Below are 144,179 nucleotides of genomic sequence, written 5' to 3' on the forward strand. Positions count from 1 at the left end.
TGGGATTAGTTTCCGCACCGACCAATTCCCTAGTGAGGGTTTAGGGTCAGGGCGAGTCAGGGTTTTAAGGTTCCTGTGCGTCGCCCGGTTCGGAACCGGCATAGGGAACGTTAGGAGTGCAGGGACTCTGGCTCAGGGGAGTGCAGGAGGTCTCCACGTCCCTATTCCCTATCGCAGGGCCCACCATTGTTAATGTTACCCAGGTTCCCCTTTATTATTTAAATTTGCCTTACTAGAGGCGGGGTTTCCAGACTATTGTATAAATACGTGTAATACCTAAATTCGCCAGTTGGAGGCGGTGTATCCAGCTGCATGTCTTATTATTTAAATTCGCCCAACTGGAGGCGGTGTATCCAGGGTCACGTGTGTCATATAGGTTCGCCTTGCGGTACTCGCTGCATCCAGACACACGTGACCGTGACAAGAAGTTAACGATAGGCTGAAGTTGGCTTAGGGCCGGGATAAGCGTGGTGGTGAGTTTGGGGAGGAGGTTGAATGGGATCAAGTGCACAAGTGCTGAGGTGCGATTTGGAGAGAAGTTGAGAAAGCTCTCCTTCAGTGATGGTGGGGAGAAAGGTTATGGGGAAGGGCAGTGGTCTGTTATACTGCAAATAGGATTTGTCAAGGATGAGCAGTAAACACTTGCATGGTTTGGTCGATCTTATTTTTGAAATGTGCAGCAAAGTCTGCAGAGATAAGGGCGGTTTAAGCGGGCAGCGGTGGGCAGAGGATGGAATTAAAAGTGTAGGATAACTGGGGTTGTGGCAAAAAGAAGATACAAGGGTTGTGACGTAGTCCTCTTTAGCAGAGGTGAGGGCCGACTTGAATGTGAAAGTTGATTGCTTGAATGCGGTAAAGTCACAATCCTGGACACTTGTCGAAGCTTTATACATTATACGTGGCCAACCCATGATCAATGCAGTCAATCAGTGGCTTCAGTGGTCATATGCAATATTACTGGCATAATGCCAATAAAACGTCGCTATAACGGGGGCACTGTTCGTAGTCTCCTGGCAACTTTAAAAATGGCTACTACAAATAGAGTTTCCCTGGCCTTCAACCTTTTACCACTTCACCCCCAGGCCATGTTCCGTTTTTGTGTTTCTGTTTTTTGCCCCCTTCTTCTTTTTACCATATTCACCAAATGCTAAAACTGACCTTCCACTATGATTCTCCAGGTCATTATGAGTGTGAAGATACCAAACATGTATAGGTTCTTTTTTATTTAAGTCGTGAAAAAAAAAATCCAAAGCTTGTTTAAGAAAAAAAAATTGCATCATTTTACGAGACAGTATAGTCTCCCTTTTTTGGGGTCTAAGGCTGGGTGAGGACTTATTTTTTTTGTGCACCAAGCACATTTTGGTGTAGATCCGATGTTTTGTTCACCCATTATAGCATTTTAATGCAATGTTGCGGCAAACAAAAAAAGGTAATTCTGTCGTTTTTACTTTTTTTCCTGATTAAACTGTTTACCGATTGGATTAATTCTTTTTATATAATGATAGATCAGGCAATTCTGAACGCAGCGATACCAAATACATGTATTTTTTATTCTTTTACAATACTGTATATCTGCCTCCAACCCTACCTGCAAGACAAGAAAAATACCTTTAATTTAATTACCTGCGGTCCGATCTGAGGAGGTGTTGCTGGTCTTGGCCCAGCACCTTCTTTCTTCTTGTGATGCCGGCCTACTTTTTGGTTCATGTGGGTAACGTGACCCTACGTCATCCACAAAGTACCCCTGACTTCACGGTCCTGCGAAGACATACCTCTCTGCCCTGATGAGGGCCAAGTGCAGAGTAAAGTACTACAGTGCGCAGGCTTTGGGAAAGGTCAAAGAGTCCCGGCGCATGTGCACTACAGTACTAAACTCTGCCCTAGTCCGAGAAGATAAGTACGCCTGCGCAGGAGTGCGATGCTGGGAATGTAGATAACGTAGGGACGCGTCATCCACGCGAAGCAAGAAGAAGGACGGCATCGCAAGGAGAAATAAAGCACCGGACCAAGACCAGCGACACCCCTTGGACTGGACCACTCTGCAGGTAATTATAATAAAAGGTCTTTTTCTTATTTAACAGGTCGGGTTGGGGGCAGATATACAGCATTATAGAATGCTGTATATCAGATCTGAAAGGTTGTGGTCTTATCTAACATGGGCCAAACCTGGTGACAGGTTCCTTTTAAGGTATTTAATCCTCTGCTGTTTATGGGATTTTTGGTCCAGTGGGCCATCAGCTCTCAGCTTTCTTTGTATTAGTGTGCATACAGAGGTAGCTGTCAGTCACTGATAGGACTGCCCACTCGACTAAAAATCCCAGAAATAGCAGAGTTTTGAATAATTATAACACAGGTTCTAGTTAATCTTTTCTCACACAGCTATATATCAATCTGCTCAGCTACCCCTGCTCTATTACATGGGGCCTGCAGATTTCATGGTGACAGTTTTACTTTAAACCATCTCTTTGGTAAATGTTTTCAAAGATTCCTGGGGAAGGTATCCATTGGAACGAAAGGACTCTTTATAGAAAGTGTGTAACATAAAATTAGTCTCTTCTACTGACCTAATAATCAACAGGGCCTTCATTTTCTAGGCAGAGAGACTAGAATGCAGGTAAACATTGGTTGTTGAGCAGTGGAAGAGAAGTCGAGGTGTTATAGAAAAGATCTTAAGAGACATTACTGATTAGGAATGCAGCTGTCAAGTGAGTGAGTGGAAATATGTTGATAGTAGCATGTAAGGTTGGTCCATGGAGAGTCATGCCATGGATCTATTGACCTTTGGTAGATTTGCCAGACATAGTTTATCAATATCAGTTTAGGTTTTTCTTGAAAATGTGTATTACTATATAGCAGAAGATAAATAACCTGCTGTAAATAAGACTGTTCATGCAACAAATTAAGATTTGCCCATGCGTGAAAACACAGTAATAGTTACATTAGAATCCAAGTAATGGAAAGTGGCCATAAATGGGACAGTGTTAGCACCTTCAGAGATTGCTTTTTGTCTTTTCCCCTTTGGGTCATCTCCTGTTTTCTTGTTTTTTTTTTTAAACTGCAGATCACTGTACATAACACTGACCATTATGGCAGAGACCGACTGCCATATAATTCTTGCAAGGATCGCTTCGTAAAGACTGGCTGTCTGTTCTCTTTACCTGAGCTTGACAGCTGCATAGAAATACACCACACTGTCATGCTCAGGTCAGGAGAGGTTCCGGGTGAGTCCGTACAGTGTGATGCAATCCTCACATGAGTTATATGGCAGTCTGTTTTTGCCCTTAGTAGGACTCTGAATCCTCCATATTGTTGACATGAAATACACACTCATGGCTATAACCTTAGGTGACTGCAACTAAGAAAATTGCCTTGAGAAACAGTTATTCACTAACGAACGATTTATTACATATTGCAGACAATCTGTTGGGGCATTGCGGAAGATTGCATCAGCTAGAGAAGTATCACAATACTTTGGGCAAAGCTATGTGGAACTACCATAGTCTGTATTGAAGCAGAATCAGGAAATGCAGTAGACATTTTGTGGTGAATCTGGATAGTGATAGAACATCACAGCTTATCTGTTATTCACCTGCCCTGGTTCCAGCTGCAAGACTTACTCCCTTCTATGGGCACATTCCTGTGCAGTAGCCCACACCAGGTTTCTCAGCTAACCCGATGAACTCCTATGATGTAACCCTAGGACTTTTAAAGGGAACCTGTCATGTAAAAAAACTGGGGGTTAATCTGCAGGTTAATAGCCTTCTAAAGCTGCCCAGCATCCACCTTGAGAATCCTGTCTGTCGGGAGGAAATACACTTTATTCCGCTCAGCAGCCTCAGCCTCAATGACAGCTCCCCACAGTTCCCCAACCCTCTCTTTGCAAGGACGCTAACATACTCACCGCTCTGGCCACAGCAGCGTCCTCATGGTCCTCTGCTTTGCAATGCTCCTCCTAGGCAAGCCCGGCCCTGTGGCACAGTGGGTCCACGAACCACGTGCACCACCTGCGAGTATGACACAGACTTTCGGTCATTGGGCTGGGCCGATGCAGCTTCAGTCATCGTTCAGTGTATATTGTGTTCACAGTTATAATTGTGCCCTCAGCACTGAGTGACAGCAGCTTCATTATGCATTGAGCAAAGGTCAAAGCTGTGCCGATCCACCCTTCTGACTAAAAGCCCGAAGCTGCTGGGAGGAATACAGTTAAATTCCTCCCAACAGCGGGTCTCTAAGTGCAGGTGCCAAGTAGCTTCACAACACTATTAACCTGCAGGTTATCCCCGTATCTTCAGGTGTATAGCATTTTTCTTTACATGACAAGGTTCACTTTAAGACCATTTCATGAAGAGGTCAGTTGAATTGGTATTAAGTAGCATTGTTCACTTGCCCTGCTTGTCAGGAGTTTGCTTCTGGTTCACTTGGCTTAGCTCCAGCCAGAAGTCAAATTGTGAACCTCTGTTACTTCAGACTTTCATGCTACACCAAGCATTAATTTCAAGCTCAGTCCAGTTTACAAAGTTTTGAACACACCTACCTCTCGGCACACAAGTTACCAACGCCTTGCAACTGTTCTTGGCCTCTACCATCAAGGTAACACATCTCTTCAAGCAAGTTTACAGTTTGCCTAAACATTACTGCTTTCCTACAGTTAATCATTTTCTTGCTACAAGTCCCAGATTGTTATGTATGGACATAATAAAGAGTTCAATTTTGAACCTAATCTACAGTGATAGTGTGTGTGTGTGTGTGTGTGTATACTGTATGTGTATACTGTACATTGAAACTCTCATAGTTTTAAGCCTATGTGAAACTGTAGCACCTTCATCTCTGCCTGTGTGGGTGAACAGGAATAGTGTCAGCAGACAGAAATATTGTACGCTCTGGAGCTGGGACTATCGGGGCTGTCACCGCTGTTGCAGGGGGATGACTTGCCTGACTTGCCTGGGCGGGAAGAGCATGAGCACCTGACTGAAGGGGGCGTGGGGGACTTAAAAAGAACGGAATGCGGGAAGGGGAGAGACTTGGCGGGAAGGCGACTGCAGAGCAGAACGAAGGTTGACTCCCTCTCCTCAACTACCGCCACTGACGCCAGCCCTTTTCAGACTGTTTCTCCCTCGAGTACTGTATCCAGTGCCTCCCCACGTACGGGACCCGTAACGGGTATTGCAGCCGACTTACCGACCTTTCCTGGATGCTGTGATTCTGTACGAGGCCTTGTCACACCTGCGGCCTGTACGACATCATGCTCCCGGCGTGTCGTGTCATGCTTCCACAACCCACAGCAGGAACTTTATCCCAAGTTCAATGGACCCAAGTTCAACGACCCCAAGTTCAACGACCCCAAGACCAACAGATCTGGGTACTTCGGCACGGTCAGGAGACAGTGCATCTCGTTTTTATGCCACAGAGCCAAAGACTTTGTTCACGGACTGCGACGCCGTCGGGAACTGTTCCAACCGATCTCCAATAAGATCTTCGATCGATATTAAAGAGCAGCAGTCACAGCCACTAATTTGCATCACATCTATTGGTCTGCCTTTTATTGGTGAGTGATATGTTATATATACTCTACATGCCAAAACTGTATACTTATTCTATCCATGCATATTTTAGAGTGGGTTGTTTCTCTATTTGGTTTTTATCATTGTTTATTTTCTATAGTCCTATAGCGCAGGTCAATTTGTTTATTTTCGCTATTTTATGTAGTTTGGGCTGACACCGACCCTTATTTGACCTTAGCAGCTGAGGACGCAGTTCTCCTTTTTTGCCGGTACGTGCTTGTGTGATTTTTTTGTTCTTTTATCATATTCAATAATCGCTTTAGTAAAGTTTGTTAACCCCTTCTCTGCCTACGGCTGTTCACTGCATCCGACAAACCTCTTACACCTGCAGTCCCTCTCTTCCTGAAGAGACATCAGCATACTCACCGCCAAGGCTCCCGTCCTGCTTCTTCCTGGTCTGCTGCTGCCCAGGGTGCATGCACTCCTAGCAGGTCTCCAGGCACTGTGCTGGAGGTCTCTTACTATTTAATCCACCGCCTCCAACATGGAGGTGCCTATGCAATGTTGTGAGTTTGTTCCTAACACGCTTGTCAGTTCTCAGGTCCCTGTACTAGCAGCTCAGTCTGCTGCACCCACCAGTGCTTCCTTCAACGGCAGCAGAGCAAGCTGCACCCACCAGTGCTTCCTTCAACGGCAGCAGAGCAAGCTGCACCCGCCAGTGCTCACCTCAACGGCAGCAAAGCCAGCTGCACCCGCCAGTGCTCACCTCAACGGCAGCAGAGCAAGCTGCACCCGCCAGTGCTCACCTCAACGGCAGCAGAACAAGCTGCACCCGCCAGTGCTCACCTCAAGGGCAGCAGAGCAAGCTACACCCGCCAGTGCTCACCTCAACGGCAGCAGAGCAAGCTGCACCCGCCAGTGCTCACCTCAACGGCAGCAGAGCAAGCTGCACCCGCCAGTGCTCACCTCAACGGCAGCAGAGCAAGCTGCACCCGCCAGTGCTCACCTCAACGGCAGCAGACCAAGCTGCACCCGCCAGTGCTTACCTCAACGGCAGCAGAGCAAGCTGCACCCGCCAGTGCTCACCTCAACGGCAGCAGAGCAAGCTGCACCCACCAGTGCTCACCTCAACGGCAGCAGAGCAAGCTGCACCCGCCAGTGCTCACCTCAACAGCAGCAGAGCAAGCTGCACCCGCCAGTGCTCACCTCAACGGCAGCAGAGCAAGCTGCACCCGCCAGTGCTCACCTCAACGGCAGCAGAGCCAGCTGCACCCACCAGTGCTCATCTCAATAGTATCAGAACCAGCTGCACCCACCAGTGCTCATCTCAATAGCATCAGAGCCAGCTGCACCCACCAGTGCTCATCTCAATAGCAGCAGAGCCAGCTGCACCTGCCCATGCTCACCTCAAAGGCAGCAGAGCCAGCTGCACCCGCCCGTGCTCTCCTCATTGGCAGCAGAGCCAACTGGAACCGCCAGTGCTCACCTCAATGGCAGCAGAGCCAGTTGAACCCGCTAGTGCTCACCTCAACAGCAGCAGAGTCAGTTGCACCTACCAGTGCTCATCTCAATGGCAACACAGCCAGCTGCACCCGCCCGTGCTCACCTCAACGGCAGCAGAGCCAGCTGCACCCGTCAGTGCTCATCTATCCGCTAGACTGTCCTGTCTACACCTGCGGTTCCTGTCATCTTCTCTGCCTGCCTGCATCTGTTGGACATTTCCCTAGGCCATTCCAGCTATCCGCTCCTAGGGGTCAGCTGCCATCTACCCAAGGTCAGTCCTGGAGTAGCACCTGGATCACCTCCCTTGTCTCTCCACAGACTGCGGTGTCGTTAGTTGCTGCGTGTCCTTGGTCGGACTTGGTGAGGCTCCTAGTCATGCCTCTCCAGGTCTTCCTTGGGCTTTGGTACAGTGGTTCCACCACCCAGCCTGTTACAGAAACATGTAGTATAACAGAGATGTTAGGGTACGTGCACATGGTGCAGATTCTGCTGCGGATCCGCAGCGTTTCTGCAGCTGCGGGTCCGCAGCAAATTTGGTGCGTTGTACAGTACCATTGTTTTCAATGGTAAACTGGAAAACGCAGTGCACATGCTGCGGATTTTTCCGTGCGGTCTTGCTGCGGTTTACAATCCGCAGCATGTCAATTCTTTTGTGCAGAAACGATGCGGTTTCACACCTCATCCATTATGAGGTGTAAAACCGCAGTCAAATCCGCAGATAAAGTCCTGCGGATGTATCTGCGGATTTCACTCCAAAATCCGCAGAGCCAAAAAACTCCGTGTGCACATAGCCTAATGATGATACAATGAATAATTATAAAAAAAAGAGGAGCCAGCGCCGCTTAAGGATAGAACACATACCATAAAGTGCATATGCACATAATATCTAACTGTATTCAAAATGAGATATTTGGCAAAAAAATTGATCAATTCAATTGAGCCACCCCGCCGTGCCAAGGCAATCTCATGTGGGGGGTCCTACTCTACGTTTTTAATAAATACTGTGCCATACGGCCTCCTAAATACAATAAAAGCAAGACCACACACACAGCAGCCCCACCCTGCCCCAAGCTTTATTTAATTGTGCACCTGTGTTTGAACCTGCATCGCCCTTCATCTATGTTCCCTGGTTGGGCAATGTGTGGAGGCTAAACCTGACATGTCTACATTCAGACTTGGTTGGCCTTCATCTGCACTTGCTTTATCTGGCTTCATGGGAGCGATCAAGATATGCTCAGGTACGGATTGCACTTAATGTGGTCTTGCTTTTAATGTATTTAGGAGGCCATATGGCACAGTGTTTATTAAAAATGTATAGTAGGACCCCCCACATGAGATTGCCTTGGCGCGGCGGGGTGGCTCAATTGAATTGATCAATTTTTTTGCCAAATATCTCATTTTGAATACAGTTAGATATTATGTGCATATGCACTTCATGCTATGCGTTCTATCCTTAAGCGGCGCTGGCTTCTCACTTTTTTTTTGAATGAATAATTATAGGTAACCTCTTGGAATGGATAGCTATAGATAATAAAGCAAAAAATAGTAGAAAAGAGCGGCACTCACCGGGTAGTGTGGTCAAGGCTTTATTATAAAAGCATATCAGCGGGAGAATGGGTGCAAAAAGGAGATAGCAACGACGATCGCTTCGCGCTGCAAAGGCGCTTCCACAGGTTACATGGTCACAGCTCACCATGTAACCTGTGGAAGCACCTTTGCAGCGCGAAACGATCGTCGTTGCTATCTCCATTTTGCACCCATTCTCCTGCTGATATGCTTTTATAATAAAGCCTTGACCACACTACCCGGTGAGTGCCGCTCTTTTCTACTATTTTTTGCTATGTGGATTAGCCTATTTTCCATGAATGTGCACCTAAGGGTGTGTGCACACGCTGCGGATTCTGCCGCAGCAGTTTTTGCTGAGGTGTACAGTACCATAATATCCTATGGATATTAAAAACCGCAGTGCAGACGGTGCGGATTTTTCCGCGCGGTTTTCCTGCGGTTTCTAAACCGCAGAAAGAATTGACATGTCAATTCTTTCTGCGGATTCCGCTGCAGTTTGCCATCTCCATTGTGGAGATGAAAAACCGCAGGTCTTTTGACCTGCAGATTTACCTGCGGATTTTACAAAATCCGCGCGGCCAAATCCACACCCCAATCCGCAGCGTGTGCACGTACCCTAAGGGTAAAACAGTTGTATTGCCGGCTGCGTCTCTTTTATACACGTATGATGGTTCGGATGTGTGGACTATTGTGATGGTGCTCGCCTTCTATTTCTGGATTTTCTATAGATAATAAAACACAAATAATAAAAGATTATTCAGTCTGAAAAATCTATTAATTTTAAAAGCACCAATAGAACATGAATCTGTCATTCTTTACAAAGGTCCTTAAACTAACAAAACCTTCATGGATGAGGATAATGACCAGATCTGATGAATACAACCATTCAATACTCCTATAGAAAGAAATTCAGTTTGAAATAAAGACAAAACGTAACTCACTGAATTTTAGGTATTGACATCAACCTCCGTCTGAGCTAATGAAACATGCAGTCAGTATAGGGTAAATCACTTTGTGCTGTTCCCTGGTGGGGCCATCACATATGTTATTGTGTATATTATTGAATGTACACGATCATACTTCTCCTCCGTAAAGAGGGCTACACAGAGGAAGCATAAAAAAAGGAAGTGGCTATATTATTTATCAATGTTAGTGTGTGTCTGAGATCATTAATAAAAGCAGACTCCTGATGAGAGGGTGAGGGATGAAGCCCTTAGGGCTTTTTCCATTCATTGATTTCTCTTCCCCTCCAACTTCATTATCCAGGAAGCGAATACAGAGATAGTGTTAAAACAAGGTAAGGTACATGAGAATAAAGATGCCGTGTTCATAATAGTTTTCTAGGCAAATTAAATATTCAACAATTGCCCAATAAACTTTTATCAAAATCTTTTTGAACTGTAATTCTTCACTTATAAAGCAGGGTATCAGAATAATTCAGCCACTGCCCCACAAAAGCAAATATTTAGGAAATAGTTTATGGCAGACTGTGTTTTAGAAAAATGTACGGCTATGTGGACATTTTTCATTTTTTTTTAACCCCTTCACCCCCAAGGGTGGTTTGCACAATCATGACCGGGCCAATTTTTACAATTCTGACCACTGTACCTTTATGAGGTCATAACTCTGGAACGCTTCTATGGATCCCGGTGATTCTGACATTGTTTTCTCGTGACATATTGTACTTCATGTTAGTGGTAAAATTTCATTCAAATAACGCGTTTATGTGAAAAAAATGGAAATTTGGCAAAAATTTTGAAAATTTCGCAATTTTCCAACTTTGAATTTTTATGCCCTTAAATCACAGAGATACGGCACACAAAAAACTTGATAACTAACATTTCCCACATGTTTACTTTACATCAGCACAATTTTGGAACCAAAATTTTTTTTTTGTTAGGAAGTTATAAGGGTTAAAAGTTGACCAGCGATTTCTCATTTTTACAACACCATTTTATTTTTAGGACCACATCACATTTGAAGCCACTTTGAGGGGTCTATATGATAGAAAATACCCAAAAGTGACACCATTCTAAAAACTGCACCCCTTAAGGTGCTCAAAACCACATTCAAGAAGTTTATTAACCCTTTAGGTGCGTCACAGAAATTTTTTTGAATATTTAAAAAAAAATGAACATCTAACTTTTTTTCACAAAAAAAATACTTCAGGTTCAATTTTTTTTATTTTACCAAGGGTAACAGGAGAAATTGGACTGCAAAAGTTATTGTGCAATTTGTCCTGAGTACGCTGATACCTGATTTGTGGGGGGGAACAACTGTTTCGGCGCATGGCAGAGCTCAGAATGGAAGGAGCGCCGTTTGACTTTTTCAATGCAAAATTGGCTGGAATTCAGATCGGACGCCATGTCACGTTTGGAGAGTCCCTGATGTACCTAAACAGTGGAAACCCCCTACAAGTGACCCCATTTTGGAAACTAGACCCCCCAAGGAACTTATCTAGATATGTGGTGAGAACTTTGAACCCACAAGGGCTTTACAGAAGTTTATAACGTACAGCGGTACAATTAAAAAATCATATTTTTTCCACAAAAATGATCTTTTCACCCTCAATTCTTATTTTTCCAAGGGTAACAGCACCCTAAAAGTTATTGTGCAATTTGTCCTGAGTATGCTGATACCCCACATGTGGGGGTAAACCACTATTTGGGCGCATGGCAGAGCTCGGAAGGGAAGCAGCGCCATTTGACGTTTTTGGCTGTAATTGAGATCGGACATCACGTCGCGATTGGAAAACCCCTGATGTACCTAAACAGTGGAAACCCCCCACAAATGACACCATTTTGGAAACTAGACCCCCTAAGGAACTTATCTAGATTTGTGGTGAGAACTTTGAACCCCCCAGTGCTTCACAGAAGTTTATAACGCCCGGGCGTGAAAATAAAAAAAATTCGTATTTTTTTCCACAAACATGATCTTTTAGTCACCATTTTTTTTATTTTCCCAAGGGTAACAGGAGAAATTGGACCCCAAAAGTTGTTGTCCAATTTGTCCTGAGTATGCTGATACCCCATATGTGGGAGAAAACTACTGTATGGACACACGTCGGGGATCGGAAGGGAAGTAGTGACGTTTTGGAATGCAGACATTGATGGAATGGTCTGCGGGTGTCATGTTGCCTTTGGAGAGCCCCTAATGTACCTAAACAGTGGAAACCCCCCACAAATGACCCCATTTTGGACACTAGACCCCCCCACGGAACTTATCTAGATGTGTGGTGAGCACTTTGAACCCCCAAGTGCTTCACAGAAGTTTATAATGCTCGGACGTGAAAATAAAAAAATCATTTTTTTCCACAGAAATGATATTTTTACCCCCAATTTTTTAATTTCCTAAGGGTAACAGGAGAAATTGGACCCCAAAAATTGTTTTGCAATTTGTCCTGAGTAGGCTGATACCCTACATGTGGGGGTAAAACACTGTTTGGGCGCATGGCAGAGCTTGGAAGGGAAGGAGCACCATATGACTTTTTCAACTCAGAATTGGCTGGGCACTGTTGTGCCCAAACAGTGGAAACCCCCAATTCTAACTCCAACCCGAACCCCAACACACCCCTAACCCTAATCTCAGCCCTAGCCCTAACCCTAGCCCTAACCCTAACCCTAGCCCTAACCCTAATGGAAAAATGGAAATAAATACATTTTTTTAATTTTCTTATTTTTCCCTAACTAAGGGGGTGATAACGGGGGGGTTTGATTTACTATTTATGGCGGTTTTTATTTTTGGCAGCTGTCGCACGCTAAAAGACGCTTTTTATTGTAAAAATAGTTTTTGCATCACCACATATTGAGAACTATAATTTTTCCGTATTTTGACCCACCGAGTCATGTGAGGTCTTATTTTTTGCGGGACGAGTTGACGTTTTTATTGGTACCATTTTCGGGCACGTGACATTTTTTGATCGCTTTTTATTCCGATTTTTGGGACGCAGAATGAACAAAAACCAGCGTTTCATGAATTTCTTTTGGGGGAGTGCGTTTACACCGTTCCGTGTGCGGTAAAATTGATAAAGCGGTTTTATTCTTCGGGTCAGTACGGTTACAGCGATACCTCATTTAGGTCGTTTTTTATGTTTTGTCGGTTTTATGCAATGAAAACTATTTTATATAAAAAATAATTATTTTTGCATCGCTTTATTCTGCGAGCTATAACTTTTTTATTTTTTCACTGATGATGCTGTGTCACAGCTCGTTTTTTGCGGGACAAGATGACGTTTTCAGCGGTACCATGGATATTTATATTCGTCTTTTTGATCGCGCGTTATTACACTTTTTGTTTGGCGGTATGATAATAAATCATTATTTTTTGCTTCGTTTTTTTTATTTTTTAAGGGGTTCGCTAAAGGGGTTAACTAATGGGACAGTTTTATAGGGCGGGTCGTTACGGACGCGGCGATACCTAATATGTGTACTTTTATTGTTTTGGTTTTTTTTTATTTTAAAAAAATGAATTTATTGGGGAATATTTTTTTTTTTTTTTTTTTTTTTTACTAATTTATTTGGCGATTTTTTTTTTTAAAATTATTTTTACACTTTTCTTAATATTTTTTTTACTTTATTACATAGTCCCAGGTGGGACATCACTGTCCTGTGACAGATCGCTGATCTGTCACATCACAGATCACTGTGACAGATCAGCAATCTGTCACAGGCATTGAAGAAGACTTCCTCTTGCCTGCGCTTTGCAGGCACTGAGGAAGCCAGCTTCCTCCAGGCCCCCGAAGGCCCCCGTCGCCATCTTGGATTCGGGGGCCTGGAGGAAAGGAGCCCCCCGCAGCAGCGCTGCACATTGCGCTGCCGTGGGGGGCTCAGGGAAGCACAGAGGGAGCCCCCTCCCTGCCGATGCTTCCCTTTAACTCCCGGTACACCGCGATCATGTTTGATCGCGGTGTGCAAGGGGTTAACGTGTCGGGGGCGGTCCGTGACCGCCCCTGACACATTGTGCCGGGTGTCAGCTGTGATAATCAGCTGACACCCGGCCGCGATCAGCGGCGCTCACCACGTGGGCGCCGCTGATCGCGGTAGACGTACTATCCCGTCCATGGGCATAGGGGCCCGGGTCCCATGGACGGGATAGTACGTCGGTTGTCAGGAAGGGGTTAAGCACGGATTTGGTGCGGAAAATAAGCAGCTTTTTACTGGACCATCAATGTGAATGATATTTCTGACATTCATTTTCCTTGCGTTTTTGCTGCAGATTTCACCCATCCTAATAAATGGGAGAACACCATCTTGAAAAATGATCAGAGCCAGGCAAGATAGCTGCCAGCCAAACGATCGGACAGCTGTCTATAGTGTATGGGGACTTTAGTCAATTTCTTGTTTAGCTCGCTGATCTTATAAGATTTTATAACAAGTCTGAAAAATTAAAGATTATAACATCTACATGACAGTAATACATCACCACTACCACCGTCAATACAGTAATATATCACCACAATCACTGCCAGTATAGTAATGCATCACCAGAACCTACATCAGTACATGAATACATTGCCAAGCTTAGTACAGCAATCAATTGTAGTGTCAGGTCAGCTCCATATACATTTATATCACATTAATCTACACCTGCTAGTATGCCCTTAAGAATTGTAGGCAGATGCTTGAACTTGTTGTTAGCAGCCACCATCAGACTGCGGACCATATAGGAAACACAGTACTGCCTGGTCCTAGGCAGGAGCTTTATTAAACATTTAAAGAGTAACTGAACTTTGGGAAGATATCTTATGTGTGTTAGGTCCATTAATTCTCATCAGATTGGTGTTAGTCTGAAGTTGGCTCAGTGTGGAGAAGAGGCATCATGCGGTCATACCTAACAACCATCAATTTCTCAAAAGACCGGACTATGACTTTTTACCCACTGGATCCACTCTGCATTGCAGTCTCCTGAGCTGCGGTCTTCTAGGAGGTCTTTGTTTAGCTACTGATGGGTGCCTCAGAACTGGATGACCCACCATTCTGCTCAGATTTGGCATAAAACATAAAAAAAAATCCCAAAAGTTTAGAAATTCTTTAAAAAAGATATCTCAAGTTTGAAAGTTATTCCCTGTCCATGGGAAAGGGAATAACTTTCTGAACACTGTGGGTCCAAGTGCGGTGATTCCCACCGTTTGTGAGGACCAAGCATCTGAAGAGCCCCAGTTGAATGGAGCAGATGTATCTGCACTCAGTACTCGACCTCTGCTCCATTTCTCTGAAACACTGGGGGTTCGACCAACTGGGGAGTGGATAACTATCCAACTTAAAACAACCCCTTTAAGAAGCATTAAAGGATTTGTCGGTCTAAAACTACAAATCTGCATTCTCTCTTTGTGACTGTAGACTTGTGAATTCTCACATCACGCACTGTTGTGAGGATTCTCTGGTGTTAGTCGGGAACAGTGGTCATGTTAAGCTTACTGAAAGGGAGTCTGTCACCCCAAAATGACAATTAGACTACATTAAAGTTTTATTTATAGGGGACAAAGCCCCTACTAAACAAATACCAGGTATATACATTTGTGTGTAATATTTGCTGAAAAAGAGACATTTATTTATTATGCAAATAAAGACACTTTTGTGCACCCTTGGCGTGGCCTAAGCCTTGGCGCACCGTTATGACTGAACATTTCAAAATTAAAGGAAACCTATCACCAGGGTTTCCCCATATAAAGTACGGCCGTCAAGTGCACTGCCAAACTTTGCTCTGCCCTCGGCATGGCAGAAAGAAGTGCGCCTGTTGAGGAGTGCAATGGAGGACACCGTGTGGATGACATAGGATGCATCATTCACACGAAGCAGGGAAGGAGGACCTCGACTGTAAGAATGAAGGAGGCGTTAGATCAAGACCAGATACTCCCATTGGACTGGACAGTGACGTTTGTGGATATAATAAAAGCTATTTTTTGTGCCTTGCATGGGAGATTAGGGACATATAAACAGCTTACCAGAATGCTGTAATGCAGGGCTGCCCGCCATACTTTATATGGGGAAAACCTGGTGACAGGTTCCCTTTAAAGCCAGTCCCTTGTCTTGATCTATTGGTAAGAGCAAGCACAGTCTAAAGGCCCCGTCACACACACACAGCGATATCGGCAGTGAGATCGCTGATTTTGTGACGCCACAGCGATCTCGCCAGCAATATCGCTGTGTGTGACATGTATCAGCGAATGGCCCCCCTGCCAGGTATCGCTGATCGTGCTCGAACGTCCTGGGCCATTTTTTGATCGTTGGTCTCCCGCTGGCCAGCGCACATCGCTGCATGTGACAGCGAGAGACCCACGATCAGCGACGATGGACGCTGGTTTCCAAGGTAAACAACGGGTGTCCAAGAGCCGCGTGGCTCTTAGATACCCGCTGTTTACATTGGAAACCAGCTTGCTCGCTGGTCCTGATCGCTGGTGGGTCTGTCTGTGACAGCTCACCAGCGATCAGCTAACTATGTCCCAGCAATCCCATCCACGTCGGATCGTTGGTGGGATCGCTGGGACATTGATATATGTAATGGGGCCTTAACATCAGTTCACCTGTCTGCGCTTGCCTATCCATATTGGAGGTATCATAACTATAAGATTATTATTTTGTTTCTCCCACCAAAAACAATCACCTAGCCATTTTCTAACCCATAATCCCATCCCTATAGTCAGTTGATGCACACTTAGGCAATGTGAACCTATTCAGGTGTTTTACACCAGAAAACTTCATGCATATGTATCGGTGCCCAGAGTGGTAGCCATGGGCGAGTGTCCGGAGTCCGACATCCCGACATGTTACAGAAAACAGGGACCTGCTTCAGGTGTGTGTGCTGCTATTGTGACTGTGGACCCCTCCTGACTACGCTGATCCACAATGCTTAGCATGGTCGTTATCCCCTGCAACCCCAAGAATGGAAGACCACAACAGTCTACAAAAATAAATTCACCTTTACTGTTCATTTTAGTCATCAACAAGGCACAGCAGGAGATGCAGACATCTTTGTTTGGGTGACAGAGCAGTGACATTTATTCAACGAACATTTTCAGTGCACAGTTGAAGAAACTTCTCACTTGCAGAATTAGGGACTTGCAAGCTTCATAGAAAGCTATTACTCTTTAGCTGCTCTTTTCCTGTGCTCACTATCCCCACTTTTCAGGAATCACAAACATGAACTGCCTGTAATTGACTTCTTTACTGTATGCGCCCCCAGCCTTGCTGAATTGTCTCTTCTTGGACCCACAGCTCCCAGGGCTTGGCCTACACTTTCCATTCCTGGAGGCCCGTACGGACTCTCATTAAGTTACTGGAATAAAGTTCTCTTCCCCAACTTGCCTGCTAGAGGTGTTTAAAAGTCACCACAATGGGCTGGCCTTAACTCTTTCACTGTCTCTGTGCCTGCTGTGTTGCTAACAGATTTCACCTTTCATCTACATTCTAGATAGAGACATCTTGTGACTGTGAATTAGTACTGAAGCCTCCAAGGCAATTAACAATTTTTCTCATAAGGAAACATATTAGGATCAAAACATTATTCACAATCTATAAGGTTGTATTGACAGAGGAGTCGCGAGTTCTCTTTCCGGGCTTCCTCTGGTGGTTACTGGAGGTAATGGAGCTGATCTAATTGACAGAGGCCTGCCACCTCTTAATGAGGAAGACGATTAGACATCTGGAGTCTCTGACTGGATTTAAGACAGCCGACTCCCTCTATCCCTGCTGGTGATTTTTCCTGCCTCCTGAGGTCTTAGTTTCCAGTTCAGTCCCTGCATGCTCTCACTAAGTGTTCTTTGCTATTGTTCACATTTGATTTGGTTTTGTCTATTCAGCTTTGTGTCGTCAGCCAGCCCCGGCTGGGGCTGTGCTGAATTTCCATCCTTATGTTACTGTTTGTGTCAGTTTGTTTTTTGTCCCTTATTAGATTGGCCTCTTTTTGCTCTGTTTTCAGAATATGCCAGAGTGCTGATATAGTGGGAGAAGTCTAGTGACTTCAGAGTTTTTGCTATCAGAAGTGTTGGACATTTTTGCAGGGTTTTTTGCATGATTACAGTGTCTTTCCTTTCCTGTCCTTTCTAGTTAGTGTGGGCCCCATCGTTTGCTCAGCCTATTTTCCTACCTGTGTTTGTGTTTTCATCTTGTCTCACTGACAATATATGTTTGGGGCTGTCTATTTCTTTGGGGTTTGCTCTGGGGCAATTTAGATTTCCCCTTTTCTTACTTTAGGCTTATTTAGTTCTCCGGCTGTGTCGAGGCATCTAGAATCATCGTAGGCACGCTCCACGGCTACTGCTAGTTGTGTGGATAGGATCAGGGGTCTGCAATCCGCTTAGGTACCAACCTCTCTGGTTTTCTGTAGCTTAGCTTGGTCTTGTTTTCCTCCTCGGTGACCCAATCATAACAGGATCACCAGCCTAAACCGCAGATTCTAGGGTACTCAAAAGCAAGAGAAAATTGTAGAGAAAAAAAAAAAGTGTCAATTTTTTGTTTTTATATGTATTTTTTCCTCTTTTTCTCTGGGGCCGTAGGAGGAATTTTTCTTTAATGGAGATTAAGCAATTGTCTGATCGTGTTGAGCAGCTCGCTGCTGAAGTGCGGGGAATTTCCGCCTATCTCGCTCAATCACCTGCTGTTGAACGAAAAATCCCTACTCCTGATGTGTTTTCTGGGGATTGGTCTAAATTTTTTAATTTTAAGAATAATTGTAAATTATTTCTTGCCTTGAAGCCTAACTCATCGGGGAACTCTGTGCAGCAAGTTAAAATTGTCATCTCCTTGCTGTGCAGCGATCCCCAGGATTGGGCTTTTTCTCTGACACCTGGAAATCCTATTCTGACTAATGTGGACGCATTTTTTCGAGCTTTGGGGTTGTTGTATGATGAACCTAATGCTATTGATCAAGCTGAGAAAACCCTATTGGCATTAAACCAGGGTCAGGATTCTGCAGAGTTATACTGTCAAAAATTCCGAAAGTGGGCGGTCCTTACTACATGGAATGATGGTGCCTTAGCAGCTCTCTTTCGGAAGAGTTTATCAGAAACCGTAAAAGATGTTATGGTGGGATTTCCTGTTCTTTCTGGTCTTGATGATTCTATGTCATTAGCCATTCAAGTTGATCGGCGTTTACGTGAACGTAAAACTACACGAGTGGCGTTGCCGCCTTTCGACAAACGTCTGAACCCAAGCAAAGTGATAGGGTTTTGTCTAGGGCACAACGTCAGGAGTTTAGAAGGCGTAATAAGCTGTGTTTTTTCTGTGGAGACACCTCATACGATTTCTGCCTGCTATAAACGAGAGCACACACATTTGCAGTGGGCAGTGTACAACCTAAGTTCCTTTTGGCAATTACTCTGGTCTGCTCCTTATCCACATTTTCCGCTAAGGCTTTTGTGGATTCAGGAGCAGCTTTGAATCTGATGGATTTGGACTTTGCTAAACGTTGTGTTTTTCCCATGATACCCCTGCGGACGCCTATTCCATTGAGGGGTATTGATGCTGCTCCTTTGGTGGAGAATAAACCCCAGTTTTGGACCCAGGTGATAGTGCGGGTCACCCCTGACCACCAAGAAAATTGTAAATTTTTGGTGCTGCACAATTTGCATGATACTATTGTTCTGGGTTTTCCCTGGTTGAAAAACTCATAATCCTGTTTTGGATTGGAAATCTGTGTCTGTGGTGAGTTGTGGTTGTCAGTGTGTTCTTAGTGACACTCCTGTTTTCTTCACCTCTCCCCAGTCTCATGATATTCCTGATTATTTGTCTGATTTCTCTGATGTATTTAGTGAGAGTAAGTCTGCGTCTTTGCCTCCTCATTGGAGTTATGACTGTGCAATTGAGTTGATGCCCGGGTGTAAATTTCCCAAGGGTCGGCTTTTCAACTTACCGGTACCCGAACATGATGCTATGTGATCTTATATCAAGGAGTCATTGGAGAAGGGTCATATGAGACCATCCTCTTCACCCTTAGGTGCTGTTTTTTTTGTGACCAAGAAAGATGGTTCATTAAGGCCTTGTATTGGCTATCGTTCCCTTAACAAAATCACGGTTAAATATCAGTACCCGTTACCCCTGATTTCTGATTTATTTTCCAGTGTTAAAAGTGCCTGCTGGTTCACCAAGCTTGACCTCAGAGGGCGTATAATCTTATTCGCATCAAGCACGGGGATGAATGGAAGACGACATTTAATACTCCGGAGGAACATTTTGAGTACCTGGTGATGCCTTTTGGGCTCACTAATGCCCATTCTGTCTTCCAATCTTTAATGAATGATATTTTCTGGGACTTTGTGGATAAGTTTTTGATCATCTATCTGGATGATAATTTGATCTTTTCCAGTGATTGGGATTCTCATGTGGAACATGTCCGGACTGTGTTCCGGATTTTGAGGGAAAATTCCCTGTATGTTAAGGGATCGAAATGCCTCTTTGGTGTACAGAGGATTTCATTTTTGGGATTTATTTTGTCTCCGTCGGCTATTGAAATGGACCCGGCCAAGGTACAGGCCATTTATGATTGTGTTCAGCCCACTTCTTTGAAGGCTCTCCAGAAGTTTTTGGGTTTTGATAATTTCTATCGTAAATTTATAGGTAATTTTTCTGGTATTGTCAGACCACTGACTGATCTGACCAAGAAGGGCGCTGATGTGCTGAATTGGTCTCCAGAGGCTGTCTCGGCATTTCAGGAGCTTAAGCGGAGATTTACTTCTGCTCCGGTTCTACGGCAACCTGATGTCTCACTTCCATTTCAGGTGGAGGTAGATGCTTCTGAGATTGGTGCAGGAGCTGTTTTGTCCCAAAAAGATCCGGTGACTTCTAAAATGAATCCCTGTGCCTTCTTTTCTCGAAAATTTTCTCCATCTGAACCTAACTATGATGTGGGGAATCGGGAATTATTGGCCATGAAGTGGGCATTTGAAGAGTGGAGACACTGGTTGGAGGGAGCTAGACCTCAAGTTGTGGTCCTCACCAACCACAAGAATTTGATTTATCTTGAATCAGCCAAACGCTTGAATCCTAGACAGGCTAGGTGGGCCTTGTTTTTCACGCGTTTTAATTTTGTGGTCTCATTTCTTCCGGGCACTAAGAATGTTAAGGTGGACATCCTTTCTAGGAGTTTCTTTGCGGATTCTCTTGATGTGACCGAGCCTACTACCATTCTAAATGAGGGTGTAGTTCTTTACGCTATCTCTCCTGATTTGAGACATGCCCTGGAGGAATTTCAGGAGGATAAACCTTAACGATGCCCTATGGGAAAATTGTATGTCCTTGACCAGTGGAGAAAAAGAGTAATGTCTGAAATTCATTGCTCCGCGTTGGCTCGTCATCCAGGTATCTTTGGTACCAGAGATTTGGTGAGTCGGTCCTTTTGGTGGCCTGCCTTATCTCGTGATGTCAGGAATTTTGTGCAGTCCTGTGGGACTTGTTCTCGGTCCAAGCCCTGTTCTCATGCTAGTGGTTTGTTGATGCCCCTGCCGGTGCCTAGGAGGCCATGGACCCATATCTCAATGGATTTTATCTCTGATCTCCCTATCTCTCAGAGAATGACTGTTATTTGGGTGATCTGGGATAGATTTTCTAAGATGATCCTTCTTGTACCACTCCCAAAGTTGCCATCTTCTTCTGAGTTGGTGCCCTTGTTTTTACAACAAGTGGTTCGTTTGCACGGGATTCCTGAGAACATTGTGTCGGACAGAGGGGTCCAGTTTGTTTCCAGATTTTGGAGAGCTTTTTGTTCCAAACTGGAAATTCAGTTGTCTTTCTCCTCTGCATTTCATCCTCAGACCAATGGGCAGACTGAGAGAACAAACCAGACTTTGGAGTCCTATTTGAGTTGTTTCATATCTGCTGATCAGGATGATTTGGTCTCATTTTTGCCCTTGGCCGAATTCGTGCTAAACAATAGGGCTAGTTCTGCCACTTTGATGTCCCCTTTCTTTTGTAACTTTGGGTTTCATCCTCGATTTTCTTCGGGGCAGGTGGAATCTTCTGCCTGCCCAGGTGTGGATTCTGTGGTAGAGAGAATGCAGCAGATTTGGGACCAAGCAATGGATAAGCTATCCCACTCTCAGGAAAAGACCCAATGGTTTTCCAACCAGCATAGGACCATGGGTCCCCAGTTTAAAGTGGGTGATATGGTTTGGTTGTCCTCAAAAAATATTCCTATGAAGGTTGCATCTCCAAAATTCAAGCCAAGGTTTATTGGACCTTATAAGATTTTGGAAATTCTTAACCTCGTTTCTTTCCATTTGGCTCTTTCAGTTACGTTTAAGATTCATAACGTTTTTCATAAATCTTTGTTGAAAAGGTTTGTGGAGCCAGTAGTTCCCATGGTGGCGCCCCCTGACCCTGTACTTGTTAACGGTAATTTGGAGTATGAGGTAGAGAAGATATTGGATTCTCGTCTGGCTAGTACTTGGTCAAGTGGAAGGGTTATGGCCAGGAGGATAATTCTTGATACTGATACTGATCAGCCTGGTGGCGTGGATGAGGGTTCAGTGACCCCTCCTCAAGGGGGGGTACTGTTGTGAATTTCTTTGCTCAGATTTCTGAGCTGAAGCTCCCTCTGGTGGTTACTGAGAGTAGTGGAGCTGGCCAGGTTGATGAAAGTTCCTCACCTGACGACGATAATTGGAAACCTGAGATTACTGGCTGGGAGCATATAATTGAGCTGGCTACTCTTGGAGGTTGCTGGTGATTTCCTCCATGTGCATTTGGAGTTCTTTTGTCCCCTGCCAGATCTGCATGGTTCAGTTAACTGATTCTTTTGCTAATCCTTTGCATCTAATCTGGCTGTGCCTTTTTTTTGCTTTCTGCTTTGTTGCTAGGGTTCAGCGTACTCCCTGCTAGGGGCAGTGCTGGGCCCTGCTCCATATGTTGCAGCTTGTGTCAGTTTGTTCAGTCCCCTGTTATGTTAGTATCTTTTGCTTTGCTTCCAGTTTATACCAGAGTGCAGATCTAGCGGGGGTGAGGTCGTGTGGCGTCAGGTTTTTTGTATATCAGAAGTGTTGTATTTTTTTAGGGTTTTGTGCCTGATTGCAGACAGTATATTTTCTGTCCTGTCCTGTCTAGACAGCTTGGTCCCCATTGTTTGCTCAGTCTGTTTTTCTGCCTGTGTTTGTGTCTCATCTTGTCTTACCGACAATATATGTTTGGGGGCTGTCTATTCCTTTGGGGATCTGCGCCGGGGCAGTTTAGATTTCACCTTTCTGGCTTTAGGCTTAGTTAGTTCTCCGGCTGTGACGAAGCGTCTAGGGCATCGTAGGAACGCTCCATGGCCACTGCTAGTTGTGTTGATAGGATCAGGGGTCTGCAATCTGCTTAGTTACCAACCTCTCTGGTATTCTGGTGGCTTAGCCTGTTCATGCCATCCTCCACGGTGACCCATTCATAACACATTCCACTCCTTCCTGCCTGTATCCGTACCTGCACCCGCTGTGTGAACAGGTCCAAACCTGTTCCTTTATGTTCCACTCCTTCCTGTCTATATCGATACCTGCACCTGCTGTGTGAACAGGCCCCTACCTGTTCTCATACCACGCCAGCCCGCCCTGTGTCTCAAGCCATGCCCACCAGTCCTGTGTCTCCAAGCCGTGCCCGCTTGCCCTGTGTCTCCAAGCCGTGCCCGCTTGCCCTGTGTCTCCAAGCCGTGCCTGCTTGCCCTGTGTCTCCAAGCCGTGCCTGCTTGCCCTGTGTCTCCAAGCCGTGCCTGCTTGCCCTGTGTCTCTAAGCCGTGCCTGCTTGCCCTGTGTCTCTAAGCCGTGCCTGCTTGCCCTGTGTCTCCAAGCCGTGCCTGCTTGCCATGCCTGCTTGCCCTGTGTCTCAAAGCCGTGCCTGCTTGCCCTGTGTCTCATCCGACCTGTCACTTCCACCTGACCAGGTGTCCTGTTCCCGAGTGGGATCAGAAGTCACAGCCAGACACCACCCTGGAGTGGCACCTGGCAGCTGACTGACGCACAACCCTGGCCTCACCATTGGAGGCTCCAGAGAAGAACAAGGCAGCTGTCTTAGTCACGCCCCTTCCAGGGTAGTCTGGTTTGTGGCACAATGGGGCCACAACCCCCCGGCTCGCGCCAACCAGCCAAGGCGCGAGCGTGACAGTTGTGACAGTTTGCACAGGCCATAGTCCCCGCTGAGTCCCATGTCCTTCTGCTCGCAGAGCGTCATGAACTTTTGTCCTGCCAGTATGAGCAACCGAAAGAATTTGTCCCGCCCTGCGTGGTTCCAATTGTTGAGACTTCTGAACCAATCATAGTCTCCAAAGCCATCTACAATCAGCTCCTGGCCTATGAAGAGCACGACCCAGCAGACCCACCTAGGTTCTATGGGGATCCTAAAGAGTGCCAAGGGTTCCTGAAAAAGTGCTTACACTACATCCTACAGAATGCAGCTTGTTTCCCCTCTGACCAGGTCAAGATGGGATACATCATGTCCTACCTGGCTGGGGATGCTTTAATATGGATCTGTCCCCTCTGGGAAGCAGGGGATCCTGTTGTCATGAGCCTGGGGGCCTTTCTGGTGGCCTTTCATAAAGTCTTTGACTTGCCTCCTACAGCTGCTCCTGAAAAGTCTTCCCCTCCAAGCTACCAGAGACAGACGAGACAAGAGGAACCTGAGGGTAAATCGTCTCAACTGCCTGTGACCGTCCCTGACACTCCTGTTCCACAGTCTGCCAAGCCGGTCTCCCGTGTAAGATCCAAGAGGTCTAATAAAAAGTGGCTGGTAAGCTTGCAGCCTGAATCTGGTCTGGTGAAGGAACGTCCTGACGGTCTCTGTCCTGTGAAGCCAATGACTTTCTCTGCCTTCTGGGAGCTTTGGTGTGTATAAACTGCCAGCCATACGGAGTCAGTGTGTGGACTCTGTCATACAGCTCCCGAAGCCGACGTGGGCGTTGTCTCGAGGTGGCCAGGCCCTATTTGAGAACAGTCTAGTCCTGCAAGGACAACTTCAGCTCCAGGTGGAAGCTTTATATACCAAGAAGTTCATCTTCCACTTGCTGACGGGGATGCCCATGGGTCATTCGGAGCCAGAGGTTCTTGTACCCATTCAAGTTTGGAGACCCAGCACGGTGCTTTGGTTGAAGCAACCAAGTGACAAGAGGTGTCTGGTTAAGTGTGTCAGAGTCAGTCAGCAAGGTCGTCTTTTTCATCTTGTCTGCTAGTCTTCAAGTCAAGGGGTGATGACATCTCCGAAGAAGGGGAATTGGTATCAGTCTCCTCACACGTCTCCAGCGACTATACCAGTGATCTGCTCCCAGGAGCATACCTGTCTCTTGATTGTCTTCCCCTGGATTACGGGCTGAAGATGGGTCCTAAGTATATGCCTTCAACCCCCGTGTGGCCAGTGAGTGAAGATACTGAGACAGAGGTTTACTCACCCATGAACCTGGAAAAGGAGGACCAGGTTTTTCAGGGTAACAGGTGGAAGCTGCTTCCTGAATGTATGCCTTCTGCGTCCAGGTGGCCAGTTGGTGAAGATGCCAAGACAAAGGGTTGCACATCCTCTAGCCTGAAAGAGGTGGCCCAGTTTTTTCTGAGTAACAAGCTGAAGTGGCTCCCTGTATGTATGCCTCCATTTTCCACGTGGCCGACTGGTGAAGATCTCAAGTTTGAAGTTTGCTCTTCTTTGCTTTCGACCAGTCTAGAGGAGGAGGGCCAGGTCTTTGTGAAGGTTGACTCTGTCAGGCACCAAGAAACTTGGCACTCTGTCATTCCGGATGGCACGCCTACTTCATCTCTCCTGAAGGATGCCCTGTCAATTTATAAGAAAACATGCATAATTTCAATTGCGTTTTAGATCCCGCTCACTAGTTTTGCAGTGGAATTGGGGAACAAGCCTGATGATAACTATTGCTATTTTAACATCAGTTGATATCAATTGAGGCACAAAAAAACTACGGTAATACTGATGGACTGGATATACTGTATATGGAAACTTTGCTAACAAAGTCAATTAATTTAGTTGAAATCAATAAAACATAAGAGTTATATTTACTAACATTTTGAAAAAGTGTTTTTACGTTCAAGCTTGAACCACCTGGGTGTTGGGTAAGATTGTATTCCTTTCCACTGCCTTTTGTTATATAATATTATATAATATTGCTAAATTCCGAAATGAATTTCTCTTTCCTTATATACTTTGTATTGCTTTGTAGATGGGTATTTAATCCAATAAAACATGCACATTTGTAAAGGAAAGTTTGTGTCCGGCCTTGTCATGTGATATTTTGAATAGTGAGATGCATTAGATGATTGTAAAGTATTGAAGCACGCAATGGGTTATTTTGAGTGTATGGCGTACACAAGTTTATCGTTGGAAAGCTTTCAGATGTGAGGCTACATTGAAATCTGGTAATTAAATCCTTTCATCAGTACATCACCCATTTCAGATCACATTTGTGCAGAAACAGAATGATTTTGCAGTAATGGTGGAAACTATTTGAGACTGGGAGAGGTTAGGCAGCTCAGATTGATAGGGAATGTATAACTATTTAAGGAAAATAAAATGTGTTAGCCACATATAATCCCCTTGATTTCTATTTATGATGATTTAGATTATTTCTATGATCATCCTCAGTTGCTTTATGTGGTTGGGTAAGACGAAACAGCAAAGATAAAGGGAAACTGGTTACTAATGAGCCATTAGTCAGATAAAATCATCTCTTTTTAAAGATTGTCCTTCTGTGCTTTCAGTGCCAAATAATGACTCTAGAGATTTCATTCAATAATGTTACTCTCCTATCCCGATTCCAGCTCTGGCCTTTGCGCCTTTCTCCAATGTCTGGTTCCGTCTGTACAAGTCAGCAACAGGTTACACTGGTAACTCAGAAAGCATCTTTCAGCCTTTTAAGGATGACTCAGACACCCATGTGTGCCTGAGTATTCAGAAAGCATACTCTGCATCATAAATTATGCAAATTAGATTTAGTTGTCATAAAGATTTAACTCCTTCTAACTTGCCTAGGAGCTGCAGCTATAGAAGTCTACGCCCGAGTCACTCTGTGCTGACCATAACTATCTATGGAGTCACAAGGTGGAGTATCTGAATCTGTGGAATCCACAGAGCCTGATGCCAGTATGACAGTTGGAGAAAACCTCTTTGACACTATGAGAAAGCCACAAACTGACACATTGGCCAGCGGCATATCTCCAGAGAACCATTGAAAATCGGCAGTCTGAAATCAGACATGTTCGATCGACATCTTTGCTGATGATTAAACTTTTTTCCAAACTGTCAATATTGGAGGGTTCACCCGACATTAGCCAAATGTGTATGGGAGTCTTTAGTCTCTGCTGTTAAGGTAATGCATCTTTGCAGCAAATTACTAATTTGTGAATACATTTTGGCTATTGAAGTGTGTACTGCATTTCTGCAATCAAGTTGCTAGTTTGCTAATAAATTGCTGCTATCCAGCAGTTAACCATATGCCTGCTGCAAGTTTCTAACTGCATACATCTCTGATAAATATGCCCCTCCTGCATGTTCCTGATTCCACACATCTTTGCTATTAATTATACCATTGTTGCATATTCCTGATTGCATACATCTCTGCTATTAACCATATCCCTGCTGCAAGTCCTTGATTGCATATTTCTCAACTATTAACCATATCTCTGCTGCAAGATTCAGAGCACATGTACATCTCTTGCTTTCATCTTCACTTATCCATCTGATGTCCAGTATACCCTGCTGTTCTGGTCCTCACTGATTCATGTGCTGTAATTTCCACTACATTGTCACCTCCGACCCATGCTACTCACTCTGACCTATGGGTTAGAGAATCCACCTCACCAAGTTAGCACATGACAAATATGAATCTAAATGCTGATTATTTTTACAGGCAAACTTGTATGTGCAAGCTGTATGTGCAAAAACTGGATTAGTACAAGCTGACTGAGAGAATTTGTATTTCATGGAGTCCACACACTTGGAGCAGATTCTTATTCCTGGCTCTTTGGAGAAGTTGATAAATGTTGTTAATAGCTGTGACATAAAGAAAAAAAGGATTGACAAGTCAAGGGCGAAAGGATCATCTCAGCATATACTTTAATTGCATGGCACATGTCTTCAATGTTTGATCTATATCCATCTGTAAAACAAACTTCCTGTTGATTTTGCTTACTGTCACGTGGACCCGTCCTGTGTGACGCGACCAGCAGGCCGGTAACTAAAACAGCAAATATGAACCTAGCACTCAACTTAAAGGTATTTGTAACGCGGTTTATTGTAGTACACGAAAAAAGACGTTTCGGTCAATGTGACCTTCTTCAGTTACGTGTGGTATATAGATTGTGTAGAGCTTATAGGCATCTATCAGAAAGGACGGTGAGATGGCCAGTGTCCACCGCATCTGGAGGCACGTTTGCCCCTCTCCTATATACTGACAAGCTCATTACCTTAGAGAGATCATTCTCCTCAATGCCTAAAGCATCATCGTCCTTTCTGATAGATGCCTGTAAGCTCTACACAATCTATATACCACACGTAACTGAAGAAGGTCACATTGACCGAAACGTCTTTTTTCATGTACTACAATAAACCGCCTTACAAATACCTTTAAGTTGAGTGCTAGGTTCATATTTGTTGCTTTAACGGTTTGGGAACCTAACCTTAGCACCATCTTGAGTTGTGCTCACGGTGTTCTTTCTATAGGTAACTAAAACAGGACGCAGCACGTGATATTGTCCTGTGTGACACGGCTCGCAGGCCGGTAACTAAAACAACAAGACAAGGGGTAGGGAAACAGTTACAACGGTGGGCCCTGCGATAGGGACAGGGGACGTGGAGACCTCCTGCACTCCCCTGAGTCAGTGTCCCTAATACTCCTAGCATTCCCTATGCCGATTCCGCACTGGGCGCCGATCACGAACCTGTCGCCCTAGCACACCCTACACCTATCCCTTGCTAGGGAGCTGGGTGGCGCAGGCACTGGCTCCACTGCTGCACTAATACACGCTAAGGAAAAACACAAACAGGGAAACACCACTTAGCTTTATTCTGTTGCACTTGCTCCTGGCAACAGAGTCCACCACCAGCATGCAGCTCTCCTCCTGAATTGCTGCCACCAAGTTCTGTCACAGCTAAGGAAATCCCCTATGACTCCTTTCACACCAGGCTCTGTCAGAGCTGCTGTCAAATTAGTACTATAGGTTCTATGGAACTCAGTGGCATGGGTCAGAGAAGACAAACACAGTATATGTTCAAAGGTTCAGTATTGTATTGTAGCAACAGGTCTCAGTACTATGCAGATGTAGTTCAGGGTATTATAGTAAACAAGCTTCAGTATTGCACGGTACGTAGATATAAGTTCTGGCAACAGGTAAAGTCTGTACGAACCAACTGGCGAGAGTCTGAGGTCCAGGCGCACACAGTCCTAAGGTCCTGAGACTGGACCGGGCTCCAAGCGGAGAGCAGGCCGCAGAGATGACAGAAGCAGATCCGGACAGGAGAGGCGGTCAGGCAGGACGGCAGGTAAGTAACAAACAAACGGGGAATCCCGAGGTTTAGAAGAAGCAGGCACAATGCAAGTTCTCCAAGCTTGGCAGCATGTGAAGATCCAGATACACAAGCACAGGTATAATGTGCAGAGTCCCTTAAGTACACAGCAGGCAGGAAACAGGAAAAATTAAACAGGAACAAGATGGCCCCTTGTGAAGCTACTCACTCCATCTTTGATAAGGGCAAAATTAAGGGCAAAGTCAGGCAGAACAGAAACATGGCTCAGAACCTCACACCATTCCCTCCTTCAAGGATGTCCTCCGGACGACCTTAGATCTGGTTTACTGGGGTATTGGCTATGGAACTGTTGGATCAGACGAGGAGCTCGAATGTTCTCCTGAGGTTCCCAGGAATTCTCCTCCGATGGGTAACCCTGCCATTTCACCAAGTATTGAAGTTTCCTCCTATGGATCCGAGAGTCGATGATCCCTTCCACAATAAATTCTTCTTGCCCGTCAATGAGAACTGGACCAGGTGGAACGGGTGTACATCCGGGAAAAGGATTCGGTACTACTGGTTTAAGCAGGGAGACATGAAAAACAGGATGTATTTTCAAAGATGTAGGCAATTTAAGATGGCAGGCTACGGGACTTACTATGTTGTTGATTTTGTATGGGCCAACATATTTCTGTCCCAACTTAGATGTCGGAATCCTTAATTTTAAGTCGAAAGCCAGACCATGTCTCCTACCTTGTATGTTGGTGCTGGTTTACGGTACCTGTCTGCAGCCTTCTTGTATCTCTCCTGAGCTGTAGCCAGCGTTTGTTTCAAAGACTCTAAATTCTGTTGTAAATACGTAATTCGGTCAGCTGCTGCGGGTACGGACGTGTCTATTGGGAGTCGAGGGAGAATGCTGGGATGATACCCCTTATTAGCAAAGAAAGGAGACTGCTTGGTGGAGGCACTCTGCGAGTTGTTATACGTGAATTCGGCCATCGGGAGTAAGTTTACCCAATCATCTTGTAAGTGGCATACATAGCAACGCAAGTACTGCTCCAAGGTTTGATTAGTCCGTTCCGTTTGTCCGTTAGACTGTGGATGGACAGCTGATGATAGATTTACCTTGATGTCCAGGGCGGCACAGAAGCTTCACCAAAATCTTGAGGTAAATTGGACCCCTCGATCTGATATCACTTCGTCAGGAACTCCATGTAGCCGAAAAACATTTTGTACGATGAGGTCCGCTGTCTGTTTGGCTGTCGGGAGACCGATACAGGGAATGAAATGGGCAGCCTTGGTCAAACGGTCGATCACTACTAGGATAGTGTTTTTCCCCTTGGAAGTAGGCAACTCTACAATAAAATCCATTGAAATAGACCCCCAGGGGCGAGATGGAATAGGGAGGGGTTGTAGCAGTCCTGTAGGTGAGGAGCGGGGAACCTTTGATCTTGCACATACCTCACATGATGAGACGTAATGCTGAACGTCTCTCCGGTAGGTCGGCCACCAAAAGAAGCGAGACAAGAATTCCTGGGTCTTCTGGACTCCTCTATGACCGGCGATCTTTGAGTCATGCATTAATTTTAGTACACTTAGTCTGACCGCTTCCGGAATATACAGGCGTTGTCCCTGAAACCAAAGTCTGTTTTTCAATATTAGGTTTACCTGATTGGGGGGTCGGATCAGTAGTGGGTCTCCAGTGTAGGCTTTCTTAATACTTGTTAATAGATCTTGATTGTGTAACACCCCTATGAAGTTTGTTTCTGAGAGTATGGTCCTCGGAGGTAATACTGGAGTTACGTTACCTGAGTGAATCCTAGATTGTGCATCGGCCTTCCCATTACGAGAGCCTGGCCTGTAGGAAACAAAGTCGAACTGAGTAAGGAATAAAGTCCATCGGGCCTGTCTGGGCTTTAGACACCTTGCCGATCTCATGAATGCGAGGTTCCGATGGTCCGTAAGTACAACAATCTGGTGAGATGCTCCTTGCAGTAGATGCCTCCATTCCTTGAATGCGGTTATAATGGCCAATAGCTCTTTATTTCCGACATCATAATTCTTCTCTGTGGGCGATAATTTCTGCGAAAGAAAGGCACAAGGATGTAAAAGATCTTTCTCACCTGTTCTTTGCGAGAGAATGGCCCCTATCGCACAGTCTGAAGCGTCTACTTCCATTATGAAAGCTTGATCCGGATCCGGGTGTACGATGATCGGGGCTGATGTAAATTTAGCTTTCAATTTGGAAAATGCCGTCTGCGCTTGCGGTGACCAGACAAATGGTATCTTCTTCCGGGTCAATTGGGTGATGGGTATGACGATCTCCGAAAAATTTTTAATGAATCGTCTGTAAAAATTGACGAATCCAATAAATCGTTGTACTTCCTTCACGGACTTGGGAATTGGCCACTCCTGGATGGCTTGAGTTTTACTGGCATCCATGCTGAGACCCTGAGGAGAGATAACATACACCAAGAATTGGATTTCCGTTTTGTGGAACTCGCATTTCTCTAGCTTGATATACAAGTGATTCTGCCGTAGGCAATCCAAGACTACTCTCACGTGCTGCTGATGCTCCTTGATGTTGCTGGAAAAGATTAAAATGTCATCCAAATAAACAACAAAAATATCGAGTATGTCCCTGAAAATGTCATTCACTAAGTGTTGAAACGTAGCCGGCGCATTACGGAGACCAAAAGACATGACGAGGTACTCAAAATGTCCATAGCGGGACCGGAAGGCTGTCTTCCACTCGTCACCGGGACGGATCCGTACTAGATTGTATGCTCCACGGAGATCTAATTTCGTGAAGATTTTAGAGTGTTGCACCCTTTCCAGTAATTTGGGATTTAATGGAAGTGGATAGGAGTTCCTGATCGTAATTTTGTTGAGCTCTCGGTAATCAATACATGGGCGGAGTGAGCCATCCTTCTTTTTCACGAAGAAGATCGGGGCACCCGCCGGGGAGGAGGATGGTCGTATAAATCCCTTGGCTAGGTTTTCATCGATGTACTCCTTGAGGGCTTTTAATTCTGGCCCAGCCAAAGGGTAAATGTTACCGAACGGAATCGCGGCACCAGGTAGCAGTTCCACGGGGCAATCGTACGGCCGATGTAGAGGCAATTTGTCTGCATTTTTCTTGTCACATACATCGATGAAATCCTGATACTCTATTGGTAGATTTAAGTCAACGGAGCATGCTGACCCAACTAAAGCTGGTTCCTTCGATGATATCTGTCTTGTAGGAAACTGTATTTCCTTCCTCTCCCAATTGATAGTAGGGTTTTGCAGTCGTAGCCATGGTAATCCTAGGATTATGGGAAAATGAGGGGAGAAAATTAACAAGAAGAACAGTCTTTCTGAGTGATCCGCCCCATACGGACTTTCAGTGATGTTGTTTCAAGATCTACGGGCCCGGACACCAGTGGGGAACCATCCACAGTTTCCATCAATACCGGAGAGATCCTCTTTTGTGAGCATATACTGTGTTCTTTAGCGAATGTAATGTCCATAAAATTGCCGCTGGCCCCTGAGTCCACCATAGCGAAACTAGCAATCCATTGGGACTGGGTCCATATCTTGATTGGGATATAACAGTGTGAGTCCTTCCTTGAGCCATCCAAGGTCGAAGTAGTGGGACTCACTGAAGAGATGGCTGCATTCACCGGTGAGGATATTTCTGAAGTACAGTCGGAGAAGTCGTGATTCCAGTCGACTATTTCTTTCCTAGGAGGATTTGAGTGGGAAACTACTGAAGATATGTCCGAAAAGTCGCATTCGATCGCCGCAGCCGTGGTCTTGCGATTCTTACCGGGACAATTCGAAATATAGTGACCTGATTTTCCACAGTAGAAGCATAAATTTTCTCTAAAGCGGTGCTCCTTGCGTGGGTCAGGAGGACTTCTCCGGACTGCATCGACCTGCATAGGTTCTGACTCTACTGGGAGGAAGGACTTGCTCTGGGCTTCCCTGGAGGGAGACGGCAGGGTTACAAAATTACTGCGGTTAGCATCTGCCCATCTCTCTTGCCGGCGTTCTGCAAGACTGATATCAATCCGAATGCAATGATTTATGAAGTCTCCGAGGGCAGCGGGTGACTCGCCTCTAGCCAGTTCGTCTTTAATTGTGGCAGATAAACCCCTCCTAAACACTGCGTATTTTGCTGAGTCGCACCACGTAGTGTCCAATACCCACCTCCGAAATTCCATTGCGTATTCTACGACAGGGCGCTTTCCCTGATGGAGGGCTAGCAATGCGGTTTCTGCCGTGGTACTTCGGTTAGGGTCATCGAACATCTGACACATTGCGATAATAAAATCATTTAAAGAATTCAAACAGACATCATTAGTTTCAATCAGGGGATTTGCCCAAGCAAGAGCCTTGTTGGTTAACAGCATTATCATAGTCAACACCTTGTCTCGTCCTGTTGGAAACTGAGCCGCATGCGCAGCAAAATACAGCTGACACTGATTTAGGAACCCTCGGAATTTTTCTCCTTCGCCACTGAACCTGAATGGCGGGAGTTTAGGGAAAGCTGGAACCGAAGGTGGGGTTGCGGCTGAGGCTGAAACTGTAGTCTCCAGCTTTGAGAGACGAGTAGCTAACGCCTGAATGGATGTATTGGCTATAGTAGCATTATGGTTAGCTTGAGTCTCTAGTGCTGACAATTTTGTTTTGGTAGCCTGAAGCTCCCCTTGAAGTCCTGAGATAAATGTGCATATCTTTTTAAGGCGTACATCCACAGAATCTGACCCAGCGAGCTCCATATTTGATGGCTTGTGTATCCTGTCAAATTAGTACTATAGGTTCTATGGAACTCAGGGGCATGGGTCAGAGAAGACAAACACAGTATATGTTCAAAGGTTCAGTATTGTATTGTAGCAACAGGTCTCAGTACTATGCAGATGTAGTTCAGGGTATTATAGTAAACAAGCTTCAGTATTGCACGGTACGTAGATATAAGTTCTGGCAACAGGTAAAGTCTGTACGAACCAACTTGCGAGAGTCTGAGGTCCAGGCGCACACAGTCCTAAGGTCCTGAGACTGGACCGGGCTCCAAGCGGAGAGCAGGCCGCAGAGATGACAGAAGCAGAGCAGATCCGGACAGGAGAGGCGGTCAGGCAGGACAGCAGGTAAGTAACAAACGGGGAATCCCGAGGTTTAGAAGAAGCAGGCACAAAGCAAGTTCTCCAAGCTTGGCAGCAGGTGAAGACCAGATACACAAGCACAGGTATAATGTGCAGAGTCCCTTAAGTATATAGCAGGCAGGAAACAGGAAAAATTAAACAGGAACAAGATGGCCCCTTGTGAAGCTACTCACTCCATCTTTGATAAGGGCAAAATTAAGGGCAAAGTCAGGCAGAACAGAAACATGGCTCAGAACCTCACAGCTGCTCTCCAGCTCCTTCCTCCACCAAGGATGGTTGAAATAAACACTATCACCAACACTGATTGCAACACCTGTGACTCTTTTATAGCAGAGCCAGTAATCACACCTGCATTCTAATCATGTGCACTTAACTAAGAAACAAGAGTGCAATGACGCTCACCACCACTGGGGGCAAACTTAGAACAAACGACACCACAGTGCAATACTCCTAATGGCCACCGGGGGCAAAAACACCTTAAGCACAGCTTAGGAAAAAAAAAGGTTACCTGTGCTTTTATTATGTCCTGATCCAGCATGGATCATGACAGTACCCTCCCCTTAATGAGGGGCCTCTGGACCCTCAAGACCGCTCCCCTTCAGGGAACCACCTACAGCGGGGACGCCCAGACCCAGAGTTCACCCAAGCAACTACCCACATGTCAGGTTGATGAGAAATGAGCCCGCTGGTATTGGCAACGTATGTTCTGGAGGCAACACACATCTCCGAAGCGCTGACCTGGGGAACGGGTTGTGTATGTGTATGTTTGGTATGAGCTGGTAACACTCCACAGCACACTTCCACTGGATGTTTTTTGGTGGCCACCCATACATGCTCGTCACACACAGGTACGGACCCAAACGTATATTGCCACTTGTTCTTTTGTCACCACTTGGGGAACTCTTTCTGGGATTGACAACAGAGGCGTCCCCCTGTGTCACCACACTCACACCCCCGCACCTCACCAAGGGGTACACCACCCTCCAACCCCTGACACCACAAGGTCTGCGCCTCCCAGGGTTGGTCAATGGCGAGGGTTGAGACTTGCCCCTACTCTCCTGCAGCACATCTGCTGCCCTCACCGGAGAGGAAGGGGTCCGTTGCAGAGAGACGGCAGAGACAGTAGTCCCTAGGCAGCAGTCCTAACACGAGTGCCCCCAGCTGACCACTTCCCTCGCCCGCCAATCTATTATCGGGTTGTGTCTCTTCAGCCAAGGGAGGCCTAAAACAATAGGTTTCTGGCATTCCCTCCAAGTCATAGCATGACAAGGACTCCTCATGATGTTCTATACGCAGATGTATATTCTCTACGACCTTGGTCAAGCTCCCCTAGCTCAGTGGAAAAGAGTTTATGGCCTGGAAGCTTATAGGCTGGGCTAGCGTCCTACACCTCAGACCATGAGTCTGGACAAAGCGAGCATCCACCAGACTGACTCCTGCTCCGCTGTCCACAAACACCGGTATCACCTCCTGTACCCCGCCAGCCAAGACCTCTGCTGACATGGTACTTTGGGAGGGCAAAATGGAGGAAATGTATACTCCCTGGTCGCCTCCCTCCAAGCAAACAGGGGAATGCGGCTTCTCAGATGGCTCAGATAATTTGGCGCGCAATGGGCAAGCCTTCAGGACATGACCAGTCTGCCCACAGTAGAAACATGCTGACACCACTCCCCGAACCGTAGGCAGCTCCGAATACAACCTAGCTACTCCTACTTGCATGGGTTCGTCAGGAGACTTGGCATGAACTGGGCAAGCTCTCATGAAATGGCCCGGCTCCCCACAGGAAAAGCATACCCCCCCACCACGACGAGCCGCAGACACCCGCTTTTTTTGTACCAACAACACCGGGCTGTCTGGGTTCCTCCGTCCGCACTGGTGGGTCCTCCTCCCTAGCGAGGACATCAGGGGCACATTTTGTGTATATCTCTCCCTAAGGCGTCTATCCACCCGGATGGCAAGGGACATGGCAGCCTCCAGCGACCTGGGGGCGGCGTACTGCACCAGAGTATCCAGCAACTTTGGAGACAAACCCTGCACAAATTGACTCCTAAGTGCAGGGTCATTCCACTGAGTGTTAGTGGCCCATCTCCTAAACTCTGAGCAGTGCTCCTCAGCGACCCGGGCTCCCTGTTTACACCTATGGATTCGAGATTCCACCAGGGCGACGCCATCAGGATCCCCATACACAAGAGCCAAAGCTGCAAAGAACTCATCCACGGACTCTAAAGATGGAGAATCGTCCGGTAGGGAGAAGGCCCAGGATTGGGGATTGCCTTTAAGAAGGGACATAATGATGCTCACCCGTTGCTCTTCACTCCTTGATGAACTAGGGCTGTTATGAATGGGTCACCGTGGAGGAAAAAACCTAAACAAGCTAAGCCCCAGAAAAACCAGAGAGGTTGGTAACTATGCAGATTGCAGATCCTTGATCCTAACCACACAACTAGCAGCAGCCGTGGAGCGTGCCTACGATGAACCTAGACGCTTCGTCACGGCCGGAGGACTAAATAAGCCTAAAGCAAGAAAAGGGGAAAACTAACTGCCCCAGAGCAGACCCCAAAGGAATAGACAGCCCCCACACATGTATTGACGGTGAAACAAGATGAAAACACAAACATAGGAAGGAAAATAGGCTGAGCAAATGATGGGGCCCAAACTAACTAGAAAGGATAGGAAAGGAAAGACACTGTCTGCAATCTGCCAAAAACCCTACAAAAATAATGTCCAACACTTTTGATAGCAAAATTAACCCTGAAGTCACTAGACTTCTCCCACTATATCAGCACTCTGAAATATTCTGAGGCAGAGCAAAAAGAGGCCAATTTAATAAGGGACAAAAAGCAAATTGGCAAATACAGATAAGAGTGGAAATTCAGCACAGCCCCAGCCAGGGCTGGCTGACCACACAAAAAACTGAATAGACCAACAAAATCAAGTGTGAACATTAGCAGAAAAACTTAGCTTGAGCTGACGGGAACAGAGCTGAGGACCAAGACTTGACAAGCCAGAAGGAATCGCCAGCACCAGAATAGGGCGTCGGCTGTCTTAAATCCAGTCAGAGATTCCTGAGGTCCAATCGTCATCCTCCTTATCAGGTGGCAGATCTCCACTGATTAAATCAGCCTCACTACCTCCTGTTACCACCAGAGGGAGCCTGGAAGGAGAACTCACAACTGGTAGACGAGAAAATGAACTCACAACAGAGAGCGCTGCCTGAAATACAATTTGCAGGCTTGCTGAAAACCAAGAATTGATCTCTCCCTCCAGAAAATCTGTCAGGGAGGGTTATCTTGGGTTCTGGCTGAGCCTGTTCCTGGACCAAGCCCCCAGAGCCCACCAACAGCCGCAGCTGCTGCACCAACCCCCTGCGCAGCCCCCTAATCTCATTAGTAAGGGTCTGCAGCAATTTGGCAAAGGGCTGAACTGGGTCCATGGCTCAGCAGAAAAAAAAATTTGGTTCGTGATAAATGTCACGTGGACCCGTCCTGTGTGACGTGACCAGCAGGTCGGTAACTAAAACAACAGGACGTAGCACGTGATATTGTCCTGTGTGACATGGCTCGCAGGCTGGTAACTAAAACAAGACAAGGGGTAGGGAATCAGTTACAATGGTGGGCCCTGTGATAGGGACAGGGGACGTGGAGACCTCCTCCACTCCCCTGAGTCGGTGTCCCTAACGCTCCTAGCGTTCTCTATGCCGTTTCCGCACCGGGCGCCGATCACGAACTTGTCGCCCTAGCACACCCTACACCTATCCCTTGCTAGGGAGCTGGGTGGTGCAGGCACTGGCCTCACCACTGTAGAATCATAGAATCGTAGAGTTGGAAGGGACCTCCTGGGCCATCTGGTCCAACCCCCTGCTCAAAGCAGGATTTGCTAAATCATCCCAGTCAGATGTCTGTCCAGCCTCTGTTTGAAGACTTCCATTGAAGGAGAACTCACCACTTCTCGTGGCAGCCTGTTCCACTCATTGATCACTCTAACTGTCAAAAAGTTTTTTCTAATATCTAATCTGTGTCTCCTCCCATTCAGTTTCATCCCATTGCTTCTAGTCTTTCCTTGTGCAAATGAGAATAAAGTTGATCCTTCTACAATGTGACAGCCCTTTAGATATTTGTAGACAGCAATTAAGTCTCCTCTCAGTCTTCTCTTTTGCAAACTAAACATTCCCAAATCCTGCAACCTTTCCTCATAAGACAGGGTTTGCAGACCGGTCACCATTCTGGTCGCTCTTTTCTGAACTTGCTCCAGTTTGTTGATGTCTTTTTTAAAATGTGGTGAATTTCCCACGCAGCAATGGCATAAAGTGAGACTAGGGACTTTTTTTTTTTTAAGTGGCGGAGGAATACAGTGCGGAAGGATACCTACCTTCCGTCATTGGATTCCTGCAGCCCGTAGAGAACGGCAGCAACAGCTGATGCTGCCGTTCTCTACCCAAGATCGTCGTGGGACACACTCGTGGACTGCTTCGGATCGTGGGTGAGTATTTTTGTGGTTTGTTATGTTAATATTTATTCCGGAAAAGACAATGGCTTCAGGGAACAATGTGACAAGTATTGGTAAGTATGTTACTCTATGTTATATGTACTGTATGTCTATGTATGTATTGTATGAATGTATTGTATGTATGTAGTATATATGTGGTATGTATGTAGCATGTAGTATGTATGTAGCATGCATGTAGCATGCAGTATGTATGTAGCATGCATGTAGTATATATGTAGTATGTATGTAGCATGCATGTAATATGTATGTAGCATGTATGTAGTATGTATGTAGTATGTATGTAGCATGTATGTAGTATGTAGCATGTATGTGGTATGTATGTAGCATGTAGTATGTATGTAGCATGCATGTAGTATGTATGTAGCATGCATGTAGTATGTATGTAGCATGTAGTATGTATGTAGCATGCATGTAGTATATATGTAGTATGCATGTAGTATATATGTAGTATGTATGTAGTATGTATGTAGTATGTATGTAGCATGTAGCATGTATGTAGTATGTATGTAGCATGTAGTATGTATGTAGCATGCATGTAGTATATATGTAGTATGTATGTAGTATGTATGTAGCATGTAGTATGTATGTAGCATGCATGTAGTATATATGTAGTATGTATGTAGTATGTATGTAGCATGTAGTATGTATGTAGCATGTAGTATGTATGTAGTATTTTTTTTTTTTTTTAACATTTAACACATTAGCCGGATGATGGGACTACTACTGTCCCATCATTGGCTAATGTGTCAATCACTGTCATGGTAGCAGGCATCGCCCGATGGGACTTGTAGTCCCATCGGACGATGCCTGCACAGACCCCCGAAGCCTGCACAGCCCCCCGGCAGGCCGGCACAGCCCCCCGGAGCCTGCACAGACCACCGGCAGGCCGGCACAGCCCCCCGGCAGGCCGGCACAGCCCACCGGAGCCTGCACAGACCACCGGCAGGCCGGCACAGCCCACCGGAGCCTGCACAGCCCCCCCGGCAGGCCGGCACAGCCCCCCGGCAGGCCGGCACAGACCACCGGAGCCTGCACAGACCCCCTGGCAGGCCGGCACAGCCCCCCGAAAGGCCCGTACAGACCCCAGAGAGGCTGTACAAGGCAAAAACAGGGTTTTTCTTATTCCGATACCGGAAGTCCCATAGACTTGAATGGGACTTCCGGTATCGGAATCGGCGATACCGATACTTTTTTTAAAGATCGGCCGATCCATTCCGATCCGATACTTTGAAGTATCGGACGGTATCGCTCAACTCTACCTATGACTCCTTTCACACCAAGCTCTGTCAGAGCTGCTCTCCAGCTCCTTCCTCCACCAAGGATCGTTGAAATGAACACTATCACCAACACTGATTGCAACACCTGTGACGCTTTTATAGCAGAGCCAGCAATCACACCTGCATTCTAATCATGTGCACTAAACTAAGAAACCAGAGTGCAATGACGCTCACCACCACCGGGGGCAAACTTAGAACAAACGACACCACAGTGCAATACTCCTAATGGCCACCGGGGGGCAAAAACACCTTAAGCACAGCTTAGAAAAAAAAGTTTACCTGTGCTTTTATTATGTCCTGATCCAGCAAGGATCATGACACTTACAGTTGATCTGCCACCACTCCTGACATGTTTGCTTTTTTGCAAACAATTATATTCCCCATAAAATAACAATTCTGGAACATCATTGGCTGCCCATTCATTATAGGATCCAATTCAAAGTACTTGTTCTCACCCACAAAGCTCTCCACGGTGCGGCACCCCCCTACATCTCCTCCCTCATTTCTATCAGCCTAGACGATCGCTGCGCTCTGCAAACGACTTTTGACGAACCTTATCACGTTCACTAATCAAAGTCATTCTATATGTAAGTGTGCCTGTGTAGCCCATTCACTATCTCCATCCATCCTTCACTCCCTCAAGATGGCTGGACCTTCATTGTAAATATACAATTGTAAATACACACCTGTACTTTGTATCTCTATCACCTTATTGTAGATTGTAAGCTCTCACAAGCAGGGGCGGCTTATTTCGTCTTATTTTGCTTTAATTATTGTATTGTTAATGTTGTTACTTATGACTTGTGTTTTGAAACTGTTAAACTGTAAAGCGCTACGGAATATGTTGGTGCTATATAAATAAAGATTATTATTAGTATCTTTTCTTATAATTTTGTTTATTGTTGTTTCTCTTTGGATCCTCATAGAGAATTATGAATACAATGACAACTGGGTATTACCATTTTGGGGGTATAACCCTACACTGTGCTGTCAGCAGCACACTTTGTTAGGGCACATGACTTAAAACCTAGGAGTAAATTTTTACATACATCTCTAGGAAAAATAATAGGAAAATTACACAACTTACAGTTCTAAGCAATGATTCACCAGAATTGTTATTTAACAAAGTATAGATGTAACTGCTGGAACGGCCAGGGCAGAAGAGATGACAGCTTCTCTTATGTGGCCACCCATTTGCCTGCCCACAAAAAGCCAAACAAAGGAACCAGGAGGATAACTTGCACAGCTCTTTCAAGGTGCCTGTCACGTCACAGTCAGACGCGAGGCCTGCTGTTCCGCCCTCAGCCACTAGGAGGCGACGGACTGTCACGCCGCCTTCGGGCTCGGGGCATGCTGTCCAGGCCTCGGCCACCAGGAGGCGCCGAACTGACACATCGCCGTCGAACTCGGGGCCTGCTGTTACTGCCTCGGTCACTGGGAGGCGCCGTGGTTCACGCCCGAGTGATGGCGGCAACAGTGAAAGGGCTTCTGCGCAGACGTCTAGTGGATGCAGACTCCGCTCCAATGCCAGTCATAAAGGGGTTGGTGCATCATCATCGGGTCTGGTCCTGGGGGCGGTCCTGATGACATCAGCAGGCCGGGAGCCTGTGAGAGATGACCTGGTCCCTCAAATACTTTGGGACTGGGCTTGCAAGCTGCCAGATATATTCTTGGTTCCCCTGCGTGCTACTTTGTGATTCTATAATTAACTCTGACCTCAGCCTGGATTCTGACTATTCTATTGCCTGCCGTTTTCGTCCCTTTGCCTTACTCCCGACTACTGACGCTGACCTTGGCTTGGATTCCCTGACCTCTCTTCTGCCTGCTGATTCTGTACCTCTGCTATTCTCCCGGTTTGTGACCTTGGCCTGGATATTCGACTCTGCTACCGCCTGCCGTTTTTGCACCTCTACCGCTCGCCTGGTTTCTGACTACGTTTTTGGCTCCCTTCCTGGTTTTCTATTGGCGACCGTCCTGCTCTGGTGCACTGCTCCTATTCCGACAGCGCCTCCTGGGCTCTGCTGTAAATCCAGATCCCTGTATAGGGGTAAAGGGTATCGGGGTTACTCGGGGCGCTGTCTCTTCGCTGCCCAGACTTGCAGACGGACGTTACAGTGCAATTACATTTTTGAGGTTCGTCTGGGGTCTAACTCCTGCCAGTGGAACATCTCCTAATGCTATTGTAAGAGCATGTGCCATGAAAGATTAAATTCCTCAGAGCTGGATGGCATTTCTGACCAGAGACTGCCATCTGCTGTCATGCCAGGACCCTCCGGAACCAATAAGAGGGGAGAGTGTTTCAAGAAGCACGAGTCTAGATGGAGCACCACTAGGTCAGGTGACATTCATGAAACAGTTCCAAATATAAAAGGCCAAATTGACAAGGCGAGAAGAGACTTGGTGCCACAAAAGAGAGTATCAGGAATTGTGCTCAGGGGGATGCAGCGGCCGAGATACCTTGACACACTTGATAGACCAGACCAGCGGGCTGCTGTGCACCCACAAATAAGATCCAAACTGCGACAGGCAAGATCCATTGATCAAACCATGCTGGTCAAGACCTGAGGCCCAACTCTACACCAGTCAAGATCCAGAGACCAGACTACACTGGGCAAGACTCAAGGCCCAGCCATCCATGTGTCCAAACTGAACAGATGCCCGTCACAGGACTAACAACAAAGATTTGGTGAGGACCCTAATCTGGAAGTGTCTGTGGCAGAGACCAGGAGGCGCGAGTGAACCAGGGGTTTACTTCTGACATTGATATACCGTACAGGGATTAGTCTGGGGTGGTGCAACAGATGGGGTGGGGATCAATCAGAGTGCAGGAGGCCCAGAGAGCATTAATTGACCTTGTCAAAAGGACTTATGGCCTAGCAGGAAGAAATGGAGACCCGGGATCGTTATAGTGACACCCTTATTACTGTGAACATTGTTCTCATCAGAAGCTAGATATATAACTTAGTGAAGTTGCAAGGTGATGGCGACATCTCATACCGGTTAAACTTGGTGACAGGTTCCCGTTAAAGAAGCCTCTCTGGCAGAAGGATTAAAATCCAGAAACTACCCAATCATAAAAGCAGACTTTATTTTATTTTTGATAATGCTGGGAAATTAATCTTTTAGTGCATAAATAGAACTGTCAAAGCAATCATTTAGCTCTGAATTATGTTTTGGATCATTCTTATTTTCTGTCCATAAAACACATGTTAAAAGAGAAGACGACTGCAAATTACCCTCTCTCGTTATTCAGATCAATATGCACATTGACCTTTGTGCTGAATGAAACAAGCGTCAGCCCATGCACCAACAAAGTCATTAATGAGCTCCCAGTAATGCAAGCTGATGTCTGTCTCGATTACTCTGCACCCTATATTATCTAGTTTGTATTTGTTACCATGAAGCGAGTCAATGAGAGTTAGCCTGGAAGCAGACGGTGGGAAGAACCTCAACTCTACTCACTCCCAAGCCTGCTTAAGAAAGGCTCATCATAGGGGACAGGGGATGGAGAGGTGATTGGCTGGAGGCCGAGGGCAGAGCAGTGATTGGATCAAAGGATTGAGTCACCTCAGTGGTGATTTAATTTTATTCTCTGAAATTCCCACATGTGAAGCAAAGAGACTGACAGTCCCATAACTGGCTGCCTGAAAGGACAAGGAACACTTAATTTTATATAAAAAAATAAAATAAAGGGGCTTTTTATTTATCCAGGGTGGCCGAACAAATGAGGAACTTTCACAAGAATTTATCAAGCTGCAGGACATTGCTGAATTAAGGAGATCATCTGAAACTCTCAAGTAGGGCATTATATCAGCACAAGAAGTGAACAATGCTAAGGTCCACAGTGAGTCCAGGTAAGACCCACAATTCTTTTCAGAACAGACTCCGGCATTACAGAATACTTGCAGCTAGTAATGATGATTTTGCAGGGCTCAGACAGTTAGGCAGAGGTAAGTGAAGGAGAGGCTGGGACACAGGGATTAGAAGAAAGAGAGACAGGCTTAAGGAACACAGACAAAATCACTTGAGCCTTAATGAGGAGGTGAGAGTAAAAACACAACAGAGACAGGATGGGAACTGAGACACATAAGAATAAAAACATATAGGAAGATACATTGTGTATAAGTGATTGGATCAATGCTGTATACATTGTGTATAAGTGGCAGGATCTGTGCTGTATACATTGTATATAAGTGATAGGATCTAAGCTGTATACTTTGTGTATAAGTGACAGGATCTAAACTGTATACATTGTATATAAGTGATAGGATCTAAGCTGTATACATTGTGTATAAGTGACAGGATCTAAACTGTATACATTGTGTATAAGTGACAGGATCTGTGCTGTATACATTGTGTATAAGTGATAGGATCAATGCTGTATACATTGTGCATAAATTTAGGATCTATGTTGTATACATTGTGTATACGTGACAGGATCTGTGCTGTATACATTGTGTATAAGTGACAGGATCTAAACTGTATACATTGTGTATAAGTGACAGGATCTGTGCTGTATACATTGTGTATAAGTGATAGGATCAATGCTGTATACATTGTGCATAAATTTAGGATCTATGTTGTATACATTGTGTATACGTGACAGGATCTGTGCTGTATACATTGTGTATAAGTGACAGGATCTGTGCTGTATACATTGTGTATAAATTTAGGATCTATGCTGTATACATTGTGTACAAGTGACAGGATCTATGCTGTATACATTGTGTATAAGTGACAGGATCTGTGCTGTATACATTGTGTATAAGTGACAGGATCAATGCTGTATACATTGTGTATAAGTGACAGGATCTGTGCTGTATACATTGTGTATAAGTGACAGGATCTGTGCTGTATACATTGTATATAAGTGATAGGATCAATGCTGTATACATTGTGTATAAATTTAGGATCTGTGCTGTATACATTGTGTATAAGTGATAGGATCTGTGCTGTATACTTTGTGTATAAATTTAGTATCTAAGCTGTATACATTGTGTATAAGTGACAGGATCTATGCTGTATACATTGTGTATAAATTTAGGATCTGTGCTGTATACATTGTGTATAAGTGATAGGATCTGTGCTGTATACATTGTGTATAAGTGACAGGATCTATGCTGTATACATTGTGTATAAGTGATAGGATCTATGCTGTATACATTGTGTATAAATTTAGGATCTGTGCTGTATACATTGTGTATAAGTGATAGGATCTGTGCTGTATACATTGTATATAAGTGACAGGATCTATGCTGTATACATTGTGTATAAATTTAGGATCTATGTTGTATACATTGTGTATACGTGAGAGGATCTGTGCTGTATACATTGTGTATAAATTTAGGATCTGTGCTGTATACATTGTGTATAAGTGATAGGATCTGTGCTGTATACATTGTATATAAGTGACAGGATCTATGCTGTATACATTGTGTATAAATTTAGGATCTGTGCTGTATGCATTGTGTATAAGTGATAGAATCTATGCTGTATACATTGTGCATAAATTTAGGATCTATGATGTATACATTGTGTATAAGTGATTGTATACAGCATAGATCCTTTGTGCATAAATTTAGGATCTATGCTGTATACATTGTGTATAAGTGACAGGATCTGTGCTGTATACATTGTATATAAGTGATCGGATCTGTGCTGTATACATTGTGTATAAGTGACAGGATCTAAGCTGTATACATTGTGTATAAGTGATAGGATCTGTGCTGTATACATTGTGTATAAGTGATAGGATCTGTGCTGTATACATTGTATATAAGTGACAGGATCTATGCTGTATACATTGTGTATAAGTGACAGGATCTATGCTGTATACATTGTGTATAAGTGACAGGATCTGTGCTGTATACATTGTATATAAGTGATAGGATCAATGCTGTATACATTGTGTATAAGTGACAGGATCTATGCTGTATGCATTGTGTATAAGTGACAGGATCTGTGCTGTATACATTGTGTATAAGTGACAGGATCAATGCTGTATACATTGTGTATAAGTGACAGGATCTGTGCTGTATACATTGTGTATAAGTGATAGGATCTATGCTGTATACATTGTGCATAAATTTAGGATCTACATGTTGTATACATTGTGTATAAGTGACAGGATCTATGCTGTATGCATTGTGTATACGTGACAGGATCTGTGCTGTATACATTGTGTATAAATTTAGGATCTATGCTGTATACATTGTGTATAAGTGATAGGATCTATGCTGTACACATTGTGTATAAGTGACAGGATCTGTGCTGTATGCTTTGTGTATAAATTTAGTATCTAAGCTGTATACATTGTGTATAAGTGACAGGATCTGTGCTGTATACATTGTGTATAAGTGATAGGATCTATGCTGTATACATTGTGTATAAATTTAGGATCTGTGCTGTATACATTGTGTATAAGTGATAGGATCTGTGCTGTATACATTGTATATAAGTGACAGGATCTATGCTGTATACATTGTGTCTAAGTGATAGAATCTATGCTGTATACATTGTGTATAAATTTAGGATCTATGTTGTATACATTGTGTATACGTGAGAGGATCTGTGCTGTATACATTGTGTATAAATTTAGGATCTGTGCTGTATACATTGTGTATAAGTGATAGGATCTGTGCTGTATACATTGTATATAAGTGACAGGATCTATGCTGTATACATTGTGTATAAATTTAGGATCTGTGCTGTATGCATTGTGTATAAGTGATAGAATCTATGCTGTATACATTGTGCATAAATTTAGGATCTATGCTGTATACATTGTGTATAAGTGACAGGATCTGTGCTGTATACATTGTATATAAGTGATAGGATCTGTGCTGTATACATTGTGTATAAGTGACAGGATCTAAGCTGTATACATTGTATATAAGTGATAGGATCTATGCTGTATACATTGTGTATAAGTGACAGGATCTATGCTGTATACATTGTGTATAAGTGATAGGATCTGTGCTGTATACATTGTGTATAAGTGATAGGATCTGTGCTGTATACATTGTATATAAGTGATAGGATCTATGCTGTATACATTGTGTATAAGTGACAGGATCTATGCTGTATGCATTGTGTATACGTGACAGGATCTGTGCTGTATACATTGTGTATAAGTGACAGGATCTATGCTGTATGCATTGTGTATAAGTGATAGGATCAATGCTGTATACATGGTGTATAAGTGACAGGATCTATGCTGTATACATTGTGTATAAGTGATAGGATCAATGCTGTATACATTGTGTATAAGTGACAGGATCTGTGCTGTATACATTGTATATAAGTGATAGGATCAATGCTGTATACATTGTGTATAAGTGACAGGATCTGTGCTGTATACTTTGTGTATAAATTTAGTATCTAAGCTGTATACATTGTGTATAAGTGACAGGATCTGTGCTGTATACATTGTGTATAAGTGACAGGATCTATGCTGTATACATTGTGTATAAGTGATAGGATCTATGCTGTATACATTGTGCATAAATTTAGGATCTATGTTGTATACATTGTGTATAAGTGACAGGATCTATGCTGTATGCATTGTGTATACGTGACAGGATCTGTGCTGTATACATTGTGTATAAATTTAGGATCTGTGCTGTATACATTGTATATAAGTGACAGGATCTATGCTGTATGCATTGTGTATAAGTGACAGGATCTATGCTGTATACATTGTGCATAAATTTAGGATCTATGCTGTATACATTGTGTATAAGTGATAGACTCTATGCTGTATACATTGTATATAAGTGATAGGATCTAAGCTGTATACATTGTGTATAAGTGATAGGATCTGTGCTGTATACATTGTGTATAAGTAATGGGATCTATGCTGTATACATTGTGTATAAGTGACAGGATCTATGCTGTATACATTGTGTATAAGTGATAGGATCTGTGCTGTATACATTGTATATAAGTGACAGGATCTATGCTGTATACATTGTGTATAAGTGATAGGATCAATGCTGTATACATTGTGTATAAGTGACAGGATCTGTGCTGTATACATTGTGTATAAGTGACAGGATCTATGCTGTATACATTGTGTATAAGTGACAGGATCTATGCTGTATACATTGTGTATAAGTGATCGGATCTATGCTGTATACATTGTGCATAAATTTAGGATCTATGTTGTATACATTGTGTATAAGTGACAGGATCTATGCTGTATGCATTGTGTATAAGTGACAGGATCTGTGCTGTATACATTGTGTATAAATTTAGGATCTGTGCTGTATACATTGTGTATAAGTGACAGGATCTATGCTGTATACATTGTGCATAAATTTAGGATCTATGCTGTATACATTGTGTATAAGTGATAGGATCTGTGCTGTATACATTGTGTATAAGTGACAGGATCTAAGCTGTATACATTGTGCATAAATTTAGGATCTGTGCTGTATGCATTGTGTATAAGTGACAGGATCTGTGCTGTATACATTGTGTATAAATTTAGTATCTAAGCTGTATACATTGTGTATAAGTGACAGGATCTGTGCTGTATACATTGTGTATAAGTGACAGGATCTATGCTGTATACATTGTGTATAAGTGATAGGATCTATGCTGTATACATTGTGCATAAATTTAGGATCTATGTTGTATACATTGTGTATAAGTGACAGGATCTATGCTGTATGCATTGTGTATACGTGACAGGATCTGTGCTGTATACATTGTGTATAAATTTAGGATCTGTGCTGTATACATTGTATATAAGTGACAGGATCTATGCTGTATGCATTGTGTATAAGTGACAGGATCTATGCTGTATACATTGTGCATAAATTTAGGATCTATGCTGTATACATTGTGTATAAGTGACAGGATCTAAGCTGTATACATTGTGCATAAATTTAGGATCTATGCTGTATACATTGTGTATAAGTGATAGACTCTATGCTGTATACATTGTATATAAGTGATAGGATCTATGCTGTATACATTGTGTATAAGTGACAGGATCTATGCTGTATACATTGTGTATAAGTGACAGGATCTGTGCTGTATACATTGTGTATAAGTAATGGGATCTATGCTGTATACATTGTATATAAGTGATAGGATCTAAGCTGTATACATTGTGTATAAGTGACAGGATCTATGCTGTATACATTGTGTATAAGTGACAGGATCTGTGCTGTATACATTGTGTATAAGTAATGGGATCTATGCTGTATACATTGTGTATAAGTGACAGGATCTGTGCTGTATACATTGTGTATAAGTAATGGGATCTATGCTGTATACATTGTGTATAAGTGACAGGATCTGTGCTGTATACATTGTGTATAAGTAATGGGATCTATGCTGTATACATTGTGTATAAGTGACAGGATCTATGCTGTATACATTGTGTATAAGTGATAGGATCTGTGCTGTATACATTGTATATAAGTGACAGGATCTATGCTGTATACATTGTGTATAAGTGATAGGATCAATGCTGTATACATTGTGTATAAGTGACAGGATCTGTGCTGTATACATTGTGTATAAGTGACAGGATCTATGCTGTATACATTGTGTATAAGTGACAGGATCTATGCTGTATACATTGTGTATAAGTGATAGGATCTATGCTGTATACATTGTGCATAAATTTAGGATCTATGTTGTATACATTGTGTATAAGTGACAGGATCTATGCTGTATGCATTGTGTATAAGTGACAGGATCTGTGCTGTATACATTGTGTATAAATTTAGGATCTGTGCTGTATACATTGTGTATAAGTGACAGGATCTATGCTGTATACATTGTGCATAAATTTAGGATCTATGCTGTATACATTGTGTATAAGTGATAGGATCTGTGCTGTATACATTGTGTATAAGTGACAGGATCTAAGCTGTATACATTGTGCATAAATTTAGGATCTGTGCTGTATGCATTGTGTATAAGTGACAGGATCTGTGCTGTATACATTGTGTATAAGTGACAGGATCTGTGCTGTATACATTGTGTATAAGTGATAGGATCTATGCTGTATACATTGTGTATAAGTGACAGGATCTATGCTGTATTCATTGTGTATAAGTGATAGGATCTATGCTGTATACATTGTGTATAAGTGACAGGATCTGTGCTGTATACATTGTGTATAAGTGATAGGATCTATGCTGTATACATTGTGTATAAGTGACAGGATCTATGCTGTATTCATTGTGTATAAGTGATAGGATCTATGCTGTATACATTGTGTATAAGTGATAGGATCTGTGCTGTATACATTGTGTATAAGTAATGGGATCTATGCTGTATTCATTGTGTATAAGTGATAGGATCTGTGCTGTATACATTGTGTATAAGTGATAGGATCTGTGCTGTATACATTGTGTATAAGTAATGGGATATGTGCTGTATACATTGTATATAAGTGATAGAAGGCAGTTTGTAAACATTTGTGTATTTTTGTCATGTACATATGCTCAGATACTCTACTGCTTTTATGATGACAATGGCTACAGTTAATATAAATCCTAAACCGGTGACCATTGTGTATAAGTGACAGGATCTATGCTGTATACATTGTGTATAAGTGACAGGATCTGTGCTGTATAAGTGACAGGACTATGCTGTATACATTGTGTATAAGTGACAGGATCTATGCTGTATACATTGTGTATAAGTGACAGGATCTATGCTGTATACATTGTGTATAAGTGATAGACTCTATGCTGTATACATTGTGCATAACTTTAGGATCTATGCTGTATACATTGTGTATAAGTGACAGGATCTGTGCTGTATAAGTGACAGGACTATGCTGTATACATTGTGTATAAGTGACAGGATCTATGCTGTATACATTGTGTATAAGTGACAGGATCTATGCTGTATACATTGTGTATAAGTGATAGACTCTATGCTGTATACATTGTGTATAAGTGACAGGATCTATGCTGTATACATTGTGTATAAGTGACAGGATCTATGCTGTATACATTATGTATAAGTGATAGGATCTGTGCTGTATACATTGTGTATAAGTGACAGGATCTATGCTGTATACATTGTGTATAAGTGACAGGATCTATGCTGTATACATTATGTATAAGTGATAGGATCTGTGCTGTATACATTGTGTATAAGTGATAGGATCTATGCTGTATACATTGTGTATAAGTAATGGGATCTGTGCTGTATACATTGTATATAAGTAATAGGATCTATGCTGTATACATTGTGTATAAGTGATAGACTCAATGCTGTATACATTGTGCATAAATTTAGGATCTATGCTGTATACATTGTGTATAAGTGACAGGATCTAAGCTGTATACATTGTGCATAAATTTAGGATCTATGATGTATACATTGTGTATAAGTGATAGGATCTATGCTGTATACATTGTGTATAAGTGATAGGATCTATGCTGTATACATTGTATATAAGTGATAGGATCTGTGCTGTATACATTGTGTATAAGTGATAGGATCTATGCTGTATACATTGTGTATAAGTGATAGGATCTGTGCTGTATACATTGTGTATAAGTAATGGATCTGTGCTGTATACATTGTATATAAGTGATAGAAGGCAGTTTGTAAACATTTGTGTATTTTTGTCATGTACATATGCTCAGATACTCTACTGCTTTTATGATGACAATGGCTACAGTTAATATAAATCCTAAACCGGTGACCATTGTGTATAAGTGACAGGATCTATGCTGTATGCATTGTGTATACGTGACAGGATCTGTGCTGTATACATTGTATATAAGTGATCGGATCTGTGCTGTATACATTGTGTATAAGTGATAGGATCTGTGCTGTATACATTGTGTATAAGTGACAGGATCTGTGCTGTATACATTGTGTATAAGTGACAGGATCTGTGCTGTATACATTGTGTATAAGTGATAGGATCTATGCTGTATACATTGTGTATAAGTGACAGGATCTATGCTGTATTCATTGTGTATAAGTGATAGGATCTATGCTGTATACATTGTGTATAAGTGACAGGATCTGTGCTGTATACATTGTGTATAAGTGACAGGATCTGTGCTGTATACATTGTGTATAAGTGATAGGATCTATGCTGTATACATTGTGTATAAGTGACAGGATCTATGCTGTATTCATTGTGTATAAGTGATAGGATCTATGCTGTATACATTGTGTATAAGTGATAGGATCTGTGCTGTATACATTGTGTATAAGTGATAGGATCTGTGCTGTATACATTGTGTATAAGTAATGGGATCTATGCTGTATTCATTGTGTATAAGTGATAGGATCTGTGCTGTATACATTGTGTATAAGTGATAGGATCTGTGCTGTATACATTGTGTATAAGTAATGGGATCTGTGCTGTATACATTGTATATAAGTGATAGAAGGCAGTTTGTAAACATTTGTGTATTTTTGTCATGTACATATGCTCAGATACTCTACTGCTTTTATGATGACAATGGCTACAGTTAATATAAATCCTAAACCGGTGACCATTGTGTATAAGTGACAGGATCTATGCTGTATACATTGTGTATAAGTGACAGGATCTGTGCTGTATAAGTGACAGGACTATGCTGTATACATTGTGTATAAGTGACAGGATCTATGCTGTATACATTGTGTATAAGTGACAGGATCTATGCTGTATACATTGTGTATAAGTGATAGACTCTATGCTGTATACATTGTGTATAAGTGACAGGATCTATGCTGTATACATTGTGTATAAGTGACAGGATCTATGCTGTATACATTATGTATAAGTGATAGGATCTGTGCTGTATACATTGTGTATAAGTGACAGGATCTATGCTGTATACATTGTGTATAAGTGACAGGATCTATGCTGTATACATTATGTATAAGTGATAGGATCTGTGCTGTATACATTGTGTATAAGTAATGGGATCTGTGCTGTATACATTGTATATAAGTAATAGGATCTATGCTGTATACATTGTGTATAAGTGATAGACTCAATGCTGTATACATTGTGCATACATTTAGGATCTATGCTGTATACATTGTGTATAAGTGACAGGATCTAAGCTGTATACATTGTGCATAAATTTAGGATCTATGATGTATACATTGTGTATAAGTTATGGGATCTATGCTGTATACATTGTATATTAGTGATAGGATCTGTGCTGTATACATTGTGTATAAGTGACAGGATCTATGCTGTATTCATTGTGTATAAGTGATAGGATCTATGCTGTATACATTGTGTATAAGTGACAGGATCTGTGCTGTATACATTGTGTATAAGTGACAGGATCTGTGCTGTATACATTGTGTATAAGTGATAGGATCTATGCTGTATACATTGTGTATAAGTGACAGGATCTATGCTGTATTCATTGTGTATAAGTGATAGGATCTATGCTGTATACATTATGTATAAGTGATAGGATCTGTGCTGTATACATTGTGTATAAGTGACAGGATCTATGCTGTATACATTGTGTATAAGTGACAGGATCTATGCTGTATACATTATGTATAAGTGATAGGATCTGTGCTGTATACATTGTGTATAAGTGATAGGATCTATGCTGTATACATTGTGTATAAGTAATGGGATCTGTGCTGTATACATTGTATATAAGTAATAGGATCTATGCTGTATACATTGTGTATAAGTGATAGACTCAATGCTGTATACATTGTGCATAAATTTAGGATCTATGCTGTATACATTGTGTATAAGTGACAGGATCTAAGCTGTATACATTGTGCATAAATTTAGGATCTATGATGTATACATTGTGTATAAGTTATGGGATCTATGCTGTATACATTGTATATTAGTGATAGGATCTGTGCTGTATACATTGTGTATAAGTGATAGGATCTGTGCTGTATACATTGTGTATAAGTGACAGGATCTGTGCTGTATAAGTGACAGGACTATGCTGTATACATTGTGTATAAGTGACAGGATCTATGCTGTATACATTGTGTATAAGTGACAGGATCTATGCTGTATACATTGTGTATAAGTGATAGACTCTATGCTGTATACATTGTGCATAACTTTAGGATCTATGCTGTATACATTGTGTATAAGTGACAGGATCTGTGCTGTATAAGTGACAGGACTATGCTGTATACATTGTGTATAAGTGACAGGATCTATGCTGTATACATTGTGTATAAGTGACAGGATCTATGCTGTATACATTGTGTATAAGTGATAGACTCTATGCTGTATACATTGTGTATAAGTGACAGGATCTATGCTGTATACATTGTGTATAAGTGACAGGATCTATGCTGTATACATTATGTATAAGTGATAGGATCTGTGCTGTATACATTGTGTATAAGTGACAGGATCTATGCTGTATACATTGTGTATAAGTGACAGGATCTATGCTGTATACATTATGTATAAGTGATAGGATCTGTGCTGTATACATTGTGTATAAGTGATAGGATCTATGCTGTATACATTGTGTATAAGTAATGGGATCTGTGCTGTATACATTGTATATAAGTAATAGGATCTATGCTGTATACATTGTGTATAAGTGATAGACTCAATGCTGTATACATTGTGCATAAATTTAGGATCTATGCTGTATACATTGTGTATAAGTGACAGGATCTAAGCTGTATACATTGTGCATAAATTTAGGATCTATGATGTATACATTGTGTATAAGTGATAGGATCTATGCTGTATACATTGTGTATAAGTGATAGGATCTATGCTGTATACATTGTATATAAGTGATAGGATCTGTGCTGTATACATTGTGTATAAGTGATAGGATCTATGCTGTATACATTGTGTATAAGTGATAGGATCTGTGCTGTATACATTGTGTATAAGTAATGGATCTGTGCTGTATACATTGTATATAAGTGATAGAAGGCAGTTTGTAAACATTTGTGTATTTTTGTCATGTACATATGCTCAGATACTCTACTGCTTTTATGATGACAATGGCTACAGTTAATATAAATCCTAAACCGGTGACCATTGTGTATAAGTGACAGGATCTATGCTGTATGCATTGTGTATACGTGACAGGATCTGTGCTGTATACATTGTATATAAGTGATCGGATCTGTGCTGTATACATTGTGTATAAGTGATAGGATCTGTGCTGTATACATTGTGTATAAGTGACAGGATCTGTGCTGTATACATTGTGTATAAGTGACAGGATCTGTGCTGTATACATTGTGTATAAGTGATAGGATCTATGCTGTATACATTGTGTATAAGTGACAGGATCTATGCTGTATTCATTGTGTATAAGTGATAGGATCTATGCTGTATACATTGTGTATAAGTGACAGGATCTGTGCTGTATACATTGTGTATAAGTGACAGGATCTGTGCTGTATACATTGTGTATAAGTGATAGGATCTATGCTGTATACATTGTGTATAAGTGACAGGATCTATGCTGTATTCATTGTGTATAAGTGATAGGATCTATGCTGTATACATTGTGTATAAGTGATAGGATCTGTGCTGTATACATTGTGTATAAGTGATAGGATCTGTGCTGTATACATTGTGTATAAGTAATGGGATCTATGCTGTATTCATTGTGTATAAGTGATAGGATCTGTGCTGTATACATTGTGTATAAGTGATAGGATCTGTGCTGTATACATTGTGTATAAGTAATGGGATCTGTGCTGTATACATTGTATATAAGTGATAGAAGGCAGTTTGTAAACATTTGTGTATTTTTGTCATGTACATATGCTCAGATACTCTACTGCTTTTATGATGACAATGGCTACAGTTAATATAAATCCTAAACCGGTGACCATTGTGTATAAGTGACAGGATCTATGCTGTATACATTGTGTATAAGTGACAGGATCTGTGCTGTATAAGTGACAGGACTATGCTGTATACATTGTGTATAAGTGACAGGATCTATGCTGTATACATTGTGTATAAGTGACAGGATCTATGCTGTATACATTGTGTATAAGTGATAGACTCTATGCTGTATACATTGTGTATAAGTGACAGGATCTATGCTGTATACATTGTGTATAAGTGACAGGATCTATGCTGTATACATTATGTATAAGTGATAGGATCTGTGCTGTATACATTGTGTATAAGTGACAGGATCTATGCTGTATACATTGTGTATAAGTGACAGGATCTATGCTGTATACATTATGTATAAGTGATAGGATCTGTGCTGTATACATTGTGTATAAGTAATGGGATCTGTGCTGTATACATTGTATATAAGTAATAGGATCTATGCTGTATACATTGTGTATAAGTGATAGACTCAATGCTGTATACATTGTGCATACATTTAGGATCTATGCTGTATACATTGTGTATAAGTGACAGGATCTAAGCTGTATACATTGTGCATAAATTTAGGATCTATGATGTATACATTGTGTATAAGTTATGGGATCTATGCTGTATACATTGTATATTAGTGATAGGATCTGTGCTGTATACATTGTGTATAAGTGACAGGATCTATGCTGTATTCATTGTGTATAAGTGATAGGATCTATGCTGTATACATTGTGTATAAGTGACAGGATCTGTGCTGTATACATTGTGTATAAGTGACAGGATCTGTGCTGTATACATTGTGTATAAGTGATAGGATCTATGCTGTATACATTGTGTATAAGTGACAGGATCTATGCTGTATTCATTGTGTATAAGTGATAGGATCTATGCTGTATACATTATGTATAAGTGATAGGATCTGTGCTGTATACATTGTGTATAAGTGACAGGATCTATGCTGTATACATTGTGTATAAGTGACAGGATCTATGCTGTATACATTATGTATAAGTGATAGGATCTGTGCTGTATACATTGTGTATAAGTGATAGGATCTATGCTGTATACATTGTGTATAAGTAATGGGATCTGTGCTGTATACATTGTATATAAGTAATAGGATCTATGCTGTATACATTGTGTATAAGTGATAGACTCAATGCTGTATACATTGTGCATAAATTTAGGATCTATGCTGTATACATTGTGTATAAGTGACAGGATCTAAGCTGTATACATTGTGCATAAATTTAGGATCTATGATGTATACATTGTGTATAAGTTATGGGATCTATGCTGTATACATTGTATATTAGTGATAGGATCTGTGCTGTATACATTGTGTATAAGTGATAGGATCTGTGCTGTATACATTGTGTATAAGTGATAGGATCTATGCTGTATACATTGTGTATAAGTGATAGGATCTATGCTGTATACATTGTGTATAAGTGATAGGATCTATGCTGTATACATTGTATATAAGTGATAGGATCTGTGCTGTATACATTGTGTATAAGTGATAGGATCTATGCTGTATACATTGTGTATAAGTGATAGGATCTGTGCTGTATACATTGTGTATAAGTAATGGATCTGTGCTGTATACATTGTATATAAGTGATAGAAGGCAGTTTGTAAACATTTGTGTATTTTTGTCATGTACATATGCTCAGATACTCTACTGCTTTTATGATGACAATGGCTACAGTTAATATAAATCCTAAACCGGTGACCATTGTGTATAAGTGACAGGATCTATGCTGTATGCATTGTGTATACGTGACAGGATCTGTGCTGTATACATTGTATATAAGTGATCGGATCTGTGCTGTATACATTGTGTATAAGTGATAGGATCTGTGCTGTATACATTGTGTATAAGTGACAGGATCTGTGCTGTATACATTGTGTATAAGTGATAGGATCTATGCTGTATACATTGTGTATAAGTGACAGGATCTATGCTGTATTCATTGTGTATAAGTGATAGGATCTATGCTGTATACATTGTGTATAAGTGATCGGATCTATGCTGTATACATTGTGTATAAGTGATAGGATCTGTGCTGTATACATTGTGTATAAGTGACAGGATCTGTGCTGTATACATTGTGTATAAGTGACAGGATCTGTGCTGTATACATTGTGTATAAGTGATAGGATCTATGCTGTATACATTGTGTATAAGTGACAGGATCTATGCTGTATTCATTGTGTATAAGTGATAGGATCTATGCTGTATACATTGTGTATAAGTGACAGGATCTGTGCTGTATACATTGTGTATAAGTGACAGGATCTGTGCTGTATACATTGTGTATAAGTGACAGGATCTGTGCTGTATACATTGTGTATAAGTGATAGGATCTATGCTGTATACATTGTGTATAAGTGACAGGATCTATGCTGTATTCATTGTGTATAAGTGATAGGATCTATGCTGTATACATTGTGTATAAGTGATAGGATCTGTGCTGTATACATTGTGTATAAGTGATAGGATCTGTGCTGTATACATTGTGTATAAGTAATGGGATCTATGCTGTATTCATTGTGTATAAGTGATAGGATCTGTGCTGTATACATTGTGTATAAGTGATAGGATCTGTGCTGTATACATTGTGTATAAGTAATGGGATCTGTGCTGTATACATTGTATATAAGTGATAGAAGGCAGTTTGTAAACATTTGTGTATTTTTGTCATGTACATATGCTCAGATACTCTACTGCTTTTATGATGACAATGGCTACAGTTAATATAAATCCTAAACCGGTGACCATTGTGTATAAGTGACAGGATCTATGCTGTATACATTGTGTATAAGTGACAGGATCTGTGCTGTATAAGTGACAGGACTATGCTGTATACATTGTGTATAAGTGACAGGATCTATGCTGTATACATTGTGTATAAGTGATAGACTCTATGCTGTATACATTGTGTATAAGTGACAGGATCTATGCTGTATACATTGTGTATAAGTGACAGGATCTATGCTGTATACATTGTGTATAAGTGACAGGATCTATGCTGTATACATTATGTATAAGTGATAGGATCTGTGCTGTATACATTGTGTATAAGTGATAGGATCTATGCTGTATACATTGTGTATAAGTAATGGGATCTGTGCTGTATACATTGTATATAAGTAATAGGATCTATGCTGTATACATTGTGTATAAGTGATAGACTCAATGCTGTATACATTGTGCATAAATTTAGGATCTATGCTGTATACATTGTGTATAAGTGACAGGATCTAAGCTGTATACATTGTGCATAAATTTAGGATCTATGATGTATACATTGTGTATAAGTGATAGGATCTATGCTGTATACATTGTATATAAGTGATAGGATCTGTGCTGTATACATTGTGTATAAGTGATAGGATCTATGCTGTATACATTGTGTATAAGTGATAGGATCTGTGCTGTATACATTGTGTATAAGTAATGGATCTGTGCTGTATACATTGTATATAAGTGATAGAAGGCAGTTTGTAAACATTTGTGTATTTTTGTCATGTACATATGCTCAGATACTCTACTGCTTTTATGATGACAATGGCTACAGTTAATATAAATCCTAAACCGGTGACCATTGTGTATAAGTGACAGGATCTATGCTGTATGCATTGTGTATACGTGACAGGATCTGTGCTGTATACATTGTATATAAGTGATCGGATCTGTGCTGTATACATTGTGTATAAGTGATAGGATCTGTGCTGTATACATTGTGTATAAGTGACAGGATCTAAGCTGTATACATTGTGCATAAATTTAGGATCTGTGCTGTATACATTGTGTATAAGTGACAGGATCTGTGCTGTATACATTGTGTATAAGTGACAGGATCTGTGCTGTATACATTGTATATAAGTGATAGGATCTGTGCTGTATACATTGTGTATAAGTGACAGGATCTATGCTGTATACATTGTGTATAAGTGATAGACTCTATGCTGTATACATTGTGTATAAGTGATAGGATCTATGCTGTATACATTGTGTAGAAATTTAGGATCTATGCTGTATACATTGTGTATAAGTGACAGGATCTATGCTGTATACATTGTGTATAAGTGATAGGATCTATGCTGTATACATTGTGTATAAGTGACAGGATCTAAGCTGTATACATTGTGCATAAATTTAGGATCTGTGCTGTATACATTGTGTATAAGTGACAGGATCTGTGCTGTATACATTGTGTATAAGTGACAGGATCTGTGCTGTATACATTGTGTATAAGTGACAGGATCTGTGCTGTATACATTGTATATAAGTGATAGGATCTATGCTGTATACATTGTGTATAAGTGACAGGATCTATGCTGTATACATTGTGTATAAGTGATAGACTCTATGCTGTATACATTGTGTATAAGTGATAGGATCTATGCTGTATACATTGTGTAGAAATTTAGGATCTATGCTGTATACATTGTGTATAAGTGACAGGATCTATGCTGTATACATTGTGTATAAGTGATAGGATCTATGCTGTATACATTGTATATAAGTGATAGGATCTGTGCTGTATACATTGTGTATAAGTAATGGGATCTGTGCTGTATACATTGTATATAAGTGATAGAAGGCAGTTTGTAAACATTTGTGTATTTTTGTCATGTACATATGCTCAGATACTCTACTGCTTTTATGATGACAATGGCTACAGTTAATATAAATCCTAAACCGGTGGCCATTGTGTATAAGTGACAGGATCTATGCTGTATACATTGTATATAAGTGATAGAAGGCAGTTTGCAAACATTTGTGTATTTTTGTCATGTACATATGCTCAGATACTCTACTGCTTTTATGATGACAATGGCTACAGTTAATATAAATCCTAAACCGGTGGCCATTGTGTATAAGTGACAGGATCTATGCTGTATACATTGTGTATAAGTGACAGGATCTAAGCTGTATACATTGTGCATAAATTTAGGATCTATGATGTATACATTGTGTATAAGTAATGGGATCTATGCTGTATACATTGTATATAAGTGATAGGATCTGTGCTGTATATATTGTGTATAAGTGATAGGATCTATGCTGTATACATTGTATATAAGTGATAGGATCTGTGCTGTATACATTGCATATAAGTGATAGGATCTGTGCTGTATACATTGCATATAAGTGATAGGATCTGTGCTGTATACATTGCATATAAGTGATAGGATCTGTGCTTTATACATTGTGTATAAGTGATAGGATCTATGCTGTATACATAGTGTATAAGTAATGGGATCTGTGCTGTATACATTGTATATAAGTGATAGGATCTAAGCTGTATACATTGTGTATAAGTAATGGGATCTGTGCTGTATACATTGTGTATAAGTGATAGACTCTATGCTGTATACATTGTGCATAAATTTAGGATCTATGCTGTATACATTGTGTATAAGTGACAGGATCTAAGCTGTATACATTGTGCATAAATTTAGGATCTATGATGTATACATTGTGTATAAGTAATGGGATCTATGCTGTATACATTGTATATAAGTGATAGGATCTGTGCTGTATACATTGTATATAAGTGATAGGATCTGTGCTGTATATATTGTGTATAAGTGATAGGATCTATGCTGTATACATTGCATATAAGTGATAGGATCTGTGCTTTATACATTGTGTATAAGTGATAGGATCTATGCTGTATACATTGTGTATAAGTAATGGGATCTGTGCTGTATACATTGTATATAAGTGATAGAAGGCAGTTTGTAAACATTTGTGTATTTTTGTCATGTACATATGCTCAGATACTCTACTGCTTTTATGATGACAATGGCTACAGTTAAAATAAATCCTAAATCGGTGGCCACTTGTTACATTAATAAATCTGTTGCTTTAATATTACTATAGTTATATACAGCTCTGGCAAAAATTAAGAAACCCTTTCAAATGTTCAGTTAGTCTGATTTTTCTCTTTATAGGTATATTTTTGAATAAAATGTAAATTGCTCTTTTATTCTAGAACTACATGTCTCCAAATTTCCAAGCAATAAATTTTGTATTTATTTTCAGAAAATGAGAAATGGTCAAAATAACAAAAAAATGCAGTGCTTGCAGACCTCACAGAATGCTAAGAAAACAAGTTCATAATCATTTAGAAACAGCAATACTAATGTTTTAACTCAGGAAGTGTTCAGAATCTGAAATCAATATTTTGTGGAGTAACCATGATTTTTAATCACAGCTTTCATGCGTCTTGGCATGCTTTCCACCAGTCTTTCACACTGCTTTTGGGTGACCTTATGCCACTCCTGGTACAAAAATTTAAGCAGTTCTTTGTTTGATTGCTTGTGACTATCCATCTTCCTCTTGATTATATTCCAGAGGTTTTCAATGGGATTCAGGTCTGGAGATTGGGCTGGCCATGACAGGGATTTGATGTGGTGGTGCTTCATCCACACATTGATTGACCTAGCTGTGTGGCATGGCGCATTGTCCTGCTGGAAAAAACAGTCCTCAGAGTTGGGGAACATTGCCTGAGCAGAAGGAATTATCTGTTTTTCCCGGATAACCTTGTATGCTGCTTGATTCATACGTCCCTCGCAAAGATTAACCTGCCCAATTCCAGCCTAGCTGAAGCATCCCCAGATCATCACCGATCCTCCACCAAATTTCAAAATGGGTGCAAGACACTGTGGATTGTATGCCTCTACAGGTCTCCGACTAACCTTTAGAAGACCAGGTGTTGGGAAAAGCTGAAAATTAGACTCATCAGAGAAGATTACCTTACTCCAGTCCTCTATTATCCCATCCTTATGGTCTTTGGCAAACTTCAGCCTGGCTCTCCTTTGCTTCTCATTGATGAAAGGCTTTTTTCTACCTCTTGGAGCCTGTTACGAACTGTTCTTGCTATGCACTTCACCCCAGCTGCCATTTGCCATTTCTTTTGTAGGTCTCTTGATGTCATCCTGAGGTTGCTGAGTGACATTCAAATAAAATGATGGTCACCCCGGTCAGTGGAGAGTCATTTTTTGCCCTCTGCCAGTCTGTAGCTTTGTTACCGCCAATGTCTGCTGCTTGACCTTGTTGTAATGGACTGCCGTCTTAGAAATTTTAAGAATGGAGGCAACATGACGCTCACTGTATCCCTCTGCTAGTAAAGCCAGAATTGAGCCCTTCTTTTCCTCACTCAAGACTTTTCTTTTCAACTCCTTTGGCATGGTTGAAAGTTATTTTTCATTCCTATTACTTGCACTTGTGCCATCCAGCTTGTCCTATTGCAAGAGGATTGTGAAAACCACAGCAGGGTTTTTTATACTTTCCTTCGTTAAATAAGATTTGGTTCAGGTGATCACCTAATCAGAAGCACATTAAGTAGAATGAGGTGTACTCTGGTTGGAATTCAACTGACACTGGAAAGGAATGGCTGTCAGACATGTAGAGAAGCTGATTTTTATAAAACTGTGCAGTGGTCTCTTAATTTTTGCCAGAGCTGTAGTTTACAACTGAGCAGTCTGCAGACGCCGTACATGCTGCCTTGTTACACAGAAAGACTATAGTAATATAGTTGTATGTGCAATGATCTTTGTTAATACTCAATGACCATTTTTTAAAATATTTTTTTAATATTATTTGCAAATCTACTCAAAGTGCTCAGCATCATGTAGTGCACTGGCCATATTAATCAATATTTAAGAACAAATGTATTTGTCCCATTTGTAGGCTTAACACGATGCCTTGTATTATCCATTTCACATGCTAAACATCATCAAAATTGCAATAACTGGTTGCATCTTTCTGACTTTCAGAGTTTTGCTGTCACTGACATAAATTCTTGAAAGGATGAAAATTGAATTAAAAATTATATTTAACAAATCAGGAAAAGCATCTTAATCCTTTCATGTTTGCGCATCATGAGCAGACCAGATCTGGCATTAAATAGTTAACAGGCACGATTATGAGCCCAAATTCTGTCAATTAATTCATGAAATGTTCCAATTAATCTGTGCTTTTCCCTTTGTATCCAAAATGAATCCATAGCAGGAAATTAATATCTATTTGGGAACATTTCTAATCAGTGTTTAGTACAAAACAAGTCAACAGAGGTGACCACTGATTACTTGTATGATAGGAAAGGCAGTAATGTATTCATGGGGTATATCACATTATATACTGTTTAATGACTGAAACATTGGGACAGTATAATAATAGTATTATTACTTAGCACCAATATATTGCTCTGTGCTGTACAAAAAAAAACTATACATTAGATCAGGGGTTAGCACTGAATTTTCCCAAGAGGCTGTGTGAGAGACTTAGACTGTTTTGGAAGTTCGAAGCAACAGGCTGAAATGAATTCTTCTCAATATTAATATCATAATTGACATATTATTATTGTTTTTATTAATATTTTAGTGCTTAACCCCTTCATGACTGATGTCGTACATATACGTCATTGGCCGTATTCCTGCCTTTCACACACTGATCCCAAATCTTTCCCCGCACTTGATGTCTGATTTAATCAGCCATCAAGTGCTTCTAACAGCTGTGAGTGGATGGAAGATCTGCCCACGGTTGATAACCAGTTAAATCCTGCTGTCAATAACTGGCAGCAGCTTTTAATTTGCACAGACAGGAAACGGATTGTTCATTGGCATGTCCAGCACATGATCGCAAGGAGCTGATGGGTTGTCATGACAAGGTGGCGTCTGCTGAAGACCACCAAGCCAGTCATCAAGACCTTCCTGTGAATGCTGACCCGTGGCCGGCGTTCATACAGTTGAGGCCAAAAGTATTGACACCCCTGCAGTTCTGTCAGATAATACTCAGTTTCTTCCTGAAAATGATTGCAAACACAAATTCTTTGGTATTATTTTCTTCATTTCATTTGTCTTAAATGAAAAAACACAAAAGAATTGTCCTAAAGCCAAATTGGATATAATTCCACACCAAACATAAAAAAGAGGGTGGACAAAAGTATTGGCACTGTTCAAAAAATCATGTGATGTTTCTCTAATTTGTGTAATTAACAGCACCTGTAACTTACCTGTGGCCCCTAACAGGTGTTGGGAATAACTAAATCACACTTGCAGCCAGTTGACATGGATTAAAGTTGACTCAGCCTCTGTCCTGTGTCCTTGTGTGTACCACACTGAGCATGGAGAAAAGAAAGAAGACCAAAGAACTGTCTGAGGACTTGAGAAACCAAATTGTGAGGAAACATGAGCAATCTCAAGGCTACAAGTCCATCTCCAAAGACCTGAATGTTCCTGTGTCTACCGTGCGCAGTGTCATCAAGAAGTTTAAAGCCCATGGCACTGTGGCTAACCTCCCTAGATGTGGACAGAAAAGAAAAATTGACAAGAGATTTCAACGCAAGATTGTGCGGATGTTGGATAAAGAACCTCGACTAACATCCAAACAAGTTCAAGCTGCCCTGCAGGCCGAGGGTACAACAGTGTCAACCCGTACTATCCGTTGGCGTCTAAATGAAAAGGGACTGTATGGTAGGAGACCCAGGAAGACCCCACTTCTTACCCCGAGACATAAAAAAGCCAGGCTGGAGTTTGCCAAAACTTACCTGAAAAAGCCTAAAACGTTTTGGAAGAATGTTCTCTGGTCTGATGAGACAAAAGTAGAGCTTTTTGGGCAAAGGCATCAACATAGAGCTTACAGGAGAAAAAAAGAGGCATTCAAAGAAAAGAACACGGTCCCTACAGTCAAACATGGCGGAGGTTCCCTGATGTTTTGGGGTTGCTTTGCTGCCTCTGGCACTGGACTGCATGACATTATGAAGTCTGAAGACTACCAACAAATTTTGTAGCATAATGTAGGGCCCAGTGTGAGAAAACTGGGTCTCCCTCAGAGGTCATGGGTCTTCCAGCAGGACAATGACCCAAAACACACTTCAAAAAGCACTAGAAAATAGTTTGAGAGAAAGCACTGGAGACTTCTAAGGTGGCCAGCAATGAGTCCAGACCTGAATCCCATAGAACACCTGTGGAGAGATCTAAAAATGGCAGTTTGGAGAAGGCACCCTTCAAATATCAGGGACCTGGAGCAGTTTGCCAAAGAAGAATGGTCTAAAATTCCATCAGACCATTGTAAGAAACTCATTGATGGTTACCGGAAGCGGTTGGTCGCAGTTATTTTGGCTAAAGGTTGTGCAACCAAGTATTAGGCTAAGGGTGCCAATACTTTTGTCTGTTCCATTTTTGGAGTCTTGTGTGAAATGATCAATGTTTTGCTTTTTGCTTCATTCTCTTTTGTGTTTTTTCATTTAAGACAAATTAAATGAAGATAATAATACCAAAGAATTTGTGTTTGCAATCATTTTCAGGAAGAAACTGAGTATTATCTGACAGAATTGCAGGGGTGTCAATACTTTTGGCCACAACTGTAGGAGATCATGATCTTTGTAATTCATAGCAGCGCTTCAGCACTGCTATGTATAGCACAAGCGATCGGATGATCATAGCTTCAAGTCTCATAAGGGGACTATTAAATACAATAAAAAGTAAAAAAAAAATTCAAAAAGCACAAGTTCAAATCACTCCTCCTTTTAAAAATAAAGCAATTAAGACAAATAAAAAAATACACATTTGGTATCACTGAGTTCAGAAATGTCCGATCTATCAAAATATAAAATAAATTAATCTGTCATTGCAAAATTGCAATAGAATGCAATAAGAGGGGATGGAAGCATCATATCTACCCCGAAAAAGTATCGGTAAAAACGTCAGCTCAAACACTAAGATCCCCACAGCCCATCCACACTGTATGATAGCCTCAACAGCCCATCACACAATATTTATGGCAGCCACAGCTCTCCAAATAGTATGATGGCCTCTACAGCCCCAAACAGTATAATCTCCAAGCCTCCCAAACACAATTTAATACACCTACAGCACCCAAACTCTCTCAACCCCCCTGCCCTCCCACACACAGTATGATACACCTACAGCCTCACAACAGTATGACTCCCCCCCACAATATTCTCACACACAGTATGACAGCTCTCACATCCCTCCCATACACTATGATGTCTCCACAGCTCTCTCAAACAGTTTGATGCCACATAGCCCCCCAGGCACGGTATGATGGTCCCAACAGCCCCTAACACAGTATAATCACCCCCCAAACATCTCAAACAGTATGATGGCCTCTATAGCTTTCCCAACAGTATCATTTCCAATGGTCAAACACAGTATGCGGGGTCTACAGATCCACCAAAAAACAGTATGATCTCTCATAGTCAATCGACACACAGTAAGAAGGTCTCCTCAGCCCCCTAACCAGTATCATCCTTCCCACAGCCCCACAATACAATATCACTGGTCTGTGATGTGTATCGACTGAGGCTCTGCGCAGCATCCACGATCTAGTGACCATAATCATGATGCTACGCTGAGACACTGACACACATGCTGACTGGTGGAAGAGGGAGCCAATGGCTCTGTGTTCATTAATTCTTGAAATTGGGTTGCTGAGCAAGGGGATCATGGTGATGTTTGGCACTGGGCTCCCCCAACTCATAGGTGGTATGCCACTGTTTCCAGTCTTTGGTTGTCCTGATCTGCAGGTTGAACAGGAACAGCCAAAAGGATGGATGTGGCCCACAGTTCACCAAGGTCTGCATTAAATAGAAGTGAAGATTTGTATGAAGAAGAATTAATATGTTGTCGTAGAGAAAAATTTAAATCCATAAAGACATCTCCAGAGAGGAGACATATCACCCTCACATTAAACATATGGTATTAATTATAACTGGGGAAGTGAGAAAGAGCTGACACTTCAACCTACATTGAAGTAGGGCTTCCTGCTGTAAACCGGTAATTACAGCAGAGATCTGCTCTGAGAACCAGCCAGCAAGGCTAGGATTCATATACTCAGCGGCGGAAATGTACACTTCTGAGCTTCTTCTGTTCAAAATAATGTCTCAGATTTTTTGGAGCTACTGATCAGTGATGAATATTGGATTTTGCATCTATCCAATATTTATATGAGATATATATGTTTGGTCGTCTAGCAAAGTTACAACGATACTGTATTCACTCACATCACATTCTAAAACCTCCAACTTAATATCATCATATGGATGATGCTATCCATGCCAAGTCTCTTCTCTATAGAAGGGTAAATAGTGATGGGAAACATGATTACAATATCTCTCACCTGGGATCTCCAGGGGTAAACATATCCTGAAAGTTGGGATCTTATAATCTTCTAAAAGACCTAGCACATCCAACAACCAGGCCATATGAGTTCACCAAGAGGAATTATGTGGGCGTAACCTTGATCTAATAAAAATATCAGTTTGGGATTTGGTTATTTGTCAGTCCTGGAAGGTACAGTTTGCTGTAGCTCTGTCCATTCTCCTAAGGAGTACCTCCCTCCACTAAGGTCTGAGCCGTTTCCATGGCAGAGGTTTAGCACTTTTTCTTTTGTTAACCCTTTTATTCCAAGTGATTGCATATATTGTATTGTTTTGATTGCATTTTGCATCATCTTGTTTAGTGTTTGTAAACACTTTTATAAAAATTGCCTGCCTTTCTGGATTGATTATATAAAATGTAATGGCTTTTTTCCTTCTGCTCTGTAAACCGCACCCCTGAAGCCATATGCTTTTTTTAATGTAGAGTTGGCACTGATTGTATCAGGGTACATATATATATTTTTCATGTGTTGAAATCGGATGTGTATATACCATACTCTCACTGTGAGTTTCCCAATAACTGGGCTAGTAGTGGAAACAGCCGCAGCTTCATCCATCAATCATCAGGCAATTGCAAAACTGGAGGCAGAGGACTTGCGTCTCCCTGACAAAATTCTGGCAGGGGTGGGATTTATGCGATTCCCCCTGCTGTTATCCTAGACAAAGTAGTGGCAGTGGTGGGGTCTGTGTGATCTCTCCAGTGTTCTCACTGACAATAAGATATTATACTCTTCACTAAATCACTAATACTAAAGCTCTGTTCACACGCTCATGATTTTGGTAACAATTCTGCCACTTGACATCAAGAATGGGAAGATGCTGCTGCAGCAAGCGGTGTAATTGGGTCAGATGGGGGCCTTTTGGATGTACTGTATGGTACAGTCATGGGATGGAAGTAATGAATGACGGAAATGTGAACATAGCCTAACAATAAAAATTCAGATCTTATTAGCATGCTTCTCTTTTGTTTCTGAATGTTAATAATATGTATTAATGATAATAGTTGAAAAAAACATTGACTCCTGGTGACTTTGTATAATTGAATAGAGTCAGAATTTACTGTATTTCCTTTATATTAATTCTGTAATTGTCTCACTCCATCTTGTTTCTGGTCATCCTCTTTTCCGTTCAACAATTGCTTCATGTAGATGACAGTCTTTTGCAGAAATCATCAATAGGGGATTTATAAAAACTAGTTCAAAGGAAAAGTCCATGTTGCTGATTTGACTTTATAAAAGGGCTCCTGAAAAGCTAGATGTACAATCTGCTTCCTATGACAAGCTACTATTTTAGAATAATCAATTCAATATACAAATACTAGCCATGATGATAATACCTTATTTTCATTTCAGTATTTGATGAGTATTCAGTGTTTAGAAGGCAAAATCATGAGTCTACAGAGAAGAACTGTTAGGGCTCTTGCACGTGACTGATAATCTCGAATGACAGCTATAGGTGGTTTTGATGGATAGCACTTGTACCCATGATATTCTATGGGGCTGTGAACATGACCGATTTTTTTCCGTGGGCCGAGTGGTCTACAGAAAAAATTGTTGGCAATGCAAGTCTGAATATATGAAAATAATTGCACTGCACTGGGATGACATATGAGTGAGAAGATTTTCATGGACTGACAGAATGGAGAAGGTGGAGAACTTTTTTTTTTTTTCTCTCCACATCCCAGTAAAACTGATGCCTCTCTGATTAAACTCTGATAAGCGTTTGATCAGAATAATTGGATAATTTTTCTCGGATGTAGAGAAGACTGTCATGTGACCCTACTGACTGAAGGATTCATACCTCCTCTGGGTCTTTTTTTTTTTTTTAGAGACGCTCTTGATTTTGGATTACAATAATAATCCATAGATGTAGAAAGATGATAAATAATTTCGGGAGTGATCAAGTCTGGGCATTACCTCTTCATTCTTTGTCAGCAACACTAACAACAATAGCAGAGAATCCGTGCTATACTTTGAATGGTGCAGCACTGTGCATTCAAGACTGCCACAGTTCTCATGGCATTGGGGCCCCAACCCAACAGTCAGATATTTCACCTTGAAAGGGGTTTTGTTGCGCCTCTCATTTCTGCATTGGGCATCAAGAGACTTTGTAGAGCCATCTGCCGAGACACCTAGTGTGCAGTAGTAGTTCTTACCGCCTGGTGTTAAAATAAGAGGCGTTGCCATGCCATAAGGTAGGGTCAGCTGAGTCAGTATGGAGCAAGCACAGAGACATGTGCTCAGGGCCGCAGCTATAATGAGCCAAGTTGAGCGACTTGCTGAAGCGGCAGGCAGCAGGGGGCGGCATTATGCGCTCCTCTACCTGCAGCACCTACAATTTAACCTCTGAGTCTGCACGCTGGTGCTGCAGCCGGTCGTGCAAGAGGCTGTAATTGATGGTCACAGGAGGGAAGTAGTAAGGGCCCCCTGATCATGTGACCCCTGACTCCTCCCCTCCTGTGACCTCATCACAGGACCTGTGCGCACAGAGCAGCAATATATGTGGAGTGCGGCTCTGCAGGTGGAGGCTCCATTATTCTCTATGTGGAGTGGGGCTCTGCGGGTGGAGGTCGGTGCTGGAGGCTCCATTATTCTCTATGTGGCTTGTGGCTCTGCGGGTGGAGGTCGGTGCTGGAGGCTCCATTATTCTCTATGCAGAGTGCGGGTGGAGGTCGGTGCTGGAGGCCCTATTATTCTCTGTGGAATGGGGCTCTGCGGGTGGAGGTCGGTGCCGGAGGCTCCATTATTCTCTATGTGGAGTGGGGCTCTGCAGGTGGAGGTCGGTGCCGGAGGCTCCATTATTCTCTATGCAGAGTATGGGTGGAGGTCGGTGCCGGAGGCCCTATTATTCTCTATGTGGAGTGCAGCTCTGCGGGTGGAGGTCGGTGCTGGAGACCCCATTATTCTCTATGTGGAGTGTGGCTCTGCGGGTGGAGGTCGGTGCTGGAGACCCCATTATTCTCTATGTGGAGTGTGGCTCTGCGGGTGGAGGTCGGTGCTAGAGAATAATGGGGTCTCCATGTGGAGTGTGGCTCTGCGGGTTGAGGTCGGTGCTGGAGACCCCATTATTCTCTATGTGGAGTGTGGCTCTGCGGGTGGAGGTCGGTGCTGGAGACCCCATTATTCTCTATGTGGAGTGGGGCTCTGCGGGTGGAGGTCGGTGCCGGAGGCTCCATTATTCTCAATGTGGATTGTGGCTCTGCGGGTGGAGGTCGGTGCCGGAGGCTCCCCATAACTGGGCACAGGGGGAAGTAACCTTTTCAGAGCTGAGACTATCTTGGTGCTTTTTTGTTGTCACTTTCTAAGAATCACAGCATTTTGTTCCTTTTCCTCTGATAGATACATATAACCCAAGTATGGAAAACAGGAAGTAACGAAACACATATTGCAATGTCCCTTTCCTGTCCCCACACGCAGTATAATGTTCCCCACTACCGTTACCCCCCACACACATTATAATGTTCCCACTGTACCGCCATCCCCCACACGCAGTATAATGATCCCCAATACCGTCACCCCCCCCATAAACAGTATAATGTTCCCCCAGTACCCAGTATCAGCCCTTGGTTTATGCAGGACTCTGCTGTCTGTGCTGGTTCTCATCGTCCTGGATGAGGTGAAGTTTGAGTGGGGTCAGGGAGGGTTTACAGTGTGGATGTAGCAGAGCCGTGTGTGTGAGGTGTATGGAGCAGAGCCGGGAGTGTGTGAGTTGTACAGAGTGGAGCCGCACGTGTACAGAGCGGAGTCGCACGTGTGTGTATGGAGCGGCGCCGCTTGTGTGTGTGAGGTGTATGGAGCGGAACCGCATGTGTATAAGGTTTACAGAGTGGAGCCATTTGTGTACAAGGTTTACAGAGCGTGGCCACGTGCATATAAGGTGTGCGAGGTTTACGGAGTGGAACCATGTGTGTACTGAGTGGAGCTGTGTGTGCGAGGTGTACAGAACGGAGCCATGTGTACGAGGCATAAAAAGTGGAACAGTGTGTGTAGGATGTATGCGGAGCCATACGTGTACAAGGTGTATGGTGGGGAACAGTCATACCTCCCAGCGGGACAGTCCCGATTTTGAGAGAGATACTGCCCCGGCTGGGAGCTTACTTTTCCCGCGGACACAGGAGTACACGGCGGAGCCCTGAGGAGCACTTTAACATTCGCACGTGACGTTCCACTGGAAGTGACGTGCTAGAAGCTGACCGGAAATGAGGTAATTTTGGGAGAAGATTGTGACGGAACCATGTAGGCACTTTAGGGAATACTTCAGATCCATCAGTGTCCTCCTCCAACAGCACGGATAGCAGGATTGCCTTGAACTCGGGGATGCCGGCCATGTGAGCGGATCATGATATGTCCTGCATCGGGAGGCTGAGGTGGGCACTACAGTGAGAGCTGGGCTGCTATAGTATCTTTATAGAATCTTTCTCTCTCTGTTTCTTTATCTCTCTAATCTTTTTTTTTTTTTCTCTGTTCTTTCTTTCCCCTCTTTCTTTCTCTCTCTCTCTCTGTTTTCTTTTTTCTCTCTGTTCTTTCTATTCCTCAGTACCAGTCAGCGTGCCCACAGTACCAGTAGAATAAGGGGGGTAGGAAACTAGGTGGCACTGGTCACTTTGAGCCTCTCATACTTTTTATTGGTGTATGATCATATACCCTGAGCAGCCCCAGACAACAGGGTACAAGCAAATCACTATTACTATCAGTCCAAGTGGACAATTATATACGTAAAGGTAATTATGTCCCTGAGCCAAGCAGTGCGGAGGATCAGAATACACTGAGGAGACCAGAGTAGCGGGGTTTGGGGAGAAGAATTATATGGGGCCCATTACATTGTATGAAGTAATATATGGGGACCATTATACTGTATGAAGTAATATATGGGGCCCATAATACTGTATGGAGCATTATGTGGGGATAAGGGATGACTTTGTTTGTTGTGGATCTAACCCTGGGACCCCATAATCCTAGGTAACATAGCTTTGAAGAGCACCATGTAAATGGAGCTGTGGTCAATCATACGCACTGTGGTGCCATTCACATGTGGCTCTTCAAATAACTCCTTAAAGAGAGTGATGAGGGGACGACAAAGTATAGCAAAAATTCACTGATCGGGGTGATGAGTGCTATAGTTTGTGGGCTGGTGGGATTTGTGTGGCAGGGTTGCGTTTTTGTCCCAGTCCGGCCCTGTGCCAGGCCTACCATTGCCATTAATGACCCTTGTTCTGGATACTTCTGTGTTGTTCTTGTATGTACGTGTGATGGCGCTGACATCCTTGTGTTTGGACACCTTTTTTTTTTTTCTATTTATCTAAATCAAAATGTCCACTATTGTACTCAGTTTTACAGGATAGATATGAAAATTTACTTTGTGTGCGGGGAGGGGGGCGTCATTTTGCTGATCGCCTCAGGCAGCAGAGAGGCTAGGTTCACCCCTGCATGTGCTCAATCAAGAGAACTAAGAGGTGGACTGTTCGGTGTGAAGGATGTAGGATTAGCTCATGGATTAGGGAACACCCCGTGAGGAGAGGGACGCTGTTATCATATTAGGAGGTCCTCCCTCAATCATATTCACCACCTAATGTGAGGTGGTGGAGCCTGTAGATGAAGACAAAATGAGCTAAAAGTACATAAATATGTCCCACATTATGCCTGATATCAGGTCCTCTGTGGTCATCTGAATGCTATAAATTGTGTATAAAACTGGAAATAAAAATACTAATACAACGCTAAAGGATACAAGAGGAGTAATGATGAGTGGGAAATTCTACCTTTGATTTTCTATGATCAAAACAATAACTGATCAATTCTACGCCCATAAATAAATGTATAAAACTGGAGAGTCACATATGCAGCAAAGATAAATAGTATCAATAATTGATAAACTAATATCCTTGTGTTTGTCCGCCTGTGTCACTGCGCTATGGGTCATAGGCTATAATGGGAGCTCGGGAAATACAGGAAAGATTCTCCTATGGGATATAGAAAATGTAACAGTAGAAACAAAGCATCAATAATGTATCCGTGCTAGGAAATGCAGCGTGACCTTTTTCACTTAGTCCTATCAGAGTATATTCCTTGTTACAAAGAGTACTTAATCATCACTTTCTCGTGTGGCAATGTGAAGGCATCAGATATTCACAGGGTCTGTGTGTAATGGAAAAAAGTTCCAACAACAATCCTAGGTCATATTGATTGAGACAATTAATTGTTCGTATGATATAAGAAAGATTATGGAGGCACAAGTGAGATTACGGAGGAAAGAGTAAAAATACGAGTGTGACGGTGTAATGTATTAAATGCATAAATACAACAAAATCAGTTAAAGAGGAAATGCCATCAGATTTCACACTACCTGCATTATTACATAGATTTCCTAGGCTAAGTTCACATTTGCGTATATGTGCGCAGCGTATCATCTGCATGCGCAAACGCATGCCAAAACGTATGCTAACGCAGCGTTTTTTATCCGCATTAGCTTATGCATGACGCCAAAAAAGCGGTGTTTGCATGCGTTTGCGTTATTTATCCGCATGCATTCGATAGGACAATGCTTTGCCAGGAAAATTTCCTTGACACAAGCAATGAACTTCTCATGGAAATTCTGTATATAGACCCTTGTACAGATGAAATCCTCAACTTTTGCGGCTGTATCCAGCTGCAAGATGGATCTTGGCATGGAGAGCTTCTATCGTAATCTGGATTTGGACTTGAAATTGACTGTTGCCTTTGCTGTGGCTTGTGAAGAAGAAAGAAGAAGAGAAAGACGGAGAAGATGTCGTCGTCGCTACTGGTAACACCCCATTGTTGAAGTCCGAGAGAGTCGTGGAGTGTTGTGAACTCTCTTAATCCGACTTTTGAGGCAAGGCTCCCTCTGGTGGATACTGCTGGTAGTGGAGCTGGTCAACATGATGTTAACCCAACAGCTGCAGAAGATAATTGGAGGAGTGGGGGTAGTGACTGGGACTACATAAGCGAGCAGACTTCTTTCAGTGGCTCCCGGTGATACTCCTTTCTTTGCTTACTGAGGATTTCTGTCTCCTGACTGATCCTGCATTTTTCAGTTAAGTGTCATTTGCTAAACCCTTTGCATCTGATTTTGCCTTGCTGTCAGAGATCAGCTTGCTCCCCCAGGGGCTGCTGGCTCCTGCCCTGTATTTTTGTATCTTGTGTTTGTTTGCTCAGTCCCCTGCTGTATTAGCCTGTTGCTAGCCGCCGGTTCACACCTGAGTGCTGATATAGTGGGGGTGAGGTTTGTGCAAACCTCAGTATTTTTGTACATCAGTCGTGTTGGAATTGTTAGGGTTTTTGCGTGATTGCAGACAGTGCCTTTTCTGTCCTGTCCTATCTAGTCAGTGTGGGCCCCATCATTTGCTGAGTCTATTTTCTGTCTGTGTTTGTGCTTCATCTTGTCTCACCGACAATATTTGTTTGGGGGCTGTCTATTCCTTTGGGGATCTGCTCCGGGGCAGTTTATATTTCACCTTTCTGTCTTTAGGCTTAGTTAGTCCTCCGGCTGTGACAAAGTGTCTAGGGCAAGGTAGGAATGCTCCACAGCTACTGCTAGTTGTGTTGTTAAGATCAGGGGTCTGCAATCTGTTGAGCGACCAACCACTCTGGTGTTCTGGTGGCATAGCCTATTACGCTCTCCTCCTCGGTGACCCATTCATAACAGTGGAACCTACCACTCATTGTACACCGAGCTGCATGCAAACCCTCAGAAGTTTTCTGACTACACGAGGATGTCGGAACAGAGCTTCGATGACTTGCTGCAACGTGTCTGAGGATCCATCACCATGCAGGACACACAGCTACGTCGAGCAATTCCTGCTGAGAAACGCCTGTTGGTGACCCTAAGGTACGTAATTTTGAAAAAGAAACACCTGTCATTAATATTATTGTTATAAAAGCCATGTACTGTGTTTTTTTCCCATTTTCTGTTCAGCAGATTCCTGGCTACCAGAGAGACCTTATCATCTCTACATTTTCAATTCCGCATTGGAGTATCCACCCTTTCTGGGATTGTTGGAGACATCTGCCGTGCTTTGTGATGTTCTGAGTGAGGAGTTCCTCCCCCAACCCACAACTGAACTATGGCTGGAAAATGCTGCAAACTCCCAGGACATTTTGTAATTTTCCTAACTGTTTGGGGGCTGTGGACGGCAAAACATTTGGATTAGGAAACCTGCTGGAAGTGGATCCAAGTATTTCAATTACAAAAAATATTTTTCTATTCTCATGGCGATTGCAGATGCTAACTGTCTATTTGTCGCCATGGACGTTGGCTCATGTGGATGAGGAAATGACTCAGACTTTCAAAAACTCTGACATGGGCCAATGTTTGTATGGGAATAATTTCAATTTTCCACAGCCACGACCTCTTCCGAACACTGAAGGACCGCCAATGCCATTTGTTGTGGTTGGGGATGAGGCGTTTCAAATATGTGCCAACCTCATAAAACCTTACTAAAGTCGGGACTTGAATCACACCAAACGGATTTACAACTACCGACTGAGAAGGGCACGAAGAACTGTGGAGTGTGCTTCTGGTTTGCTGGCATCTAAATGGCGCACTTTAGGAACACCCATCAATCTAAAAACTGAGACAATTGATGAGGTTGTGAAAGCGTGTGTTCTGCACAATTACATCCTGGCAAAAGAGCAACCCAACTTAGAACTTGATGAACCTGTTGCTACCACATTGCAGGATTACCAAGATCACCCACTGAGGACAACAGTGGAAGTTGCCCAAATGAGGGATAAATTTGCTGCCTACTTTTTTCTGATATTGGACATGTGGCATGGCAAGACGAAATGGTTTAAGCCACTAATAAGTAAAATGTACCTGTAATGTTTGCTGACTTTAATACTAACACCTTTATTGTAACTTTAATTCTAAACACCTTGACTGTAACACCCGTTAATACTTCACTCAACAATACACACGTTTAAATAAAGAGATAAATAAAACACAAGAAGACAGGGATTGTGAAAATAAAGAATTTTTATTAACAAAAATAAAAATAATGTTTCATTTAACACTTCCTGGACTTGCTCATTCTGACGAACGCATGCGTATCGAACGCATGTGTACGCAAGTCCTTTTTACTATATGCCTAAAAATTCACTAACCTAACCTTGCTACCTGCCTGTTGTACCTGGCGTGGGATCAAAGCAGTCAATAGCCATTCCTGCCAGTGATTCATCTGCTCCACATCAACAGAGCAGCTTTTCCGCTCCTTGGCGGCACTGGTAACGGGGCATGACTACCGAGCTGTCAGTCAGTATGACATCAGCAGTCAAGCCCCATCAGCACAGTAGAGCAGATGAGAAATTGCTGCTCTGCTGATGTTATGTCAGTGGAAGCCTCTGAATTACCAGTAGGAGCGCGCTATGACCGCTGTGGGCTGACAGAGATCAGTGCCAGGCACAACAGGAACGTAGTTAGTAATTAGTTACATAGCAAAAAAACAAATACTTCCTTTAACTAGCTCCTGATCTTTTTTGCGTATAATTGTTATATATGTTTCTTAAAGAATTATTTACAACCACAAGGAACCATTGAAAAAAAAAACATTTTATTTAATTTTCACCTCGCAATAGACATTACTTTTATATATTGAGCATATTTTTTTTTCTTTTCCGATGGGGGAGGTACTAGAAATAGCGATTTGGAATGTTTCTGATTTATTAATTTTCCCTGATTCTTTTTAATGTATTTATTCATTTAAAATATTACTCCCTTTGATCGTTAGAGAGGTATTTCAATATTGAAATACATTTTAAATTTCTGATTTCCCCTGTAACTGGGGCTGGCAAACTGTGATTAACACTATACTTATCTATAGTTAAGTTTTAATCAGTAGAGGTCCCGGTGATGAGACCCTCATTGATCGTTAAAGGAAAGGACAAAAACAATTGTCTAAACAGATTTTCACTGGAGTTTGTTGGGATTCCTATCCCTTTCATAGATCGGTCCATACATATTTAGCTCTCCAAGGTAATCAGACCATAGCCAGAGTCTCAGCCCAAAAACCCTAAACATATTTGGTCCCCCTATATAATAGCTTTCTGCTTTGTGCTTATTGCTTATTCTGTTCCCTTAGTCCATATTATGGAACCAGGACCTGGACCTCTTAGGGTTCTTCTGAATCAAACCTATGTTAATTGGGTTGGTTAAGTAAAACCACAAGGACCTTTTTTTTTTTTTTTGGTCATAAAATATCAGTCAAAGCCCGGTTTAATCTAGGGTCTTCGAGCAGTTCCTAAAAATCTTCCTGAAGGTCCCGCACGTGAAAAAGTTTGAGCATTGTGCCCCATGCCTCTTTGTAACTCATCTTTGAACCAGATAATACAATGACTAAACAGTTAAGCCCAAATTAAAGTTAATCCTCGCCTAAGGCACGACAACATAAGCAAGGAATTTTCTTTCTGCCTTTTTCTATCAATTGGATCAATACTAAAACCAGGTCCGTGTGAAGGTTAAAGGTTACAGCAGATAAATAATACTTTGATGTTAAAGCGTCTCTGGTTGCTTCCCACCATAAATAATATAGAAACAAAATAGAAAAATGAAGATGGTTAAAATTTAAGCAGAGTTATTGTTTTTAAACTGATTACTAATTATGTTATCATTTGTTTTAAATAACACTTTCATCTTAATTGGTAAGAGAAACCTCTAACAGTGAATAATATTATGAATTAAATGTTATCATTAATTCAAATGTGACTTCAACACTTTTAATGTAAGAACCCGTATAAAATGATGAGCATCCCTCTACTCACCTTCTTCCGACTGCGTCGTCCAACTTGCTGATTATTATAGATAATATTTTTTGTTTTGCTTGCAAATTAAAGTAGCCACCCTTTTTTTTAATTCTATCTCTAGTCCCCGAATATAATATAGTTAGCTGGTGTTATCTTATTTAGGTGTTCAAAAATGTCACACATTTTTTCTTAAGTTGGGTCATGTGATCTCATGGTGACCTCTGGGGAATTACAAGCATTTATGTTCTCTGAAGCAGGTCACCATATTATTCACAGAGGAAACAGAAATGCCTATTATCACAGTTACTGATGATGATTACACAGCTCAGATCACACAATTATAAGGAAGGAAATTACAGTTCAGTCCCTCAACTTTTAATCTATCAGCATAATTAGAGGAATATAGAAGACAGGATGATCACAGGGTTACCACAGTAGGCAGAGATGGTATTAGCTCCAGCTGCCCATGCAATACTGTACTGATGCATCATGGGATTTATAGAGGAGAGTAGAGGAATAAAATGCTAGTTGAAAAATGGAACTAAAGTGTTAGGAACGGAGGAACGCACTAAATAAAAATAATAATAAAGTGCGTTCGCAGCTCGGGGTCCACCGTGCAGTAACTGCTGCTGAGTAATGGCAGACGAGCAATATGGCGATATAATGCGCACGGGTTCAACTTCACCCGAAGTGCGCAGAGCGGGCTCTGTTCACACACAGGCGCCGCAATAAAAACATACAAAAACGCTGAGCCTGTTAGTGTCACAGGCCTCAGGTAAATTCACACACGGTATAAGGTCACAGGAGCAGGAACTAAGACAGAGGGGCTGCGTCCGTCTAGACCTACTGTGTGTGCGGCGTCGCTACTGCGAATGCCAAGAAGGGCTGCAACTGCAGCGCGGCGCTGGACGACACAGCTACAAAGCAGGCGCTATGTCGGACGCTAGCGCAGAGGTGCAGTGTGCACAGTGGCCTAAGGCTTGCCACAGATTGGCGCAGACTACTGAACTAATTCCCTAACCACATGCGTAATATCAGAGGGAAGGGGTTTCATAATAAGTCAGTCACCAGAATCATACATCCGTCACCATTCACACATAGCAGTATAGTCTATACTAGCGCATGGCGGAACGGCCATGTGTGCTTTTTATAGCAGCCGGGACCTTCCGGAAGCTTCCAGATCTCCGAGATGGACCAATGAGATCTGGAGCAGGACCTGAGCACATGACTCCCGATCTCCAATGGGAAACCGTCTCATAAGCATGCTCACTATCAGGACAGAGGGACTTGGCCCCTGGAGAGATTTGCTGCAAGGCAATCTCCTCTGCGGTAGATAAAGAGCAAGAGACCGCAGAATGTAGGATTCCTGCAGAGCAGATGCGGGAACCTGACTCCTAACATAAAGAAGCTGAGTAATTTTAACCAGTGCTTCCAACTGCTAATACAGTTTGCCATTTCCCTTTTCTACATTTAGTTTAAAAGCAATGCATGCTAATCTTACAGACTCAACAAAAAAATCTTCAGATTAATAGTCTATATTATGGCCTGAGGGATTTGGCTAACTCTTTAATGATTTTGAAGGCCTTCCAATTCTCCCCCAATGGCAGGTATTGGAGGAGAAAAGGTACAGGTATTAGGATTTCAACATACCAGATGCTTTATTCTCACAAGAGATGAGATGTTGGTAGCACCATCCAGCTTCCACCCACTTCCACTGACTCCCTCATGCTTAGAGACACCCCTAAACAGACTCTGCCCAGACAAGCACACCTGTGTTCTCTATGAGACAGTCATTGCCTGAGTAATCTGGATTATTTCCTCCAGAACAAATGGATTTCCTGGTCAAAGTCATACTTGCAAGATTCTTGTCTCACCCAACATCTTCTTGAGGGACAGTTAGGAGTAGAGTTGAGCGAATATGTTCAGAATTGGTCACCAAATCTGAATTTGCCATTTTTGTGCCATATAGGTACCCTTTTCGTGCCGAATTTGTTTTATGATCGGTTCCGAACATATTCGGTAATCTCTACTCCAATGACGTTCGGCTGAGTTCAGCGAGTAAATCAGAACCGAATTTTGAAAAATTCGCTCAACTTTAGTTAGGAGGCCCCAGACACATTACATGTTGCCAGCATTAGTCTAATGTGTATATTGTGCTTTAGTCTTTTAGTCTTGAGATTATTCTAAAGAGCCTCATACAAAGAATGCCCATCCTAGAATGTAAATCACCAGAACAGGCACTGTGTAGGCATTCAGCCAGAAAGGAAAAATGGAAGATTGAGCATTGAAGTCCACAAAATTGGAAATACATCTCTGTAACATAATACAACATAATATAGGGTGTAACTCATGATCTGCTGTGCCAATGTTAAATTGTAACTGGTATGTAAGGCTAACACAGAACTAGGTCTACTGCTAGATGCAGAATAGGATATTTTGTATGGATAGTGAAGATACACAGTAAATTGAAGCTTCTGGGTGTCAGTGTAGATAGGTGGACTGCCCAAGCACAGATTCTATCACGTGCCATTCATATTCTTATGTGGCAAAGTTCCTTCAGGCACCAAGGTTTTGTACAACTGCTACCTCTGCAGTTCTGATATGTAGCCGCTGGATAGCTGTGTTATTGATGATGCTTAACCCCTTCGTGACCGGACCAATTTTTTAAATTCTGACCAATGTCATTTTATGTGGTCATAACTCTGAAACGCTTCAACAAATCCCATTGATTTTGAGACTGTTTTTTCGTGGCACATTATAATTTATGATAGTGGTAAATTTAGATTGATATATTTTGTGTTTACTTATAAAAAAAAATATCAGAAACTTGACAAAAAAGTAAAAAAATTGCAATTTTCAAACTTTGAATGATTATCCCTTTAATCCAGATAGTCATACCACAGAAAAACATTAATAACATTTCCCACATGCCTGCTTTACCATCAGCACCATTTTTAAAATGCTAATTTATTTTGTTAGCCTTGTAGGAGGTTTAAAAACATAACAATATTTTTTCAAGGAAATTTACAACATTTATTTTTTTGAGGGACCTATCCAAGTTTGAAGAGACATTGGGGGTGCTATATATTGGAAATCCCCAAACATGATACCATTTTAAAAACTGCACCCCCTGACATATTGAAAACTGCTGTCAGGTAGTTTATTAAACCTTCAGGTGATTTTCAGGAATTAATGCAAAGTGGTATAGCCGGAATGAAAAAGTGTTTGTTTACCACCTAAATGTCGGTAACTTCTGAAATGGCCGCTGTAGCTGGCAGACTCTAAGGCCGCTATTTGGCCATGAACTGCTATGGCAAACATCAGGACCACACAATCATGATCTCGGTGTGTCAGTTAGATTAAAGTGCAAACCCCCACAATCTATTAACCATTTATTTGATGTAGTCACTTTTGACAGCAGCAACTAAGGGGTTAAACAGATATGGATGGTGCCAACACCGATCATTTGTGATACAGCAAGTTGTCAGATATAGTGGCCAGCTGACAGCTGCTGGATTGTCACCTATATGGGGATGATATTCCCTTATATCTCAATATCTCAGGTCAGTAAAAACACGTATTGGCTGTCATGAAGGGGTTTTAAAGGGGTTGCCTGGCCTCTATGTGACTGCAGACTTGGGAATCCTCAGCGCATGCGTTGATTCTTCGGAGCCGACACTGGGAGTCGGTGGACACATGACAACATGTATCTGATCTGCATACTTACACATATGTGGCGCCCCTGAGGCTGCAGTCGCCACAGAGGTACTGCACCTTCTCCTAAGGTGTAGTGCCCCACCATCCAGGTAAGGTGGGAACTCCTGACCACGCTCCACACCTGCATTCCACACACAGGATAGTTCAGTGGGGCCACCTAACAGCTTCAGACTGGGGGTTAGCAGAGCACCCCTCATGGAACACCGCTTCGTAACACGAGATGTGCTGGGAGGTGGGTGGAGTGAGATGATACAAAATAGTGGGAAGAGTGAGAGTTAGTGAGTTAGTTGGAGAGAGAGGGAGAAGAGTGAAGATTGGTGTCTGAAGGACGTGCTGCAGCAGGTCCCAGTGATCTGGGCTGCTGGCACGAGAAAGACCAGAGAAAGAGACTGATAAGATTGATAACCTAACCTTCCATAAGAGAGAGAGAACAGATCGGAACAAAGGAGAATAGAAGGACGGTGGGAAGCTGGTTGAAGAAAGATAGAGAACCCTTCCAGTCCAGAGCGCAAAGGCCGGTGCCCGGTCCCCGAGGTTGATTGGATTTTTATTTCCGGCAACAGACACCAGAGGAGTAGTGAGCCACTAACGCCTTGCTCCCATCATAGACTTGGGACACAATAGCAACTGAATAGAGAGCCGGGACGCAGTGAGGAGGCCCCGAAGCAGGCTACAGCTGTCTGTCATACAAGTAGAGACTAGGAACACCTAGAGAGAGGCATTCCAGGGTAACTAAGTACTGGAGTGCTTCGCACCTAAAGGCGCATTGGAGGAGTCGTTCAGTGAAGGTACATATTGACGGAGTGTGGAAGGGAGAACCCTATCTGGCCTGGAGGTTGGCTGGAGCCCTGACCTGCAGAACACAGTACGGAGGCAGGCGTGTGTGTGTGTGAACTGCAAACAGTGAGTAAAGCCTTGGAACCGCACACTCTGGTGTCCTCCAGTTATTGCAGCGCCGCTACACCTGGGTAACAACATCTATACCATTCTGCACCTCTCCTCATCCATTGCACCTACACTGCCCTGTGACTACAGCTCCACCTGTGGGGAGCTATACTATCTTTGCTGCACCACACCATCAGTCCCAGCGGATCTGCATGCAGCGTTGGCTCAACATCTCACTTGCCAAACACCACGGGTGGCGTCACGAACTATTCTACCATTAACTACATCTCCCCCATTGCTTGGGCGCCCAGGGCCACGGACCGGGTCACCGCTGCTGTGACACATCCCCCTGACACCGGCCCGGTACCGAGTACCCCACTGCCCTGGGAGGGCGACCCACATACATTCCGACTAGACATGTCCAGCCTTGCTCTATACACTTGCATTGAACGAGACTGCGCATCTCTAGTCAGAACGTGATCGAATGAATGCAAATCATATACTTGTGGTCTTGCATCCGGTGCTCCCGATGTCAGAGAACCCTCATGGCGTGTAGTGTGCATGCTAAAAAGATTCCAAAGTCTGCAGTCATATAGTGTGCTCTGAGACCCTATAGATAAAAAGTTAACAACAGAAGAACATAGCAGCAGAAAGCAAACAGATATACGGTAGTTTCAATGATACAGTTTTCTAATAGCAAAGTGGACAAAAGTTTGGTTCATTGGGCAACTCCATACTAAAAATATCTTTGTCCTTGTTTTGTATTCATAGTTGACCAACGAGGATTCCAGAAACTATTGTATGCCGCACTGAACACATTCATCATGCTATTTAGACATCCTGATTTTATCGTAACTTTTAGATTTCCTCAAATTCCTCAACAAACCATTGATCAGCTATTGTTACTGTCCAAATCCTGTTGCTTTCGTATAAGTCTTGCCATTGTTGCAACCAAGCATCTGTAATGCTTTTGTGTAATTTTTAGAACTGTTGACTTTGCATGTGCATTGTGGTCTTTCTAGTAATAGATTTGGAACATAACAGTTGTGGAAAGCTATGTGATCGCATGCAAGACAAAGTAAACTGGCCTCCAGTCTAGGACTAAAGGATTTTGAGCCTTTAACAATCCCATGTTGTACCCGCTCGGAGTTTGTCTGCACGCGACTGTCTGCATGATTTCGGATTATAAAATTGATTTCTATGTAGACAAATTACATTACCAGCAAAAACAATTGTAGTATTCCACAGTGAAAACTTAGATGACCTCTTTGTGGATCATGTTCAATATCTCGGAAATGTCAAATCGACTTTGCCATACTTGTTTCCTGTACTGCCATGTTGCATGCATTGCAAATCAATAAATTGAAGTTCCTTGATTCAAGCATTTCTTCTTGATATGAAAAGCAACATAACAGGCAGTTATACTGTACAATGTTATAGACTGGGGCATCCATAGGTAAATAGCATAGTGCATGAAAATAACACGGTACTTAGTTAACATGTTTTTTGATTAAGAAAATGTGAAAGCCATCCCAACTCTTCATGGTGGCCGTAATTGGTAATTGGGACAGTCCTAACGCTAATATTAAAATCCTTACTGTTTGTCAAGTGACATACATGTAGATAAGGGCTGAGACGGACTGGGCCCAACTAGTGGACACTGTCATGCATGCCCCAAGTTTTTAATTTCTCTAAGGGCTAATAGGAAATAATGGACCTTAGTTTGTTGTAAAACTTTGTTCTGGGTATGTCAATACCCGACATGTAATTTGGAAATACTTTTCAGGCACAGTGCAAAGCTCAGAAGGGAAGGAGCGCCATATTATAGTGCAGATTTTGCTGTCATGGTTTAGGGGTGCCATGACCCACTTGGAGAGTCCCTGAGGTGCCAGAACAGCAGAACTCCTCATAAGTGACCATTTTACAAAATACACCTCTTGATGAATTAATCTAGAAGTGCAGTAATCATATTGACACCAACAGGTGGGTCACATAATTTTATACCATTGGGCTGTGAAGAAAAAATAATTACATTTTTACCACCAAAAAATTGTTTTAGCCCCAGATTTTACATTTTCACAAGGATAAATTGATGTTGAAACACCCCACATGTGGCTATATAGTACTACTTAGCCATACGGAGTGATTTGGGAGGGACAGAGCGCTTTTTGCCTTCTGGAGCGCAGATTTTCTTAGAATAGATTGCTGACTCCATATAAAGAGCCACTAAGTGCTAGAAAAGCAGAATTCCCCCTCAAGTGACTCTATTTTGGAAATTATACCCCTTTGGGAATTTATCTACAGGTGTAGTGGTGATTTTGACTCCATGGGTGTTTTCCAGAAGCATGCAGCAGTGGATGTTACTGAGTAAATTGCAAACTGCCGGTGTAGTGACCAGTATGTTGTAATCAGCAGTACGTTGTCTTGCCCAGTTCGTGCTTCTGGAGACACGCACCTGTGAATTAGGCAGGCTGTCATCGCTACAGAAATGCCAAACATGTGGGGCTAAATATTTAGACACTGGGACTCAAAAGGTGGGAGAGCTTTGGATTTGGAAGCGCAGAATTCGCTGGATTTCTTTTGGGGTTCGAGGAGACATAATGCTTTTCAAAGAGCCTTAATACTGCCAGTAACGTGAAAGCCCCCTATATTTCCATTGACGGGAGACGGACCTGAGTAGGGACTTGCTATTTTTTTGGATTGAGTTGAAGGTTTTATTGGGAACATTTTACATAATGTTTGTGATCACATTTATCCGGCGCTGTACGTTGAGCACTTACATCAGGGTTTCCATCTAAATCTCTGAGTGACGTGATTCAGATGAAACCCCTGAGGGATTCATTCACTATAATGAGGCAGCAATGTTACTCTGGACTACGTCTGACATCTTTTCAGCGGCTTCCTTCTCTTCAGAAGTGCACAAAACTGTGGCTTATACGTACACCTAAAAAGACAGACACCGTCACAGGCCAGATGATGTCCACAGTGCCTCTGTCTGTATCATGTATTTCAGAGATTTAGGCTACTTTCACACATCAGGTTTTCGGCGTCAGGCGCGATCCGGCGTCGTGCCGGAATGCCGGATCCGGCAAATGTTTTGTAAAACCTGATGTGCCGGATCCGGTTTTCTGCCGGATCCGTCTTGTTCTTGACAGACAAAACCGGATCCGTCTCATCCGGTTCATCCGTTTTTCTATCCGTTTTTCGACGGATTACGCCGGATCCGGTTTTTAAAATTGACCCTCAAGGCAGAGTACACTGGCAGGATGACAGAGTGTGAAAGATTTGTGCCCTAACCAAACTTGTGTACCTTCTGGACCAACAGTATATACCTTTGCCAACCAAAGTTGGCTATCTTGTCATGGTCTACTATTTTTAGATTTAGGCCACAGGTGTGTACCTGGTTGTGTTTTATGCAAAGTATTTCACCTTTTAACAAAAGTTGTGTACATTGTTAGGAAATCACCAACAATAAACACAACTTTTTAGGTGAAATACTTTGCTTCAAACACAACCAGGAACACAACTGTGGCAAAAAGCTAAAATTTACCCACAGTTATATACCTGGTTTTGAATACCTTTTTACCTTTGAAATACCCTGTATTTAACCTTTTTTTTAAACATAGTTCGCCGCAGAAAGAAAAGACAGACAACCATTGTGAAACGATAATTTAACTTTTATTTAAAATTTTTTTTTTTTTTGTAAAATGTTTTTAAAGTGCAAAAAACTTTTTTAATAAAGGTTTTAAACCCAATGGGCATTTTTATTAAAAAAAAAAAAAATTACAAATCTGTGTAGTGTGGGGTGGAAATACTGCTGGAGGGGCTGCGGGACACTCCGACACTGGGTGTGTGGAGAGAGGACTGGGATCGTGGTGGGGAAGGAACAGTTAGAGGTGAAGGTGTGGAAAAAGCTACAGAATGGGTGGACATGTTGGAGGCAGAAGAGGTGGTGGGCAGTGGAGTGGAGGGTTGGGCAGGGACTGTAGGAGCAGATGATGTTGATGGAAAGTTGTATGGGGAAGGAGTTTGGTACGGGGAAGGAGTTTGGTACGGGGCAGGTTGCTGGAAGTGGGGAGATGTCTGGTACTGGGGAGGTTGCTGGTACTGGTGAGGTTGCTGGTATGTAATAGGAGGGGGAGGATGGAAAGTGGCTGGAGGGGGTGCAGATGTAATAGGAGGGGGAGGATGGAAAGTGGCTGGAGGGGGTGCAGATGTAATAGGAGGGGGAGGATGGAAAGTGGCTGGAGGGGGTGCAGGTGGAGGAACTACAGTGGTGGGAGGTGGAGGTTGGGAGGTAACCTGCTGTAGAGCACCGTGGCACGAATGCATTACATGCATCTGCTGGGTAGGAGATAGTGTTGCCATGCGCTCCACAACAGACCTGAAAAAGGTGTGGTTTGGCGAAGATCTTGCTTCTGAATGCATGGTTTGCAGAAGTGTCTTCACCTCCAGAATGCTGGAGTTGATCTGCTGAAAGCCTGCGGAGATTTGCTCTGACAAGACTTTTAGACAGTTCTGGAAAGATGCATTCAGATGCAAGAACTCTTGCGCATAACTCTTTTCCTGACCCCTCTGCCGCTGCCGCCCAGTACCCGCAGGTGTACTAGAGGTGGCGGGGGCAGAAGGGTGGGGTAAAGGGAAAGCGATCTCCTCACCAGCAGCTTCATGAAATGTAGGCGGCCACGATGCTCCTGTGCTGGTGGATGGGACAGATGGGTCGAATGTGTGGGAAGGCTGGGAAGGTGCAGATGTACCGGGGCGGTCGAAGTGTCCCTCGGTGCCGGTCTCCTCAGGGATCGCCTCAGAAGGGTCCAATCGTGCAGGCTCCCGAGTGCTGCTCACCGTGCTGTGGAATAAAGAGAAAAAAAAACAATTAAAATACTGACATGGTATGGCCCTGGCTGAAAAAAAAAAGTTACATCTAACATTTTTTTTCACATGTGGTGTGTAATATTTACCTTCTGGTGAGCATTGTTTCCCGGAGGAACGACAGGGCTTGTGCGTACTTGTACTTGCTCCTGCGTCCTCCAGATCCACTCGGGGCCCGCATCTCTTTATTGAACTCCTGCTTGAAACGATCCCTCACAGACCGCCACCGATTCACAATTCTGTTCCCTGAAACGAGAAAGGAGTGGTTAGTATAGTAAATAGAAATCCTGAACACATGATCCGTGGGGACCACGAGGACTGGAGTTCGGGAAACACTGGTTTACATCAAGCAACCGGTACTGTATATACTTACGCTCTTTAATCTGGGCCCGAACATCGAGGTCCTCCCAGCGGCCCACAAGGAGCGAACAGATTTCCTCCCAGAGTCGTCGGGTAACGATCAGGTCAGCGTGGCGGCGGTCAGCCATATTCCAGAGCGGCTCCCTTTCTCTGACGAGATCGATGAGGCGGTCCACATCAATCCCTCCATCCTCACCGTCAGAGTCGGGAGCACGCTGTGAAGGCTGTTAAAGAAAAAGACAAAAATAACATAATTAGCCTCCACAAAAGAAATGAAATAAAAAGTGCAAAAAAAACAAAGCAAATATTTATACTTACACGCTGGTGACCGCCGCGTTGCTGTCGCCGACGACCCTGGGAGGCACTGCGAGGACCTCTTGGCCGAGCACCAGATTGGTAAGACTAGAGAAAAAAACAAAAAATGTTATGTCTTTGGATGTAGGCATTTGTTTGCTGTGTGTGGTCTGCAGAACGTTGTTTTCTATGTGTTGTGTGCAGTGTGATGTTGTGTTTCTGCGTTTGATGCAAAAAACTTACCAATTGTGAGCCCACTCCAGGTGTCTGTCCACCCCTTCCTTCTTCTTCTGGGAGCTCCTCTTCATCTTGTGATTCCTGTTTTGAAATAAAAGGCAATGAATAGACATATATTACAGAGATGATGTATTTTGGAAATAAAAACTTACCGTCAAACGCTGACGATGCGAGGGAGGGCTCCCAGAAGAAGATGTGCTGTCCTGTTGATGGCCAGACTCCATGGCTGTGGGTATTGCTGCTGCTGTTGCTGCTGCCAGTGATGCCATTTCTGCTGCTGCTGCTGCATCTCTTTGGCGGCTGTTGAATAAAGAGAAACAAAGGGCCAATGAATATCTTGATATTCCATGGCCCTAGTTTGGAGGAATGGGGGATTTGATAATTACCATCTCTCATCTGCTGCTGGACTCCCCTCCACAGCATGTTCCATTTGCTGCTCCATTTGTGGTGGTGCTGATGGTGCTGCTGCTGCAGATGTCTGCTGCCTTCTCCTGCTCCTGGTTCTTGGCTTGGGTGGCATGTTGGGTGTGGCTGAGGGTCCCATTGTCTTGCTTTTATATATCTCCTGTGGGCAGAGCTACTGAGCATGCTCAGACCAAAAAACTGGATCCGGCGCATTGCGGCGCTCATAGGCTTTCATTGTGTGAAAAAGCCGGACGCGCCGGATCCGGCGTGTCCGGCTTTTTCGCCGGAGACAAAAAACGTTACAGTAGCCGTTTTTTCCAGACGCCGGATCGCGACACATTGCCGGATCCGGCGAAAACCGGATGAAACGCATGGCCATCCGGCGCGATTCGGCGCAAATGCAAGTCAATTGGGGGGAAACCGGATCCGGCATTGCATTTCGCCGGATCCGGTTTCTGTCAAAAGCGCCGGATCGCGCCTGACGGCGAAAACCTGATGTGTGAAAGAGGCCTTACACAGATACCTCGGTGAAAGTGCTTAGCATAGAGTGCAGGATAAATGTGCACCAAACCTTACTGAGGTCTTTGGGAGGCAGAATGAACAAATCAACAGCAGGCGAAGAATTGATTTTATTTATTTTTATGCCGTTCGGTATAAGTGATTAGGCAACTTTATTCTTCGGGTCAGTGCGATTACAGCGCTATCAGATTTATATTGGTTTTTATGTTTGGCTGCAGTCACACACTAAAAGATGCATTTTATTGCAAAGACAAGTTTTTGCATCATCATATTTTGAGAGCTATAATTTTTCCAGTTATGTGAGGTCTTGTCTTTTGAGGAACGATTTGATATTTTTATTGGCACCATTTTCAGGCATTTTTCTATTATGATTTTTAGGACACAGAATTAACAAAAACAAGCAATTCAGGATTTTTTGTTTTTTTTAATGCCATTCTGTAAGTGGTAAAATTGATAAGGCAGCTTTATTCTTCAGGTTAGTAAGACTACAGTGAAGCCCATTTATATTTTTTTTTAATGTTTTGGCGCTTTTACACAGTAAAAACTATTTTATAGAAAAAAATATTTTTGCATCGCTTTATTCTGAGAGCTGTAACTTTTTTATTCATCAAGAATTAATACAGCAAATAAAGAAGCAGCAATGCTTACCTTCCCAGGTCTCAGCAGCTTGTATATTGCGCTGGTGACACACATGTAATGCACAGTGTCTGGCTTACAGCCTATTAGTAAAGCCGGGGTCACACTTGTGAGTGCAGTGCAAGTCTCTTGCCTCAATACCCGGAACTGCCAGTGGCGGTTCCGACCAGACCGTTCAGCTGCATAGAAAGACATTCAGCTGTACACTCCAGTCTCGAGTGCCGGCAGCAGTGACTAGTATTGAGGCGAGAAACTTGTGCAAGTTTCTCGTATTGCACTCGCAAGTTGACCCCGGCCTAACACCCATACTTTTTTATTTTTTCACTAATGGAGCTGTATGGAGGCTTGTTTTTTGCGTTACAAAATGGCATTCTCCGATATATCATTTTTACTTACATCCGTTTTTTACCCCCTTACTGACATCTGACATACTATCGCGGCACTATGTGCCAGGAGCAGTGACATACCACTCCCAGCACATTAACCCCTGGCACACTGCGATCAAACATGTCAGTGTTACGGGGGCATAGGGAAGCATCGCGCAGGGAGGGGGCTCCTTGCATGCTTCCCTGAGACCCTCAAAATAACGCGATGTTCTCGCGTTGTTCTGAGGGCCTCCTCCCGGCAGGCCCCCGGATCCAAGATGGCCACGGGGGCCTCCCGGGTCCTGCAGGGAGTTGGCTTCTAAGCGCTTGCTGAGAGCAGGTGCTAAGAAGCCACCTGCACTGCCCGTCATATCATGATCTGACACAGTGCTCTGCAAAAAAAGTAAAAATATTTTAAAAATTGTTAAATAAAAAAAAATTTCCTAATTCTTTTTTTTTGTAAATATATATATATATATATATATAAAAAAGTACACACATTTAGTATCACTACGTCCGTAACAACCCGCCCTGTAAAACTGTCCCACTATTTAACCCGCAAAAAATGAGCTGCCATACAGCATCATCAGCGAAAAAATAAAAAAGTTATAGCTCGCAGAATAAAGCGCTGCAAAAATAATTATTTTTTATATAAAATTGTTTTTATTGCATAAAAGCGCCAAAACATAAAAAGATGATATAAATGAGGTATCGTTGTAATTGTACTGACTCGAAGAATAAAACTGCTTTATCAATTTTTCCTCACGCGGAACGGTGTTAGTGCCCCACCCCCAAAAGAAATTCATGAAATGCTGGTTTTTGTTCATTCTGCGTCCCAAAAATCGGAATAAAAAGCGATCAAAAATGTCATGGGCCCAACAATGGTACCAATAAAAAAAGTCAACTCGTCCTGCAAAAAATAAGACCTCACATGACTTGGTGGGTCAACATATGGAAAAATTATAGCTCTCAAAATGTGGTGATGCAAAAACTATTTTTTGCAATAAAAAGCGTCTTTTAGGGTATGACAGCTGCCAAACATAAAAACCCACCATAAATAGTAAATCAACCCCCCTTTATCACCCCCTTAGTTAGGGAAAAATAATAAAATTAAAAAAAATGTATTTATTTCCATTTTGCCTTTAGAGTTACGGTTAGGGCTAGGGTTGGGGCTGGGTTAGGGCTACGGATAGGGCTAGGTATTAGGGGTGTGTTGGGTTTAGGGCTGGGGGTTTTCCACTGTTCAGGCACATCAGGTGCTCTCCAAACGTGACATGGCGTCTGATCTCAATTCCAGCCAATTCTGCGTTGAAAAATTCAAACGGTGCTCCTTCCCTTCCAAGCTCTGCAATGTGCCCAAACAGTGGTTTACCCCCACATATATGGTATCAGCATACTCAGGACAACTTTCACAATCACTTTTCAGGTTTTGTTTCCCTTGGGAAAAGATAAATTGGGGGTGAGAAGATAATTTTTGTGGAAAAAATGATTTTTTTAATTTTACGGCTGTATGTTATAAAATTCTGTGAAGCCCATGGGGGTTCAAAGTTCTCACCACACATCTAGATGAGTTCCTTGGGGGATATAGTTTCCAAAATGGGGTCATTTGTGGGGAGTTTCCACTGTTTAGGCACATCACGGGCTCTTCAAACGCGACATGGCGTCCAATCTCAATTCCAGCCAATTTTGCGTTGAAAAAGTAAAACGGCGCTCCTTCCTTTCCGAGCTCGGCCATGCACCAAAACAGTGGTCCCCCCCACATATCAGATATCAGCGTACTCAGGACAAATTGAACAATTACTTTTGTGGTCCAATTTCTCCTGTTACCCTTGGTAAAATAAAAAAAATTGGACCTGAAGTAATTTTGTTGTATAAATGAGAAACCGCTGGTAAACTTTCAACCCTTATAACTTCCTAACAAAATAAAATTTTGTTCCAAAATTGTGCTGATGTAAAGTAAACATGTGGGAAATGGTACTTAAGTATTTTGTGTGCCATATCTCTTGAATTTTCATGCCCTTAATTCACAATTTGGAAAATTGCGACTATTTCAAAATTTTCGCCAAATTTCCATTTTTTTCAAAATTAAAAGCAAATTATATTAATAAAATTTTACCACTAACATTAAGTACAATATGTCACGAGAAAACTTTGTCAGAATCTCCAGGATCCATGGAAGCGTTCCAGAGTTATTACCTCATAAAGGGACAGTGGTCAGAATTGTAAAAATTGGCCTGGTCATTAAAATGCAAACCACCCTTGGGAGTAAAGGGGTTAATCACGTTTAAAAAGACAGAGTTTGAGGGTTCTGCGCAGTATCTTAGTTCTTCCCAGCATTGATTTTTTTTTCTGGATAGTGAGTTCAGATGTTGCTCCTGGGATCTGTTGTAGCCATTTTCCCAACTTAGGGGTCACTGCTCCAAGTGCTCCTATCACCACTGGAATCACTGTTGCCTTCACCTTCCACATCTTCTCCAGTTCTCCTTTGAGGCCCTGGTATTTCTCCAGCTTCTCATATTCCTTCTTTCTGATGTTGCTGTCACTTGTCACTGCCACATCTATTATCATTGCTGTCTTCTGATCCTTGTCTACTATGACAATGTCTGGTTGGTTGTCCAACACTTGCTTATCTGTCTGGATCTTGAAGTCCCACATGATTTTAGTGCTTTCATTCTCCACCACTTTTTCTGGGGTCTCCCACCTGGACTTAGGGGGACTTAGCCAATATGCTGTGCAAATGTTCAATTCCCGCTACTTGGTTGTAGCGTTTGGCATATGCTATTCCTGCTTGCATTTTGCATCCTGCTGCTATGTGCTGGACTGTTTCTGAGGTTTCTTTGCATAGTCTGCACGTTGGGTCTTGTGTGGTAAATTCCTGCTTCTATGGATCTGGTACTTAGTGCTTATTCTTGTGCCGCTATGATTAGTACCTCTGTGTTGTCTCGGAGTCCAGCTTTCTCCAGCCATTGGTAGGATTTCTCCATGTCTGCCACCTCCATTATCTGTCGATGGTACATCCCATGCAGTGGCTTGTCTTGCCATGGCGCTTCATGTTCCTGTTCTTCCTTTCAGATCTGTTGCTGGGTGGTGGACTGCTTCTAGCAGTTGGTTCATCTGCTTTGCCATGCGTTTATGTGCCGCTGTTAATTTCTTTAGCCAGTAGGTGTGGATCATGCCTGGGCCAGGTGCTGACCAACCCTTCATGTTCTTGACCCACTGCTGGATGTCTGCTTCTGTAATAGTGAGTGGTTCTTGCTCTAGGTGGTTGCTGTGTTTCATTCTTAGATCTTGCAGCCACATTGCACTGGTGTTGTATGCTTTTTCCTTCTCCCATATGTTCCTCCAGTATTGTTCAGTCTCTGCTATTGGTGGAGTTACTGCCTTTATGCTCTTACTCTGTAGTTGGGAGTACACGTTGGATGGTTCTTTGGAGAACAGGGCATTCATCTTCTTGGCCTCAACTTCTCTAATGTATCTCCCTAGTCTTGCAGCAAGTGCTGTGAGCCTTTGTGTTGCAGTCAGGCCTTTATATTTTGTCCAGCTTGGTCTTATTCTTGATCTTTATACCGTTCTATATTTCTGTTAGTTGGCTGACTTCCCTTCGTGTCACCTTGATCTTTGTCTCCAGTCTTCTTTTCATTCCAGCCTTTCTTTTCTTTGTCTCCAGCCTTCTTTTCCAATGGGGGTACATTCTTCTGTTGTTCTTGCTGGTTGTATAGCCAAGTATTTCCATAATTGCTGAGGCAGTAGCATAGATCAGTTTGTTTGTTTGAGTTATGGTAGGTATTAATGCAAGTGTTCTCTTGGCATCTTCTAGCAAACTGTCTGTTGGTGTTTCTTTGCTGAGCCTTGGCAGCCGATCTCTGGTATTGATGGTATTTAGTTTATCTAAGGCCTCTTTCACACTTCAGTTTTTTGCATCAGTTATAATCCGCCAAAAAGGCGGACAAGCGGATCCGTTCTCAACTGATGTGAACGGATGGCACAGGATCCGTTTTCAGACGGATCCTGAAAATGAAGAAATTTTAAGGAATCGCTGGCCGGGAAAAAGAGAGAGAGAGAGAGAGAGAGAGAGAGAGAGAGAGAGAGAGAGAGAGTTTTTTTTTTTTTTTTTTTGTCCGGCACCCAGAAAGAAATTCGGGTTAAATCAGTGTTTGCAGGATCCGCCAGAGAAAAAAACGTTACAAGCTCCGTTTTGAAATTTTTGAGGATGGTGATGGACAGCAACTTTTGGCGGATCCTCACAAAAAACGGATGCAACGGACAGCAATCCGTCACAATCCGCCATTAATGCAAGTCAATGGGAAAAAAACGGATCCTCAAAAAAAATTTGAGGATCCGTTTTTTTTCAAAACCTGGCGGATTGTGACTGATTGTAAAAAACGGAAGTGTGAAAGAGGCCTAAGATCTTCTGTTTCTGTTTTAGATCAGCTGCAGAGCTGATCTGAGAAAAATCAGAGAAAAATCAGACAAACTGAACATTTAGAAGTGGTCTCTTAATTTTTGCCAGAGCTGTATATATCTGGTTTATTTGTTTCCCACTGTGGGACTCTCACAGCCTGATCGCAGTTATAATCCATTGCAATACATGAACATTAGAATGGATTATTACTTTCATTGCTGCACTGACACAAGCCCCTGAGACCATGCTCTGCACATGGTCTGAGGGGCTTGCAGTAGCCTAGTGACCCAGACGTCATCATAAGGACATTGGGTCACCATGGCAAGGATTGGGCCCCCATGATGACGCTCCATCCCTTTGCCTGCCTTCTAAACGCTCATTAGCGATCGCAGTATTTAGGGGGCTAAAGTGCCGGGAGTGATGCGGCACCGCTCCTGCACTGAGTGCAGGGGGTTTATGTCAGAATCAACTGACACCTGGTGGCAATCGCTTGCTCCTGTCCGTGCAAAATCGCCTGGATGTCCTCAGTCTAAGGTCCATAAGTAACAGCTGACCAAGCCGTACTGAGTACGTCCAATGTCGGAAAGGGGTTAGGAGTAGGTTTGCAAGTTGCATTTCTGCAACAAAATTGTTACGATTTACAGTACCAGCAAAATGAATGAAATCTCAAAAATGTCAGGCACACGCATGATTTTTTGAGCTGCCGGGCGTTTTTTTATATTTGTATCTTGTCATTTAATTCAGCAATTTTCATTAATGTGAATGGGAAAAAAATGCATCAAAGCGCACGCAAAAGTGCGTTTATTTTATGCAGCATTTTTCCTGCCAAATCTTTAGTTTTGCTGCAGGAAAAAAATATTGCAAGAACATTTATTGGTTAACGTCTTATCAATGAGACCAGCTTAATCTACAGACATAATTGTCACAAGGAAAATCAGTATATGATAGAGACGGCGCTGCTGTCAATGTGGAAAACACAACATTTTTTTTTTTCTTGCTGCATCATTGACCTTACATGCAAATTGGACACCTTGCCTGAGATTAGATATGACATTGTCATGAAATTCCTAGTCTGCTGCCACTAAGCTTCACATCTGCTTTATATGGAAACATAAGCAGCTCTTGTTCCAGGAGAGAAAAATACAAGTGTGTGTGAGGTCTGGAGCTGTCACGAGGGCCAGAGACACAAGAAGGTGTTGACCCATTTACATGGGAGGACACAATGCAATTCTACAGAAATATTTCATTTACGAGAAAATGTTACTTTTTTTTTCAAAATGTTTTTTTCTTAGGAAATACCTTTCTGTTAGTATTTCATATTAGTATGTTATAGCAGCTCTCTATGGTATAGCCATCTATAGGTGGCTTTGGACATGTGGTGAAGGAAAAGTAATGTGAATACACTTGAAGGAAATCTGTGACCAGGTTTTTGCTATGTAATCTCAAAGAAGCATAATGTAGGGGCCGAGACCCCAATTCTAGCAATGTATCACTTACTGGGTTGTTTGCTGTAGTTTTGATAAAATCACAGTTTTATCTGCTGCTGATCTACCAGTTCTCTGAATGCTGAGCTCTGCATAACCCCGCCCACATCACGCCACACACTGTGCACAGGCAGAAAAATGCCAATCAGAGGCGGGGGCGTGGTTATACAGAGCTTGACTTGGCAGCAGGTTTACTAGTCCTTCAGTGATAATCTCCTGCTGATAAAACAGTGATTTTATAAAAATGACAGAAAGCAGCCCAGTAATAACACATCACTGGAATAAGGGTGTCTGTCTCTACATTATGTTGCTCTCAGATAGAGTAACAGATTCCCTTGAACTGTATAAATGGTATACATGTCAACTAGGTACTCAAATACTTTGGGAGGAGGAGAGGAGGACACCTACAGAGGGGCAAGAATGAAGATGCAGAGAATGATACATGCAGTCATAAGACTAGCACAATGTATTGCAGATAAAAATATTACAGTTGTTTGTGACTAAATGTATGGCCACATGACTGGTGGAGTTCAAGGCTGCCATGTCGGGTCCTAAAGCGAGAAAGAAGCGCTTTGTAGTCATCATCTGCTATAATTAATTGAATGAGGTGTGCTTATCTATTATTTCAGAGCTCCGTAATAAGGTATTCGAAAATGGGTTTTCCTAAACCAGAGAACCCCTTTAATACCACCACTTTGGTGATCTATTAATAGTACCAGAATATATCTAAAGAATATCAACATACAGTATATTTCCTAAAACTTTTCTTGCTTAGGCCTGTTTCACATTTCCATTGGCGGTCAGCTGCAATCCGCCAAAGGTAAAAAAAAACAACGTATCCGCCTCCTACAGATGTCAGCGGACCACTTTTCAGGACGGATCCGCGGAAGATGGAAAGTGCCAAATTTTAAAGCGACCGCGGCCTGGAGGGGAGAGAGAGAGGGAGAGAGAGAGATTTCGCCATTTCAGGGTTAAAATGTTTCCCGGAGCAAAGCGTCCGGGCATGCGCACTAAAAAATAGCGGACCGTCAACCGAAAAAAACGTTGCAGGGTCCGTCTGGTCCGCCCGGGAACCGCTAAAACTTTCATGGATCCGTCAAAAAACTGATCCAACGGACGACATCCGCTGCTAATGCAAGTCTATGGGGGAAAAAAGCGGATCTGCCAAAAAAGGGGCGGATCCGATTTTTTCAGAAACTGGCGGATTTTGACTGACGTCATACGGAAATATTTAAAAGGCCTTAAAGGGGAATTTCCATCTCATACATTTATGACATATGCCATAAATGTATGGTAGATGTGAGTCCTATCAATTAGAACCACATCTATATTGAGCGCCAGCCGCCCCGAGCACGGTCAGGGAAAAGGTGAATCATTATTCACACAAATGGGCGTTCTGACTACTTCTCCTCTGACAGTGATATGTATCACGTCCCATTCGTCAGATAGACTCTACATTTATGGTAAATCCTGCGGATATATGTAATAGTGTTGCCTATTACCTACATAGTGCTGAAACACAGTGCAGAAATAATACCACTGTCCATGGCTCTATGCCATAAGGTAAGGTTATAATATGTCCCTAGAATGGAAGTTAGAGGTTTTCCACTTTTAGTAAAGTGGACCCCAAACGATTCTCAAAATGTAAAATAATTCACTGCGCAACAAATTTCAGGGAAGTTCTTGTCCCCTGAGAAAATTTTATTGTATCTTATAGATTTTGATGTGCTCCAAAAGTCAGTATCACATAAGGTTTTTAACCCTTTCATGACCGGAGCTTTTTTCGAGTTTTCATTTTTGTTTTTCGCTCCCCTTCTTTCCAGAGCTATAACTTTTTTATTTTTCCGTCAATATGGCCGTATGGGGGCTTATTTTTTGCGGAATGAGTTGTACATTTGAATGACACCATTGGTTTTACCATGTCTTGTACTCGAAAATGGGAAAAAAATTCCAAGTGCGGTAAAATTGCAAAAAAAGTGCAATCTCACACTTATTTTTTGTTTGGCTTTTTGTTAGCATCACTAAATGCTAAAACTGACCTGCCATTATGATTCTCCAGGTCATTATGAGTTCATAGACACCAAACATGTCTAGGTTCTCTTTTATCTATGTGGTGAAAACAAATTCCAAAGTTTGCTAAAAAAATGCACAATTTTCCGAGACCCGTAGCGTCTCCATTTCTTGAGATCTTGGGTTGGTTGCAGGCTTATTTTTTGTGTGCCTAGCTGACATTTTTAATGATACCACTTTTGTGCAGATACGTTGTTTTGATTGCTCGTTATTGCATTTTAATGCAATGTCGCGGCGACCAAAAAAACGTAATTCTGGCGTTTTGATTTTTTTTATCGTTATGCCGTTTAGTGATCAGGTTATTTATTTTTTTTTATTGATCGGGCGATTCTGAACGCGGCAATACCAAATATGTGTAGGTTTGATTTTTTTTTTTTAATTGTTTTATTTTGATTGGGGTGATTCGAACTTTTGTTTTTTTTATTTTTTTATATATTTAAACACTTTTTTTTAACTTTTGGCATGCTTTAGTAGCCTCCATAGGAGGCTAGAAGCTGGCATAGCGTGTTCGTCTCTGCTACATAGAGGTTGCTCAGATCACCTCTATGCAGCAGAAATACAGGCTTGCTCTGAGCGCCGACCATAGCAATCTGCCATCAACAACCATAGAGGTCTCGAGGAGACCTCTGGTTGTGATGGCAATGCAGCGATGACCCCCGATCACGTGATGGGGGTCATCGCTGCCCGTATTTCCAGACCGGCATCCTGAAGTGCTTTTAAATGCCCACTGTCAGAGTTTGAGAGCTGCATTTAACTACTTAATAGGTTTGGGTGGATCGCGATTCCACTTGCGCCTATTGCAGGCACATGTCAGCTGTTAAAAAAAAAATTCATCAAATGATATGCTGTGAGCAGGTTGTCCACGAGTTGTTCAAAGTTCGATGCCCTGCTGTTTTCAAGGAAGTTGAAGGTCTCATCTTTAAAGGCTCTCCTTGCCACTTGTTCAGTAGTTTGCAAAAGACAATCAAAGCTGCTGTCATTCATTATATCTATGATCTGTGGGCCAATAAAAATACCTTATTTAACCTTTGCATCACTTATTCTTGGAAATTTCTGTTGCAAGGAAGAAAAGGCTTCCGATTCTTCATTCAATCCTTTTGACAAAATTCTTCATAAGCCCAAGTTTAATATGCAAAGGAGGGAGAAATATCTTTGCTGGATCAACGAGAGGATTATGTTTAACATTCTCCTGTCCAGCAACCAAGTTTTCACAGAGTGGCCAGTCCTTTCTGAAATAGTGCATTTCTCGTGCACGACTGTCCCACTCACAAATGAAACAACAATACTTGATATATCCAAGCTTCAGTCCAAGAAGAAGTGCAGAAACTTTTAGATCACCACATATGTTCCAGTTATAATTTCTATAATTAATGGGGGTCAACAGTAATTCCATGTTCTCATACGTTTCTTTCATGTGTACAGCATGTCCAATAGGTATAGAATAGATATTTCCATTGTGTAGTAAAACAGCCTTCAGACTTAAAGCTGACGAGCCAATTAACAGTTACCATTCCTTCGAGTCATGTTCGCATCCAAGAGCACCAAACAACCCCAAGACGTAGTTGCAAAAGGTTAAACTGTCGACATGGTTGATAAATTGATTAAGGTCTTCTTGATGACTGCGAAAAACAGAAACCTGGTAATAAGAAATTCCGTTCTTGTAGCCTTGATCCCAATAATTCTGCCTGCCTCTTTGACAAATTCAAATCTCTGACCCAGTCACTCAGATCATCTTGACTGAACAGATGCGGATTAGATGTAGAAGGCTCAAAGTCTGGGTCTGCAGCAGTTTCATTTTCCACTGACATTGTTAGTTGATCTTTGTCATCCTCCATTGTCCATACTTTGGGCAGCTTTGGAACATGAAGACTTTCATCATGTGGCACTGGTCTGATGGATGAAGGAAGATTAGGATATTCTATTGACTTCTTGTTCTTTGCTGAATATCCTGTTACATTTGTAAGGCAGAAATAGCAATCTGTTACATGATCTCTCTGCTCTCTCCATATCATTGAACAGCGATCGGCATTGAAGGTCGGAATCCATTCAGCCATGCTCTATGTATGTCAGTATTTGTCTTTTGATTCCTCCCCTGCCCAGGAGATGTGGTATGCTCTGTACACAGTAAACCGAATGATTGTGCCTGCGCGGAATTCGCATAATAAGTGGTTGCATATGTGTAGGTCAGCGATTTATGTTATTTCAGTGGAAAATTCAGAATATACTGTTTCAGAAAAAGTTCATATGAGTTTTTAGAATTATAACAGAATATTATGTTTTGCATCATTTCTCAAAAACCTTACGTGATACAAAAAAATCTGAAGTCATTTCTGAAATCAGCATGAAAAAATCTATCACGAACACTCAAAAATTGTCCGAGGGACAAAACCTTGGTAACACAGTATAACAGAGATAAATACTAGCCATCCTCCCCCGTTCCACTGCCGACTGCCCGCCGATGCTCCAGTTTGTGTATTTTGGTTGCAGTGGTGACATCACATTGCAGTTCACATCACCGATGCAGCCAATCACTGAGCTATGTACTATGTTTCATTCGTTGTCAACTTTACTAAAAATGGAAACCCATGCAGATAAATATTGCTCAACAGGCTTATAATCTAAAATGTCTCTCTATGCATATGTACAGATACATTTTTCTTGCACACATTTACTATTGCTTCTCTTTTTTTTTGTTGTAGGATTGGGTAAAAGTTCTGCATCATGAGCATTTTGTGCCTTTAAAACCGGGATCCTGACTTTCAGACCAAATCTACAATCATAGGATGGGTAGCACCGCCATGCTTCCTCGCGGTGCCCTAACCATGGGAGTAGCACGTGCCATGCGTCGATTCAGTGCAGAAATTCCCGACCCACTACGTGAGGAAGAAGAATCAGAACTAACTCAGGGTATGAAGCCAACTGCCTACCGTAACGGGAAAGTACACACTAGGCCTGTCCGGCAGCGCAGCCGATTTGTGCAGAAAGATGGTCATTGCAATGTAGAGTTTATCAACCTCAGTGAGAAGAGCCAACGTTACTTGACTGACCTCTTTACCACGTGTGTGGACATTCGCTGGAGGTGGATGTTTCTCATCTTTTCCTTTACTTTTGTAGTTTCCTGGCTTATTTTTGGTTTCTCTTTTTGGCTCATTGCCTCATTGCATGGGGACTTGGCTCCACCACCTGTATCTGGGTCAGAGGAGACCCCTGCCCCTCCATGTTTCTTACAAGTCACCAGCTTTATGGCAGCCTTCCTTTTTTCTTTAGAAACTCAAACTTCCATTGGCTATGGATTTCGAAGTGTTACAGAGGAATGCCCATTGGCGGTATTGACCGTAGTACTGCAGTGCATCGTGGGATGCATAATTGATGCCTTCATTATTGGAGCCATCATGGCAAAAATTGCCAAACCAAAAAAAAGAAATGAAACTCTTGTGTTCACAGAAAATGCAATCATAGCTTTAAGAGATGGCAAATTGTGTCTCATGTGGAGAGTCGCAAATCTACGGAAAAGCCATTTAGTAGAAGCCCATGTACGAGCACAGCTCCTGCAGGTAAGAGACAATGCAGTAAAAGGCTTTGTTTTTTCATAAAGAATCATGGTGGATTGAGGGTGGATATTTTTCTAGTGCACAAAAAAGCACAAGCCACTTATATTAATTAAATTAAGAAATATTACATGATCAAAAATAGAATTACCAGTAAATGACAGAATCTGAACCATATGTCAGGGAAAGCCAGGAGAGGCAGGCAGAGATTTTAGGAAAAATTAAACAGTCTGAGGTCAAACTTGAGCGGTCATCTATGGGTTAATCCAGAAAAGTTGTTTAGTAATAGCTGGATCAGAACACAAAATAGTAATACAGAAAAACACAACAGGTAGCAGCCAAGCAAAATAAAAACTGTAACTTGGAATAGAGAATAGGAAGCTTAAACATGGCGCCAGGACCACTGAATTGCCAAGTCAGCCCTCTGTCTAGTTTCCTTGATTGGACGGTCAACCAAATGCTTTGACTGTCCTGGGAAAGTGTCCCTCAACCTAATTGAGTGGTGGAGTTCACTTAGCATGTATTGATTTGCATCTTCTCGAAGCGCCACCAAGAAGACCAAAGCATCATGAACTGGCAGAGAAAAGGCCACCTCTGCTAGTTGTAAAAGTTCTAGCACGTATAAAGTGTAATGATCCACCTCTAAGTTGCTGGTGGTGCCTTTGTGAAGTTGAGCCGGTCACACACCTAAGAAATTGATCAGCCAAAATGCCACCCATTTTCAGCTAATAAAGGCTACAAAAATTCTAACTTAGCAACCTACTTTTTGGGGAGGTTTCCTCCCTCACCAAGGATAATTCAAGTATAATTTTAAGTTGATGAATCCCCCAAAAGACCACGATCACACATTCGGTATTTGGTCAGTATTTTACATCAGTATTTGTAAACCAAAACCAGGAGTGGATGATAAATGCGGAAGTTTCTTATTTTCATGTGTACCAATGATTTATAGATTAAAATGTAAAATGACGATTAACTCTTTAAAGATCTGCAACAATTTTTCATTGTATACAGAATAATGTGATATTTAGATACCTATCCATTCATGGTGAAAACCCCCCAGAAATTTAAGGATATACTGCAAATCTTTGCATCCATCACCTACTCTGCAACACATTTGCAAGTAGCACATTTTTTATGTCTCAAAGTATAGAAACTAGAGAAGAAATATTCAGATCGGGGTGACAAGTGATAAACCTAGACTACATGATTATGTGACATTAATAACTATTAGGATTAGGACCTCCCTGTGCCACTGTTACAATTCCATGCACTCGGTGTCTTTTTAATTACGCACTAAAATCTTTTAAATAAAAGAAAATTAGTTATCGAAAAGACAGAGGCAGATAATTACCATTCTTGCCTATAATTACTTGGCTTAAAGACCCCTATATACAAGAAAAAAACTCAACTAAACCAGTAGATTTTGGCTTGATGATATGGCTATCTGATATATGGGGGGGTCTCCCAAATTCCTCAAACAGATGATGTCATGGAAAAGAATGATCAGGCAAGTTAAATTTCAGTATAAATTGTAATAAAGGGGTATTCCAACTTGAGACTCTAAAAACCTCATCTGCTAGTATCACAGAGGTCCTGTGCACCCAATTTTTCTGTTCAGAGCAGCCATCAGCAGCTTCATTTTCTATTGAAATCAGTAAAGAGTTGTCTGCCATTGCCAGTAAAACTATGGGGAGAGTCCGTCAGTGTGGGATTATGGGAGCCTGTCCTTTGGGACTCACACCTATCAGCGAATTGAAGAGGCAATAGCCCTCTAAAGAACAGGATTCAGCTGCAGAACTACTGAAAAAGGGGGTACCGTAGATGCTCAATGACCACATTGATGATCTGTCCCAGAATAGGCACACACACACACAATATAAACATACAGGGTGGGCCATTTATATGGATACAACTAAATAAAATGGGAATAGTTGATGACATCAACTTCCTGTATGTGGCACATTATTATATGGGAGGGGGAAACTTTTCAAGATGGGTGGTGACCATGGTGGCCTTTTTGAAGTGGGCCATTTTGGATCCAACTTTATTTTTTTCAATGGGAAAAGGGTCATTTGACACATCAAACGTATTGAGAATTTCACAAGGAAAACAATAGTGTGCTTGGTTTAAACGTAACTTTAATCTTTCATGAGTTATTTACAAGTTTATGACCACTCATAAAATGTGTTCAAAGTGCTGCCCATTGTGCTGGATTGTCAATGCAACGCTCTTTTCCCACTCTTGACACACTGATAGCAACACCTCAGAAGAAATGCTAACACAGGCTTCCAGTGTCCGTTGTTTCAGATGCTGCACATCTCATATCGTCACAGCATAGACAATTGCCTTCAGGTGACCCCAAAGATAAAAGTTTAATGGGGTCAGATCAGGAGACCGTGGTGGCCATTCAACTGGCCCATGACAACCAATCCACTTTCCAGAAAACTGTTCATGTAGGAATGCTCAGACCTGACACCCATAATTGATGGTATGGTGTGGTGTATGGGGTACAAAGATACTGGGGCCATTCTTCATCAATGGAAACCTCAATGCCACTGAATATCTGAAATTGCTACATGATGATGTGTTGCCCTCTTTATGCACTGAAGATGGCACGTTCCCTGAATTTTTCCAGCAAGATGGTGCACCACCACATTATGAATATCAGGTCTGAGCATTCCTACAAGGAATCTGACCCCCTTAGACTAGCATTTCTTCTGCGGCGTTGCTATCAGTGTGTCAAGAGTGGGAGAAGAGGGTTGCATTGACAATCCAACACAATGGACAGCACTTTAAACACATTTTATAAGTGGTCATAAACTTGTAAATAACTCATAAAAGAATTAAGTTACATTAAAACCAAGCACACCATTGTTTTTCTTGTGAAATTCTCAATAAGTTTGATGTGTCACATGACCCTCTTCCCATTGAAAAAAATAAAGTTGGATCCAAAGTAGCTGACTTCAAAATTGCTGTCATGGTCACCATCCATCTTGAAATGTTCACCCCTCCCATATACTAATGTGCCACAAACAGGAAGTTGATATCACCAACCATTCCCATTTTATTTAGGTGTACCAATATATAAATGGCCCACCCTGTGTGTATGTGTGTGTGTGTGTGTGTGTGTGTGTGTGTGTGTGTGTATATATATATATATATATACACACACACTGCTCAAAAAATAAAGGTAACACTAGACACTCTTAGTGAGCAGACACATGGATGTTAGTGACCTTCCTATCATTTCTACCTGTTGTTTATTTCATTGGCACAACAGAAGGAGAAATTGAATCACAATCAGTGTTGATTTCACAGAAGTGTGACTGACTTGGAGTTACATTTTGTTGTTTAAGTGTTCCGTTTACTTTTTTGAGCAATATATATATATATATATATATATATTCTATATAAAAAAATTTTAATGTAGAAAACATATTCTGGTAAATGTTCTGCACATGAGTAGATGTGTGGCTGGGATGCTGGATGCAGTCATATTATGTTGCTAGAGTAAAGCTCAGCCTACTCAGGTCTCGTGGTGCCTAGCTACCAACTGCACCTCAATTCCTCTACCCCAAACCATTAACTCCTATTCCACATTGAATTCCAGAATTTGCAACTTGTTGCCTTTTTATCAATTTTCTACCGTAAACGTCCCAAGTACATTTGCAAGTCTCGAGACTAAACTCTTGACAAACCACTGAATCTGGGCTGTAGAATTTAAGAAATGTTATTTTATCCTTCATAACTAGAGGGTTCTATTCTTAGCAATAATTAGTTGAGTATTTATCTACTGGCATCCAAGGTCGCACTGGCAGAAACACCAGGAAAAAAATGTGCCGGATGTATTGGGTTACAGGATTTAATTTCCCTCCAATGTTAACTTATGATCCGGAGAGAATAATCCGATTTTGAGTTTAGGATATATTTTCTAAGAAAATTGCATAATGATATTTTTGGATTTTGGGCCAAAATTACATAATATGAATGTCACATTATTCAACAATCATTCGTTCCAAAAAATGTTTTATACCATTCTTTTATAATATATGTAGTATGATATTTTCAATACTGGACTGGCCAGGGTTGAAATAATTTTACTGAATTTTGAATTTTTACTAAATTGTAAATTCTTATTTAGTTTTACAAACCTTTAGATTATGATTCAGGTCATCTTTTATCTTATTTCGTTACCTTTACAACCCTTATATACTTGGCCCTAACTCAAGATCCTGCAATGTGTCCGCTTGCAGTCACATTGTATTTTAGTGCCAAATTTCTAAATGTCACTTCCAGAAATACTTAAAACGTGACTGCAAAGGCATTTGTATCCAACATCGTACCTGCTCCTTATTAGTTGTTTATATTTTATTATAGTCTTCTACTATGTGCATTTATTCCAATTTTCATTTGTGTTTTCATCTATGTTTTTTAACAGCCTAGAGTCACCCCAGAAGGAGAATACCTTCCATTAGACCATTCCGATATCAATGTTGGATTTGACAGTGGTACGGACAGAATATTTCTGGTTTCTCCAGTTACCATTGTTCATGAGATTGATGAAGAAAGTCCTTTGTATGAGATTGGCAAAGCAGATCTGGAAACGGCAAACTTTGAGTTGGTAGTCATTCTAGAAGGAATGGTGGAGGCCACAGCAATGACTACTCAGTGTCGGAGTTCCTATCTTCCTTCTGAGATCTTATGGGGTTGCAGATTTGAACCAGTTCTTTTTGAAAAACGCAATCACTATGAGGTAGACTACCTACACTTTCATCGCACTTATGAAGTCTCAAGTACACCAACATGCAGCGCCAAAAAGCTTTCTGAAAGAAAATACTCAATAGTGTCTCGCAGTTCATTCTGCTATGAGAACGAAGTGGCCCTTAACGGCATCTGTGATGAAGAGCCACCTGCCCTTATGGACACGAAATCACTAAATCCAGAGGTTTCACTTGAGTTAGACATGCTTAGGGTTGTAGATCCCTTAGAAGAAATATTACTAACATGATTTTCTGAGTGATTCTACATTGACCATTATTGGGTGGGCATTAGGGGTGAAAAGGGCAGACAGAAATTCATGGTAGTATGGAAATATACATGCAGAAGAAATATTTTTTACTCCTGCATCTTTTTACATGAAAATAGGGTTTCTGGTATGGGGATGAAGTAATTTTTAATGGAGTAGGAGATCAGACGTATTCATACAAAACTACTATTGGCGTTTCTTCGCCACCATGATTTGTGAAGTGATCTTCGTGTTAATAACAAGTCACTCAAGTAATTTACTTTCTGATACTAGATAGTTTTTGTTTAATTGTTTTCAGAAAATGCTGCTTATTCTTTTTTTGTGTGATTCTGAGTAGCCAAGAATTTATTACTTACATGTACAGTGGGTAAGGAAAGTATTCAGATCCCTTTAAATTTTTCACTCTTTGTTTCATTGCAGTCATTTGGTAAAGTCAAATAAGTTCATTTTTTTCTCATTAATGTACACTCTGCACCCCATCTTGACTGAAAAAAACCAGGAAATGTAGAAATTTTTGCAAATTTACTAAAAAAGAAAAACTGAAATATCACATATTCAGACCCTTTGCTCAGTATTGAGGAGGAGCACTCTTTTGAGCTAGTACAGCCATGAGTCTTCTTGGGAATGATGCAACAAGTTTTTCACACCTGGATTTGGGGATCCTCTGCCATTCTTCCTTGCAGATCCTCTCCAGTTCTGTCAGGTTAGATGGTGAATGTTGGTGGACATCCATTTTCAGGTCTCTCCAGAGATGCTCAATTGGGTTTAGGTCAGGGCTCTGGCTGGGCCAGTCAAGAATGGCATAGAGTTGTTCTGAAGCCATGCCATTGTTGTTTTAGCGGTGTGCTTAGCGTCATTGTCTTGTTGGAAGGTGAACCTTCAGCCAAGTCTGAGCTCCAGAGCACTCTGGAAGAGGTTTTCATCCAGGATATCTCGGTACTTCCTTCATTTGCAACCAGTCATCCTGTCCCTGCAGCTGAAAAACACCCCCATAGCATGTTTCACTGTTGGCATTGTATTGGGCAGGTGATGAGCATTGCCTGATTTTCTCCACACATACCGCTTAGAATGATCACCAAAAAGTTCTATCTTTGTCTCATCAGATCAGAGAATCTTACTTCTCATATGCAAAGCACAAGCCGCGGAGACATCATCACATGTTTCTCAATGCAAGCAATGACTAGCCAGGTCTTTCCCCGGGAAGGAACAACCACAGGAAGGGCAGTCTCCAATGAAGGAAACCACCTATGCCAAAACATGGTATCCATCCACAGACAGCTGTTTCAGGGTATTGCCCTTCATCAGTGTAGGGTAGGAAACTGGCTAGTAGGAGCAATGCCTAGTAAAAGACTCTGAAAAATGAGGATGAATGAACTCATGGAGATCAACATCCAACACTGCGGAGACACCATCACATGTTTCTCAATGCAGTGATTCTAGAGCAATGCCCCCATCCCTTATGGGAAATATGCAAAAACATGCAAAACACAAGCCGCGGAGACACCATCACATGTTTCTCAACGCAAGCAATGACTAACCAGGTCTTTCCCCGGGAAGGAACAACCACGGGAAGGGCAGTCTCCAATGAAGGAAACCACCTATGCCAAAACATGGTATCCATCCACAGACAGCTGTTTCAGGGTATTGCCCCTCATCAGTGTGGAGTAGCAAACTGGCTAGTAGGAGCAATGCCTAGTAAAAGACTGAAAAATGAGGATGAATGAACTCGTGGAGATCAACATTCAACACTGCGGAGACACCATCACATGTTTCTCAACGCAGTGATTCTAGAGCAATGCCCCCATCCCTTATGGGAAATATGCAAAAACATGCAAAACACAAGCCGCGGAGACACCATCACGTTTCTCAACGCAAGCAATGACTAGCCAGGTTTCCATCAGTTTCCTACTCCACACTGATGAGGGGCAATACCCCGCAACAGCTGTCTGTGGATGGATACCATGTTTTGGCATAGGTGGTTTCCTTCATTGGAGACTGCCCTTCCCGTGGTTGTTCCTTCCCGGGGAAAGACCTGGCTAGTCATTGCTTGCGTTGAGAAACATGTGATGGTGTCTCCGCGGCTTGTGTTTTGCATGTTTTTGCATATTTCCCATAAGGGATGGGGGCATTGCTCTAGAATCACTGCGTTGAGAAACATGTGATGGTGTCTCCGCAGTGTTGGATGTTGATCTCCATGAGTTCATTCATCCTCATTTTTCACAGTCTTTTACTAGTACTAGCCAGTTTCCTACTCCACACTGATGAGGGGCAATATGCAGAAACAGCTGTCTGTGGATGGATACCTTTTTTTTTGGCATAGGTGGTTTCCTTCATTGAAGACTGCCCTTCCCGTGGTTGTTCCTTCCCGGGGAAAGACCTGCCTAGTCATTGCTTGCGTTGAGAAACATGTGATGGTGTCTCAGCGGCTTGTGTTTTGCATGTTTTTGCATATTTCCCATAAGGGATGGGGGCATTTCTCTAGAATCACTGTGTTGAGAAACATGTGATGGTGTCTCCGCAGTGTTGGATGTTGATCTCCATGAGTTCTTATTTCTCATAGTCTGAGAGTCCATCATGTGTTTTTTAGCAAACTCAATTTGGGCTTTCATATGTCTTGCATTGAGGAGAGGCTTCCATCGGGCCACTCTGCTATAAAGGCCCGACTGGTGGAGGGCTGCAATGATAGTTGACTTTGTGGAATTTTCTCTCATCTCCCTACTGCATTTGTGGAGCTCAGCCACAGTGATCTTGGGGTTCTTTTTTTACCTCTCTCACCAAGGCTTTTCTCCCACGTTTGCTCTGTTTGGCTGGACAGCCAGGTCTAGGAAGACTTCTGGTGGTCCCAAATGTCTTCCATTTAAGGATTATGGAGGCCACTGTGTTCTTAGGAACCTTGAGTACTGCTTTTATAAATCAAGTCCTATCAGTTTAATTTAACACAACTGGACTCCAATGAAGGAGTAGAACCATCTCAAGGAGGATCATAAGGAAATGGACAGCATGTGTCTTAAATATGAGTGTCTGCGCAAAGGGTCTGAATACTTATGATCATGTGATATTTTTAATAAATTTGCAAAAATTTCTACCTTTGTTTTTTTTCAGACAAGATGGCGTGCAGAGTGTACATTAATGAGAAAAAAAATGAACTTTTTTGAATTCACCAAATGGCTGCAATGAAACAAAGAGTGAAACATTTAAAGGGGTCTGAATACTTTCCATACCCACTGTAATGCAAGTTATAACTATGGGGATTTTGGCAAAGCATCAGCAAAAATAAGCTTAATATGAAAACCTTATAACAAAGATTGGTGTGTCTTTTTCAAATTAAGGCACTTTACTGACTTCTGTGAAGTGGAGAAACACAATTCGTTCGGAATATCATGGAAACATTTGCTGAGAATTACAATTCAAGAAGCTTAAGAGCCAAACCAAATGAAACCCTGAAACTTGAAAGTGCAACCAAAGTATACCTATTACCTATACACAACGGAGAATCATTTTCTGATCGGTATTGAGATCTGTGTATTTCATTGATGTGTTCACAAATTAATTATTAGGACATCAGACACTATTATGTACCAAGGTCCTAGAAAATGAAGGTGGCTTTTGGAACATGTTTCAAAGTAAAAAGTAGACTAAAGTCCATCAGGTTCAACCTATACCCTAACATGTTGATCTAAAGGAAGGCAAAAAAAAATCTCTGTCCCATCACAAAATCTAGTACCCATAAACTATAATATTACATTTTTCAAGTTAGGCATCCAGGCCCTCCTCAAATCTTATTCAAGTAATTTTTGTATTCATTGTGGTGTATTTTAATTACACCCATAGCCTAAACAATTTGCAATCTAATCTTCCAGAATGTACAGTATATTTAATGGGAGTCTGTCAACCCCAAAATGACTTTTAGACTTAATATACAGTGATGAAGGGACTTGACCCTTGTAAGAATTATACTAGTACTGTAGCTGTTACTGTACAGTGCTTGAGAATAAAACCTTTAAATTTATATGCAAATGAGGGACCTTCAGTACACCCACGACATAGTCATGATCTGGGTACTCCATTACACTACCTCAAAATGTGTCTTTGGGACTGCCCTAGCTCATGATGGACAAGGCTCACTCCTGGACCGAACGCTTCCCCGTGTAGGTGCGCATGTACATTGGTTGTGACTGCAGTGGCCACTTACACACACACACGGTGGGGGGTGGCAATCTCCTACCTGGCTCACTGCAGACGCCACGGCATCAGCAAAGAGTAACTAGGAACGAGAATGCCACCAGCTTCTCCAAGCCGGCATATCCGGTGCAATGCCTTGATTTAATCTACATTTACACTGCAAGATTATCGTGAATAAACTTTCTTAAGAATGTTCGTTTCATGATTATCTTGCCATGTAAACGGGCTGCCGTTCACCCGATGAACGAGCAAACTCGATAGTGATAGTTCAATGGGTGAAATGATCTTTTCTGTAGCACAGAAGATCAACATTCTTGGTGGCGCATCCTGTGTAAACAGGAATATCGCTGCCGAGAGCAGGGTCAGGTTTTGCACACTGAGCGATCTGACAGATTATTTACTGCAGTCCGCCTGTGTGAACAGGTTATTAAAGAGGTTGTCCACTACTAGGACAACCCCTTCTTAAACTAAATGTTCGACCTGATAGAATAATAAAGCCTGTACTCTCCTCCTGTGCCAGCTCCATTCCAGCAGTGTCGGCACTCGCGGTCCCAGGGCTGTGATGCGGTGTTGGGACATGTGATGCCTGGCGCCCAATCAGCACTGGCGTCACTGTCTCCACCTTTGACAAACTGAACATGAAGAGGAAGTCCAGGATCAGCTGCAGCCTTGGCTTACTCTTCTTGTTCTGTTCGTCCAAAGGCGGAGACAGTGACGCCAGCGCTGATTGGGTGCCGGCATCATGTGTCCCAACACTACATCACAGCCCCGAGAAGAGCAAGTGCCGACACCACAGGAACAAGGGATGGGAGTATAGTCCTCCTTATTTTATCGGGGACAAACAGCTTAAGAAGGCGTTGTCCTAATAGTGGACAACCAACCCTTTTAAATGACCACCAATCGGTAAATGATCAGCAGTCATGTAGTGCCGTTAGTTGGTTCGTGTAGGCAGATGTCATCAGTGTTCAAAACACCTATTGTTAAATTACAGTTGTCTTCTGATAAGTGGCAAAATCAAAGACCCAAAGTCTCAATGGGCAGCCACCAACTGGTGGAAAATAAAACAAGCAGAAGAAAACTGTTGTGTGCTTTCTATGATATGGTCTACCAATAAATAGTGTAACCACCTGGTAGACAAGTCTTATAATTGTCAGGACAGTTATGAAAACTCTTCGCCATATTAGCAGTTTTTGAAGGATCATCTGACAACCCTCACTGCAGGTTCTCCGCTGTAAAATCATCACACTTTAGATCTCTGGTTTTAATGATTATACACTTTTTATGTATGGATGCCTTCATGATACATTATCTCTCCCCCTGCCCATAGCTAAAGCGGCTACTCTATGTCACGAAACACCGACCCATTCTGCCATATTCAAAATATTCATTCCTAAATTTTTTTCATGTTCAGTGTAAGGTGAAGCAAGACTTTAGTACCTATGTATGAAATCTATACCGGATCACTTTTTAAGCCAAATAAGAGATTTCCAACTATTTTGACATTTTAAAAAAGCACAAAATAGAATTGAGTCCAGGTTTTTCTTCTCATATGACCCTAAAAGAGTGCCAAAAGTACAAAATTTAAAGGAAACTGGAATCATTGGTCACTGTCAAGTCCAATAATATATTATTCTGGGAAGATGTTTCTACAAACTTATTAAAGGGAATCTTCACGATGTAATCTGAGAGCAGCATATTGTAAAGGCAGAGAGCTTGATTCCAGCGATGTATCACTTACTGGGCTGCGCGCTGTATTTTTGGTAAAATCACTGTTTAATCAGCAGGAGATTATCACTAGAGTGCTAGTAAACCTGCTGCCATGTAGTCCAAGTCCGCTCCCACCTCTGTTTGGCAGCTTTCTGCCTATGCACAGTGTAGACAGATGGCAGCCAATCAGTGGTGTGGGCGGGCCTATATAGAGATCAGCTTTCTGAGAACTGGTAGATTTGTAGCAGATAAAACTGATTTTACCAAAATGACAGCAAGCAGCTCAGTAAGTGACATATCGCTGGAATCCGCGTCTCTGCTCTCAGATGAGTAGCAAAAACCTGGTGACAGATTCCCTTTAAGTTGAAAGGTCCTACAAGTGCCATGAATCATACATAACTGAAATCTGTACTGGGCATACACAGTGGTCTGGGTATAAGAGTATGGTGGAGTAAGAAGCAAGAAATAGTAATGTATATCATTAATCCTGTTTTGTCCTACATTATATCTATAATATTTTGCCAAAATAACAATTTACATGTGTAACTGGGAGCGATTCCAGCATTGTGTTATCCCTGTTCAAGGTGCAAATGTTTCAGGTTTCTTTCAAATAAAGAATATTTTGAATCTTAATAGAATAGTTTTGTTCTAGTGTCTACAAATATTGCAGAAGTTAATTGGTTTCTGAGTAGTGAATGTGTGCAGTTCACTGCAGCCAAGAATAATTACGTCAAATGTTTTAAAAATGTTTTAAAGAGGTTATGCATTATGGAAATCTTTAAAGGGAACCTGTCACCAGGTTTAGAAGATATCAGATAAGACCAGCACCTTTCAGGGCTTATATAGAGCATTCTATAATGCTGTACTGTATATCTGCCCCCAACCTGACCTGTAAGAGAAGAAAAAGACCTTTCATTATACGGTACGAGGAGTGTCGCTCTTCTTAGTCCAACGCCTCCCATCTTCTTGCGATGCCGCCCTCCTTCTTGCTTTGTGTGGATGATGTGTCCCTGCATCATCCACACAGGCTCCCAGGCATTGCGCTACTGTATAAGTGTACTTCTCTGCCCTGTTAAGGGCAGAGCAAAGTGCTGCAGTGCGCATACGTCGGGGCTCTTTGACCTTCCCCGGCACCTGCGCAGAGAAGTACGCCTGCACGGGAGCACGATGCCGGGGATCCTGTGTGGATGATGCAGGGTCACGTCATCCACAAGAAGCAAGCAGGAGGGCGACGATCATAAGAAGATGGGAGGCGCCGGACCAAGACCTGCGACACCCCTCGAGCTGGACAGCCACGCAGGTGAGTATAATAAAATGTCTTTTTCTTCTCTTACAGGTCAGGTTGGGGACAGATATATGTGGCGCTCCTGAGACTTCAGTCGCCACAGTGGTACTGCACCTTCTCCTAAGGTGTAGTGCCCCACCATCCAGGTAAGGTGGGAACTCCTGACCACGCTCCACACCTGCATTCCACACATAGGATAGTTCAGTGGGGCCACCTAACAGCTTCATGCTGGGGGTTAGCAGAGCACCCCACGTGGAACCCTGCTTCGTAACATGAGATGTGCTGGGAGGCGGGTGGAGAGAGATGATACAAAAGAGAGGGAAGAGTGAGAGTTAGTGGTCAGTTGGTTAGAGGAGAGAGAAGATGGGTGTCTGAGAGACGTGCTGCAGCAGGTCCTAGTGATCTGGGCTGCTGGCACGAGAAAGACCAGAGAAAGAGACTGATAAGATTGATAACCTAACCTTCAATAAGAGAGAGTGAACCGATAGGAACGAAGGAGAAAAGAAGGACGGTGGGAAGCAGGTTGAGAAAGAGAGAGAACCCTTCCAGTCCGGAGAGCGCAAAGGCCGGGGCCCGGTCCCCGAGGTTGATTGGATCTTTATGTCCAGCAACAGACACCGGAGGAGTAGTGAGCCGCTAACGCCTTGCTCCCATCATAGACTTGGGACACAACAGCAACTGAATAGAGAGCCGGGACGCAGTGAGGAGTCCCCGAAGCAGGCTACAGCTGTCTGTCATACAAGTAAAGACTAGGAACACCTAGAGAGAGGCATTCCAGGGTAACTAAGTACTGGAGTGCTTCGCACCTAAAGGCGCATTGGAGGAGTCGTTCAGTAAGGTACATGTTGGCGGAGTGTGGAATGGAGAATCCTAACCTGCCTGGAGGTTGGCTGGAGTCCTGACCTGGAGAGCACAGTACGGAGGCAGGCAGTTGTGTGAACTGCAAACAGTGAGTAAAGCTTTGGAACCACATACTCTGGTGTCCTCCAGTTATTCCCGCACCACTACACCTGCGTACCAGCATCTATACCATCCTGTGCCTCTCCTCATCCATTGCACCTACACTGCCCTGGGACTACAGCTCCACCTGTGGGGAGCTATACCATCTCTGCTGCACCACACCATCAGTCCCAGCGGATCTGTATGCAGCGTTGCCAAACACCACGTGTGGCGTCACAAACTATTCATATAAACTTTAACACCATTAACATCACCGCCATTGATATTGGGCACCCAGGGCCACGGACTGGGTCACCGCTGCTGTGACACATTCCCACCTTGACACCGGCCCGGTACTGAGTACCCCACTGCCCTGGGTGTGCGAGGGCGAGCCATATACAGCATTATAGAATACTGTACATAAAGGCCCCGTCACACTAAGCGATGCACCAGCGATCCCGACAACGATATGACCCGGTCAGGATCGCTGGTGCATCGCTAAGTGGTCGCTAGTGAGCTGCCAAACAGGCAGATCTCACTAGCGATGTAGCGACGCAGCAGCGGTCGTTACTTACCTGTCAGACGCAGCGATGAAGACGTCCTTCCGCCCGCTTCCACGCGTCGCGGCCGACGAGAAACGGCCCAGGACGTTCTCGCGCAATCAGCGATAACCAGCGGGGGAGCCGGTCGGAGGTAAGTATCACACATAGCGATATCGCTAGCAATATCGCTGCTGCGTCACAAAATCGGTGACGCTTTAGAGATATTGCTAGTGATACCGCTTAGTGTGACGGGGCCTTTAGACCTGAAAGCTGGTGGCCTTATCTCATATCGGCCAAACCTGGTGACACGTTCCCTTTATGACCCATTTAGACAAGCTGATAACCAGGAATGAGCATTCACTAGAGTACTCATCCACTTGGCTAGTGTAAAAACATGCAGGCAATCATTGAATAAATGAGCAAAACGCTTGTTTGCCGGGTGATGGAATATTCATGCTGGTATTAAAAACATAGTTCTTGGCAGCGCGTCATCCTGGGTAAACGCGTGAAGTGCTGATGATAATATTCTATGTGCACAGAACAATTGTATTAATGATTGTTCTGTGCACATAGGATCTTCGTTGGTCTGTATTCCTGAACGGTGGTCATTTAAAGGCCACGATTGGCAACTGTAAATGTATCTGTTATCAAAAAATTAATCACAGGATTTCCATGAAAATAACAGAAACCTGTGAGTATTGAGTTTTTCTGAGGCACCACAACAGGGGAAATCATGCATTATCATGTTCTGTATATTGCAGAATGACATGTGTCCTTCTTAAAGAGAGAAGCGTTCTTATTTTGCTGTCCATAGTCAATCAAGGATGTACGCACTGGCCACGAGTCTGCTATGAGGCTGTCGAGCAGATGTTAGGGGACCCTGTGCCAGTCCATGCATTGTGGTCTGACTATGGTCTGCAAAACACAACTGCTATCCACTCTGATGCCATGATAAGGCCACCTTTATCAACTCAGCATACATTCAAAGGAAACATGAAAATATAAAAATGGGTTTTCTAAATACACAAACATGCTGTATATATACAGTAGAAGCCAAAAGTTTGGACACACCTGTTTTAAAAAAGTTACTTTTTATTTTTGGAATGTGCACATTGTAGATTCAGACTGAAAGCAGCAAAATCACAAAGAAGCACATATGGAAACCAAGAGTGAAGAAAGAAGTGTGAAACAAATCACAATATGTTTTAATTCTTAAATTCCTCAGGGTACCCTCCTTTTACTCTGATGATACCTTTACACCCTCCAGGCAGTCTCTCAAACAGCTTCATTAGAATGGACTTACATTTATTACAAATGTGTGAGGACAGCCTTATTGCTCTTAAACTCTATTTCCACCTTAAATATTCTACCCTACTGATATGAAATGATTAGCTGCTTAAAAACATGATTAAGGCAACAAGGGCACCTTTGCCATTCCTTATCCAGCCGTAGTCAAAACTTCTGCTAGGCTGTTAGCATAGCTGATTTGGCCTCCAAAGCTCTCACATTAACATAATTTTAATAAAGATATAAATCCTCTGCTCACTCCCCAGGACTTATTTTTTTGCTCTAGTCTATATTGATTCACTCCCCCTTTCTTAAACATCTAACTTGGGTATAAACGGGGATCAGATTTGGGGTCCACCCTCACTGGAACTCAATGATCCCAGATTTATATCTCTAGGACAAAAGTAAATCTCAATACCTTAATAACTAGAAACCAACCTCAAGGCCTTAACTAGGAGGTACCTCACACCAGTTTGTATTGCCAGTGAAGACCACAAGTATTCTAATTATTTCAGGGGTTGTCTCACTATAGGTGAAATGCTCCACATTTGGTGGACCTGCCCAAAGGTCAAAATCTTGTGGATCAGATCTATTCCTTAACATAATATAATTGTCACGAATCAGCTGTCGGGTGACCCGGGACAAGGGGCTCCTTCCCTGTCCCTAACACTAGGGGGCGCCCTAGCTCGCCCTATTCCCCGGGATACTTCTGAAGGTGAAGATGCCAGGGCCACCACCCTTGCCTTATCTCCTGAGTTAGCCCTCCGTCTGTTCTGTGACCCCACCCAGGGAAGAGGGGCGCTAATGTGCACCATAGTACACCAACATGACAAGCAAGGCTACACAGACAAGGGTAAACTAAAAACACCAGGCATACAAATATTCACTCACATATAACAGAGGAATGCACCTGGGAGTGGAGGATTGGGAAAAAAAAACTAAGTAGAGAAGGGAATATAATTTCCACACTTACAAACCATGCAGCAGTCACAGATAACTCCTCTAAAACTCCTTCTCATATATACACCTTTCCTCCTAATGCCATGCACCATAAGCTAGCTCTGACATGGGTTTGACTCAGGACCCAGATTATAAAGTGGATGGCAGTGGCTAAATGAGCTTAGCTGAGATCTCAGAGTTTCCAACATGGCCAATTAACCCCTGTTCTCCCAAAAGAAATAAACACCATTAAAATGAAGGAGAAGTGCTTCTTTTCAGCTCAGGAGTAGGAGCAATGAGATGCTGCGGTCTTCTTCTTACCCCTCTCTGTTGCGGTAACCCAGTGACAATAATATTCTTAAAGACTCTTTGAAGACTCTCCTAAATAAAACTATTGTACATGTATCTAAACTTTCTCTAGTGCTTATTTCCTCTGTTTTCCTGGCTCTTAAGCAGGTAATTTGTTTGAAGAGCATTAAACTTCCCATTTGCCGGAGTCAAAAGAAGCCTCTCTTGGTATTTGGTGAATGAAAAACTTCTATTCTTTTAGGCCTACAGGATAAATTTCAGGGTATACATTTGTGCTGGATCTCATAATCTGCAGTATACAATTGGGCTTCTTTTCGGAGTTTCTAAATTTCTTCTGGTATCAGATTTTTCTGCAATATATCATGTACAATCAGAAATAGCCAAGATATATTTAAGTTTCCACCTATGCAAAACAGATGAGTTTAGTTTCAGCATGAAAGGAAACAGACTTGTCATAAAATTTGTGGCTAAACCACAGTCTACAGCAGAGAGAGACACTTTTTGTTACTACTGCTAATAAAACACATTGGAGCAGCTTTAGCAATACTGTTAAATTCTTAGTGCAAACTTAGACTGTTTTAAAGGGAATCTATCAGTAGGATCCATCCCCCCAACTACTGTATGTACATGTAGCTCTTTTGAAGACAAACCCAGCAATACCTTTACAAGACTAGTCCTTTCCTCTGTTACTGAGAAGTCAGGGTTTGAATCTATATGCGAAATAGGCTAAAGAGTTATGTTAAATGTAAAGCCTCTGTCACTCCAGCTCTATTCTCTGCCCAGCGCTGCCTCCTCCTCCTTGACTGAAAGCCTCTATGCTGTGCGAATTCAGGCAAAGGAGCTGTCAGTCAAGGAGGAGGAGGCGGCACTGGGCGGAAAATAGAGCTGGAGTGACAGAAGTTTTAGTCTACAGTAGCTCTTTAGTTTCATTTGCATATCAATTCAAACTCTGATTTCTAAGTAACAGAGGAACAGACTGGCCATGTAACGGTTTTGCTGGAGTTTTCTTTGAAAGAGCTACATGTGCATATATACGGTTTAAGGTATGAAATCCTTCTGACAGATTCCCATGCACCCAATGTATTAATGTCGTTAATGCATTATACATCTATAAGTTGGCTTTATATGCCATACAGTGTTGTGTGTTAGGTTTCACTCCTTTCCCAACAAGTCCTTTTCAGTGTGGCCTTTTTTCCTTGTTAGAAATAGAGCAGAAAGTTTCATAATAAATATGGTGCCAAATAAATATTTTAAGCAAAATTCCTATAGAGTGGATTTATTATATATTATGATGCCTGGTCCAGGATGGGATATGGAGAGAGATTCAATGCCCTATCCTGGAAAAAGTAACTTAACGTTTCAAATATCAATGTTAGTATGCATTCACAAAACATTACTTATACAAGCATCAAGTATAAGCAATCTAATAATGTTAATAGACACATGAAGTCAGGAAAAGCCTATTTTAATCAATATCTACAATTTTACCAGATAAATACGTAAAATGTATAAAATACAGTGAAGAGCAAAAGGGTAACAACGTTCTGAATTTTTGACTTTCAGGCTCCATATCTCACAATCTACTACTGCTTTGATCGTGACACCACCATAATTTTATAGACAATCATCTTGGCTATCTCATACATTAATTTGATTTGCAACTATTTAGTATGTGATTAGTTATGCAGATTCTTGTTATGTCACTGCATTGTTACTGTTTTGCTTCTGGGGGTAGAAAAATATTCTTCCTGAACACTACAAAATACAACCTATTCTCACATTCCGTAATAGCTCAGTGTGTTATTAGATTAATTCCCAAGTGAAAGGTCATTGGTTCGAATCGAGGAGCAGTCATGAAGACGATTTCCCAAGAAATGAGAAACCGCATCATCCAGCTCTTCGATAGTCTCTTGGCCACGAAAATTGCCAAACTGCAGCATGTGAGGCCATGACAGTTGGAGGAATACGAAATTAAGTCCGTCCATCCATTCAGAAGCCAAGAGGTGAATGTCCAGGCAAAATAACGGAGTCAACAAGTCAGTTCATCCCAAGATCTATCAGCTCTGGTGTGACAAACACAGCAGTGGGGTGGCTTGTATGCTCCATAATAACTCGTAGTGAGATCAATGGCATCGATGGAAGCTCTATGCGACGTACATTCCACAAGTCTGGAATGGTGGCCGGAAAAAGTGAAGAAGCCTCAGTTTCAATATTGTTGTCACAGGGTTACAGCAACAGAGCGGAGCCAGAAGACCGCAGCGTCTGTTGGCTCTTGCTCTGCCGCTTAGAAGAAGCACTTCTCCAGTGTATTAAACGTGTTTGTTTCTTTCAGCAGGACAGAGGTTAATCGGCCATGTGGGAAATTCCTGCATTCAGCTGTGCTGGGATAGCCATTCCTCTCCCCTATAAAAGCTAGGCTTGCTTACCAGGTCCTTGTCTGAGTTAGTATTTGCTACATAGATCTGGAGTGGGAGAAGCTGTTGTTTGGAGAGCTGGAGGAGTTTATTTGCGACTGTTGCTTGGTTTGTACTCTTGGAAATTCCTCATCCTTTCCCGTATTACTTTCTTCTCCCTCCCTATACACCCTGGTGAATATCTCTGTTATATGTGAGTGTATATTTTGTGTGTGTGGAGTTTTCTTTGTACTCTTGTCTTTGTCCCCCTGTCTGTCGAGTCGGTGTACTGCGGTACACAGTAGCGCCTTTCTTTCCCAGGTGGGGGAAGGGGACAGACGTAGGGCTGTTGTAAGAGATAGGGCAAGGGCGGAGGCCTCGGCATCTTCGCCATCTGAAGTATCCCGGGGTACAGGGTGAGCTAGGGCACCCCCTATTGTTAGGGTCAGGAAAGGTGCAATTGTCATAAAAAGCGTTGGCTTGAGATTGCGAACAAGTACGAAGAGTGGACATTTAAAGATTGGAAACAGGTGATTTGGAGCAATGACACAAAAGTCAATTGGCTAGGCTCTCATAGGTGCAAATGGGTCTGAAAGAAACAAGGGAATAAGGGGTTAACGGATTGATAAATTTAAGGAACTGTTAAGTTTGGTGGAGGAAGCCTGATGATATGGTACTGTTTCACAGACAAAGGCATTGGATACTTTGCCAGGATCGATCGTGGTCAAAATGCTGAGCTACATGTGAGTATCTACAAGATGAGTTACTTCGTACACTCAAGTACTATGGGTATGAAAAGGATGACATAGGGTGACAACAGGACAACAGCATGAAGCATACGTTGAGACTGGAGAAGAAATGGTTCAATGACAATGAAGTAGAGGTGTTGGAATGGCTCCGCAGTCCCCAGATTTCAACGCATTCGCACAGTTGTGCGTAGAATTGAAGATAAAGCTGTATACATACCCAAATGAGTCGACCAGTGTGCACCAACTATGGTAATGTGTAGAAGAGACCAGAGAACAAATTTCGGTCATCAGACCGAGAGCATGCCCAGAAGGATTCAGGCACGATGAAAGCCAAAGGTGGATTTAAAAAATACTAACAAAATAATAAAAATTACACTTTAGATCTTTAGGAGTAAAACAGTAACAATGCAGTGACATGACAGGAATCTGTATAACTAATCATATGTTAAGTAGTTGTAAGTCAAATCTATGTATGAGACATCCAAGATGATTGTCTATAAAATGATGGCACTCTCAAGTTCAAAACAGTAGTGGATGGTGAGATATGGAGCCTGAAAGTCAAAAGTTCAAAACATTGTCACGATTTTGCTCTTCACGTATCTGTTAGGATTGGTTTGTAAAAATCAGAGAGAATACAAGATGGCTACTTTTGGTTAGTATATTAGGATAGATGGGAACATGTTGGGGCAGAGTAACAGGTGGCTTCTCAGCTTACTATAGTTGGGCTATGATAGGCACAACACTGTTGCATGTAAAGTGGACCTGGTGCCGCCTGGTTTTCTCCCTTTTCAAGTGTGAGTCAATCTGACTGGGGAGCGACAAATGGAAATGTAATGTTAACCAATGAAGAAACCCAATGCCTTGAAGATGGTGCAGGGTTCCACAGAAGACAAGAAGAATAATTGTTGATAGGTGCCTTTTATTAAACTACGCATTTCAAGCCATCACTTTTCTATTTATTAAACATAAATACAACAAATATTACTTTTAACATATAAAGACATATGTAACCCCAAGCTAATAAGAAAAGCCCCACAAAAACAGAGGCTTACAATATGACATGTCACATATATAGCAGGAGCACAAGATGTGTATACAGTAACAGCAGTGGGCAACGACACTGTCTCCAGGTCCATAGACATGTATGTATTTGTTCATACAAATCATTTTTTGTGTAGGTGAAGCATGGGGATAAGAAACAGTGCAGACCTGCGATGCAATAAACATTACTGAGTTTTCTTATCTACATGACTAACCTTTTTGACTTGGATCTCATGCTACAATATCCAGACAAGACTCAAGCTTAAAATGGATCCTGTCACGTGAATCACTCTGATCAAGAACAACACAATTACAATCTGTTTCCTTGAATGTTGGAGCATTTCAGGGGGTATATAGTAAGAAAATCCATCCGGGACCATAACCAGATTAGTTCGGCTCCACCCGTGGCCAGCTTCTCTCAACACCACGCTGGGTGATTGACAGGTCTTTCACTATGGAAGAAAGATACCAATCACCTCGAGCAACGCTGGGCAGAGCCGGTCCGGGGGGGGAGCCGGACAAGTCCCATCTCTGGCTATGGTCCCTGGTTGGATCATCTAATTATATTTTCTCTGAAATATTTCAGAAAAAAATATCCCTGGCTTCCATCCAGCAGCTGGACTCCAATTCATGCTGTCCGTGGCTCGTGCAGCATGAGTCGCTTCCCTGTGGCACACCACAACTCTAAAAGAGAACCTAAAATGTCTGCCTTAGTACATAATTGTATTCTCCATGACAGAACAATTCTGGAGCTTCTTAGAACTCTTCATGGCCTCGTTATGGAAATTCATTAATAAACTGACAACTGGGTGTTACCAATCCATTTGGAATTTGGAGGCATTCCAATGTATTATAATAAAAAACATTGTTAAAATAATAGGTAAAAAATGTACATATGATTTTCATGCAGATTTTTTGCTGTTTTTATGAAAACCCAATCCACTTGCATAGTACTAAAAGTTTCAGCTGGTTTGATTTGCACCACAAATTCAAAGAAAATCTGCAGAATGCGGACCCATCCTGTCTATATTGGCGCTGTATATGGACTATAATGGAGTCTTACTTATAGCTCTGGTTGTCAAGATGTCAACATTACTTATGGATAATCATTAGCTGCCGAAAATCTGTCACATGGACAAAGGATTCCACTGGTTATGTCAGAAATTGACACAATCACTCAGCGCAATCCCGACCCCTCTGGATATAAAAATCTCACGTGGGTGCATCACCTGAAAGAGGATTACATGACATGTCACTAAATGAATGTTTCTCCATTGCTGCCCTGGAAGACTAGGGATTAGTGATGAGCGAGTGTGTTTGTTACTCGAGTTTTCCGAGCATGCTCGGGTGTTCTCCGAGTATCTTGGGCGTGCTCGTAGATTATGTTTGTGTCTCCGCAGCTGCATGACTTGTGGCTGTTAGATATCCTGAGCACATGCAGGGAATGCCTGTTTGTTAGGGAATCCCCACATGTATTCAGGCTGTCTAGCAGCCGCAAATCATGTAGCTGCGGCGACACAAACATAATCTACAAGCACGCCCAAGATACTCGGAGAACACCCGAGCATGCTCGGAAAACTCGAGTAACGAGTACACTCGCTCATAACTACTAGGGATATGTTCCACAGATCACAGTCATTAACTAACACTCGTCTACCAGTCTCCCGAATCCCATTGTCATCCATTGACGTGCCTTGCGCTGTTACGAGGGTCATTGTATACACAATCCACATCTTCCTCAAGCTTTTTATGATTTGAGACAGCACCAGACACCTTCACAATGAAAGAAATAATGGTTCCCGAACTGAAGGTATCCATCACAGTGAGGGCACAAATAAGACTAAAGGGCAAGAACAAAACATGATCAATAAATGAGACGATTAATAACAGATGAAAAAAATGAGTAGTGTCGATTGTGGTATCAAACCTTGAACAAATGTTCCTCACGTCCTTTGTTTCCTGGGTTGTTGGAAATTTATATTTGATAAGTTTCCTCTTATTAGTAGTTGAAAAGCAATTTCACACTTGCAACAAAACAGTCCTTCAGTGGGAACATCTACACCACTATGATGTACAGGTACGTCCAATGTCAGGAAGGGGTTAATTAATAGTCCTTCAGCGGGAACATCTACACCACTATGATGTACAGGTATGTCCAATGTCAGGAAGGGGTTAATTACTTTTACTGAAAGGGTGTCTGTCAGAACAAAATGAGTTTTCTGAAAAACCCACAGGTGCTTGGTACACCTTTGTCATGACCAAACATTCAGCGCACCTTCCTATGTGCCGGTACTTATTTTCCATCTATCTAAACAAGCGGAGTTGCAGGCTGAAAGGGATTACATGGAAATGACCAATATAAAATAAAATTATCAACTATTATCAGCATCATCACAATATGGAGAATTACAGGAGGAATAAGACAAAACAAACCAGAGATCTCATACAGTATTGCTTAGACTACAGTGCTCCTCTACAGCATAAGCCTGCAGCTGTTGTATACTCCAACAAATATTTTCCTTCTTAATCCATGTAGCATACAGACTTCATCAACATTCCATTAAGGACTATACATCTTTATATAAGAATTAATCTTATTTTATTTAAAGAAATCTTATAAGTCTCTCTTCAGCTCAACACGTGTCAGCTATGAGCAGCTCCTGAGGATATAATCCACAGATTCACAGCTCTTACAGTAAAGAAGTCTTTTCCATCACTCAAGGATTAAGCTCTTTTCCAGCGTTGTTTTTAGAGTTAAATTTACATATATACACATCTACATGGATTTTTACCATATTTGTTCATTGGCCATTTCAAGATTTCTACACGTTTCCACTTATAACTATATAGTGTGTGAATCGTTGACCACAACCCTTTAGATATGTAACATATGAAATAGTGCAATACTATTACCAACTTTATTTTTTAAATCAATTTTGCAGCAAAATAGAAATTTTCTTTGGATGTTAATGGTTGCTTTCAATTTCCATTATATTTTTCTTCTTTGAGGATTGAATACCTGCATAATCTGGTTACACATAGTGTCATACCATGGTTCTGCATAAAGAGATCCTTTATATTGCAGTGTACATAAGGTCTAAAAGTACAGCCAGAAATCTAGTGAAAAACTGAATGGCACAAGAGCACATTTTTGCCACTTTCAAAAATTATAAATATGCCGCCCTTATTTTCAAGTCATTTGTTAAATTTCCAACATATAAAGAGACTCTGAACTTTCAAATAACTTTAGACAAGACACATAGGTGTAAGGGGGTGAAGCACAAGAAGGCTCAGAGGGGGGTTACCTTCTCCGCTCCTGACCTGGAACCACTTGGCCAGACAGCAGGCTTGCTAGGGGAAAGACTTTCTGCCCTGGGGAGGTACAAATATTTTGCTGACAAAAAGAGGGCCCCGGGACACATGTTTCAGGTGGGGGAGAAGGTTTGGCTTTCCACAGGTAACATCAACTTGAAGGTACCGTCAGCTAAATTGGGACCAAAGTTCATTGGTCCGTACGAGATTGTGGAGATAGTCTACCCGGTGGCATATAGGTTTCGTCTTCCCGCCTCCTTAAAGATATCCAATGTGTTCCATAAATCTCTGTTCAAACCCGTGGGGTCTGTCAAGGAGGACTCCAAGTCTGTTGTTCCTCCAGTGTTGGTGGAGGGTCACTTGGAGAATGAGGTTGGACATATTGTGGACTCTTGGCGGGTGCGCGCTCTTTGCAGTACCTGGTCCACTGGAAGGGATATGGACCGGAGGATCGCTCGTGGGTCCCTGCTCAGTCTGTACATGCAGATCGCCTGGTTCGGGCTTTCCATGCCAAGTACCCGGGGAAGCCTGGGGGTCCAGAGGCCCCCCGTTGAGTGGGGGGTACTGTCATGATCCCAGTGCAGATTTTGACCTGCACGTCAGGGGTTAATGTCTTGAGCTCAGTGCAGGCTTTGACCTGCACACCTGGGGTTAATTATTGTGGCCTCTCTTTGGTTCAGGCAGAGCTTTTTATTGCCCTGAGATACTCCAATCCCTGTCAGTTATACTTTTACCTTTGGCCGAGTGTTGTGACCCCTGTGTGCCTGTTCGTTGTCTTATAGCTTGCTTATATGGTTCTGATCCGGTTCTGTCCCCCGTTGTGAGTTTGCCTGTTGATTCTGTACTCTATATCTGCTTCTCTGGTTTCTGACTTCTTGGCTACGTCTTGACTATCCATTCTGTCTTGCCCTTTGGTAATTGTCGTGCTATCTCGTGCTTTGACCCCGGCCTGATCTGGTTTATTTCCCTGTCTATGCCTATTAGTAACTTTGTTCCGTAGTTACCATTCTAGGAGTTTTCCTGCAGCTCCTAACTCTCGGGAGTTTAGGCTACGCCCCCAGCAGTCACATGCTTCAGGTCCTGTGGGTCTGAAGCACGCATCTTCTCTGCTGCTGCCCGCTCCACAGGTATCTCTGAGCACAGGTTGTCTTACTCAGGACACACGCACTGGCTCAGTGAGCAAGTGCAGTGCGGTGTTCCTGACACACTGCTTTCTCATATCCCTGTAAATAAAGCCCTTTAACTTTTGATCTGTCTCGGTTCCGTGGTGACATACCAGCACCTGCACGTTTATTACATAGGCATGACAAAAGATTTGATTGGTGGGGTCTGAATGGTAAATCCCTTAAATGTCTCAATGAAGTGAGAGAAGGAATTAGCTGAGCTACGTCTTTCCTCATTAGACAGAGATGGGCTCATAGATTTGGTGAATGTACAGTTACTCTTTAAGTGTCTTAAAGGTGTTGCCCAGACCTGGGGTTCAAGTGTGCAGTCATTCTCTGCGATTTGCATACATGCGGTCATGTGCAGACTAAACATGCACGTCTAGTCAGAATGTGTCTGGAAGTATTCAAATCACATACTTGCAACCACATGACCTTCCACTCCCGGCGCCATCAACGGAGAATTCTGTTAGCTTGGACAACCCCTTAAAGTTTGGTGACAAGCTACTTTTACAAAACTATTGTTAGCAGTCTCAAAATGGTCCTGGCTGATTAGTATACATTATATGAAGCGAGTAACAGTTTTTTGGATTAGTTTATGCCAGATTTTAACTTTTGGGGCAATATTGGTAAAAATGTCCAAATCTGTATTCAGACACCTTGTTACATTTTTTACTTTATTCAGAATGAAAAATGTTACAAAAAATAGCTGAATTCTTCAAGATTTGTTTTGTAGAAAACTTGTCTGATATGACCAATTTCTCAAAAAATCCACTACTATCACCACTGTACTCCACGTACTGGTCAAGTAAAGTTACAGACATTTGCTGGATGTCTAAAATATGGGAAATAATCAATAACAGATAGAACAGACTTACATCTTACCTTGCTGATCTTTTCGCTTTTCTTTAGTTTTGAACAGTATGACGACGACTTCCTCCCCCAGACCACACTGGTTATAGGGAAAGCGCTGCATGTAGGTGTGCACTCTTCTTCATCGTCAGCAGACCTCGCCACTAAAACAGAACTTTTATAGAGGAGTGACGTGTGAGAGACATTATAATTGAATAAAATAAAAATGGGCATTTTTTAAGATAAATAAAGCATGAATGTGAAATGTATCAAGCGCAACATGTATAGTTGAACATTTGTTTATTCCATTTTTTGCCTTTCCCACTTGCAGGATGTGGTATATGTGACACCCTTCTGCATTGACTGTGAGAGTGTCACATATTGTACCTACAGGGGTTTTCTGGGATTACAAAGCTGAACAGGACAGAGGGGCAGTAAGTGCAAAGCCAGAAGTAGTCACTAACAAAAGGATGATGGTGTACCTGGTAAATAATGAATTTGCTCGAACAGTCAATCAGCCACAGCTGGGAGTTGGCCACTACCAATTTAATATTGATGGTCTATCGCTAGGGCAGGTGCAGTTCTCCATTTGAGAAAATCAGTCCGATTATGCTAATCACACTCTGATCAAAGTGTCATCAGAGTGTCAGTATTGCGAAATCCGATTCTGTTGGATGAGGAGAAGATTGAGAAAAAATGTCTCCATCTTCTCTATTCTGTCAGTTCGCGGAAATCAGACTCATTCAGATGTCAAGCAAATGCAGTCCGATGGTTTCCACGCACTCATTGATTTGTATGTTGGAGATAAATCCAAACATTGGATCAAACTCGGCCATACAGTGATTTTTTTTCCTTGAACAGTGTCTTTCTGTCATGTCGGACGCTGTTCACACCACAGCATCCGGCAGGCAGAGGTAGTTCCACCTCCAGCCACTATAGCCTCAGTGGCGCCGGTTTGATCTTCAGGCTCTCGGGGGTTAATCCTGCTGGAGACCAGGTTGGAAGGTTAGTCACGCCCACGGTCTTTAAATAGTCATACTGGCATATGGGCGTCGCCGATTATAGCTTGTGTTTCATACGAAGTGGTTCCGGTCTGGAGTGGAGGTGTTCAAGAGAGAGAGATTCATATCTGGTGTCGTATGATCCATCGTTACCCTTTCTCCTTCCCATATTTGTGTTTAGTTGTGCCCTGTTCACATTACTGTTTATTCCTGTGTGTGTGGCGCAGTGCAGTTTAAGTTCTCCCTGTCTGTCATTATTTGTGTGGGAGCTTTGGTGGTGTGACTCCTCACTGGGTGGAGGGTGGAGGGTTAAGTGCAGGGCTGAGCAGGAGATAAGGAAAGGTCGGAGGCTCAGGCATTTGCACCTTCAGCAAAAACCCTGGGTTGAGGGTCAGACAGGGTTTCCCCTAGTAAAAGGGACACCACAGGGGCCCCGGGTATTTCAGCCTTAGTTGAACTAAGCCCCCGTGACATTATAATCGGCCCACATTTTTTCAGGAGTCCATGGATCCATTAGATTCCATAACCCGCCAGTTGGCGGCGCTGTCCATACAGGTCTCCGAGTTGAAAGGGGCAGTTCAGCAGCAGGGCCTGGTAGTAGCAAAGGTGCAAACGGCATCTGCAGGTATCGGTGCAGAGCCGAAGTTTCCGCTGCCAGAACGATTTTCAGGCGATCGCAGCAAATTTGTCGTATTTCGGGAGGCCTGCAAATTATACTTCCGCATGCGGCCAATATCCTCAGGTAATGAGGCCCAGCGAGTAGGGCTGGTGTTGTCATTACTGAGTGGTGACCCCCAAGCATGGGCATTTTCCTTACCAGCTGACTCTGCTACATTTCATTCAGTCGATAATGTTTTTTCTGCCCTCGGGCTCATTTACGATGACCCTGACCGACTGGCTCTAGCGGAATCTAAAATCCGCGCCCTCCGCCAGGGGGAGCGCTTGGCAGAAGACTATTGTTCGGAATTTCGCCGCTGGGCTGTAGACACACAGTGGAATGACCCAGCACTGCGGAGCCAGTTTATTCATGGGGTATCAGGGAGGGTGAAACAAGCCCTCCTGATGTATGAGACTCCGGCATCATTGGAGTCTGCCATGAGTCTGGTGATACGTATTGATCGCCGTTTTCGTCAGGGGGCACAGGAGACGCTACCTCTGGGGGAAAACAGAGGTGCAGGTGTGGTTGAAGTAGATGAGTCCCCTGAACCTATGCAGGTTGCTGGCGTGGCACAGGTTCAGCCTCGCGCTCCGGGATTCCGGAAGCCCGGAGCATGTTTCTACTGTGGTAAAGGAGGTCATTATGTTAACGTTTGCCCGGTACTACCTAAGCGGGTCACACCGGCGGAAAACTGTTAAGCTCAGTGGGTATGGAGGAGACCCAACTGAGCGTATGCATATCCTCCATGATGGTATCTCAATGTATGCTCCCTGCCAAGGTTATTATCGCCGGCAGAGAGCTACCTATATCAGTGTTTGTGGATAGCGGTTCCGCCACCAATCTCATAGATGAGGAGTTTGCACACACCGCCGGGTTTAAGATCGAAAAACTTCCTCACCCCATACAGGTGGTGACCATTAATGCTGTTCCCCTCCCTCAAGGGGAGATTACTGAGTTTGTGGCAGAGGTGAAACTCCACATTGGGGTCCTACATTCTGAGTCGGTTACATGTAGGGTCCTCCGTAATCTCCCAGCTCAAATGGTCCTGGGTTTTCCATGGCTGTCCAGGCACAACCCGGTAATTGATTGGAAAACTCAGGACATAGTACAATGGAGTGGTTTCTGCCAAGACAATTGCTTGGCCACATGTGTGTCCGCCGTGACGCCCAGCCTGCCGGAGGCTTTGCAGGATTTCGCAGATGTTTTCTCTGAGAAGGGTTGCTCAGAACTGCCTCCACATAGAGCCTATGACTGTGCTATTAGGTTAAAACCCGGGGCCAAATTACCTAAGGCCAGGATGTTTAATATTTCTGGTCCTGAGAGACAAGCTCTGAAAGACTACATCGCGGAGAGTCTGAGCAAAGGTCACATCCGGCCTTCGTCCTCGCCTGTAGCCGCGGGGTTTTTCTTCATTAAGAAGAAAGATGGGGGGTTACGCCCGTGTCTGGATTTCCGAGAGTTAAACCAGATTACTATCCGTGATCCCTACCCAATGCCATTGATCCCGGATTTGTTCAACCAGGTAGCGGGGGCGAAATGGTTTTCCAAGCTGGACCTCAGGGGGGCGTATAACCTCATAAGGGTCCGTCAGGGGGATGAGTGGAAGACGGCGTTTAACACTCCTGAGGGTCATTTTGAGAGTCTGGTTATGCCGTTTGGGTTGACCACCGCGCCTGCCGTTTTCCAACATTTTATTAATGATGTATTTGCTCATGTCCTGGGGAGATTTGTGATTGTATACCTGGATGATATCCTCATTTATTCTAGCGATCGGGACACTCATTTGGAGCATGTTAGGCAGGTGTTACAGTTGCTCCGGGAGAACCAGCTCTATGCTAAGCTGGAAAAATGTTTATTTTTTGTCCAGGAGTTGCCCTTTTTGGGATATATTGTGTCCGCAGCCGGTTTTAAAATGGACACCGCTAAGGTGCAAGCGGTGTTGCAATGGGAGAGGCCGGAGAGTCTGAAAGCACTCCAGCGGTTCCTTGGGTTTGCGAATTATTATAGGAAATTTATAAAACACTTTTCGACTGTCGCCAAACCGCTCACGGACATGACAAAGAAGGGTGCCGATCTGGCGAACTGGCCTGAGGTGGCTATACGTGCATTTGAGCGTCTGAAGAATAGTTTTGCTTTAGCCCCCATTCTGGTGCAACCAGACGTGTCTAAACCTTTTGTGGTAGAGGTTGATGCGTCGGAGGTGGGAGTGGGGGCAGTACTGTCTCAAGGCTCGTCCTTGAGCGAGATGCATCCATGCGCCTACTTCTCCAAGAAGCTGTCGCCGGCCGAACGGAATTATGATATCGGCAACAGGGAGTTGTTGGCCATCAAACTGGCTTTTGAGGAATGGCGACACTTCTTGGAGGGGGCGGCTCACCAGGTCACAGTTATCACCGACCATAAGAATCTGCTCTACCTGGAGTCGGCCAAGCGTCTGTCTCCTAGGCAGGCTCGCTGGGCATTGTTTTTTACTCGTTTCAATTTTCTTGTGACGTACCGTCCCGGGGCTAAAAACACCAAGGCGGATGCTTTGTCTAGGTGTTTTCCGGGGGGAGAACCTCGGGAAGAGCCGGTACCCATCCTCCAGAAAGGGGTAGTGGTCTCGGCTCTCACGACTGAGGTAGAGGCGGAGATTGCCGAGGCCCAAGAGGAGGTACCACCAGGACTTCCCGCCAACAAATCATTTGTACCCCTGCATCTTCGGCCTAAGGTGTTGAAGGAACACCACGATTCGGTACTGGCTGGTCACCCAGGGGTGAAGGGCACCTTAGAGCTGGTATCGCGTCGTTTCTGGTGGCCCAAAATCCAGCAGGACGTGGTCTCGTACATGGCAGCTTGCATCACGTGCGCTAGGGCTAAGTCACCCCGAACCCGTCCTGCTGGCACGCTACAGCCTCTGGGGGTACCCAATAGGCCATGGACAGAAATCTCCATGGATTTTATCACTGACTTGCCAGCCTCGGCAGGGAACACGGTCATCCTGGTGGTGGTTGACCGTTTTTCTAAGATGGCGCATTTTGTGGCGTTGTCCTCTTTGCCCAATGCTAAGACGTTGGCTCAGGTATTTGTGAAGGAGGTGGTCAGACTCCACGGAGTACCGTCTGACATAGTATCTGATAGGGGTACGCAATTTGTGGCGAGGTTTTGGAAAGCTTTTTGCTCTAGGTTGGGGATCAAGTTGTCACATTCATCGGCGTTTCATCCACAGTCTAATGGACAAACTGAGCGCATGAACCAAAATCTAGAACAGTATTTACGATGCTTTGTGTCCGACAACCAGGAGGAGTGGTCTACTTTCCTTCCTCTGGCCGAATTCGCATTAAATAATCACCGCCAAGAGTCATCAGGAGAGTCTCCATTCTTTTGTGTGTACGGTCAACATCCTCAGTTTTGTACCTTACGTCAGGGTGACTCCGGGGGTGTCCCGGAGGAGGATCAGCTAGGAGCCCAATTGTCATCAGTCTGGAGGCGGGTGAAACAGCGTTTGTTGAGCATGAGTGCCAGGTACAAACGGGTGGCTGACAGTAGACGCGTGCCAGGTCCGGACCTGTGTGTGGGTGAATGGGTGTGGTTAGCTACGAAGAACATAAAACTCAAAATCCCATCTTTAAAACTGGGTCCAAGGTTTATTGGGCCTTTTAGGATTTCTGCCATCATTAACCCAGTGGCTTATCGGTTGGAACTTCCTGCGGTGTACAGAATACATAACGTTTTTCACAGGGCTTTATTGAAAAAGGTGGTAGGCTTGGTGGACACGACGCCGATGCCACCTCCAGTCATGGTGGATGGCGAGTTAGAGTTCGAGGTCGCCAAGGTGGTGGACTCTCGAGTAGTACGCCGTACTCTTCAGTATTTGGTGCACTGGCGGGGGTATGGTCCAGAGGAGAGGTCTTGGGTTCCAGCCTCAGACATACATGCGGATCGGCTGGTCAGTTCTTTTCACCGTCGTCATCCGGACAAGCCGGGTCCTATGAGTCTTGAGGGCCCTGGGGTCCCTCGTAGAAGACGGGGTACTGTCATGTCGGACGCTGTTCACACCACAGCATCCGGCAGGCAGAGGTAGTTCCACCTCCAGCCACTATAGCCTCAGTGGCGCCGGTTTGATCTTCAGGCTCTCGGGGGTTAATCCTGCTGGAGACCAGGTTGGAAGGTTAGTCACGCCCACGGTCTTTAAATAGTCATACTGGCATATGGGCGTCGCCGATTATAGCTTGTGTTTCATACGAAGTGGTTCCGGTCTGGAGTGGAGGTGTTCAAGAGAGAGAGATTCATATCTGGTGTCGTATGATCCGTCGTTACCCTTTCTCCTTCCCATATTTGTGTTTAGTTGTGCCCTGTTCACATTACTGTTTATTCCTGTGTGTGTGGCGCAGTGCAGTTTAAGTTCTCCCTGTCTGTCATTATTTGTGTGGGAGCTTTGGTGGTGTGACTCCTCACTGGGTGGAGGGTGGAGGGTTAAGTGCAGGGCTGAGCAGGAGATAAGGAAAGGTCGGAGGCTCAGGCATTTGCACCTTCAGCAAAAACCCTGGGTTGAGGGTCAGACAGGGTTTCCCCTAGTAAAAGGGACACCACAGGGGCCCCGGGTATTTCAGCCTTAGTTGAACTAAGCCCCCGTGACACTTTCCAAGCTGTAATTAATCGCCTGAGAACCTTTTGGGATATTGTCCCCTTTCCCAGATTATTAATATCAGTCCCCAGCTGTGGGTTTTCCTTCTGCTGGTTATCAAAATTACGCCGGAGTCTACACCAATTTTTTAAATTTAATTATTTGACACACGACGTACACAGAGGTTGCTGAATACAACTCCCATCATTGTCACCTGGTCGCGCTGGTCGCAGGGAGACCAGGCGACAATGATCAGAGCTGCCTTCAGCAGCCAGTGCCTGGGATAAGCGCAAACTATACCGCTTCTTTCCAGGTGCCGGTACATGTCACACTGATGTCACACTGATGACAGAGAGGTGTCATCAGTGTGCATTCGTGTCTGAAGGGTTTTTCACATGTACACACGGTCCGTGTGGAAAACCTGACGTGTGAGTGGAGCGACTGCCAGGGCAGTGGGGTACTCGGTACCGGGCCACTTCTTAAAGGGGCAGTGTCACAGTGTCCAATAAAAGGGGATATTTACAGAGGAAAAATAAAGTTTGTAAAGTGTTTGTGACGCCACCTGTGGTTTCTGGTCAGAGGCGACCAGCGCTGCAGGGCAGATCCTCTGGGACTGATGGTGATGCAGCAGAGTTGGTATAGCTCTCCACAGGCAGAGCTCTGTCCCAGGGCAGTGGTGATGGAAAAGATGTTGCATTTGATGATGATAGAGATAGCAGAGTTGAATAGGTGACGCAGGAATAATTAGAGGACACAACAGAGTGAAGTTTCCTTTACCTTTTACTGAACTGTGTACAGTTGTTTCTATAATTAATGTGGGTCAACAGTAATTCCATATTCTCATACGTTTCTTTCATGTGTACAGCATGTCCAATAGGTACAGTAGGTACAGTCCAGGGCTCAGGTTACAGATGGTTCTGGAGATGTTCAGCCTGAAAGCAATTTGGGGATCTCCTTATTCAGGTGGGTTTTGAGGCCTTCTCTCTAGCGCTTTTCTCTGAGGTACTTGCTGCTGTAAATTCTATTCACATTCCTCTCTCTACCTGCTACTTAGGTAGAACTCCACTCGCATGACAGGCAGCTGTAGCCTACTTAAGGAATCGTTCCTTTTTGGCATCTCCGGCTCACACGTGCTGCTGTGTCGTCGAGTCTCATTTGGGGACAGAGGATCTGTGGTCTTCTGTCCTCCAGATTCTACTGCTGGGGCTTTAGTACCCACACAGCCTAGGACTCCGGCATCCGGTCTCTAGAGCTCAAGCCTGGGGGTGAGCTCCTCCATGGCTCCTGTCCCCAGCTTCTCTCCGCACGTCCTCTCTTCACCCTGTTCAGGCTCTACCTCCCTACTAACTTCCTCCTCCTCACCAGAGAGAGCAACTCCCCTGAAGCTGGGTTTAGAGCTCCCCTGCTGGCCTGGAGCAGGAACTGTGTTGTATGCTGGAACTACCTAAAAAAGGGATCCCTTCTTTGCTTCCGGGCACGACATCACTCCCCCAAAAGGGAGGCAAGGCCACTGTGGCAACCGAACTCCTGGGGTGCCACATGAGCACCACTATTGAATACAATGGGTGTGTGTGTGTCAGCATTTGCTGTCCCTAAAAAACGGACCGCACACGGACACAAAAAACAGACGTGTGAAGGGGCCTAATAGAGCAGGGTAAGCAGAGCAGTGAATTTCCCATGTGAATATAGATTACTTTCTTCTTTCTCCAGGCTGGCTTCCTACTGAAAATTTGAAAAAAAATGCTGGTAGACCCATTTAAGGCTGTAAGAATGTACATATTTCCCATCACTTATTAACGAAAGACAAGCTTATTTTACCATTTCGATTTTAGCATTTTTTTTCACATCTTTAAGGTACATGCAGTAGTTGAGTCTTAGGGTCTATCTAGACAGCCACTTTGGATGCAACACAGGTCGTGAGGCCAAAGATCGTAATATGTCTCTGCTATATAGCAGGATATTACAGGTGATTGGAGCAGCATTCTGACCCCTAGGGTACTGTGATCCTCACAAGCAAATCGCAAAAATTTCACCCAGGTCTGACTTTTGTGACTTGCTTGTTGCAGACACTGTACCTCAAGAGTTGCAATGTGACCCATTCACATGGATTAGGCAGCTATGTAGCAGCGCGGCACATAGCGGTGATCTATGGCAGGGCGACCTGTGTGGTCTCTAAAGTCACCGTCTAGCATGTGCTATCTTTTGACGTAGACTTGAATGGGACTTTTGGAAACAAGTGAATAATCATGTTCAAGCTTTTCCCACATTGAAAGGAATTTGTCAGCAGGATTTCCTAAGTAATCTGACAGCAACATGATGTAGGGACAGAGACCCTGATTCCAGCAATGTATCACTTAGCTTACTGGGCCCAGCAGTTGTGATAGAATTACAGTTTTCTCTGCTGCAAGTCTGGCAGAGCTCAGTGTGCTGAGCTGTATAAAACCCCGCCCCCATCACTTATTGACTGCTTTCTGTGTATAACCCCGTCCACAACACTGATTGGCAGCTTCCTGTGTACACTTTATATTGAAGAGAAAGTTTCAGTAGTGGGGTTGGGGTTGGACCAGGATGCATGAGGCATCTAGTCCCGAAGTCATAATCTCTTGCTGATAAAACACTGATTGTATTGAAACAACAAAACACAGCCCAGTAAATGATACATTGCTGGATTCAGGGCATCGGCCTCTACATCATGCTGCTCTGAAACTACATAACAAAAACATTTAATGGGAACCAGTCACATGAAAAAAAACGCAATTAAACTGCAGATATGCGGTTAATCTGCAAGGTAATGGCGTTATAATGCTGGCCAACGCCAGCCCGTAGCCCAACACTGTAGTGTGAAAATTAATTTTCTTATCCCTAGTGCCATTCCGGTTTCAGTCAAAGAGCCGGCACTGGTGCTGGTTCACTGAGAATTGGTGATGACGAGCAAGTATACTCGTTGCCCCGGGTCTCCCCGAGCATGCTCGGGTGATCTCCGAGTATTTTGGCGTGCTCGGAGATATAGTTTTTGTCGCCTTAGCTGCATGATTTGCGACTGCTAGACAGCCTGAATACATGTGTGGAATGCCTGTTTGTTTGGGAATTCCCACATTTATTCAGCCTGTCTTCCAGTCGCAAATCATGCAGCAGAGCCGACGAAAACTAAATCTCCGAGCACGCCAAAATACTCAGAGATCACCAAAGCATGCTCGGGGAGACTTGAGCAACAATGCTACTCGCCCATCACTACTGAGAATACATAGCGGTGGCTGACTGACAACTGGCCCCAATGTCAGCGGCGTGTTTACAGCCGCTGTGTATTCTCAGAGCGGTGACTGTACCACCTTCAGCTCCTCCCCGTGACTGAAACGGAACGCTGTTTCCCAACAGAGACCATTACAAAAAGCATCTATTCAAATATTTTCAGCATTTAAATAAAAAAGTTAAACCCTAAGAGACTTATTTTTAAAAAAAAGTCAGAAAGTATTTTAGGAAATTATTTCTCTGGAGAAACATTGAATTGATGAGCCCGATGTTATAAACATCCAGAATCCTGGTACCTTTCTAGGAAAAACAATCACATTTTGATGTAGTCTTTTGGAAAACATTAGACATACGGCTAATAATCTGACGCTTAGAGTAAGAGGATATCCTAAAGGGATTTAGTCTATTCTTTTAAATGAGGATGAAGGAGCAGAGTGAATACATTTTATCCAGGCAAACATGAGTGACAGTGCACTCACTTTCCCCGCAGATGTCGGACCTCTACCCATTTGTTTGTACTTTAAGCAAACAAAAATAATCTACATCCACTAATACAATTGTTACAATTAATACCATGTACAATTTTCCAACCATTTTTTTTTAATTTATTAGTCCAGTGCAGCAGAAATAATAAAATAATAAAATGCTATCAGTTGATAAAATTAATTATGATATTTTGTGTTTACAGACTCCATGCAGAACTATGTCTCTCTTCAAGGGGTTTCCCATGTTGTACATTTTTGGCCTATCTATAAAGGCCCCGTCACACACAGCAAGACCACTAGTGAGATCGCTGATTTTGTGACGTCACAGCGATCTCACCAGCGACATCGCTGTGTGTGACACACATCAGTGACCGGCCCCCCCGCCGGGTATCGCTGATCGTGCAGGATCGTCCTGGGCCAGTTTTTGATCGTTGGTCTCCCGCTGGCCAGCACGCATCACTGCGTGAGTCAGCGGGAGACGAACGATCAGCGACGCTGCACGCTGGTATCTAAGGTAAACAGCGGGTTTTTAAGAGCCACGTGGCTCTGGGATACCCGCTGTTTACCCTGTTCAATACAATGGCCATTGGCTCCCTATTCCACCCTTAGGCATCTGAGCCTTTGCAGAGCAGGCACAATAACATCACTAGATCATGCCAGCTGTGTTTAGCCACAGTGCTCACAGCGCACAGACGGGAGCAGTACATGGGGACCCTGATACTGTGTGTGGGGGACATTATGCTGTGTGGGTTGGCTGTGGTAGTCATCATACTGTGTAGGGATCTTGATACTGTGCATGTGGGGACTGTGGGGGCCATAACACTATGTGTGGTGGGGGGTTGTTGGAGAATCGTACTATGCAGTATACTGAATGGGGATATGATTAGAGCTGAGCGAATATCTTCGGAATCGATCGACAAATCTGAATTTGCCACATTCGTGCCATATTGGTACCTTAATCGTACCGAATTTATGTGTGATGATCAATTCTGAACATATTCATTCATTTCTACTCCTATTGACTAAAATGACGTTTGGCTGTGTTCGGCGAATATTGCAAAAACAATATTCGCCGCTGATCGTAATCGGAACCGAATTTTGAAAAATTTGCTCAGCTCTAGTTATGATACTTTATGTGGGGTGGTGTGGAGGAAATTATACAGTGCTGGGGGTGATGTCAGGGCCATCATACTGTATGTGTGAAAAATGTACTACATGATATCTGCATGACAGCGCAGCAAACACGGACTCTGAATGACTTAAGATCATTACCGCTGGTCAGAGAGCTGCGGTGAGCCAGTAGCTGTGACTGGTAGTAAAAAGTTTACCTCCAGTCACAGGCATCGGCTGATGAGAGAGTACTACTGCCATCAACCTATGCCTGCTGTCACTGGAAACAGCAAGAGAAGGCGCTGCTGATGGAAGTATTCATCAGTCGGCGCCTGTGCTATACTTAAATAAATAAAAAAAATGATGTGAGGTGTCTTCTATTTTTTATAACCAGTGCAGGCAAAACTGACAGCTGCGGGCTGCAACCCTCATTTGTCAGCTTTGTCATGACTGGTTATCAAGAATAGAGGGGTCCCACGCCATTATTTTAAATTATTTAAATAAATGACTTGGAATCCCCCCAATTATTGGCAAGCAGCCAAGCTAAAGCAGACAGCTGGGGGCTGGTATTCTCAGGCTGGTAAGAGGCCATGGATAAGGGCCCCACAGCCTAAAAATAGTAACCCCTCAAAAGGTACAGATAGTACATGCTGTCTATGAGTCGGATGATTTGGATAGCTGTCACATTAGTGATGCTCCGGTGAAAGTTTTTAAGCAGCGGTACGGTAAGTAAAGTCACTGGAGTTCAGCTATGAACTCCAGTAAACTTTTTCACTGGAACTTAGTACTAAGCACTGACAGGAGCAGTTACGCTCTTGTCTGTATGTTCATCCAAATCATCAGAATTGTCGTTGGACAGTATGGATTATTTTTTTTTACAGTATGGATTATCTTCACATGGGACAGGTGAGGGATATGGCTATTCATTATTTTTCTTTTTCAACAGGGAACATCAGTGGATTAGGCGTAAGGTAAATATTTTTGTTGTTTATAATTTTCTGGGTTTTTTTTTACAGGGGACAAGGGCTTCAATGGAATATGTGTTTAAGCTGAGTATAACAGTGTTTTTTATTTTTAATTAAATGTGTAAAACAAGTTGTTGATTTTTATTTCAAATAAAGGATTTTATTCATGCTGTGTGTTTATTTCCAAACTTTCTATGGGGTTAGTAATGGAGGCATCTCATAGACGTCTCTCCATTACTAACCCCTGGGCTTGATGGCACCTGACAATACAAAGGTGACATCAACCCCACCAATATTACCCCACCTGCCACCACAACAGGGCAATTGGGAAAAGCAAGGCTAAGCGCCAGATCTGGCGCATCTTATTGATGAGCCATTTCTGGGGCAGCTGAGGGCTCATGTTCTTAGCCTGGGAGGAGGGCTAAGAAAAAGAAAATAAATAAACAGCCATATCACTCACCTGTCTGGTGTGAAGATAATACATACTGTACCACCACGATTTGGATGATTTGGATAGCGGTCATATCAGTGATGCGATCACTATTCCTGCCAGCCATCACACACAGACAGGAGCATAATCGCTCCTGCAGTGTCTTGCGCTGAGCTTCCTTGAGAAAGTTTACCGATGTTCATGCTTAACCCTAGTGACCTCACTTACGGCACCGCTGCATGAGAACTTTCTCACACAGCGAGCTGTGCCGTAAGTGAGGTCACCAGGATTCATCAGCTTTTTACCGCTGGTCACAGCTGCTGGCTCATGCTGTCATCTGACAGTGTGGGAACCGCAGCTCTCTGAGCGGAGGTAATGATCTTACCGCAAGATCAGATCCACAGGTATTTCTTGCGCTTTCACGCAGATTACAGCATGGGAAACACCTTATGTTCGGGGTGCCAAACCCGAACAGTAACATGGACTTACTGGAGAAGTCCCTGTTCAGTGTCTGTGCCCAAACACTAGTTGTTCGTTACAGACTCCGATCTTTACTGTTTGCGTTCGCCCATTGCTAGTATGGAGCACTATTTGGGCCCATTATATTGTATGGAGCACTATATGGGGCCATTATTCTATATGGAGCAATATATGGGGCCCCTTATTCTTTATGGAGCAATATATGGGACCCATTAAACTGTAAGAAAACACTATATGGGGCTCATTATACCGTTGTCACGATCCATTTTTGGATCTCTGGCAGATCTGGATTTTCGCATATAAACTTTTTTCCTTTCTGGCCATTGGGGGTTAATGTCTGTTCCCCCCCCAGTGGCCACTGGTGTAATTACATTGCTGATGCAGGTGGTGACCACTCTCACCTTCCTTTAAAGGTCATCTGATGCATCAGCTGACTGTTGGTTGTACAGGTTCTTTTGGATACCAACCGTGCAGAAGACAGGAGGTTGCTGGTGCAGTGGTGCTTCAGCTGAATGCTGTTATCTGGTGCCTTACTCTTCTGTGCAGTGCATTTTAGCAGAGAAAGCTGTGTGGTTTTTGTTACCCTGTTGCTTTTGCTGTCTGTCTATCCTTACCTTGTGTTGTTTTAGTGCATCGGTGGGACCAGTGTCTTCATTTGCCAATTCCCTACTTAGGGATAGGTGCAGGGCAAGTGAGGGCTATGGTATCCTGCTTGGCAACAGGTTGAAAGAACCTGTATATGGACGCTAGTAAGAGCAAGGCACATCCTCAGGGGAGTGCAGGAGGTGTCTATTTCCCTGTCCCCTATTGCAGGGCCCACCGTTGTATTTGTTTCCACGGTGTTCCCTTGCTTGTTTTACCGTTTAGTGACCGACCGGTTGTTTTGTCGTGCCACACAGGGCCAGTCACTCCGTGACAACCTTATGGAGCATTATATGGAGCCATGATATACTGTTTGGATCATTATATGGGGCAATTACATATTGTATGGTGCATTATATCTGGCCATTATACTGTATGGAGCATTTTATGAAGCCTTTTTACTGTATGGCGCATTAGATTATATAGTATAATGGCCCCATATAATGCTCTATACAGTATAATGGGCCCAGAGCATTATATGGGGCCATTATACTTTACGGAGCACTATATGGGGCCATTATTCAATATGGATCCCATGGAACTGTACAGAGCATTATATGGGGCTCACTATGCTATATGGAGCATTATATTGGGCCCATTATACTGTATAGCGCATTATATGGGGCCATTATATATTATGTGGAGCATTATATGGGGCCATTATATACTGTGTGGAACATTAAATGGGGTCATTATACTCTATGGAGCATTATATTGGGCCCATTATACTGTATGGAGCATTATATGGGGCCATTATACTGTATGGAGCAATATATGGGACCACTATATGCTATATGGAGCAATATAATGTGCCATTATATACTTTATGGAGCAATATACTGTATGCGTCCATTATTCTATATGGCACAATATATAAGGCCCATTAAACTGTTTGGAGCATTATATGGGGCCATTATTTAATGTGTAGAGCATTATAGGGAGCCATTATATACTGTGTGGAGCATTATATGGGGCCATTATACTGCACGGAGCTTTATATGGGGCCCATTACACTGTATAGAGCATTATATTGGGCCAATTATACTGTATAGAGCATTATATAAGGCCAATATACTGTATGGAAGATTATATGAGGTCCATTATACTGAAAAGAGCAATATATGGGCCATTATACTGTATGGAGCAATATATGGGGGTCATTATATACCTTATGGAGCAATATAGGGGGCATTATATACTATATGGAGCCCATTATACTATATGTATAATTAAATGGGCTCATTATACTGTATGGAGCATTATTTATTTGCGGCCCATTATACTGTGTGGAGCATTATATGGGGCCCCTTATACTGTATGGAGCATTATATGTGGCAATTATATTCTATATGGAGCAATATATGGGACCCATTATACTGTATGGAGCATTATGTGGGGTCATTATGTACTATATGGAACAATATATGGTGCCCATTATATTGTATGGAGCAATACGTGGGGACATTATACTGTATGGAGGACTATGTGGTGCCCATAATACTGCACTGACTACTATGTGAGGTCTATTTTCCTGTATGGAGCAATATATGGGAGCCATTATACTGTATGGGGGAATTATTGTCACGGGTGTATCAGAGGCTGCAGACAGTCGCACTGCATCTGGCTGCAGAAGGTCTCAGCGGTTGGCCTTGCACACTAGTAGTCACCTCCCCAGGTCTTAATGGTGTCGCCTGGATCTGGGTGTTTATAACTCCCAACTTCCTGTTGGGAGTTGCAGGTATTTTATATTTGCATTTCACTGTTCAGGCTTGGAGCTGTAGCAGTCTGCTAGCATTCTCTCTGGTGTTTGGAGGATGTCCATATTTTCTGAATCTTTTCAAGCTAAGTGTTCCCTTGTTTCGTTTCTCTATCCCAGTTGTCTTTAGTGGTAGTGAGGATTGACTAGCGCCTATCCTGTCCTCCCCACAGCAGGGCTTGTTGCCAGGGGCAGACAGGGATTAGGTATCCTGCTCGGCTATAGGTGCGGAACCTGTATAGGGATGGTAGGACAGACAGGGTGATGTTAGATCTGTCTAGGGGTCTCCACTCCCCCCCTTCCCTAGTGTTTAATTCCCATTCCCTTATCCCTTTGTGTTGCTCTTAGTCTGTCCTACACTATGCGTGACATTTATGTGGTGCTCTTAATACTGTATGGAGAACTTTGTGGTACCCATAATACTGTATGGAGGACTATGTTGTGCCAATAATACTGTATGGAGGACTATGTGGTGCCCATAATACTATATGGAGGATTATCTGGTGCCCATAATACTGTATGAAGGACTACAGGGTGGGCCATTTATATGGATACACCTTAATAAAATGGGAATGGTTGGTAATATCAACTTCCTGTTTATGGCACATTAGTATTT

The 144,179-nt window shown here is 42.9% G+C and overlaps 1 protein-coding gene across 1 annotated transcript; it reads left to right on the plus strand.

Moving 5' to 3' along the window:
• The first annotated feature begins 8,101 nt into the window (after window positions 1-8,101).
• KCNJ14 (potassium inwardly rectifying channel subfamily J member 14) lies at window positions 8,102-107,861 on the plus strand. Its single transcript, XM_073569899.1, has 3 exons — window positions 8,102-8,242; window positions 101,604-102,458; window positions 106,894-107,861. Exons 2-3 carry the CDS (start codon window positions 101,688-101,690, stop codon window positions 107,461-107,463), a joined length of 1,341 nt encoding a protein of 446 aa, XP_073426000.1. The 5' UTR covers window positions 8,102-8,242; window positions 101,604-101,687; the 3' UTR covers window positions 107,464-107,861.
• The last annotated feature ends 36,318 nt before the right edge of the window (window positions 107,862-144,179 follow it).

This window comes from Dendrobates tinctorius, unplaced genomic scaffold (assembly GCF_039654945.1).
Source record: "Dendrobates tinctorius isolate UK_male_01 unplaced genomic scaffold, ASM3965494v1 ptg000028l, whole genome shotgun sequence".
Lineage (NCBI taxonomy): Eukaryota > Metazoa > Chordata > Amphibia > Anura > Dendrobatidae > Dendrobates > Dendrobates tinctorius.

Bases quoted from the DNA above. Each gene is read 5' to 3' on its own strand.
- KCNJ14 (XM_073569899.1), top strand. From the start codon at position 101,688: ATGGGTAGCACCGCCATGCTTCCTCGCGGTGCCCTAACCATGGGAGTA. The intron at 102,459-106,893 runs GTAAGAGACAAT...GTTTTTTAACAG, and splicing joins TACGAGCACAGCTCCTGCAG to CCTAGAGTCACCCCAGAAGG.